Raw genomic sequence first — 140,571 nt, forward strand, 5'->3', positions numbered from 1 at the left:
ACTTTTCCTCCCTGTAGTGTGTGTTCACAGTCGTGCCCTGGCTTGGTCCTTTGCCTGTAAAACTCTTAGGAGAGCTGGTCCCCAGGAGAGAGGAGGGTCGCCTCCCATGGCAACTGGCCAGACCCCTCATGGAGCAGAGACCCCCTCCAACTACCTATGACAAGGTGCATGGCTTCCGAGAAATGCTGTCCTCATTCTGCCAGCTGCTGCCCACACCGGAGGGTTCCTGACCCCTTCTACCTGCTGACCATTGCTCACAGTGGTGCTGTTTTTGCCCCCACTTCTGTGCACAGGTGGAAGATCAGAAGCTGTGACTAGAAGCCAGCGTGAGCTGATGTGTTCACGTGGGGCTTAGAGCAGGAGATGTGGGGCAGCTGGGGGGCTGCAGGGGCAGCTGGGGGAGACACAGGGGCCAGCCCACCTGGGTTGAAGGCAAAATGTGGAGCCAGGCCTGTGGCAGTGAGGACCCTAAGTTCTTAGTGCCCCGGCCTGATTTAAAGTCTCTCCAGAGAGAGACAGACCAAGTAGGGTCCACCCAGGCCAGGGATTTCTAGGACAGGAGGAGGCCGAGCTACACTTTCTTTCTGGATGTTTCTCTCTCCATATGGAGCTGGGTTTTGACCCTAACAATAAGAACTGTGGTTCCCAATAGGCCTGGTAGTTTGCTAAGTTGCCCATGAGTCTGAAACACTTCTCCATACACATGTTGTGCTTGACATATGTACAATGTGAAGGAAAAACACAAACCCGGCTGGTTGGATTCCTGACACCCTGGATGCCTGAGAGGGGAACAGCTGAAGGCAGCTGGAAAGGTTTGTCTTGGAAGCTTCCCTGCTAAGCGCCAGCGCCACGGCGGGCGACCGCGCTTGTCTGCCTTGATGGGAATAAACACACTCAGCTTCACATCCCAGCTTTGCTGCTGAGAGACCATCTGATCTCCAACAAGTTATTTAATCTGTGGAATCCTCGGTTGCTGCCTCTGACAAATAAGTGTTATGAAGAGAAAGCGAGTTTAGAAGGCCAAACTTGGGCGACTTGCTCACAACGTGGTGGAGGGCCAGCAGCGAGGGCATCGCCAGGATATCGCTAAAGGTGCAGAAAATCCCGTGCCTTCCTCTACACCTGCTGAATATGATTTTTCATGTGAACAAGGCTCACGGGGTGTCCAGGCCCGTTGCCTAGAAAGTAACAGGCCCAGCAGGTGCCATCGGTGTGAGTGGCAGGATTTCAGACTCCTCAAGTTCTTGATTTCCTCAGTCTCCATGAGTCATGAAGTTACTGTAGCAAATAAGAAAGGCACAGCGCAGAGAGTGGAAGCGAAAGTCACGGACAGCAGTGCTTGGACTCAAACTTAGTTATTTCACTCCAGACTGCATTGTCTTTTTAATATGTTGATGTCTGAAATGAAGAAAGCATCTGTTATCGTGTTCTAAACAACCATGTGCCCCGCTTGCCCGATGATTGCGGAGAAAATGTTTGTCCTCCCAGGGGCTGACTGCGTTCAGAGAGGGTCAGACAATGAGGGATGCAGGCCTCTTCTAAATAATACACGAATGCACTTTATCTTCAGCAGCCCTGTGGTGGAGGGCGGGCAGTTAGAGCCAATCGAATATTGTGGGTGAGGCCCAAGTCAGGGGTTTTAAGTCAAGTTCATAAAACCCGCAGACCTAATCCGCGCACCATAGAAACACCAGCTCGACTATCCCGGCGAGGTGTGTGTGTGGGGGGGTGGGGGTCTCATGTGACGTTTGTCCTGATAACTGTTCTGACTTCTGCCCCTGACCACAGCGGCTACTGAGGCTGCCTTAGAGTCTTGACTTTTTCCAATCTGTCCACCTGGAGATTCTTTCGTCTGACTCCCACATGACTAGTTCCCTGACTCTCTTAGAGTGTCCATCTACAAGCCACCTGCTGAAGTCCCCTTGGCCTTGAAGACTCCGGACTCCTGCTACTCCGCAGTCTTCCTTCGTGCTGCGCAGAGATGATCTCCGCTCACGTCGCCACTCACCTTGCTGCAACTCATGCACCTGGCACAGGATTCCCACACGGTGTGCGCATGCACAGAACCCTTTGGAATCAGTAACAGGTAACCGCATAGAAGAAGGGACAAAGCACTTAACAGGCACCGTGGGCATACGTTCTATCAGAATGGCCAGTTAGATAAGAAACTGTGGACAACTTCGTCAATGATCGTGGGAAATCGAAGCAAAACCAAAATGACACAGTACTACACAGTTGCCTGAAACTAAAAGAATGGGGTAAAATGTTTGATGATGCAGAGTTGTGACAAAAATGTGGCATACATTTCTGGATCACACACATAGTGATGAGAGCATATTTTTAGAAAGAAAATATTCTTGCAATACATACTACAGTTGAAGATTTCTGCATCCTGTAGCTTAGCAATTTTTAAATAAACGTCTTTGCTTTATTCACTCATTTTCCTTAAAGATTCTTTCATTTATTTTGGAAGGCAGAGTCACTGAGAGAAAGGCAGAGAAAGCTAACTTCCATCTGCTGGTTCACCCCCCAAAAGGCTAAGACAGCAGGGCTCGGCCAGCCAAGAGCCAGGAGCTCCTTCTGGATCTCCTCCACTTGTGCAGGAGCTCAAACACACGAGTCATTTTTTCCTGGTTAACTAGCAGGGAGCTGGGCATCCAACTAGTGCCCATATGGGATGCCAGCAGTGTAGGTGGCAGCCTGATCCACTATGACACAGGGCCAGTCTCATAACTCAGTAATTATACTCACAGATGATACCTGACAAAAATTATGCTTTTATGCACCAAAATTTATGTAGAAGAATATTCCTAGCAGCCTTATAATCTCTGTAAGCTGGAAAAGGCCAAAACCCATCAGCAGAGAGGGGATAAATAAATGTGCTTTTTTTTTTTTTTACCTATTTATTTATTTTTTAAAGTCAGATATACAGAGAGAAGGAAAGACAGAAAGGAAGATCTTATTTCCATTGATTCACTCCCCAAGTGGCCACAATAACTGGAGCTTAGCTGATCTGAAGCCAGGAGCCCGGAGTCTCTCACATGGACACAGGGTCCCAAAGCTTTGGGCCATCCTCGACAACTTTCCCAGGCCACAAACAGGAAGCTGGATGGGAAGTGGAGCAGCCAGAATACAAACTGGCACCCATATGGGATCCCTGCGTGCGCAAGGCAAGGACTTTAGCCTCTAGGCTACTGTACTAGGCCCCATGGGGTCATTTTTAAGGACAGCTGTGCATCCAGGAGCAGTGGGAGTGAGTCCTGAAAATTCTTTCATCAGGCCATGCCATCATCACGTGAGTGTCACACTGTACAGGGACACAAGCCTAGGTGGCGTGGGCTGCCACACACCCAAGCTGTAGGCTGTATAGTCTGTCGCTCCCAGGTGAGTAGCACTACAGCCTGTGAGTGCGCTAAATACTGCTGGCAGCTGTAAGGTGACGGAGAGTGTTTCTGTGTCTACACCACGAAAAGGAACTGAGAATGCTGGAGCTCGGGATATCCCAGCTCCATTGCAATCATCTCCTGGGGCCACTGTCATGTCATTGGCAGCCCATTGTTGAGTGGAACATTGCCATGCAGACCTTGACAGACAATAGCAAATACATGTGTGGGTTTTTAAAGCAATGCGTTAAAACCTGGGCATTAAAACCTGTGTCATCCCTAGCTAAGTGCCCCCCTCAAGCTGGCATGCATTCAGTTCCACACATTAGATAGTCCAACATTTAAAATAAAACCTCAGCAGATCACGTGTACAGCACCACCTCAGTTTTAGGAATTCGAGTGATGCAAAATTGAAACACCACCCAAGAACCACGGTATGATTTAGGAAGCTTCTTACCAGATCCACCAATGTCATCCACATTTTTATGAAGTGGTAGTGCTTGAAGGGTCTTACAAATTCACAAAGACCCATGATTTTAAAGTGGGAATTAGATGCTACTGTATAAAATAAAGAAACATAAGGATATCGTGATAGGAGCCAGCAGGATGGCTCACCGGCTAGTCCTCTGCCTTGCAGCACTGGCATTCCCAACATGGGTACCAGTTTGTATCCTGGCTGCTCTACTTTCTATCCAGCTCCCTGCTTCTGGCCCGGGAAAACAGCAAAGATTGCCCCAAGTCCATAGGCCCTTGCAGCCATGCGGGAGACCAAGAAGAAGCCCCTGGCTCCCAGCTTCAGATCAGATCAGCTCAGCTCTAGCCTTTGAGGCCTTTTGGAGAGCGAAGCAGCAGGTGGAAGATCTTTGTCTATGTCTTTCCTGCTCTCTGTAGATCTTTTTAAAGGACATATCATGATGGGAGGGACAGTTAACTAAGTGGAGAACTCGCAACGCAACGTCAGAGTTCAAGGCGAGAAAGTGTACGATGCAGACAGGAGAGATGTATGGCTTTTACAAAAAGAAAGTCAGTGCTTTAAAATATACTGTAAGTCCGGTCTACGTCAGTATTGCCCTGATAGCCACCTGGTCTCCCAAGTCGTGGGTTCCTATAGGTATTTCATTATGTTCAGATTCTGTGTGATATGTTGGTGTTGACACACCGTGGGAAAGGCACCTTGTGGCTTCTGAGTTTGTTTTTCCTTAAGTCACATTTCTAGAAATATTTCTAGACTTGCTACTTGCAAGTACATGCTTCTTTTAAATCTTGCTATGGAACAGTCTCCAATTTGTTTTTGAAATGATATTCCAAAAAGAAATGGATGTAAATGAACATCTCCCCAAATTTATGCCCATCCTGAATACCATTTTTCTTCATAATCTTTGCCAGTGATTAAGGACAAAAACCGTATTTAAACATTTGCATTTTTATTTGTAGTCTACGGACTAGTTTACATATTCATTCTTCATTTTCACGTTCTTTTGTATTACTTACCTTTCTCACCCATAGATCATTTTTATAGTAGTGTGATCTTATAAGTGTGTAAGAGCTAATTAAATGAAGTCAATAAACTGTTTCATTCATGCACTTAACAAACATATTTCCCAAGTATGTTTCTTTCTTTCTGAAAGTAGGGTTTAAAATTTTTTTCAGAGTAAATTTCAGTAATCATTTCTTCTGTGTCTGCTCTCACCTCCCAGCCCTTCCTAGAGATTAAATATGTTTTAGACATCTCTGTTAGAGGTTCTAGAATTGTAAAATGCCTGAAGAGAGATGGCTACTGTACCTTATATATAAAACTTCCAAATACCACTCTTACATTTAAATAGCTTTTGTTTTCTGTTTGACTTTTTCAGCTGTGCTTGGTTTTTATAGAATCCATCTGCTGTGCTCCTTCTAGATCCCCATCTCTCTGTTTCTGTGTGACCAACAGTGGCTGCTGTTCGTCTTTCTCTGGTATTAAGCACTCTGTGATCTTGCATCTATTCATGCATCCTTTTATTCAGCAAATAGTTATCAAGCACCTGCTTGACAGCAGTCCTATGAGCTCTTTAACTACAGAATAGCTCACACAGCAGTCGGCGTTGTGAGATGGTGAAGTTGCAGGCAAGTCAGGCTGGCAGAGTGTGCTGTTTCTGCAAGGGAGGATGGGGACATGTGTACCTTTCAGAAGGGGAACAGGAAGAATGGGTTATGACTTTCACTGAAGGGAAGGAGTAGGCCTCAGGTTGTTCGAGGCATCTCCAAACTGGAGGAGCAGCAGGTGACAAAATTCAGAGACAAGGGTGTGTTTGGTGTAACGAGAACAGTGGGACGAGAGCAGGGTCAGGAGGCACAGGTCAAGTGCAAGAAAGCTGTACAGGTCTGGGGAAGAATCTCAGCATTACTGTGTGAGAGACGAGGCAGGAGAACAGATCAAGGACTACACTCGTAAGCACTGGGTTTGGGGCTAAGGAAGAGATGGAATTCCAGCAAGGGACACAGACAAGGACAATCCAGAATGGGGGAGGGAGAACCAGGAGAGCGGGCTAGCCCCAAAACCACCTGAACAAAGTGAGTGATTTTCAAAATGCAGCCGGGAGTGTAAAATCAACCTTGCTCCTTCCTTTCCTGAAAATCTCTTGAAAGCCATGAGGAAAAATCAGTGACAACAGCACAAATTCGCTTCCCTCTCCACTGGAAGTTGAAGGTCTTAAAAAAATAATAAAGGTGAAAAAGTTGCCAGAGCAGTTGGGAAACCCAGCTGGTTCATGGAAGAAGTAGAGAAAAACTTTCTGAAAATCAAGGATGTGAACATGGGGCTAGAATATGCCATGCAGAGGCACTGGCATGTGTCACCAGGGAGACGGCTGAGATTGCTTTAAGCTGTGCGACAGTAGCATCATTGAAAAGGAGACTGGGCTCTCACAGAGCTGAGGGAAAGCCAAGTGGTTAGTGGCTAGCAAGGAGAGCCTGCAGCATGGAGCCGTCTAATCTGGAGAGAGCAGACAGAATTACAGACATGTGGGAGGACCGTCGCAACACATATTGTGGACTTAGGTGTAAAAATCTGCTGTGATCTGAGCATTAAGATATAATACCGAGTTTCCTTTGTCATTTTGTTGACTCCTATTTATTTGGTCTGCTGCAGAACATGTGTGCGTTTTTAAGTATATGGTGGATGTTATTGTGTGAACTGCGAGCAATACAGGATAACAATAATTACTTGAAATTTCTTCAGGCAAATAAAGGCAAAGGTTGGTAAAGCTCCACAGACCATGCTGAGTGGCCATGTGCCACTCGCAGAGCAAAAACAAGAGAGGAAGCAAACATGTTATGGTACAGAGTTAACAGTTAAGAAATTATGTCTACACAAAAACTCGCACAGGGACATACATATAAACTTTTTTTCGCGATTGCCAGCACTTCAAAGTAAAGCCATATATCCTTTAGTAGGGTGATTGGATAATTGGATAATAATTGGATAATGTGAGTCATATTTATGAGATATTTTTCTTATGGGCAACATCTTTGTGGCCACATTAAATGTTTCTCTTAGGATCTGACTTCTCTCCTTGGTCAGTGTTTTGTTGTTGTGGAATATAGCTTGTCTCAAATATTTGCCTTCATTTTCTTGACTTTTTGGCAAATAATTAACTTTCTCAAATTCTGGAAGTATGAAAAATTAACCATATATTATAAATCTTGACACCCTTCTTAAGGCAGTGAGTTAAAAACAAATGCCTATGTTAATTCTTGGGTTTCCGGCACAATTTCCTGGTTCACAGAAGTACTACTCAAATACTAATTTTAGTCTTTTGATTGATTAGTACAGAAACAAAGATAAAAATAGACTGTGATAGAAAGGGGAAGACGAGGCTGAGAAATTAACAGAAGTAGCTTTACAATCCAAGATGCAATATGTAAATGAAAACTGATCAGTCACATCACCTGTGGCCTAACAGTTCCTCCTCTGGCTAGATAGCATGAAATAATAGCTTTCAATGTTGTACCGAGTCTTCGGAAATATGGTTCTGATTGTCAGTAGGACTAAGATACTATGGGCACTTAGTAGGTGGGTGGCTGACTAAGGTGCTACGGGCATTTAGTAGGTGGGTGGCTTAGGCTGCCACATGCCCTGCGATGTGTCTGTCCCTGAAGGCACAGAGTCGAGTCTCATCCAGAAAGCCAGCAGCTCTGCCACAGAATAACTTCATGCTAGAAAACTCTAACTGCAGACACAAACATCTCCAAGAATGTTTGCTGCAAAACTGAGGGATTTCATGAGAACTACTTTTTAAAAGATACATCTATTTGAAAATCAGAGTTACAGAGAGAAAGAGGGAGAGAAAGGTCTTCCATTCATTGGTTCAGTGTCCCAAATGTCCACTGCATCCAGGGATGAGCCAGGATAACACCTAGAGCTTCAACCAGGTCTCCCACACCTGGGCCATCATCCATGGCTTTTTCCAGGTGCACATTAGCAGGGAGTTGAGTCAGAAGTGGAGCATCCAGAGCATGAATTGGTGCCCAGGTGGGATGGCAGCATCATGGTGGTGGCTTTACACACAATGCCACAGTGCTGGCCCCAAGAATAATTTCTTTAAAAACAGAAAATATTCAAGTGTATCTATTAATGATAGATTAGATGAGTCAATGTTACTACGGTCATACAAAAATAATAAACACCAGTGAAAATGAATTGTTCTTGGCACATCAACATGTCTTTATTTTTTAAGTACTGTTGAATGAAACATGGGAAATATATGAGTGTAGATACTGTGTTATTTCATTTCTATAGAACAAAACACCAATGATGCATTGTGTAATGCTTATACATTGTGTAAATGCTTATACTGTGTAATGCTTTATACATTGTATAAAGCTTTCTTTCTTTTCTAGAAAGAAAGGGAATGATTAGCGCACTATTTCGGATGGCAGTTACATTTGTGGGAGAAGTAAGAGTTTACATTAAGTAGAGATAGCCAGAACTCATCTCTTAAATGAGTAATGAATACACAAGTAGCTATTTTGTTTGTCTTTATATTATGTATGCATTTTATACTCTCATAGTTCCGTTGCTAGAATTTATTCTTTTAAAGCCAAAGATTAAAATAATTGCAGTGGAACATTAAAGAGGATGTTTTGGTGTAAGAATCAAAGTTACAATTTTTCTTCTTTTGTTTTTCTGCGGTTCAATTTTCCTTAATGACTTTTTTTCAACTATCTATATTACCAGCCCTTAGAAACTCGCCTTTTTGGTTCCTTTTGTTTTCTGGTAAAAAATCTCGCCTAGGGTTTTTAAAGTGAACATTGGCTATGATGAGAAAAGAAGAGAATGCAGTAAAGAAGCAAAACCGAAGTACAAGAAACTATAAGCAAGTGAACATAAGAACCAACTGGCGGCATCATGATTCATAACTAGCGGCCTTTCTACACCAAGGGCACGGGCGGCTTAATGGTGAGTGACAAAGCTAAACCCAACTACATTTCGTTTGTAGGAAATGAGTCCAATGCCAGAGTTAGCGGATGGCGAAACTTCGCTGTTTTTCTAACAATCATTTACTGGTATGTGACTCTATAAGGGTGAACCCTTTTGATTATATCGCATAACCCAGCTTCTACAAAATTGTGATTTCAGGGGAAGACAAAATGAAAGATGCCACATGCACTTGTCACATCGCAGCTGGGCACAGGGATCGTCTGATCTCCTTTGCCCTTTCACAGAACTTGCCACAGAATGTCCCCAAGTCGTATGCCTGTTTTGCCACCAGAAGGAGCAAGAAGGAAAGGGGACCTGCCTGTCAATGGTTATTGGGAGGACACAGATTTCCAATGAATTCATTCTCACAAAAAAAAAAAAAAAACCCTGAAGGTCACCAAATATACAATAGCAGGAGATGGACTAAAAAAAAAAAAAAGTCATGGCACATCCAGAGAGCAGATTGCCTTGCTCTTCATTGATAACAGCCAGCTGGCATAGCTTACTGCATGCCAGGCACTGTGATAAGTAGCACATATGGTCTAAAGAGCATGCGCAAACTGTCTTTTAATCCTCACAACAACTTATGCACGAGGTGAAACTCTCTCATTTTACAGGTGGGAAAACCAAAGCGCACAGGCTCAGTTCCCAAGATCACAAAGCTCACGACAGGTGCAGCCAGAAGCTGAGTCTGGGCCATCTGCATCAAGTGCCGTGTCGGGCCCAGTCGCCTGCCCGGAGTCCTTGTGCCTCTCCCCACAGCTCAGGTTAGATTCTCCACTTTCTGGAACTGCTTCAAAGACATGGGATTCCTGTGGCTGGCATCATCATCTGAGGCCCAAGAACAACTTAACTGTGCATGGAAACTCCGTCCCGGTGCCCAGTATCTGGCTTTAATGGTACCCACTGGCTCCTGGAATCTCAAGCTGGCTTCTGGTTAGCTCAAACGGGGGCTATCGGGAACCAAAACAGGTTCAGAGTGCATGAGTCATCCTCAAACTGCAGAAACGCGGTTTGTCTCCAAGCCCTGAAGAAACACCAAGAACTCCCGGGACAAGTTGGCAGGTGTCCATTTTAATTCAACGTCCGTTTTCTGGGTTTGCTTAGGGGCGTTTCACTGGGCTGACCGCTTTGAAAAATTGCAGAATGGCTAAAGTCCAAGTCTGGGTTTTGTGCAGTGTGGGATATTGGAAAAGCATGAAATCTGAAGTATTCATAAAATAGTTCTGGTCTTTAACTCCAGCATGACCACAAGCTATTTCTCGGTGTTGGATGATTTACTTCTTCGTGCATCCGTGTTCTTATTAAAATAAGGATGGCAGTCCCATAGTAGATAGGAGGCTTTATTGCTCTGCCTAATTAAAAGACCTGAGCAAAGTGTCTTGTAGTTGCAGGAGCAGTAATGGCTTTTATCAGGCGCCTGTCATACCGCAAGCAACGGAGCGAGGGTGTCTGTGCCACATCACATTTTCTCTCCAAACAGTCCCATAGGAGAGAGGCTCTTTTTCTGCTCATCTTAAATATGAGGAAAATAAGGTATTTATAAGTTCTTTAAAGTTCCTAGAGCCATAGGAGGGCTGAACCACAGAAGGACCTGGCGTTGCCCTGAGGCCTCTTTGGATGCACTGACATCTGTTCGCACCAACCTTGTGCTTGCTTGGCCCAGCATACAAGGCCCGTTTTTTTCCTCCCAGCTGCTTGTGAGGAGTTCACTCTTAGAGCACCGGACTTCTACCTGTCCAGGCCACACTTGGCAAAAGCAGAACCTCTAGAGGCTTCTGCACCCTTCGATGGACGCCCTGAGACTCCTATCAGCCTCCTGCTCCAAAGAAATACGCACAAACCAGCCAGTTCAACCTTTACCCACCGTCCAACCTGAGAACCAGCAGATCTGAAAGCAAGACCATCTCTGGCCTGCCTTCGTCCAAAGCCAGATCCAAGATGACGGAGGAAGTGTTGACACAGGCTCTTCACTGTTTCCTGTCTACCTCAAAGGAGTATGTGCCAATTCCATCAACCTCCCGGCCTCCCCAGCTGGCTGGAAGTCCTTTTCAGGCCACTTCCCTTTCAGTGGGGACCCCCAGTGGGTCCCCCGGGGGGACCCAGCAGTACTGCAGACCCCAAAGATACAGAGCCTCCCTTATAAGGCTGGAGACAAGTCAAGGGAAGATTGTTCCCTGCCCCCTCTCCCGAATTCTACTGCGCATGTGCAGAAAAGCTACTGAAGCGCTTCTCCCAGTGACTTCCGCTGGGAAAGGCAAAACTCCATTTCCCTGAAGCCTTTATTAGTGATTATGTAAGTCTCTGCTGTGTTGGATGCGGAATGTTTGCTTCCAAAGGTCGTTGTTCACAGCTGAATCTTCTGCATCTATAGAATTTATAATCCGAAACAGTTTAGACACAATTGCTACAATGTGTGTATGTTTGCAAAGACTGGAAGCCACCGCAAGATATAAATCAATTGCATCTGTTAACATGGATGGAACACTTTAATAAAACTCTAAGAAACAGTCTGACAATATACTGAAAGAATAATAAACATAATTGGAAGAAATAGAAGTATCACTGCTTTTGGGAAGGAGAAAGAAAATCTACAAAAATAACTGAAAAAAATCTACAAAAATAACCGCCCAACAGAAAGTCCTTGGGCACCTGTGCAGGGTATGTTGAAAATAGGAAAAGAGAGAGGATGGCTCCTTACTCCCACTTTTTCCATATGAGCAACTTGTTCCTTGGAGTAGGGAAAAATTTCTAACAGGAATGTCTCTTTTTCTAGAAGACTGACAATCAACAAATGAAGAAATCATGCTAAAATGAGCGTGCTTGAATTTGGGGGCCCCCTGGGCTGTGGTCACCATTGGCTGCCAACATGTCAAGAAGGCAGCAGAGGCCACGACCTCACATGCCTGCTGACAGGTGAGCACGTGTGTCCTGTGAGCGTGAGTCGGGTCAAACCTGTATTTGCCAACCTACAGGAGGAGGCAGGAATGCCTCTGCCCTATGCCACCGGACCTCATCTGGATGGAATAGGGACAGAGGAACCTGCCCTGTGACACTACAGGGATGCAGTTCCCAAACCCTGTGGGAAAGAGGGGCCAGGGGGACGTGGGCTCTTCAACCAAAACATTTAAGAGATGTGGTGGGGAAGGGATGAGGGAATGAAAACATGGAGATTAAAAGAAGCCCAAGAGATCTCAATACAGAACACTATCACCCGAAACAAGTTACTATCATGCACACTCTAATATGAGCTGGTGTAGATGAGAAGCCATCTCTGAGCTGCTTCCCCAAAGCCTCGATCTAAGCAGAGAACATCAGCAAAAATACACATTTCACCCACGAGGACACACAGAGAGCAAATACGCACATGAAAAGAGGCTTAACATGATCAATTAGGGATGTGCCATTCGAGCAATGCAGTGAACCAGCACTGCACATTCATCAGAACAGTTAAAACCGGGGGCAAATGCTGGCGAGGGGGCAGAGAAGCTGGGTCAGTCACACGTTCCTGGTGAAGACGTTCAAGGGCACGCCCTCTCTGGGATGGTGTGGCAGTTTCTTTATCAACTGAGCAGGCTACTGGTATTTGACGCAGGAATTGCACACCTGCCGTTTTTCCAGGTAAATGACGATTTATGTTCACACCACACCATGAGCATGGCTATACATAGCGGCTTTTTGCTTATAATAGTCAAAAACTGGGGAAACCTAAGTGTCCTGCATGGACACACACCTGCCGTGCACTCCCACTCGGAAGTAATCAGCCACTGTTGCATACGACAGCCTGAGTAAGTCTCCGGCTAATGCCGCGGAGGGAAAAACTCCCGTTTCAAAAAGTGTTTTACTGCACCCTCCCACGTGTACAGCCTTCTTGAAATGGCAGTCACATAGCAATGGAAAACAGGTGAATGGTCTCACCAGAAGTTGAAGAGCAACGGGTTGGAAATCTGCAATAACTGTCTGATTTTAAAAGGAGCTTAGCAATGCCCCCCACACCACATGGAATAGCACGTTCTTCTGGAACGGGAAAGGGAAGAAAAGACCAAGAAACGACCCCACTCACAGCACCAGGCCTCTCCCTGATGTCCCAAGTGAATGCAGAGCTCCAAATCCATGTGTGTACGTGCCCCAAATGGCTTTCTCTTCTGCAACAACACATTTCTGCTTGATAAAGAAGACTTAGCCTGATCCCTCTCAAACGAAGTAACCCAGATTCTGTGGCTTCCCTGAGCTTTACACAGAGAACCCGGGCCTGACCAGGATTATTACCCTCTGTTCACGTCTTCCTCCTTCCATTACCGGGAAGTGTGGGTGGAAGGTGATGCACAGGTGCACTGCCGAAGCAGCAGTGGGGAGCGGATGCTGCTTTTCCGGCCCGTGTTGACCTGTCTCAGTCCTCATCAGACCCTCCTCCCCCGGGGCCTGCAGGTGCCCAGGGCAGTGGATGTGTCCTCATGGGTAGGGCCTGGGTGGATACTTTGTTTAGCAGAGCACCCAGGGCTGAGTCACTGGAAACAGTCAGAGATGTATCTCTCATAGCCCTGGATGCTAGAACAGCAAGACACGTGTCTGGGAGGACCTTGGTACAGCAGAAGAGAGACTGAGAGGTCAGAATTCCAAGCTCAGGAACACCTGTCCTTGACATTAGCCCGCCCCCAGGGTGGGAGTTCTTGTGACCCAAACACCTCCTCTCCTTAGCCCATCCTGCAGGACCGTTACACCGGGGATCAAGTTTCCAGCATGTGCTTGTTAGGCAACACATTCAAAACACTACAGCAGCATTTGAAGTTGATAATCCAGGACATGGGGTGCTCACCTGCGAGACTGTCCCTGCCATACCCCTATGGTATGTGACAAACAGGACAGAATGACACATCAGATTTCTCTCTGTGTTCCACTGTCCCTTTACATCAGCACTGCTAGCTCTTCCGCTGCTGTGAACAAAACCCTGTAACTTCTCTGGGGGTAATAAACGCCTCCGAGCTTCCTGCAGGCAGAGAGCTGCAAAGGTGAGGAGACCTCAGTCATTGCTGTGTGGCTGTTCACCCAGAGGGCTGATTTACTGCTTGCCACAATGTTTCCTGCTTGCCACGTAGAAGGTGAGCCCTGAGTATTGATTTACTCTGCTTCCTGGCAGCTGCTGTGCCCAGAGCAGCTGCATGAGCCTGAGCACTGCCCCCAAGGGACCTACGGGCCAGGGAGCTGCCCGGCTGCGCTGAGGATGCACCTGCCGTTGGTTGTCTCGCTCACAGCCACGCTCTACTTTGAACAACTAAAGATTCAGTCCCCCGGGGAGGCTGGACACTTCCCTCACACCTGTCTGGCCCGCTCTAGGAAGAAGGGGCAGCTTTCTGAGGAGTCCAGCCTTGCCCAGCTAGTTCTCCTACAAGTTGTTCCTCGCTGGCGGGGAGGGAGGGAATCACCAGGCTCTCTTCCACCACCCCTTGCCTGTATTCTCTCTGTCTCAGCAACAGAGCAGCCCCAGGCAGGAGCTGACCCATAGCATCCTCACCCTTGTCCTGCTCTACCCTCCCAAAAGGGAAATTAGCAGATGGCCATGCCGCAGATACCCCAAACTTCTCCACAAATCCTCTTCAATGTGCCCCAGAGCCTCTTTTCTGTCTCCTAGATGAGGAAAGGAAGATGGTTCAGGAAGGTTTGCCAGGCAGTGCGAGGTTCTAATTCCTTTAGGAAGCCTCAGACCTCAGCCTCCTGGTCAGGGCATGGTGCAGGATCCATGCTGGCAAGCAATGATGCCACCCTCCAAAATGAGCTGCGCTGGATCAACCGGAGGCGCTTTCCCCCAAATGTCCAGCAGAGGGCTCCAGTCATTCACAAACGACGCAGCCGGAGGCTTCTGTCTCCCAGGCAGGAATCACTTTCCCAAGTTAGCTCTGCCCTTCTGGAAAAGGAGGATATCGGGGAGCTAGCTGCACATTTGCCTTTCAGATTGCTTCATCCCCACCTGCTTTCTTCTGAAGGATTCGTGGCCCCCTAGAAGTTGGTGCTTGCAAGGTGGAGGAATCCACTATGGGGGGAGGGGTGGGGGAGGGGTAGGGGAGGGGTGGGGGAGGGGTGGGGGGAACCCCCAATGCCCTTATAACTGTATCACATAATACAATGTTAATAACAATAAAAAAAAGAAGTTGGTGCTCGCTGCTGGCGTTGTGGGTAGTGTATTAAACCAGCTGTTGTCACTCCAGCATCCATTCATATGGTTGCTACGGTTACGGTCCCAGCTGCTTCACTTCTGATCCAGCTCCCTGCTAATGTACCTGGGAAGGCAACAAACAATGGTTTAAATCCTTAGGCCTCCGTACCCATGGGGAGACCCAGATGAAGCTCCTGGCTTTGTACCAGCCCAGCTTCAGCCTTTGTGGCCATTGGGGAGTGAACCAGTGGATTAAAGATTCTCTGTCTGTGTAATTCTGCCTTTCAAACAAATAAATACAACTTAAATAAAGTTGGAGAAACACGGAGCAAGAAGTGGGGGCTGAATCTAGAGGGTGTTCATTGTCCCACGCTGGCAGAGAAGGATGTGCAGATGGTCCCTTGTGAGCGGACACGACCTGGCTGGCACAAGCTTTCTCACCCCTACTGAGAAAGGGCAACAGCAGCAGGTCACCTGCAGGTGGAATGGAGGGCGCTGTGTTAGCATCCCAGGCCTCTCTCAAGAGACTGGACCAGCCGGACATGCGCAGGACATCACACACTACATGCGTGTGGTCGATGGCTGCTGACGACATTGTTCACTCGGGCTGATGCGGCTAGCCTGTGAAGGTGTCGGAAAGACACGGCACTCACTCCGGAGGGTGAGCTCTTGAACAGTGCAGGGGCCCAGTCAGTAAAATGTCAGGGCCCAACAAGCACAACACCTCCAGGGCAAAGAGAAAGCAACTGTGTGCTGCTTTCCCATCACACCTGGTTGATTTGGGGGATTCCAGTGGCACCATATCCCCAGATAGACCCTGTTTTGATCCAGATGCCTGGAACTGAAAGAGTTCTGCTTCAGGTCCGGACTGCCATGCAGACGGCCCCGTGGCATGGGTCCCCTTGGTTGTTCTGGTATTTTCCTTTGCTGGTGCTCAAGGCTGGCAGTCGGTTGCTGGAGAGACACAGAAGGGCCCAGCTCTGAAGTAAAGGATGCCCAGTGATCTTTGCCGGCAACTGTTGATCCCCAAGTCTCCCTCTGGCCTCTGGTTTTCTCAGCTGTCAAGGCTGGCATTTTCCTAGGGAGGAGAAGATCCACACACAGTTTATAGTTCATGGTTTTCTGAGTGCTGGAGAAACGTGTCCAGGAACGTGAGCAGGCCCAGCCTCTGCCCCCCGAGGTCCTGGGTTCCAGCTGCTTTCCTCCAAACAGGGCTCCGGATGTCTGTGCTGCTGGGTCCAGGCCTTCCACTGGAATTGGAGGCAAAAACTCCCTCCGCCACCTGCCTCCCCCCAATCCCTGAGGCGTGCCATCGCTTGCTGTTACTCTAAGCCCTAGAGCTGCATGGCTTAGTCGCTGATTTTAAATTGAAGGATGAGGGCAGCTAGCAAACAGCTCCCTGGAATTCTCAGAAGAAATTTCACTGTATCCCAAGAGACAGGAAAATCACAGGCCATTTCGCAGACCACAGTGCAATGAAGCAAGAGACCATCCCCAAAGAATCATCAAACGGCAATCCGCCTTTCTGCCAGCAAGCCCTGCAAAGGTGTGACTAGCCAAGAATTAACTCTTTGAAGTAGCGACTGGGTTACTTGGAATTTCGAGTAGACATGATCATTGCTGACAAACAATAAGGTTACAAAATACAAAACGCGGAGATGCAGAGAGAGGAGAACGCAAAGGAAGGTATACACATTTAAATAACCAGATCAGAGAAAACAAAATGGGAGACTAAAAATATCCCAGGCCGTGACAGCAGATCAAACAGAGGAGTCTGACTTTGCTCTAGCTGAGACACCTGCCAAAACAGGGCAGAGGAGTTTTGCGTTCACCTTTTGTATTCTGCAAAATGTCAAGTCCCCGGAGAAGTCACCGCAAACATCTCCAGGTGAGCCGGCCCTGACGGTCTGCACCCCCGCCATCTCTCCGGCTCTGCCTTATACACGCACTTTTTTCTTCCCCCAGAATCACTTGAAAATAAGTGACCTGCGTTGTGACATTTCACTCACAGACATGCATCCCCTAGAAACCAGCTCAGTCTCCTACCCCAGAACCGGCTTCCCTGGAAGCGACGCTGAAACAGATGTGCATGTTGGAAACATGCTAAAAAGGCTCTTGAGATCAAATCGGTGGAAGAGCAAGAGAAGGAGGCGGCAGACGGAGGCGAGAGGGAGGCGAGAGGGAGGCAAGAGGGAGGCGAGAGGGAGGTGAGAGGGAGGCGGTGGGTGGGGATCCCGGAGTCACAGCAACGAGAGCCACCTCCCAGCAGAGTGTGGAAGCTGGGACCGAGCTTTAGGGTGGCTCCATGCTGCAGCTAGCAGGAAGTGGCGTGGGCTGCCCCAGGGAAGGATGGGCCCTTGGGTGCAGATGGGCCCAGGCACTTCCTGGAGAGCTGGCCTCTGGCGACTGTTGCTTGGTAGCCGTCCAGCAGCCGCAGGACTGAGTCCTGCTCTCTCAAGGGGGCTCCACGGGGTGTGACAAGTGTCTGCTACAGTTCGCTCATCTGTCCCTGAGTGCCACTTCTTCATTCAAGCTCTAGGAGCTTCCATGGGTGTCTTTCCTGGAGGAGAGTTAGACAAACTACAACCGAGGCCAGTGCAGCTGGAATCTGGGCGACAATGACACTGTCTCGCCCATCGTGGTTGGTCTGCACCTGAAACACAGCAACATGAATAGTAATATTCACACTGGACATAAAAGATTCTAGGAATAAATGTCCAAACTGGATACAGAGAGACATTGCTACATAATTTAGGAACAGGGTGCAATGGGAAAAAGATGAAACTTGAGCACCGAATAACGTAGCAGCTAACTATGGAAGGAAAATTTTTTTAGAAATATGACAAGATGCTCATGACAATATAATTTCAGTGGGAAATTTCAATATCTTTCAAAACCAGTAGATCAGAGAGAGAAAGAAGATGCATAAACGGATTATAAACAAAAATCCATAAAATCAATTTTTTCTTCAAATGCAGAAGGAGGCCATTGCCTCTGTCATTGAGTACAATAAAGTTGGAGGGATTTCATGGTAGCGTGAAAGAAACAAAGAAGCCACAGCTACAATGACCCTGGAAGCTCTGCCTTCACCTGCTGCAGACTGGGGTGAGCTACGCAATGGAGCCTTCACATGCCAAAGGGCTAATGCCTTGTGGCGTTGACTCTGAGCCATAGGAGATGGCATAGGGGACAGGAAGTAGCCAGGGACTAACCGTACCAGCCTCTCTCCTGAGGATGTTGCAAGACAAGGTGGTACCCCAACTTCCCTGGGGACTGCTGCTCTGGCTGCAGAATACTTGGCACCCCAGTGGCCGCTGCCCGCTCGCGTGACCCTCCTCCCTCCTGCCATGCATTCCTTTCTCTCTCACGCACCTGCTTTTCCCCAGGGAAATGGCAACCCAAACACCTGGACTGCAGCTTGTGCTTTCTGAAGCGCCCAGGCCAAGACAACTCCGACCTGGAGAAACAGGGAAAGAACGAGAAAAAAAAAAAAAAAAAAAGAAGTGGGACGAGGGGATTCATGAAAATAGAAGATGATATTTTAGAACTAGTAGGAGAAGATAGCCAGAAAAGATAAATTCAAAATCCATTTCTTTGAAGTGGGCGGGAGAGAGGGGAAAACCATAATATATCAGTCAGGGTTCTATATTACAAGCAATAGAAGCTGATTCGGATGAGTAAGCAGAAAGCAAGTTTATTTAAAAGATACTGAGAAGCTCAGAGTCTCGTTGGAAAGGCTGGAAAGCCGGCTCAAGGTTAAGCAATGCCCAAAACCCACGTGATGGAGAACCATCTGCTGTCACCCTTCCCCACCAGACAACCTGCACCTTGCAACGTTTGCTGGGACGGTCATCCCACCTGGGCCATGAGCACAACCCGATCCCTCAAACAGCTCCCCAACAATTCATTCCACCAAGGTCAAATACACACAGCTTAGTCACAGGAGGCTGGGAATGGAGGTGAAACGCATGGCTGTGAATTTTTCCCACTACAAAAGGGCTGTTCGGAAGATGAAGGAGAGTGTTGGATAAGACAGATGCCTCCTACGGGCAATAAAACAGACAGACCCTCCGGAGGCAGAGGGAGAGTAAGTGCAAGAAAACAAAAGGTCTAAGAAATAGTTCTGGCATAACTGATTACCCGGCATAAAGCTGTCTGATAGAAATATAATGTAAGCGTTATCATTAATTGATTAATTACTCTAGGAGCCACCTTTGAAAGAGTGAAGAAGTGTGTGCAGCTAATTTTAATATTTTATTTAATCCTAAGTATGCGTAATATTCTCATCTCAAGATAGGATTGATATAAAGAGTATAAATGAGATCTTTTAACGTCTTTTTTTCCACACTAAGCCTTGGATATCCAGTCCATATTTTAGACATCCGGCCCATTTCCATTGAGACAAGTGACGTTTCAAGTGCTCAATAGCCACATATAGCTTGTGGCTACTACGCTGGATGTCACAGAGATAAAAGCAATAAAACCGAGGCCCTCTTTCCTGTCATTTAAATAAAAGCAAGTTCCAGATGCGCTAAAGGTTTAACTTTGAAAAATAAAACCATTATGATTTTAGATAAATGTGTGGCATAATGTCAAGCGAGCACAACATGAGATTTCTCTCTCCGTCTGTGAGTGGAATGGCAGGCAGACGGGTGACACCAGGCCCCACAACGAGCTCTTGCAAATTGGTGTTGGAATACAAATGGTCCAGGGCTATCATCAGACCGTTCACAGCAGAGCCAACCCCAGTGGGGCCCTAGGAGGGACAGAAATGTAAATGAAGCAACACTGGGACACCATTCCCATCAGCCTGGCAAACGGGCTGCTCAAACCGGGAAGGGACAGTGTCCCCGGATGACCACACATCACCTGCAGCCCTGTCCCAGTCACAGAGCAGCGTGGCAGCGTCCAGCAACGGGAAACCACTGCACACATGCCCACATCCTGAGACGCCACGCGTGGGATTCCGTTCTGGAAAAGCAGAACGTCAGACCTGTTCCCTTCCACAGAGATCGTGACTACCCCGGGGGGGGGGGCAGGGGGAATGGGGGGGCCAGGGAGCGAACCCGGAAAGCCAACCGAGCCCTCGCGGGAAGACAAACGGCTTAATACATGCAGGAGCATTTGCTTTGCAGCATATCATGCAGCCGCTGAACAAGAATAGCTTCACCCTCCGTCTGCTGCCTGGAGGACACCTTCTAAAAGAGGCGGGGACGTTTAGAGACGGCGGTTCCGTTTTTTAAGAGCTGGGAAGAGGAATATGCATGTATATATTTAGGAATGGCTTTATGAGTAGGAAGAAAGAGACGCAAGTTCACCTGGGAGGAGCAGACCACAGTGACGGAGAGCAAAGCAGAAAAAGGAGAAACAAAACTCGTATTTCAAACAAGGACCGTCTCTGAAAGCTATCGGAAAAGGGCAGAACCGCATCTCTGTGTGTTTATTTGATAAGGCTTATTGATCGGAGTGTTCGAATCCCCTACGTTCCCTGCTTGATTGGAGGACTTCTCATCCTGGGGTTGCCAAAGCCTGGGCCCTTTCGGGTTGCTTCCTGCCGTGATGTCAGTGTTAGGCTTACACTTACCCGGCCGGTGAATGAGCACGCAAGCTCCCTTGTGTGTAGACTGAATGTGGCATCGCGGAGCGCTGCGGCTGTCTCTCAGACAACGTTGAAATCCATTCGGCTGTTGCTAAGATCGCTCGGCCCTTTGCCCTGTCTGCGAGGGAGCTTCCAGAGGCGCTGACCAGTGAACCTGACTCCTATGGACGTAGTGATTTACAGAAACACACAGTTAGTACAGTTCACCTTGAGCTTTCCAGTTCACACACTGTTTTTGAATTTCTTTTTTTTGCTCCTACTTGTTGATGAGTTGATAGCATTTCATTTACTTACCAATTAATTTTCCTGCTAATGACTCGGAAAATATATGATGTGTTCTATTATCTTTACGTGTTTTACTCACACTTGGTTGAACACATTATTAATCAACATCTAGGCTCAATTCATGTCTACATTTTTACTCTAAGTAAAAAAAAATGAGACTTTTGGTATTTGTATTATTATCATTGGAAAATCCGATATACATAGAGGAAGAGAGACAGAGAGGAAGATCTCCCCTCCGATGATTCACTCCCCAAGCGGCCACAATGAGCTGATCTGAAGCTAGAAGCTAGTAGCCTCTTCCGAGTCTCCACACGTGCAGGGTCCCCAAGCTTTGGACCATCCTCCACTGCCTTCCCAGGCCACAAGCAGGGAGCTAGATGGGAAGCGGGGCAGCCAGGACTAGAACCGGTGCTCATATGGGATCCCGGCATGTGCAAGGGGAGGACTTTACCCACCAGGCTACTGCACCGGGTCCTGGTATGCTTTTATTCCACTTTCCTGGCTCCTTTCCAGAATCTCTATCCCATGTGATCGTCTCAAATTGTTTATTTAAGATTTGTTTATTTATTTGAAAGTCAGAGTAAGAGAGACAGAGGCAGAGAGAAATCTTCTACCCACTGGCTTACTTCCCCGATGACTGCGAGGGCCTGGATTTGAACCAGGCTGAAGCCAGGAAATTCATCTGGGTCTCCCACATGGTTGCAGGTGAACAAGCACCCGGGCCATCTTCTGCTGCTTTCCCCAGTCCATTAGCAGGGAGCTGGGTCAGCAACTGGCACATGAACTGGTGCCCATATGGGATACAGGTGTTGTAAGCAGTAGCCTTACCCACTACACCACGATGCCAGCCTCTCATCTTGAGTTTTGGCTCATTATTGTAAGTAGAGATGTTTAAGCTTTAAATTTTGCTGGTTTCTTGGCTTACATGAGATTCCTACCCTACCTTTTTTCCTAAGATTTATTTTCTCTTTGTTGAAGTATCTTTCTCTCCCTGGGAGTTCCTGACAGTACAATGTCCCCCTTCCAACGTGGGGATGTTTGTACTGTCAGGGCAAGGGGGAATGGTCCTGGCATTTAGTGGTGGTCACGGTCAAGGATACAAGCCACCTTCACTTGTGGTTCAGCTGCTCACAATGTGGAATTGTTCTGCACAAAATGTCAACAGCCCCTCACTGGGGGGAGAAAAGGAAACATAAGAACTGGACATAAGCTGCTGCCTCACCAGCATCCCAAATGGGCACCTGTTGTCCCAGCTGCTCCACTTCTGATCAAGCTCCCTGCTGATGTGCCTGGGAGAGCAGCAGAGGGTGGCAGAGCGCTTGGGACCCTGCGTTCACACGGTGAAACCTGGAAGGAGTGGCAGGTTCCTCTTTTAACTCGGCCCAACCGTTGCAGGCATTTGGGGAGTGAACCAACCAGCAAATGGCATATCTTTCTCTCTCTCTCTTTCTTTGTAACTCTACTTTTCAAATAAATTTTATTTTTAGAAACTTAAGTACAGCCCTTAAAAGGGACATTGTGGTGTAAGTGGGGCATAAGACATGGGGCTGCATCTTCATGGAGGATTAACTTAGCTCCTGGGAGGAGAGGGGGCTCCTTCTAAGGAGACTGCCCCTTTAGAACACAAGGCCACAGGCGTGGCAGTGTCCCCTACCTGTGTTCAGAGGAACCACACTTGGTTTTCATATAGGGAAGCTCTGTGCAGGAGGACTTGCCTGGGCCATGTCCAGTGAGGACACAGAATTTCCAGGCAGACACGCAAGGTCGGGGTTCACTTGTTCGAGCCCCAGATCTGCCCTTCAAGTCGCTGTGCAATGACCACAGTACTCCGTGCTGCTCCCTAAGAAACGGGAGCCGTAATCATCCTTCCTAATTCAGAGCATCAGGGTGAGGGTTAAGTCAGACGCAGCATACAGAGTCCCTAGGAGTAAACTAATTAATGTAAAATTCTAGAAGCGGCGGCTGCCCTCCACCGTGTTCTGCGGCTGAGTGATGCTATGGTTTTAATTTACTGTGTACACTGTTTTGGCGAATCTCATGGGAAACCGCGCCCACACCGAGCTAAGCCGCAGCACCCGTGGGCGTGTGCGAGAAGCGGATGGGATGTAGTGTGGGCCAGGCGAGGCTGTGGCAGAGGTCGGCACAGGCCAAAAAAACAGGGCTGGGGGTCACCCCAGTTAGGCTGCCGCACCCACTGATTTGTTTGGGTCTACGGTAGGCTGGCTGGCCTCAGCATTGGTCTGTTCATGTGAAGTATGGGACTGACCAAGCCGTGATGACCCATTTGTGTGTTGCCTGATGCTGTGTGTTGCTGGTGACAGATCACCCCTGACCCCGCACTGGCTGGTGCCCGGGAGTCAAGTCTGAGGCCACCCCGGGCCAGGTTTCTTGCAGACTGCCCGAGTGGACCTCTGGACTCCGACACTGGAAAATCCCAGGCTGTGTGGTCCGACCTTGAAGCGCCTGTGTCGGGACTGGGCCTCCTCAGTTACTGAGCAGTGGACGGCATGCCCGGATGCGCACGGGGGCATGATGGCCAGCTCCTCTAGGCCAGCAGAGGATGTCAGCTGCCTCGTCAGGGGATGGGAAGCGAGGTAGGTTGGACAGTTTTTCTGGCAAGGAAAGCTGCATCTGTGGAGACATTAAGGTGGAATTTGTCAATTAGTAGACCTTGGAAAGATGTTCTCAACCCTGGAACAATGAAACCGAGCACTTCTTAGAGTGATCAAAACCTCTCAGCGAACACCTCAGAACTCCCTTCTCTGCACGGGGTCTCTTAGCCATCATCAAAGGGCCCTCCCCTCTCCTCCCTGCTGACACAGAAGGAAAGAAAGAGCGTGTCCCGCCCACCTTCCTCCGTGACTGACCCTCCCCGCCCTAACCGGAGGCTCACGTGGACATGCAGCCCTCTCAACTATTTAAATAATATTAAAAATAAATTTAAAAAAAAAGAAAGAAAAGAAGGGCCTGGAGCGGTAAGCTTAGTGGCTAAAATCCTCACGTGCCAAGTGCCCATATGGATGCCGGTTCTAATCCTGGCAGCCCTGCTTCCTATCCAGCTCCCTGCTTGTGGCCTGGGAAAGCAACAGAGGGTGGCCCAAAGCCTTGGAAGCCTGTACACGTGTGGGAGACCCGGAAGAAGCTCCCGGTTCCTGGCTTCAGATTGGCTCAGCTCTAGCCATTGCAGCCACGTGAATCATCGGATGGAAGATCTTCCTCTTTGTCTCTCCTCCCCTCTGTATATCTGACTTTGCAATAAAAATAAATATATAAAAACAAAAGAATTTGGGCTTATTCTTCAAAGAAGAGAAGAGAAAGAGAAAGAGAAGAGAAGAGAAGAGAAGAGAAGAGAAGAGAAGAGAAGAGAAGAGAAGAGAAGAGAAGAGAAGAGAAAAAGAAAAACCACGCCCACAGGGGAGACGCCCGCAGGCTATCTTTTTCTCGCCGGCAGAGGGCGCCAGCCCCCCATGGGCGGCGTGGACTTGCCCTGCTCTGCTCCCCACCAAGTCGGTCCCTTCCCCTGGCTTCCATTCTCACAAATTCACCGTAACCCCGGTTCCTGGAAGAACGATCTGCGCAAATTAAGTTATCGTGAGTTATGTGAACCCCAGCCTGCGAGACTGGCTGTCTGCCTTCTGCCCTTTGCTTCCCGCTTAAAGAAGCACGTCACGATGAATTGTCTTAATGATACTGTATTCGCCCGCTTTGGCCATTTTTCTTCTCTTCCTATCTGAGACAGAGTTGTCTTAAGGGAGACAGTTCAGCGTTGCAGGAAAGACACGGGTCTCGCCATCAGACAGCCCCGGAGCTGAGCGTTGGCCTCACCTCCCAGCCCTGTCACCCTGGGCCAAGCATCCCTCCCATGTGAAGTGGGTGTTGGCTCTGCGCACCTGCTAAGAACTGGAGACAAATGAGACACATCATGTCGAGGCCTAGGCACCTCGTTGCATCCCTGCCCAGGCTTGGCAAGCATGGGAGCAAAGCCAAGAAGGAAAGGCAGGGAGGGGCTGTTTCCACCTTCAAGGACATGTGAAGACACAGGTGGCACGGGAAGGTGTGCTGGCTTAATGCTTGCTGGGCTGCTGACCTCAGCTGCTTTGTTCTGCATCTCTAAACGTCAACCTTTCTTGTCTGTAAAATGGACCACATTCATACTCCTCAGAAAGTTGACCATACGGACGGGTGTTGTGGCACAGTAAGTCAAGCACTTGCAATGCCAGCATCCCATATTGGTGCTGGTTGGAGTCCTGGCTAGTCCACCTCAACCCAACTCGCTGCTAATGCTGCTGGAAAAGCACTGCAGAATGGCCCAGCGTTTGGGCCCCTGCCTGTCCACAAGGGAGACTTGGATGGAGCTTCTGGCTTCAGTGTGCCTCAGCCCCAGCTGCTGTGGCAAATTTGGGAGAGAATCAGCAGAGGAAAGATCTCCCTTTTTTCTCTGTACCTCTGCCTTCCAAATAAGCAAGGCAATCTTTTAAGGAGAAAAATTGGCAGCGTGGGGGTTGGTGTTGTAGAATAGAGCATTAAGCCACCATCTTCTACGCTGGCATCACATATGGGTGTCAGCTGACTGCTCCATTTTTGACCTAGCTCCCTGCTAATGTGCCCGGGAAAGCAATGGCAGATGAGCCAAGTCCTTTGGCCTCTGCACCTATAGGAGAGACTCAGATGAGGCTCCTCACTCCAGCCTGGCCCAGCCTGGTCTTTGTGTCCATTTGGGGGGATGAACTCGTGTAACACAGGTGTCAAGATATAATCCCTGCCACCAGCCCAAAGGATTTCAGATACAGTGGCTCAGCCACATCAGCATCTTCTTGTACCTGCCACTAAAAATAGAACCAGCACTTCCTGTGGACCTACTGTGTGTTGCTATGCACAGGCCTGCAGCTATCTTTTATTTATTTGAGCAGCAGCGTTACAGAATGATCTGCCACGTGCCAATTTACTTCCCAGATACCTGTAACAGCTGGGGCTGGGCTGGAGCCTGGAATTCCATCAAGGACTTTGAAGGGGTAAGCAGGAATCCGCCTGCTGGCTCCCAGGGTGCAGGGAGCGCGCTGGGGCGGGCCTGGATCCTAGGCGCTCCAACACGCCAGGCAGGCATACCTAAGGATGGTTTAACAAGCTGTATCTCGACGTGCACCCCAGAAAGGTTCTTGGGTTTTCTCTGGGCCGTCCAGGTGCTGGGCAGAGGCGTGGACTCGACCATGGCTGGGTTCAAGGACAACTGGGATCCAGCAAGGGGAGCATGAGAGTGAGGAAGAAGAGGAGGCGGGGGTCTAACCAGGTAGGGAAGAAGCGAGGCCACAAAGGGGCAAGGGACTTCACGCAGGTGGGAGAGCAGGCGGAACAGCCACCGCAGTGGGACATTCCCCTTAGTTCTGGTTTCAGATGTGACTCAAGGGGAACTTCAAACGCTGGAGATAATTCACTTACCTAGTAGCTATTCGCTCAAAGTCTGGTCATTTTAGAATTTGAAATCCATCATTTATTGAACACTGATGAATACCATCTCAGGCACCGCGCTCAGTGTGGCGTGGCAGCCCTCTCACACGGAATTCTCCCTACAACCCATTGAGGACAGTCCTGTCTCCTCCCTCGTGAACAGGTGAAATGACGAAGCACAGAAGCGGGCTCAGCAAGCAACCCAGGGATACAGATGCCACAGGCCAGAAACGTCTGCGTGGTTACACAGTTCTGGGTGCCAGCAACCATGCTCCCCTACGTGTGGGTCAGTGCCTGGGAGTTCTGTCATCAGAGGGCGCCTGCCGTGTTGGCACGGTGGTGGCGACCAGCAGGCAGGTGGTGGGGACCTGGACCCCTTTCCTTGTGTGTAGTCTTGGTGGAACTGAAATTCATGGTGTCTGCCCTTTTTAGCTCAGAATGCACCTGTTACCTAAGTTTGGCCAGCTGGACTCTTGCTCCAGGGACTTCAACTTGGATCAAGACAGTGGAGAAAAAGAATTGATTCATTTGGACCCCCTGCAATGACCAGAGCCGAGCCAACCCAAAGTCAGAAGCCAAGAGCCTCTTCCGAGTCTCCCACATGGCTGCAGGGTCCAAAGGCTTTGAGTCATCCTCTGTTGCTTTCCCAGGCCACAAACAGGGAGCTGGATAGGAAGCGGAGCAGCCAGGACATAAACCAGCACCCGTGTGGTATGCCAGCACTTGTAGGCAAAGGATTAGCTAGTCGAGCTGTCATGACAGTCCTATAGCTTTCTTTTCTTTAAAAAAAAATAATTGTTTATTTGAAAAGCAGTGTGTCAGAGAGAGAGAGAGAGAGAGAGAGATCTTCCATCCACTGGTTCACTCCGCACATGGTTGTAGCAGCCAGGCTTGGATCAAACAGATTGGATCAAACAGAAGAAGAAGCCAGGAGCTTCATCCAGGTCTCCCATGTGGGTACAGAGCCCTCGCCCCGGGCCGTCCTCCACTGCTTATCCAGGTGTATGGGCAGAGAGCCGATTCAGAAGCAGAGTAGCCAGGACCGGAACAAGTACTGTCTTAGGGCATGCCATCATCACCAGCGGCAGTTGCACCACAGCCCTGTCCTGGCAGACAGCTGTCAGGTCCCTGGGGTTGCTCGGAATTCCTGGTACTTTCTCTGCTGAGGGTCTGAGCACATTGGTGTCAGCACAGGGCGAAGGCTGAGCCCACCCAGCAAGAAGGGGAACCAAGGGGACGGAAGCAGGAGACCTGACCTCAGAACGGCCTTGACCGAGATTACCCTGATTGTTGTCCATCTGCAAAAACTCACTCCCCAGCAGTTTCCCACTGCGGCTGAGGCTGGGAAGTAACCCGCAGTGGGCAGGCACGTTCCAGTGGAGAATAGATTTTGGCAGATAGCTAGCAAACCATGCCACCCCCACGTGGAGCCAGTTTTTGAGCAGGTTCTCCCCTTTTTCTTTATAAAAACGCATTTTTAAAATTTATTTGAAAGGCATGGGGGAGAGAGAGAGCAATCGTCCATCTGCTGGTTCCCTTTTCAAATGGCTGCAATGGCCATTGATGCATGATTGAGACCATGGATGCTTTGGGCCAATCCAAAGCCAGCAGCCAGGAGCTTCTTCTAGATCTTTCACTGGGCACAGTCTCAGACATTTGGGCCCTCTTCCGCTGACTTTCCTGGCCATTAGCAAGGAACTAGATTGAAAGTGGAAATAGTTGGGACTCAAACTGTCACAGACATGGGATGCCAGTGTAGCAGGCAGTAGATTTCCTTGCTATGCCACAACACTGGTCCCCAGCAGATTCTCTTCTAAGATAACTGATATTCTCTCTCTCTTTTCCTCTCTCTCTCCTCTCTCTCCTTTCTCTGATGCTCTGCATTTCAAATAAATACACCGTTAAGAACAGTAACACTACTCTAACAAGCAGCAACAACGCAGTGGGGAAGAAATTGATGGAGAGAATCCTGGCAAGCAACAGTCTACAGAAGCTTTGGTACCCAGAACGTGACGGAGACACCAACACCAAGATCCTGGCCTGGTGTGGAAATGAGCTTCGGGGGGGGGGTGTCACAGTTGCTGGTTTGTTATTGGCTGCTGCTGTCACTGCTGGCCAGGGGAGTTGAGTGTGGCTGAGATGGCAGGGGGACGGACCTGCAAGAGGTGAGCGCTGGCTGGGATGAGGCCTCAAGCTTCCAAAGGGCAGGGCTCCTCAAAGTCACAGGCAACTCCCCAGGGGCGTGCACCTGCTTTGCACGCCAAGCATACAGCCATGGAGTACTCAGGTGTGTGTGTGTATGTGTGAAGGATTTATTTTATTGGGTAGGTAGATCAGATATATGCATAGGAGAGACAGAAAGATCTTCCATCTGCTGGTTCACTCCCGCAGTAGCTGCAACAAGCTAGCAACAGGGAGCTTCTTCCACATCTCCCAGTTAGGTACAGGATCCCAAGGCTTTGAGCCATCCTCTACTGCTTTCCCAGGCCACAAGCAGGGAGCTGGGTGGGAAGCGGAGCAGCTGGGACACAAATCGGCACCCAGCACCTTCAAGGTGAGGATTTAGCTATTGAGTTATCGCACCAGGTCCTTCAATTTCTTCCTGTATAACACACAACGAAGTGGCCGCACGACTCGGGTACCATGGGGATCCTCACCTGCCCAGCGACCCACCCAGCTCCGGTCGGTCCGGTGGTCTTCACCCCTCTCCCTCGGAAGAATGAGACCCCCAACGCGCTTACCTTGCTGGGTGGCGGTGAGCCTCCTGGGACCCGGTGCGGATTTGCAGGTGCAGTGACGAATGCCACCGCCTAGGTGCCCCTCTGCCTCGTTCAGCGCCCACGGGCAACTCCGAGTGCCGGTATAATTAGCGCGCAGCCCCTGACACAACTGTCACCTCCCACTTGGGTCCCTAAACCGGAGTGGTGTCCCCCGTAGAGGTGCCCGCTGGGCCACCAGAGGTCAGCTTGGTCCCCACAGGCTTTCCTTAGCCACAAAGAACCAACGCGTTTTGCTTCACTCCTGGGCAGTGCACGAAAACAAACGAAAAGTTTGCGGGTGACGTGAGGGGTGGTGGAAGCCGCCTCATGGCTTTGCTTTGGAAACCACGCTCCTCTGGGCCCCACGGCGCGCGAGGAAAGGGCGTCCTGTGTCTTTAAGAGGCCTCCACTAGGGGGCGGGGACTGCCTGCATTCCCCACCCCCTCCCAGGCCGCCACACCCGCCCCTGTGTCAGTGACAGATAAACAGCCCAATGAAAGAAAGAGATTTCTGCGCGACGGCAAAATGGAGCAATGGGAGCTCGCGTCGAGCTCTGCGGGGCGGGGTCTCTCGAAGGCCGGGCGGGCGGAGGCTGCTGAGGCTGCGGGACCCGGGCGCGCGGGAGCCGGGCCTAGGTCGGCGCCCTGGTGAGTGTGGGGCGCGGCGGTGCGGGGCCCCGGGGCGCCCACGGAGGAGCGATCCAGCGGGCTTGGGAGCCAGGGGCTGCGGCTGGCTTAGGCCCCGGGGGTCCAGGAGCTGGGAGGGCGGGCCGGGGCTGCACCGCCCTGGCTTGTCGGGGCCCCCGAGGGTCTCGGCCTAGCAGGGGCCGCCCCGGCTCTAGGGGACACCGCGCCCCCCAGGCCTGGACCGGGCCCCCGATGGAGAAGTGAGGACGGGCGGAACCGTGGTGGGGAGCGGGGGCTGGGCCAAGCAGCGGGTGGAGGAGAGTGGGAGGATGGAGGCGCTGGAGGCGGGGATGGGGACGGGATGGGGCCTGGCCAGAGCTGCGGGCCCCAGTCCCAGCCCCGGGGGTCCTTGCTGGACCTCGTCCCCCGTCCCTGGTCCACCAGCCCCTGCCTGCTGCGTAGCCGCGTTCGCTTCCCACTGCCTTTCCTGGGTTCAGGCCTCGCTCCTCGCTTGGACCGCTGGCATGGCCCAACTGCTCTGCACGCAAGTGCCAAGGCCACTCTCTCTGTGGGACTCTTGGGCACCGTGTCCCAAGAGGTATTTTCATAATGCAGGTGAAAGTGGGGAGCTCGGGCTTCAAACTGGCTGACCCCCCGGCGCTAGATGGGCACCCAGGGCCAGGGACCGGCCCCACTGACCTCCCCTAGCCACAGGCCAGTGCTCCTTAGTCCTGCTTGCTCTGCCTCTCGCTTACTTTTCTCTGTCCCTTCTATGCCCCAAGTCTGGCCCTCCTGGGGGGGGGGGGTCCTGTCACTGGGTGGCACCCCTCCACTTCTGGGGCTCCATCTGGCATCTTTCTCTCCATCTTTCACATCTCCTGCAAGGTGTTCCAAGGAGCATTCGTGACCATCTTAAGCATCCTGCATGCTTCTCCATCACAGCTGGTGCACCTGCCACGTTACCAGGTGCAGGTGCATAGCTGTCCCTCCAGACAGGTGCCACGTGCAAGACATGTCTGGCTGTGTTCTCCATTCTCTGCAGGGCCCAGCACACAACCCAGCACTTCACAGGAGGGGCTGGGCATGGTGATCGCAGATACTGTCCTGGGCAGGCTTGGGGAGTACTCTGTGTAGTCAGACTCCATGTTACAGGGATGCTGTCCAATGGCAAAACAGTAAACTTCACATTTGAATTCTTCTAGTAGCCTCCTGAAATAAAAAGGAACAGGTGCGAAGTTAGGGTGAGCATGTATTTTGTCACCTTCTGGGTTCCAAACATTGTTGTAATATGTATCAATATGAAACCATTGCTAATGGGGTATGTTTACAATGTTTGTACTAAGTTGTTGAAGTGGGGATGTGTGTTACCCTTAGGACCTCCCACCTCTCCTCACAGTCTGAAGATGTTCGGTAGTAGCTACATCTGGCTTGGGGCTGCAGTATCAGGTATCAGGTGGTGGCATCTGTTACTTGGTCACGATGAGGTTGAGTTCCCCCTGGATTCTTTCAAGTGACTGCCTCTGAATTTAATTGTTGAGGTTCCTGCCAGGGGCACCCTCTCTAGTGGGCCAGATGAGGCCTCATGCTGTCCTATTGGGCTTCTCTGGACTCGTGCTGTCCCCAATGAGGTTTAGTAGGGCAGGAAGCGGGGCCACTGCATGCTCTGGCTTGTTTCATACTGAGACAATGGGTCTGGATGTCTCGGGACCACCTGCCCAGGTGGCCCAGGAGCAAGCATATTCGATGCAGTTGAGGAGAAGCCTTCGAGGCAAATCTTCCTTGGACTCAGTCACTGCGGCTTGGCTCAGCTGCTCTGACTCAGCCTGGCCCCAGCCTGTAGCATCGCAGAGGTGCTAGGAGCCCTGTGCTTGGGTTGGCCGCCTAGCCCTGTGGTCCAGCAGCTGCTCATGAAGGCCAGTGGCCACACTGGTGCCAGGCCACGGTGCTGAAAAGACAAGATCGGAGCACACAAGATACCCGAAGAAGATGCACAGCACCCTGGGGTGTGGTGGAGAGCCAGGGACTGCGAGGTGTGCAATGGATTTACTGAAACGCTGAATTCAACTTCCCATAGGCGGGGTGTTGCTTAGCAGGTGGCTCAGTCCTGGCCATCTGGTTGATTTACTTCTCTACACAGCGTCCAAAGGCGTTTGAGCGTGCAGGCTCTTCGACCTGCTGGCTGAATTTGAGTTGGTGGGATCAAAATGGTTCCTCCACCAGGAAGTAGTGATCACACTGCTCGAAGCACACTGACAGACGCTTGCCTGCCGCTGTGTGTGTCCTGTCATGTCATGAACGATGTGCCATGGCCTGGTACAGTTATGTTGGGAAGTGTGGCTACAGTGTGCTTGTCATTTCTTCAAGTTCACACAGATTTCAGCTTCCTCGGTGCCAGGGGCTTGGCTGATGAGTTCCATGTGTTATCCCATCTAATGTTCCCAGTGGCTTCCCAGGAAGGGTAGGTTGCCAGCTCCATTTTGTGACTGGGAACGTTGTTAGACTTGTGGTTTCACCCTGGAATGCAAGCTCCTCGCTGCTAAGCCACACCGCCTCAGCATCATCCGAGAACCCACCCCGCGAACCCCAGCGTTCTCACGTCCACCAGCCCTGAGCTCCAGAGAGGCTTGGTGGTGATGAGGGGAGGGAGCGAGCAGAGCCACGGGGGTTGGCCTAAGCTGAGGGGCTGGGTGCTCTTCTGGTCCTCACCGTGGTGTGGCTTTGCCAGTTCCCTGGATCTCTGCCCCCTTCTTCCTGAGAGCGCTTGGCTGGACCTCATAACCACAACAGTGCTGTGTTGTCCCGGTTCCTATTGAAGCAGTTGGGCCTGTAGCCTGAGCCTTTTCTTTGCATCCCCCATCCCTGCCTGCCCAGGCGCCAGCTCCCCGGGCGTCCCTGGTCACGTGTGGCTGGGAAAGGGTTCTTTGAGTTCATCGACCTGTAGCAGCTAAGTTTCTGTTTCTCTCCATCATTTTGTCCAGGAAGAGGCAAGTGGTTTGTAAACACTGACCACCCCCCCCCCACCCCAGCCACTTCCTGGTTACTTGGTAGGAATTTGGAAAGTTCTGAAAGGAGGCTAATCCTCTGTTGGAAATTTATTTTCTTGTAGAGGTGATCAGCTCTGGGGACTCTCTGGAGGGGATGTTTTCTGTAAAATTCTGTAGCCACAGCCGTCTGCTGGGCCCCTGTGCTGTAGATGGTGGGGTGGGTGATATACAGGCAAGCTGCCAGATGTCCCAGAGCTGTGGGCTTAGATGACCTGGGTGGGCAGTGCTGATGTCAGGGCTGGCTGGCCCGCAGCCCACCCCACCCCCACCTCCAGGCACATTGGGCCTCCCTGGGCTCTTGAATAAAGGCAGGTTCTGGTGGGTCTGGGCTGGGAGGACTGCCCTGCCCCTGCTGCCCACATGCAGGTGCCACTTTTGTAGCCAGGGAGGAGACTGGGTGTGGAGAAGTATCAGCAGATGTCTGAGAATTCCCCTAGAATTCTGGGAGCACAGGAGGGCTCAGCTGTCACCTGAGTTGAAAGGAGTCAGCCAGCCACACAGTCTGGGCCTTGAAGGTTGAGAAGAAGTGAGTGGGCTGGACAAGGTGGTGGCCCAAGGGGCTGGTCGGGTGGCCTTTTCTCAGTACAGGGATACTGGCAGCACAGGGAGTTCTCCAGGGAGGGGTCAAGGGGCCAAAGCCCCAGCAGTTAGCTCCTTCGCCCCCTTCCTCCTCTCCCCCCACCTCTTTGCTCACCACAGAGCTGAGTGGCTTTGAATCATGTGGGGCTGTCTTCAGCTGCCTCCCAGCTGTGCGTGCTAGAACCCTGATTGGTGGATCACCCCGCTAAATCCGCAACTCTGCAGGGAGGGTTGAGTCACTTCTCAGAGGAGATTTCAGAGGGGGAAGCCTTGCTGGAGATGGTGTTCTTGATGAGAAAGGAGGTGTGACCTCCCCCTGCCTGCCTCTGGAGGTTGCCTGCTGCAGGGCGGAAGCAAACTTCCCCAGGCCTCCCCCACAGAGCCCAGAGCACAGAACAGAAAGCTCGGGCTCCGGGGAGGGGGAGGAGCTGGGGCGCTTCTGGCTCCCCATCCTGGATTCCTCAGCAGCAGGAGGAGGTGGGCTTTCACTTCCTGGCTCTGTGGGCTGCCATGGTCGGCCCCCCAGAACCCAGCGTTAGCCCAGGTGGTTGATAAAGCTCCTCGGGGGGGCCTTTTGCGAGGACACTAGTTTTGTGGACGTGTCTTCTTCCAGACCAGCCCACCCGACTTTGCTCCGACTCTGTGGAGCAGCTGGCTTTTCCCTTGTCATGCGTTGTAGCAGGCAGTGTGGGCTCGTCTCCTGTAGCATGACATTTCAGACTCTCCACATCATCTTCCCATCGGTAATGCCTTAGAAGGGGCTGAGGAGGAGAAGGGTGGAGGGCGGCTGGATCACACGAAGGGCCCCCCTGGGCGGGGACGTGGAACTACAGCTCCCCCACCTTCTTGCTATTGAACCTGCTGAGTGGTGGAGTAAGAGGCTATTTATAACTCTGAGAATTTTGCAATGTGATTGAATTGCTTCGACCTTGTTTCCACTTCCTTTCTGAAATGAAAGTGTAGAGAGTAAGCAAAGCCGTGCCAGAAGGGCTCCCCACACGTACACGATCCTTTCTCCGCCCAGGATTGTCCACGGGATGCTGTGCCTCGGCTTCTCCTAGCTGCTGATGCTGGCACAGGAGGGACAGGAGAGGGTCGTCTCCCCTTTCCATGGGTGGAGAATCAAGGTCAGCTAAACCTGACTTTCCAGGAAAACATTCCCTGATATTAGATGGAAAACCCAGCTGTGAGTAGTGGTGGACATGCTGGGAGTTGCAGGTGGTGGGGGCGTGGTGGGAACGCCAGAAAAGCTGCACCATCCGTGCCTGTCCTTTGGAGCCAGCCCGGGCTCCTGGGAGTGGAAGAAGAGACGCAGGTGCTTGCTGAGGCTTGGCCATGGGCCCGGTGCTGGGCCGGCTTGGGGGACCACAGGGGTTGTACCTGCCCAGCAGGAAGCATTAGGGAAGAAGTGAGAGAGGTGTAAATACAGACTGCGGTGTGTGGCCGGAGGAGGAGCAGGGAGAATGCAGGGACTCCTAGTCCGGTTTAGTTCTGCCAGGGAAAAATGTAAAATGGAGAGGAGGGGCCGTCTGAGCTGGACCTGAAGCTCAGCGAGCAGCCCTTCTGACCGCCAGGGACAGAAGAGGATGTGTAGAGGCCTGGAAGAGCACAGGCAGATGGCCGGCCGAGCCGGGAAGGACCTAGTTAGATGGTGAAGCAGTGTGAGCTCCTTCAGTGGCTGTGAAGTGCGTTTCCTGTTACAGCAACCAGCAGATTGTGGCCCGTGTCGTGGCATATCAGGTTAGCCACCACCAGCATGCCATATGAGCACTGGTTTCAATCCAGTTCTCTGTTCATGTGTCTGGGAAAGCAGCGAAGAGGGCCAGCGTGCTAGAACTCTGCACCCACAGAGGGAACCTGGAATTCTGGGCTCCTGGCTTCAGTCTGACCCGGCCCCGCTCATTTTGGCCATTTTACGAGTGAGCCAGTGGATGGAAAACTTCTTTGCTCTCTTTCTCTCTCTCTCTCTCTCTGTTATTCTGCCTTTCCGATAAATCATTATTTTTGAAACACCAGCAATCATGATAGAGACCTAACTCTGTGTATATTAGCTTCAGATGCACCAATCAGCAGCCTTAAGCCCAACAGCCTCCAGCAGTCTGGTTTTGGAATCTGGCTGTGCTGGGTACCAGCTGGGTGATGCTGAGTGTGTGCTGCACTTCCTTGTGCCTCCATCTTCTTATCTGTGAAATGGAGAAATAATATGCAGCACACCTAACAACAGCAGTCCTGTGCGGAACCAGTGACTACAGCCCTGGGGCTGCCACTGTGGTGCACAAGCCCACCTTCCTTCTGATGCACCAGCAAACCATACAGGCCCCAGTCTGAGTGCTGGTTGCTCCACTGCTGATCCAGCTCCCTGGTAATGCACCTGGGAAGGCAGGGAGAGTGACCCAAGAGCTTGGACCCCAGTCCCCATACGGGAGACCCAGAGGAAACTCCTGGCTTCTGGCTTCAGACTGCGGCCCAGCTCTGGCTGTTGCAGCTCTTTGGAGAATGAACCAGTGGATGGAAGATCCCTCTTCTCTGTCTCTCATTCTCTCTCTGTAATTCTGCCTTTCCAAAAAAGAATAAATAAATGTTTTAAAAATGAGTATAGCCCTTCTAATATTACCTTTGCATAATATGATTATTGACCAGTGTCATGATTGGCGTCACGGTGAAGGAAGTAGAAGGGGGAACAAACTTTGGAGTCAGGATGCAGACTTGAGACCCAGTTCTCATGTCCCCCCGCCCCTCTTTTCTTTCTTTCCACATTTTTTCCTTTTTTTGTCTCTTATCTCCCTTCTTCCTTCCTTTTGGCAGAGGGGAATAGCTGGAGGAAAGTGAGAGACGAGAGCTTTCAGTGCCTTGGAACTTTATGTCTCACTTTGTCTCCCTATACAACAGGGATGTTTTTCAGGATCGTTGCACCAACATAACAAGTGGCTGGAAGTGGTTCGTCAGCTTCTGAGGGCCACCTTTGCCTTCTATTCTACATAAAGTGAGCCTTGCAGAGTTGTGGATCTGCTAGAAACAAACCAGCCTGAGGTGGTTTTTTTTGGTTGTTTTTTTAAAGAGTAATTTATTTTTATCAGAAAGGCAGATCAGCTTTACAGGGAGGAGAGACAGAGAGAAAGATCTTCCATCCATTGGTTCATTCCCCACATGGCCTCAATGGCTGAAGCTGAGCCTATCTAAAGCCAGGACTCCCATTCTTCCAGGTCTCCCATGCAGGTGCAGGGTCCTAAGGCTTTGGGCTGTTACCTCCTGCTTTCCCAAGCCACAAGGAAGGAGCTAAATGGGAAGTGGAGTAGCTGGGATATGAACCAGTGTCCATATGGGATCCTGGTGCTTGCAAGGTGCAGATTTACCACTAAGCCATTGCACCAGGCTCCCAGAGTCTTGCAAGTGGACTAACTGAGCCAGTGTCAAGTACCTCCGACTCCAGCATGTTGGGCCTGCGCTGTGAGTCTCGGTGCTGACCCCCTGCTTTAGGGCTCCTTCAGAACTTGGCTGAGGCTTTTCACTTGTGATGATTGAAATGCAGACAATTTAGTATAAAGGAGGTTGGGAGTTTCAAGTATCCCAAATGTCAGAAGAATAACCGGTGGCTTTTTCCATCTCTGAATGGGATTTTGTGGTTTCTTGTGTCTGACCTCAGCCAGTCTGTCCGGGCCAGGAGTCTCCCACAGGGTGGCTCCTTCCGAAAGGCTGTTGGTGCTTCTCCCCATCTGTGGCTTGAGAGTGGCTTTGGCTTCCCTGCAAGCTGACTGTGACCTTTACTGCTCCAGGGCCACCCAAGTCCCTTAGTCTTTGTCTTTAAAAAAAAAAAATCTGACTCTTACAATTTATTTTCATCTGCCTGAAAGAGTAGCTGGGGGTGGAGGACCAGGAGGAGAAATTTTCAACCTTCCAGTTAGCTAGCCCCAATGCATATGATGGTCAGGGCTGAATCGGCCAAGCCAGGAGTCAGGAACTCTAGCCAGGTCTTGTAGGAGGAGAGCAAGGGCCCAGACACTTGAGCCAGTTTCTGCTGCCTTCCAGGATGCATTATCAGGCAGCAGTGTAGGAAGCAGTATAGCCAGGGCTTGATGCCCGTACCTGGATATTACATGCAGGCATCAAGCAACGATCTAAACCACTATACTGCAACACCTACCCCACTGTTGTCTTTTAAGAAAAAGCACTGGATTCATCCAGCCACAGTTGGCAGCCACTTCAGGCTCCTCTGTAGTGATAGGGCTGGGGAAAGGGTCATTAGCACAAAAAGGCCCACTGGGCTTTGTGGGAAGGGAAGGAATCATGGCTTCCTGGCGTCTCGAGTGGACTTGGCAGTTGCAGATTTCCCTGTTTCAACATGAACCTTGAGTTTTTGGTGCTGCCCTGAGTCATTCCGAGCCAGCTTTAAACAAAGAGATGGTCAATCTGTGAAATGTCAGGTGTAGCGTGCTCACCTCCAGTGATGACGGCAGGAAGGAATGTGTAGGAATACTGCGTTTTTCTTAGCAGCAACACTGAAATAAGGTCACGGCTTCTTTTGGCAAGGGCTTTAAACGGGCATCCTCATTTGCATTCTTAAGTTCTGCTTTAGATTGTGGACTTTTGGGCTTAGCAAACACCCTGAGGCACCTGTGGGTTCAACCATCAGATCTTAAAGTTGAAGAAAACTTGGACTTGGGCCATGGGACATGGCTATACCACAGTGAAATTAGGATTTGGACCAGAGTCCCTTGGCTGTAATGACAGCTACATTCTTGAGCAGGACAATCATCCCAGCCCTGGGTTCCTTCTGTTCCTCCTACATGGCCTACTTTAAAAAGGGGAAGAATCTAGACTAAATAACAAGTGGTCTGAAAACCCATACTGCACACGCACAACTCCTCCACTGTGATAGGAGCCAGAAAGAGGTCGCCTTCGCAGGGAAGGCGGGGGTTGACCAGAAGGAAGTTTCCTAGGGTGATGGCAGTGTGCAGTGTCCTGCAGTGAGTACCAGTTACAAGGATGTGTGTATGTATTCATTTATATACATTTTAATATACATTGCACACTTAAACTCCAGACATTTTGTTACAAATAAATTGCATGGCAGTCTTTGAAAACACTCTCACCACTGTGCAGTCACACCTGCTAATGACAGCAGATTCACTGGTTGGGTGAGGATGGATGCCAGCTCTCAGCGTCCAATGGTGTGTTGTGCCAAGCCTGGGATGAGATCCCTTGCTTTGCTCTGTCACTGTGGAAGCAGAGCAAGTGATGGTGGGGGTGGGGGGCTTCTTTTCAGATCCAGCTGTACAAAAATCGCATGTAAAAAATTCTGCCTGCAGCTGTAGAAGTTGTACACACTTTAAAGGTGATTTAGTCTATCTCACTTCAGTTGCCTTAGGACTTACAGCAAAGATCCAGGCCTGGGCGCAGGCATTTAGCCTATGTTATCCCACATGGGAGCACCTGAATTTGGTTCCCCACTCTAGCTTCCTACCAGTTCAGTGCTTGGGAGGCGATAGTGATGGCTCAAGTAACTGGGTTTCTACCACCCCACGTGGGAGACCTGAATTCAGTTTCCATCACACAGTTGCAGCCCAGCCATTGAAGGCATTTGGGGGAATGCACCAGCAGCCAGGAGCTCACTTATGCTTTCTCTCAAAGTTTAATTATAATAATTAGGGCCTGGCACAATGGTTCAATTGGCCAATCTTGCCCCTACAAGCACCAGGATCCTATTTGGATGATGGTTGGTGTTCTGGCTGCTCCACTTCCTATCCAGCTCCCTGCTTGTGGCCCAGGAAAACAGAGGAGACTGGCCTAAAGCCTTGGGACCTTGCACCCACATGGAAGACCTAGAGGAAGCTCCTGGCTCTTGGCTTCAAATCAGCTCAACTCTAGCTGTTGCAGCCATTTGGAAAGTGAACTAGCAAATGGGAGATCTTTCTCTCCTCTCTATAGATCTTCCTTTCCAACAAAAATAAGTAAGTCTTTAATTAAATTCAGGCTAGCTCAGGGAAGGAAAGACAAGCTCTGTACAAAGTTGGCTCGAAGGCCTGTCCTGCTTGAGTGCATATAATCAAACTTGGAGTATTGCTATCTACATCAAAGTTGAGTATAGGCCCTGAAAAGCCCTTTCTTGTACAGTGGTGTCATGTGCCAGAAATGCTGCTTTTCCTTTTTTAAAGATTTTTATTCAATGAAAGAGTGACAAAGGGAGAAAGAGACAAAGGTTTTCCGTCTTCTGGTTCAGTCCCCAGTCCTCAACAGCCAGATGTGGGCCAGGCCAAAGTCAGGAAGGAACCTACAACTTCCTTTGGGTCCCCCACGTGGACACATGAGGTGCGATTGCAGGAAACGGTGTGGTGCAGAATGGCTGGGGCACAAACGGGCACTCTGATGGGGACATGGGCATTCCAAGTGCCCAAGCACCCACCTTGATTAGGAGGCGCTTGCGAATGCTTCCCTCTGCCCGAAGCCTGTGGGTTTGTGGGGGACTAACTTTTATCCCTTGTCACCAAAGAGGTTTGTATCTACTGGGCTGCGAGAGCTGTCATCTGCGCTTGGGTTGGAAAATTGATAGCATCCATGAATAACAGCTTAGCAAAAGCCATGCTGCGTGTGCCGGGAGAGGCGGGTGGTCCCTGTTGGCGAGTGTCGGTGAGGGGTTAAGCCTGGAAGATGCAGACAGGTGTTGTTCATCAAGATAGAGGTCTCTCCCGAACCTGAAGGCAAGGAGTGTGAACAGACACTGGAAGAATGCAGCGGTCAAGTGACTTCCTTTTGTCAGACCTTGGGAGAGAAGCTGCTTCAGCTACTGCTTGAATACCACTAAGCTATCAGAGTTGCCTAGGATACCGGTCACGTGGGCACATCTTCTGTACTTGCTCAAAATGATTTATTTTTCCTTTATTTTGGAGAAAAGTGGGGGGCGGGGCAGAGGGTCAGAGGTACTTTGAAGGCCTTGTTCTCCTAGAGAAGGGCCTTTGTGTGGGGATAGCCTTACCGCCCCTAGCAGCAGCCCTTGCTCTTGGCACTAGGGACTAAAATAGCATTTCCTGTCCCAGTTCTCTTCCCCGTTTTCTGAACTCTGCGTCATCCCACACAGAGAAGGCTCCGTGTTCTGTCCTTTGAGTGGGGAAGGAATGGCGGCAGTGAGAGGAGACGAGGGCCTTGCTGTGGGCCTTGCCGACCAGGAAGTCTCCAAGTTGGCTGCAGAAGCAGCCAGCAGCTGCCCCCACCCACCACTCACTCGAGGAAAGCCTGGGTCTGGCCAGCTCCATGTACCTGTTTGTCCCCTCTCCACCTCCCAAGGCAGGAATTGGCAGTGAACACACTAGTCCACCCAGTGTCCTCTAGACCCTGAAATAAAGCACTGCTCTAACAGGCCTTGTGGCCGGCTGGTTTGTGGATGACAGGCAGGTGTGTCACGGCTGTACTCGCTGATTTACTCTAGAGAGACAAAAGCACAGCAAGACATTGTGGTATGTTCTGGAAAAGTTCAACCCAAGGTGCTACATGTGTTAACTCTCACGTGATGTCTGTCTCTGACCCTAACACATATATAGCAAGAGTGAAAAGTGAACGTGTACTTGGTGACTTTGGCTTTCTCCCCAGGCAGCGGCATCTGTGTGTGTGTTGTGGAGCAGCAGGACCTCCTGGGAACAATGCCCCCGCCATCAGACATCGTCAAAGTGGCCATTGAGTGGCCAGGTGCTAATGCCCAGCTGCTGGAGATTGACCAGGTATGCTACTGAAAGGAGAAGCAGAGGGTGAGGAAAGGATACAAGACGTGTGGCAGAGGATGACCTCAGGGCCTAGGACAATTGGCATCAGGAGTGAGAACTTGCAACACAGAAGACCCAGCCCACCCTGGGCCAGCTTGGCCACCTGGCTTCAAAACAGGCTTCCCGAGAGGGTGGGCCTTCAGCATGGCCCTGTTGACATTACCTGGGCTGCCCACATCCACATCGGAGTGCCGAGGTCTGAGTCCCAGATGCAGTCCCGATTCCAGGCTCCCGCTAAGGCACAGTGTGGCAGCTGATGGGAGATGGCTCAAGTACGGTGGTTTCTGTGCCCCCCCCCCGCGCCCCCGCCGTGTGGAAGACCCTGACTGAGCTCTGGGCTCCTGGCTTTGGCCTGGCCTAGTCCTGGCTTTTGGGAGCATCTGGGGAGTGAACCAGTGGATGGGAGATCTCGTCTTTCAGATAATACTACTACTAACAATAATCATCTACCAGGAAGGAACTTGACTCTTACTCCCCAATTTCGTGTAGAACCTTGCTATGTGTGGGATGCAACTGCTGTTGGAGCATCTCTCGTTTCTCTCTTTCAGAAACGACCCCTGGCTTCCATCATCAAGGAGGTTTGCGATGGGTAGGTTGAACTTGACTTTGTTTTTGACATTGACAGCTAAGACTAAAGTTGTACAGGGAAGCCTGGAAGGGACTTCTGTGAGGAGCGTCTGGGAGGTCTCCAGGGTGTGGTTCTTGTGAGGGACACATGGGCTGGCGCACACATGTCCCTGCAGATCTTTGTTTTTCTTGAAGCCCAGGAATGGCCTGTGTGAAGGCCCATCAGACCTGAGAGCCACCCTCATGTTCAGGTGCCTGCTCCTTCTGGAAGGCTGAGGAGCCTCTGTTTTCAACAACTTAGCCTAAAGACTTGTCCCCTGCCACCACCACCCAGCTCACTTGCACACTGCACACAGGCCAGCCAGTCTCTTGAGCATCTCTCCTGGGAGTGATTGGTCTGCACAGGCTCAGAGGACTGGCCAAGTAGGATGTGATTTTTTTTTCTTACCCAGGTGGTCGTTGCCAAACCCAGAGTATTATACCCTCCGTTACGCAGACGGTCCCCAGCTCTACATCACCGAGCAGGTAAGTACTCGGGAGGCAGGGATGGTCAGAGCAGGATGGGGCAGTGACGAAATCAACACAGCTTTGGGGAGACGTGCTGATTGTCCTACCTAAGGAAGATATGGGGTCCAGGCGGCTTCTGTTTGCGAGGTCAGGAGCTGTAGCCTGGACAGATGGGAGAGCACCACTCCTTGTGTTCTTATGGAGGCTGGAATTGGCACCTGTTACATCCTGTGAGCCTGGGATGCTTGAGGCATCTTGAAAGCTCTTTGCCAAGGAGCGCCTGGGAGAAGAGGGCTCAGCTGAAGGGCCCTCATTACAGCTACAATTGTTCCTTGGTGTCTATGGGGGATTGCTTTTATAACCCTTAAAACCTGCTCATGATCAAGTCACTTTTATAAAATGGGAAGCATTTGCATATATGAACCAACAGAGCCCTGGTGTGATTGAAGTCATCTCTGGATTGCTTTAATCCCTGATGCAGTGTGAATGCCATGTAAGCAGTTGTTAATGTTTAGAGAATCAATGACAGGAAAAAAATAAAACAAAAAGCAACAACATGTTGAGGACAGACACAAGTTTGGTTTGGGGTGTTTTTGGTCTGTGGTTGGGTGGCCTAAGCCTGTGGAGCCTATGCAGTGGGAATGCCAACTGCACTTTCAAATGACAGAAAGTTCTTATTGCTTCAGCCTGCATGTGCCACTTGATGTTTGATCTTTGCTGGCTTTTGGTCTTTTTGTTTTGTTTTTCTCTTTCCAACGCAGACTCGCAATGACATTAAGAATGGGACCATCCTACAGCTGGCTATCTCCCCGGTAAGTACCTCAGCCTTAGCTCATTCCTTCACTCAGCAGACAAATGGGAGATGACCCGTGTCTCCTGCCCTACAGGTGATTGCAAAAGCAACCAAAAGGGTAGGAACACAACCAGGGGTGGGCACTGCCCATGGGGCTGGGGGCAGGGAGAGGGTCAGGATGGAGGCAGGGCTGAGCCACCTTCTTTAATGAGCGGAGAAAGCCAACAGATCAGAACAACTGCTGCTGGCCTGAGGGGTCAGGAGGGCACAGGTGGACTTCCTAGCAACAGCGTGGTGGGGTGGTTGGTTGGCCAGATGGCAATGGGTCGAGGAAAAGAAAGGTGAAAAGGTGAGGCACCTGAGTCTGCCACCCTGTGAAGAAGCTTGGTTTTCAGAGGAAGTCAACAGGAAAGGTAGAAACAGGGGTGAGCTGTGGAGTCTGAGAGATGGGCTTTATAAAAACAGATAAACATGAATGTGTTCCAAAAGCAGAAAGTTGGAGAGATCAGCAAGAGATCTTGCCAGACACTCTCCTGTTACCCACTGACTCGGTCACTGACAGGCAGGGACACAGTATTTTGTGTGTCCTTCAGACTAGATTGAGATGGAAGAGAGGAGGGTGGAAGGTGCCGGAAAGAAAGGATAATGAGCAGAATAGAACCCTGCTGGGAGAGGAAGGTGGAAGGTGCTGAAATTAATTAATTAGCGGAACAGAACCATCCTGGCTAAGGAGGGGAAGGCCGCAGTCTCCTAGCAGAGCCACCTTGGGTGCCAGGCTGCTGAGGAAGGCAGCAATGCAGATGCATCTTGGATTCCATTTGTGGGAGGACTTCTTGAAAATGATGGCCTGCTGGCACCTGCGTTCCTAGTGAGCGGCAGGCTGGTTCACCCCCGAGGAGGGGAGCCACGTGGGAATACCAGCTAACACTGAATGAAGGCCTGCGCCCGGCTGCGCTCGTTGTGGGCACGTATTTCTTCCAGTGAGACAGGGACTTGTGACGGCTCGACCAGAGAGGTTAAATCCCTTGTCTCTTGCGCTCAGCCGTCAGCAGCCGAGCTGGCGCCCAGACCCAGCCCTGTCTGACTGTAGGCCTGCCTCTGTCCTCACCATCATGTTTTGTCCCCGACTTTTCCCTGAACTCTCCTCGCCTTGAGGACTTCATCCCTCCCTGCCAAGCGCGGCTAATTTGACAGCCTGGAAGTGACTCACTTTAATGGAAGTGCCGAAGTATTTTACAGGCCTCCAGCCCGGCGTCATTGGCCTTCCCTGCAGCGCATTGGGAAGCAGGAGGCAGCCGCCGGAAAGCCTGTCCCAGGAGGAGAATTGACATTTGGGGTTGGAAGTTTCTAAGTGTGATGCAGACCAGTGCTCTTCAGATGGTTGTCTCCTGTGACCTTTTCTCGGGGCGCAGGCTTTGGAGGATTTCCTCTGACGCAGGCCGTCTTTTACACAAAGAGGAGCGGGGAAGGAGGGGCAGTGGGTCTGACTGCGTGGCCAGCAACAGGAATGGGCTCCAGTCACTGACTGAACACTGCAAGGAAAAAGACAAAGGCACCTATTTTGCCGTTCAGAATCTTAACTTCCCAGTGGAGAAAATTCAGTGAACGCTCCTAAAAAAGTAGAGAATGGAGGCCAGCACGGTGGTATAGTGGGTTAAACTGTCACCTACAGTGCTGGCATCCCATAGCGGTGCTGGTTCAAGGTCCAGCTGCTACCAGCTCCCTGCTAGCACACCTGGAAAAGCAGTGGAAGATGGCCCCTGCACACACATGGGAGACTCAGAGGAAGCTCTCTGCTCATGGCTTGGGCCTGTCACAGCCCTGGGTACTGGGAGTGAACCGTTGATGAGAGATCTCTTACCTCCTTCCCGCAACTGTTACTCTCTGTAACTGTGATTGTGTAATTGCCTTTAAACATTAAAAAGAGAGAGTCTAGCATGGTAGCCTAGCATCTAAAGTCCTCACCTTACACGCGCCAGGGTCCTATATGGGCGCCGGTTCTGGTCCCGGTGGCCCTGGTTCACTTCCCATCCAGTTTTCTGCTTGTGACCTGGGAATGCGGTAGGGGACAGCCCAAAGCCTTGGGATCCTGCACCCAAACGGGAAACCCAGAGGAGGCTCCTGACTCCTGGCTTCAGTTCAGCTCAGTTCTAGCCGTTGCAACTGCTTGGGGAGTGAATCACTGGATAGAAGATCTTCTTCTCTGTTTCCCCTTCTCTGTATATCTCACTTTCCAATAAAAATAAAGTAAATCTTAGAAAAAATAAAAACATTAAAAAGAGAGAGAATGAAGAAATGGTGAATTGTGAGGCTCTGGCTGTACAGTTAAATTGAGCAGGAGAGGTCAGTGACCTCAGGGAGGGCTGCTTGCCAGCTCCTGCCAGCCCCTGCCAGCCCCTGCCAACCCCTGCCAGGAGGCAAGCACCTGCTCAGACACATGCACGTGCCTGGAGGAAGTCTCACCTTCTCCAGCCATCATTTGCAGAAAGTCATCTTTGCAAATTAACTGCTCTTGCCACCCTCATACTCTTTTAAAAAATGCTTATTTATTTGAAAGGCTGAATACACAGAGAGAGGGAGGGGAGAAAAGAGAGAGATCTTCCATCCTTTGGTTCACTCTCCAGATAGCTAGAACAGCCGGAGCTGGGCTAGTCCAAAGCCAGGAACCAGAAGTTTCCTCCAGGTTTCCCATGTGTGTTCAGGGGCCCAAGCAGGTGGACCATCTTCTGCTTTCCCAGGCCATTAGCAGGAAGCTGGATCAGAAATGGAGCAGCTGGGACTTGAACCAGTGCCCATGTAGAATACCGTTTTACCACCTATGCCACAGCGCTGGCCCTCCCCGATACTCTAACCATCTGTGGGTACTGTTGCCTTGAGGGGGAAGGGTACTGACTTAGAAGAAACAGTAGAGTCAGACTTATCATATTGGAGAACTAAAAGGGACCGTAGAGTCATCAGATCAATTTCTGCACCCAATGTGAGAAACTCTTCTACAGCATCTTTGGCACTTTGTTGCCTAGACTCTTCTGGATTGCTTGCAGTGACGGGCAGCTCAGTATCTCAAGAGAAGCCTTTTCTATTGTCTGACAGCTATAATTAGTAGGAAGCTCTCCTTTGTTAAGCCAATATCTGTTTCCTTATGATGTGCCGTAGGCAGTGGTTCTCTCTTGTTTTTCCTCAGTAGGAATGCTTGTTAATCCATATGTCAAAGTGGGACAGAAAAGATACAGATTACTACAGATTGGCTGTTGCATACTGGTAATTCCATGATTAATCCAGTAAACATTATTTAGTAACTCATAAGCAGTACCAAAAGCCAGTTCTCCTCCTTGGGCCTGGTTGTCCCCAAGAAGGTCCCCACAAGCTGTCCGCAGAGTAGCAACCAGCTGCAAGGAGCAGATGGCACATGTGCTGTCCCTGCTCTCACAGTCCCGGGCCGCCCGCCAGCTGATGGAAAGGACCCAGTCATCCAACATGGAGACCCGGCTGGATGCCATGAAGGAGCTGGCCAAACTCTCCGCCGACGTGACTTTTGCCACTGAGTTCATCAACATGGATGGCATCGTTGTGCTGACAAGGCTCGTGGAAAGTGGAACCAAGCTCTTGTCCCAGTGAGTGGCACTGAGCCCTCGTTCCGAGGGTCCCCTAGATTTAGTATCCTCTCAGGGTCTCCTCATCTCCTTTGTGTCAGATAAGTTTTCTGAACACCTGGCCAGGCACCAGGGCTCACCCTGAGAGGTCTAACTTACTGTTGTGGACCAATGCCTTGTAGTCTGGTTGAGTTTCCGGCAAGTACCAACCCGGTGCTATGCCAAGTGTATCCAGAAGTGAGGCAGCAGCGTCAGTTCCTTGATGGCAAGTGCTGGGAGCCTCAGGAGGGTTGACTGTTCATTATCTCCCAGAACAGGTGTCTGCCTACTCCTAGCCATCACCTCCCACCCCACAGGCACCCACACACAGGCCTGCTTTTGGGTCTACCTATTTGCTGGATTCCCACCTTGTATTTGCAGGGGTATGGGAGTGGGGAGGAGATGAGCAGGTCTGTGATATTCCAGAGTGGAGGTGACTCTGTTGGGAAGCTGTGCCTGTGACAAGCAGTGAGCCAGTGGGCTTCCAGCAAAGCCTGTGGAAGCCACAGCTGACAGGCAGGGAGTGAGCTGGTGGATCAGCCATGGAAGTTTGCAGCCACAACCAGCCACTGATCACAGACATTTGTTTTCAGTCTTGGATCTTGCAGCCACACTAAACTTTTAAAGCCCTCATCTGTCGTGCATGCTGACGTGGGAACCCTGCAGTCTCCCAGGAGGGCAGGCTTGAGCTAGCCTCAGTTTCCCCATTTTTAAAATGGGGACAGTCCCCATCTCACTGTGGCTGTGAGCATGCTGTTAGTGGGAGTGTGTCTGAACCTGTTTTGTAGGTGGGAGGATGATTTGTTGATTATGGAGCACAGCCCAGATGTCTGAGGGATTAGGCATCCAAGGAGAAGAGATGGAGGGAGAAAGCACTTAATCCTCCTGCCGCACCAGCACCGCGTTAGGGCTTTGCTCATCCCATCAGCTCGCTCTCGCCACAGCCCCCCAGGCTACTGCCGCGTGGCTAACCCAACTCTGCAGAGGAAGGAATTGAAGTTGGAAAAGATTAAATGTGCACAGTTAGTACTTGAGTCAGGAATTGAGCCCACATCCACACTTTGTACTGTCTCCTCGGGCACTCCACTGTCTTGGCCAGCAGGTGAACGTGGGACATAAGCTCCTTAAGCTCCCCGACAGGTGTGGCAGATTGACAGGGGTCCACTGTCGTCCTGACCTCAGGAAATAGACGAGCAGTTCCACTTTCCTGAGGGGCAGCATCTGCAGAAGGCAAGGCTAAAGCAGGGCAGCCTGGGGTTTTGTTTCCTCATGGTGCAAATTTCTGGCAAGGAGCACACACAGACTCTTAGCATTGGGCTTACTGATTTCCCAAGGGGTGTTTACATGGAAATCCATCCCTTCTGTGGCTGCCTTACCCCCTGAGTTCTCTGGACTGAATCTTTGTTATCTGTGTGTGTGTGTGCGTGTGTGTGTGTGTGTGTGTGTATGCTGCCCATGTCTCAGCTACAGTGAGATGCTGGCATTCACCCTGACTGCCTTCTTAGAGCTCATGGACCATGGCATTGTCTCCTGGGACATGGTGTCCATCACCTTCATTAAGCAGGTGAGGCCTCTGACATTCTCTCTCCTTTCTCTCCCTTGCCAGATGTTCCACGGGCTGGTGGGGAGGAGATACTGGGTAATAGTACCACTCTGCTAAGGGTCAGCTTTCTGTGCTCTGGGGCCAGCTGTTTTCCTCCTCCAACACCGATCTTTCTATGGCTCCTGCAGGATGCATACTCGGTGTGCTGTCAGGGCTCCTCCTGGGAAGATAGCCCTGGGCTCTCACAGCAAAAATGAACTGTCAGTGAGATTTGGGATAAAACCAGCCTGTCCAGCACAGTCCCCAAGTACGGCCCCCTGAGCTCTTTCGTTGTCTCCCGATTAAAAAGAAGTCTCTCTCATTCTCTGATCTGCCCAGCAGACTGTCAGGGTCATCAGATTGAACTCAGCAGGCTGATGGGGTCCACTCTGTTTTACTCTTTCTTTTGGAAGGGGCAATGTCAAAGTAAACATGTGAACTAAGGCTAATGAATATTATATCCACTGACTTAGAATTTCACCTGTCCTTGGCTTGTGACATTGGCCAGCGTCCCCACACTGAAAATATTTGGACAGAAGTGAAATGGCCACGTGTGAAGGGTAGCATGGGACTAAGGAGGGAACAATCAGATGAAAAGACTTAAAGGCTGATTCGGCCTTTGAGCTTTCTCACACCCACACCCTTGCTTTGGAAAAAAAGATTAAAGTCTCAGATTTTGAGGAAGTAACCATTGTGTGGATGCTGGAATCCGAGACTGATTTATCCTTGGCCAGGGAATTTCTGGCCAATTGACCAGGGTAACCATGAGCCAGATAACCCTGGCCACGAGCATCATGCCTCGGGGGCAGAGAGCTGCAAGGGCTGACATCAGGTGCCAAGGCATGCAGCTCTGATCTGCCTCCTGCTCTGACTCCAGATTGCAGGGTACGTGAGCCAGCCCCTGGTGGACGTGTCCATTCTTCAGAGGTCCCTGGCCATCCTGGAGAGCATGGTCTTGAACAGCCAGAGTCTGTACCAGAAGATAGCAGAGGAGATTACCGTGGGACAGCTCATCTCTCACCTGCAGGTGTGAGTAGGAGACCCTCCCTGCCCTTCCCTTCCTGTTCTCTTACCTTGCTTGTGTCTTCCAGTCCTGCCTCTGCCCGGCTCCTAGTCCCAGCTGCAGCTACCGGTTCACTCACGCATCCGCCCCTTCTGCATTACTGCCCCTACACCGATGGTCTTTGATGTGTTCTCCTTTGAGGGCAAAGTCTCTGTTCCTGTGACGTCTGTATTTATATAAAATACTGTGTTGGTTTTTTGTTTTTGTTTTTTATTATCTGTTGCCCATTTTGAACACTCAGCTCCTGACTTTATGTAAAAACTTAATTAGTATATGTTGAATGAGTATTTACTGAGCTTGCCGTGAGCTGTGCTAAAATGCAAGAAGTGTCAAGGAAGGCAGGAGTTCAGGGTGCCAGTTCAGATCCAGGCTTTACTGCTTCATAGGGCTCAGCGGGACGCCTGGTCGCTTCTGACCCATTTCTCAACTCAAGACCCTAACTTTCATGGAGGAAGAGGACTGAAAAAAGATGAGTGGATGGAAGAGCTTAGCATGGTGGCAAGACAGGTTAGGTATTTCATAAATTGGGAGCTTTTAAACATTTAAATTTGTTTCCAATTTATCCAAAAAGCGGAGAAACAAAATAGCTGAAGGAGAGAGAAAGAGAGAGAGAGAGAGAGAGAGAGAGAGAATGAGTTCATATTCTCTGGTTCATCCCCCACAAAGTCCAGAACAGCTGGAGCTGGGCTGGGCTGAAGCCTGGAGCCAGTAACTCAAGTCTCCCACATGGGTAGCAGGAACCCAGTTCCTTGAGCCATCACTGCTGTCTCCCAGGGTCTGCGTAACAGGAAGCTGATGTCAGGAGTGAAGCCAGGGGTCAAACTTAGATGTATGTACTTAGATGTATGGAGTGGATGTCCTAACCACCAGGCTGAAGACCCACCTCCTTTGGTTTTTCTTTTGTTTTGTTTTAAGAAGCACATCATAGATTATTTTACCGGACAATAGAAGTTGGTGCCAGGTGAATCCTTTGAAGTTCTGTTCACTTCACTTTTTAGTCAGTCTACACAGTGTAAGGCTGCTGGACTTCTCCCAGACAAGGGCTGTGATCCTGCTGATTCCTTCTTGATTGTTGTTCACGTCAAGCCTAGTGGATGTTGCCAGAATGCGGCCAGATTCCACTGCCAGTCCAGAGGAAGTGCTGGCTCCCAGGCTTGGGAGTGTCTAGCAGTCAGCCCTGTCTTGAGTTACACTAATCCAAGTAAAAAGAAAGCCCCATGGTTTGTTTACAGCTCTGATTTCCACTGATCCCTTTAAAAAATTTCTTAGCCTCAGCTTTTAAAACAAAAGGCCGATGAGACTGGGGACATGGAGACACTGGCCAGTGCAAGAACATTAGAAACTCTGGGTAGACAATCCCGGTCTTCCTGTGACCTCACACCTACCCCTGGTTCTTCCCTCTGTAGGGAATGACTCCCAACTGCCTCCCTCAGGACACTAGACACATGCACTCCTCAGGACTTGGTTGTACACGCTTTGAGCCCAGTGCTGTCGTCAGCCCTTGCATGCTATGCCAAGGGACATTGGTTCCCTTCGTTAGATGCCTAGGTGTCCCTGCCTGACCAGGGAGCCCATCACCCACCATGGAGACAGAACCACAGAACCTATCCAAGATACAGCAAGTGGCCGTGCCATAGCAAATGACAGGATTGCAAGATTCCAGAGGATGATTGTAGTTGTTGGGTATGTCTAAAATAATGTAAGTTTGTAGTCAAAAGAGTTTGAAAATACAGAAAAGTACTAAATTATTTGCCTGCTGCCTCACCTCCAAACATAAGTACTGTCAAACCTTAACTTGAATGTCCCTTCAGTCTTTGTGCATATTTTTGTCACCGGATCTCATTATACATAATACGTGTACATTGATTATTATTATCATTTTATGGAATAATTGATCTTAAGCATTTCCCCATTCTAAGATTGCTCCAGAAAAGGAGCTCTAAATCTGGCTTGCATCTCAGACACCATTTCAAAATCCAGTAATTACTACAAACTCTCACCTGTTTTGCATAGTAATCCACAGTGGACTGACAAGAGTACTTCCATACTGTGTCTGGGGCTCACAGACACGCTGAGCCCATCGCTGAGCACAGGTGAAGAAGCTTTACCCTAAAACACGATCTGATCATTACCTGGGATTCCCGGGTATACGCTGAGTTGCTGGCGGAGGCACTGGGTTACTGTTTAAGAATACTTTAGTGCAATGCCTTGTCAATACATCACGCACGAGTCTCTGATTACTGTGTTAGGATGAAGTCCTTCCTGTTAGCAGAATTACTGGGATAAGAGCATGCCCACTTTGAATGTGTCTGTGTGAGACTTAGCCCCAGATCAGCACCCGATTACAGCCTGAGGGTGATTGTTTCAAGTCGTGGCCATCCTACTCAACCTCCTGAGCTGCCTATGCTTTCTCCCCCGTCAACACAGTTCCAACCAGGAGATCCAGACCTACGCCATCGCCCTGATCAATGCGCTCTTTCTGAAGGCTCCTGAGGACAAGCGGCAGGTCTGTGGCTGCCTTTGCAAACTTCCCACCTGGGCCTCGCTACGGCAAGTCTCACCCCACACACTACCATGCAGGGGGTGGAAATCCACTCTCCCCAGAGTCCTGCCTCTCAGCCACCATGGTCAGAGGGCAGCAGGGCAGCGGCCTTGCCAAGGAAGGCCTGGGGAAGAACTGTGAGGATGAGGAGTTGGACCGTTTCTCTACAAAACCAGAGGGAAAAGATTTCCCCGCTTCACCAGCCCGACCATCTGTCTGGCCATGGCTCCACCTTACCATTGTAGCCCAAGCAGCTTGAGACAATAGGTGAATGAATGGGGCACAGCTGTCTTTCTGGAAAACCTTCTTTACCCAAGCCCCGTGTGGCTATAGTTTGTAACCTCTCCCCACTCACCTGGGGCAGAGGATCAAGAGAGAGGAAGGGGAGGCCCCCTGGGCATCCTTATTGAAGCCAGCAGGCCCAAGACCGATGAAAGTCGCTGTGTGATGTGAAACAGATTCTACTTTGCTGAAGCTTGCTTCCCTCACCTGTGATACGGCATGGAGAACTGGGGTGGCGGAAAGGTGGGGGTGAGAAGGGGGGATGAACACCTGCCAAGGGCCCTGGATTGACTGAGCATTTTTCCTACCTCTACCTGGGCAAGGGCCTTACCCAGGCTGGGTCTCAGCTGCGCCTCGTTGAAGAGACTGGCCCTTTCCAACCCTGGCACTCTAGGTGACTGTGATGGAAGTCCAAAGTGGTGCCCCAAAGTAACACTTCTTACCCTGTCAATATTCTGGGCTTAGTAAGGTGGAATGCAGGTGGGGGTCGTGCACCTGCCTCTGCCTGCTTTCCCAGGGGAGGACCGCGACATCCATGGTTCTGTCTGTCCTTGTCTCTTTTGGATGGCTTGGCTCTGTTAACCCCTTCCCTCCCAGTCCTCGTTTGAATGTAAGCCGAAAGCTCATCCCGTCTGCTTCTCTCTGTGCCTTTTGCTTCCTGCCGGCAGGACAAGCCTCTTAATCCTCTAGACCTGCCTGTCACTGTAAGTAGCCCCGCTGTGTGGCAAGGGCCCCGGCTCTTTTAGGTGGGGAGGTCAGAAGCAGCTGGGGCAGGAGTCTCATGTTCCCATCTCTGCGTGTGGGATGCGCTGACACCCAGGGACAGTGGTGTGCCGCAGGCCCCCATTTGTCAGACACCTAGACAAAGCGACAAAGTCAAGTCACCAAGAGGGTTAAGAGGACACCTGCACCAGGAAGGTGGCCTGGTCTTCCCCTTGTCCCTTGCCGTTGTGTGGGTATCTGGCTACAAATCGCCCATAACTTCCACTTAGACGACACTATGGAAGTGTTGCCTTCCAGCTTGGGCTGATGAAAGTCAAGCCTGTTGCCTCTTTAGACTCCAGGAGGACAGTGGGAATGTGAAAAGCCTTAGCGGACAGAAAGGAGCTGAGATGCTCGTTTGGAGGTTAGGAAGCTTTAGAGAGGTTGGCTGTGCGTGACTGTGGATGAGAGAGCATGCTGTCCAGCACCTGAGGGGCTCCACTCTAATGTCTTCCCATTCAGCTCCAGATCCCTGTCAGTTACCTGCCTCCTTAGTTGTCTACAGCAAGATTCATCTCAACTGTGACCCCCTGTGGTCACCAGAGAAGCTTCTAGGCTTCCTTCCTCCCTTGCCAGCCTGTGTGCATGCAGGAGATGCAAAGGAAAACCCAAGGTGCCTGGCAGCATCAGCCATGCGAAATGGGTGTGGGAACCCGAAGGGAGGGAGGCCCCTGAGCTCTCAGGAAAGATGATGGACAGGGCCGTGCAGGAGGGGCGAGGCGGCCCCCTCAGGCCTCCTGGGTCAGAGTTATCTCTGCAAAGAGACGAAGGCCACGGCGTACTGCGTGAACTCCTACTGATTAACATTAGGGAGAAGTGATGGCCGACACTGGAAGGAAAAGGCAGAAGAATTACGAAAAGCTGTCAGAAAAATTAAAAGCATTGTAATCTAGGGCCATTTTGTTTAGGGGAAAATAGCTTCACATTTCCACAGCTCCTTAGGGTATTCCAGTGTCACAACACAGAATAATAACCGATGTTCTTTCTGATGAAGCCAAGTCCTCGGTGGTGATTAAATTATAATCACTGTAGACTCTTTGGAAATAAATCTATAGCATGTATTTTTTTAGAGATTTGCATAAGAATGGTCAAAATAATGGTTCTGAGAGAACCCTTAAAGCTCTGCTCCCCAGGAAGATTGATTTATGTGGGGTACTTTATTTCCTGGGTATGCTAAATAAATAAAGCATAGCTGTCAAAATCCGAGCCAAGCATAATAAAAAAAGATCATCTTTTATGAAAATGTACCCGAAAGTACCCAACACATTGCTCTCCAAACCAGTCAGCATCCCAGGTTTGTTTACTGCTGTTGGAGCATCTGTGTGCAGCCTTTGCAGCTTGGGGCTGGAGAGGCTGCTGGGCCAAAGCAGCACTTGGATCCATTGCTTTGGGAGAGTCCCTTCCACCCTTGGGGCAGGCTGGGGGTGGTCTGCCTGGATCTCTGCATGTGGCTTGGAAACCATCACGCTGCTCTGTGCCCCACACACGTGTGCAGTGTCCATGCCTGGCATCTCTGTCACACGGCGTCTTGGTATCTTTGTCACACAGTGTCTGGTCCTTCCTCACACAGTCCATGTCCTTCTCTAAAGATGAGGCAGCCTCGTGTGCCACTGGGAAGGGGGCCCCCACTCAAGCAAATGTATACTTGATGGAGGGTACAAGGGTCAAATGTGTTTGATTGTGGCTGTTCTTCAAGTTGCTCACTTTTTCCAAGTAAGGGAAAAGTTGGGGGGTAAGAGGAAAGGCCCCAGAACTGCGGCGGCCACCTCTTTGTAGAGATCCTAGATTGTGTCTGCCACTTTGCCTTACATTTGCTTCCTCTTCTTCCTAGGATATGGCCAATGCATTTGCACAGAAACACCTTCGGTCCATAATCCTAAACGTAAGTTCCTGGAACACGGTGCATTTTGTTAAAGCTGTTGATATTCAGAATAATTAGTAAGTTATTGAGGTTACAGCTGAGTCAGGGAGGGTGTGCAAGAGGGAACTTAGCATAGGCACCAAGCCCCTCTTAAGCTGGAAGACTTTTCCTTGTACTCCACCACCAGCACCATCCTGCCAGGGGTTTGCAAAACTTCTGGGAGAGGCAGAGGCCAGCCGTACTGCTTATTAACCTGCAACTCCAACGTGTTTATCCAAAGAGACTGTGTGAAAGTGGATACCAAAAAAGGATAGGAAGTCATCTAACCAACCCCAGTCAGAGACAAAAAAAAAAAAAAAGGAAGAAAAGAAAGTAGATTTTTGCTCCCAACCTGGTCCAGAAAGAAAAACCCAGCATGGAAGGTCAAGGTTTCATGGAGATGTGTGGTTGAGGAAGGGCCCTGATGGAAGCCTTCAGAGGACCATCCACAGCTGAGCCGCAGCCGACCAGGTGGGACAAGAATTCCAGGTGAGGGTACTGGAGCATAGGAATGTGTGGAATTGCAAAAGCCATGAGGCAAGGAGCGGGTCAAATAAGTCTGTTTTCTTCCAAGGCCTGCAGAGGGGCTGTGATGAGAAGAGCTTAGGAAGAACAGCAGAAGGACTTGCTAGTGTCTGACGAAGGCAAACAGGATAGGAAGTGGGAACCAGGGCCTGGGAAGAGGTCTGATGCCTGTCACCCAGTGCTGATAGGCAGGCCAGGAGGGCTGAGATGGGAAGTGCTGGCAGTTTGGTAGCTGGAGAGGAGGGCCAGGGATCTGGATACAGAGGAGACCATTAATTAAATCAGTTGTAAAAAAAAAAAGGGGGGGGGGATAGGAGACTACAGTGAGGAGGATGAAATGAAAACTCAGGAGTCAGTGAAAAAGACTCAGCAGTGCTGGACTTGAACCTTGGATCTACCAGCACCTGCTTTGCCATCACCTCGCCTTTGATCTTGAGCAATCCAGGCCCCAGGCTTCCATTTGCTTATCTGAATGTGAGGACTAGAGAATCTGATACCTTCCCAGCAGGTGCCTGGCACTTGGCAAACACTGCCTCCTCCCAGCTGAACAGAAAGCAAAGGCAGCAGAATTCCACAAGTAAGCTCGGCAGGTCTGCCAGGCTTCACCTTGAAGAGCTGGCACCTGCCTGCCGCCTGCTGCCCTCGTCACAGCCCAGCAGGAGTTCCCCACCCTGACAGGTGCAGGGCACCTGTCTGCATGGGGAAGGAAGGTGATCTGGAGGAACCACAACCTGCTTGGTCCTTCATGAGGTTAGATATTCAGCTCACTTCTGGACACCTCATGATCCGGCCAAGATCTCACTAGAGGTGAGGGTTCCTCGTCAGGACTCAGGACTTACCTGTTCTGTCAGGAAATAGTTAATGCCTGCCCAGTGAAGTGCAGGGATTTGACAGTCTAACCAGAGAGCGTCAGCTGGCTGGGAGGTATTTGACAGTGAAGTGAGACTTCAGATGAAACTTCTGAAAGTGCCCCTCGGAATGGGGCTGCGTAGCTGCCCAGGGCAATTAACTTCCTCCGCACCATGGTGCCTGGCAAGTTCAGAAAAGGGATGAAAGTGAATGCAAACCAAGAGCACGTTAACCTTCCCTTCACTTCACAGTGGCTGATACATTATGGAGGGAAGTGAGGAGGCAGGAAGAAGGGTAGGCGGAGAGGAAGGAATCAGGGCCTAGAGAGGGAAGGAGAAGAGGCTCAGTGAGGCAGAAGAAGCAGATGCGGGGAGCAGGCAGCCACGAGGGCTGAACCGTACCGAGAGCAGGAGTCAAGAGCTTCATCTGGATCTCCCACATGAGTGCAGGGACCCGAGCACTTGGGCCATCTGCCACTGCTTTCCCAGGTGCGTTATCGGGAGCCAAATAGGAAGTGGAGCAGCTGGGAGTCGAACTGGCATCCACATGGGATGCCCTTGTCACAGGCAGCAGCACTGGCCTCTGTAGTTCCAGTTTAAATTTAAATCCCATATGTGAGTGGTGGTCACTGTTGTGGGCCACACAGATGACAGTGAGGAAATGATGGTGACGGGAGGGAACTTCAGAGCACACAGCAAGGCAGCAGGGCTGAACAGCACTGTCCCCTGGCCTTGGTATGAAACCACGTGTAATGTCATGCATTCTAGTAGAAACTTTAAAAAAGAAATAGGGAAAATTAAGTTCAATAATTTACTTAATCCAAAACATCATTTCAACCTGTAATAAATACAAGACACCACAAAAGAGATACTTTTCATTTTCTTCCAAGGCTTTGAAATCTGGTGTATGTGTTGTAATACATCTTGTTTTGAACTAGCCACACTTCAAATGTTCAACAGCAATGCATGCATATAGCTGCCAAACTGGTCTGAACAAATGTAAAGTAATTGATCTGGATCCAGAACACTCTCTGAGAGGATAGATCTGAAGTTAGAAGGGACACAAAAAGCACGGGCCTGGGGTGGGAGAGCTGAGAGCAACGCCATTGATAGAACTCCTGGGCTGAGTCTGCACCGTCCCATACCATGGCACCAGCCACAGGTGACTGCCGGGCACAGAAGAGTGGCTGGTGCAACGGGGAGCTGAGTTTTTAACTTAACTTGGCTTCCACTGATTGAACTGTGAATGATCACATGTGACTCATGGTGGCTGTGTTGGACTGCACAGCTCTAGAGACACAACTTCTGTATAGAGGACATGAAGACATAGCCATGATCCACGTGGGGAAGCCGAGGGGGACGTAAGACAGAGGGGGAGCCAGACGCACCAGAGCAAGAAGAAAAGAGCAGGATGTTGTGGGGGAGAGAGCACAGCCAAGTGTCCATCGGCCAGGACAAGCTGACGGAGAGGGGGCATGCAAGAGAAAGATACACGGGACGGAGCGTGAGACACAGGGGGAAGGAGGCAGGGGACACCATGTGGGGCACACACAGGACCAACAGAGTGATGGAGTGGGGAGGGAGTTGCATTGCAGGGACCCGTGTTCTTCCTTTGTGCGGGCGTCTCAGTTTCCTCAAAGTGAAGTGACCATATCTAAGGACTCCCTGTCAGGTGAAGCTCTCCTGAGGAGAAAGTGACCTACTGAGTGCACTATTTGTTGGCCTGCACTTAGTAGGCCTGGGAGGGGCCTGGCTGACAGTGGGATAATCTCCCTTGCTGAGGGTGTAATGGTGGGCTGTGGTCCCCGCCCTTCAGGCCCACAGTGAATGATGTCGGCCTGAATGAAAGTCATTCATACTCCAGTCCACTCTGGAACACCAGGTCCCCAAGGGTGCATGGGAGGGAGCACTGGGTGGACGCGGCTCCTCAGTGAAAGAGGCCGTCAGTTCAGCGTCCTCACCCCTGGCCTTGGCTTTTCTAGCATGTGATCCGCGGGAACCGCCCAATCAAAACAGAGATGGCCCATCAGCTCTATGTCCTTCAAGTCCTGACCTTTAACCTCTTAGAAGAAAGAATGATGACCAAGATGGACCCCAATGACCAGGTAGGTGCTACCTTGTTGACTTCATGTTGTCTCTCACAGTGCTGTATTCCACCCGTGGTCCAAGGACCATGCACTGGGCTTGGTCTCTGCTGAAGTGATGTGCATCCATCCTGGAAAACAGGTGCAGCTCCTGAGTTTACACCTGCTGTGACTTCCTGTGTGTCACGCCCATTTCTGTTCTGCTTTGGTAGCGGTGCTGCCTCCTAAGAGGTTGGTTGGGACCATAGGTTGGTCCAGAAAGGCCTGACCCTAACCTAGTGTCTCTTTCCTTGCTTCCCTGACCTCGCTAATTCACCTGCTGATGTCTGTTTCACCTCTCAGGCTCAAAGAGACATTATTTTTGAACTGAGGAGAATTGCGTTTGATGCAGAGTCTGACTCTAGCAATGCCCCTGGGAGCGGGACTGAAAAACGCAAAGCCATGTACACCAAGGACTACAAAATGCTGGGCTTTACCGTAAGTACCCCAGAGCATGGGTGATGAGAGGCCTTCTCCCCTGATGGGAAGTTGGAGGTCCAGCCAGATAGGGCCCTGACAGCCCCTTCTACATAGTGGTTTCCCTGGGTGAGATGGAAGTGGGAAGCCAGTGGGGCCGTCTTTGTGGAGGCACATCTGTAAGTGCACTATTTGGGCCCCCATAAAATGAATCTATCTATAGAAGCACCTAGGAGGTCAACCGGAGTTAGGGGGGTAGGAGACGGGGAGAGGAGCCCTGTCCTGGCCCCAAGGTAACTCAGCTCTTTGCAAAGCTAGAGAGAATGCTCTGTGACAGGCGACAGCTTGAAGATGGGGTTAGTTTATGGTATACCTGCTCAGTGCTGGGCAGAGTGCTCAAGTGTGGGGAACACAGGATGAGGCAGCCACAGTCCAGCACCCTGGAGCTGGCAGTGTCACCGTTGACATGAGCAAGTGTGAAAAGCTCTGGGACAGGAGAATGACGTGCTGGTGACCCAGAGAGCAGGCCGATGGGGCCTCCCCTCAGTCCATACCCGACACAGGCAGGTCACCAAGTCACAGACCCAATCTTCCCTTCTACAGAACCACATCAACCCAGCCCTGGACTTCACCCAGACTCCCCCGGGCATGCTGGCCCTGGACAACATGCTTTACTTGGCTAAAGTCCACCAGGACACCTACATCCGGGTAAAGGCGGGGGCTTTCCCTCTTGTTCCTGGAGCCGCGTCTTTTGCCTTCCCTGCTAACCTCCCTAAAGCACTCGCTGATTCCTCTCTGCCTCCCACCCACCCCCAGATCGTCTTGGAGAACAGCAGCAGAGAAGACAAACATGAATGTCCCTTTGGTCGCAGTGCCATCGAGCTCACAAAAATGCTCTGTGAGATCCTGCAGGTCGGGGAGCTGCGTAAGTCTCTGCTACCCCATTCCCCCGTCCTGCCCACCACTCCTGGCAGTCAAGAGCCTGGTGACACTGGAGGTCGAAAACAGACATCAGGAGGACTGACCACCTCAGGGAATGTTTTGTTTCCAGTATTTCTAACTACTGCATGGAACAATCCATTGCGTTCTGACTGATGGAAGGAGTCAGAGGTGTTGCTGCGTTTGAGCTGTTCATCCGAGGCTTGTTCAAAAGCCGTCCCATGGCCCTGTGTAAGGACTGAGTCCACAGCAGGGCACAGGCAGGCTGAGGTGAAAGTCTGCCTAGGAAAGCCGGGACAGTGGGGAGAAAGGCCCATGCCTCGTCAGCCACAGTTCCTGGTCGGCTTCTGTTCCGGGACTCCAGGGCAGAGGAGCCAGGGTCGTAAGTCCCAGGCCCCCGCAGGCAGACCCCTCAGCCTTTCCCCGTTTCTCTGCTCCCACAGCAAATGAAGGGCGCAATGATTACCACCCGATGTTCTTTACCCACGACCGGGCTTTTGAAGAGCTCTTTGGAATCTGCATCCAGCTGCTGAACAAGACCTGGAAGGAGATGAGGGCTACGGCAGAAGACTTCAACAAGGTCAGTGTCACCTGCTCCGGGGTCCCCCAGATGGAAGCTGCCCAGGGAATCCCACAGCTGGAAAACCAGCCTGGTGTACAGTACTGAGTCAGAGAGCTCCGTTCCCACCTTCTTGCACATGCCTCTTCAACCGTGGCACCCCGGGCCTTCATCACTCCATGAAGCCAACACTTCTCTCTCTCGTCCTCCCAGAGTTCACTGCGCATCAACTGGGCAGGCACTGTTGTTGTGTGGTGGGCTGGAGATGTGAGGAGAGGCAGGAACGGACTGACGTGCCATGCGTGTCCTGGGTTCTCGGGCAGTTGTTGTGCCTGTGGAGCACCATGCAGGCCCTTGAAGCTGAGCATCTCAGAGCTGAGTGTGTGGGAAGTGGAAAGCACGACCGAGAGAAAGGCAGCCAACAGCAGCCGGTTCAGTGCAGTCCTCTAGTCTTTGTTTTTTGGTAGGTTGCTTCCCGCCATGCAGTGTAGAAACCCACTTGTGTCTTTAATAGCTGATGATTCCCGGGAGCAAACACCACCTGTCTGCTCATAGGCGCCATGCCCTCCTTCTGCTAGCATCTCATGCTCTGGCAGCACAGGATAGCAGGAGACATGACTTCCTGTCCTTCCCTTTAAGCATGAGTAGATGGTGGTCTGAGCATAGTAAGTGACTTCCTCAAGTAACAGACTAAGGGACAGAATCCAAAGCAGAACCTGTTTCTGATTTCAGACACCTGTGCTCACTTCTTTACTCTGCTGGTGATTGAAATATTTGAGAAGAAAGACTTCTGTGTCACCATCAGTCACCTGACTGAGTGGGCCACCTGTCTGAGCAGGTGTGCATGCTCTCTCACTCAGCTGGCGTGTGCAGTGCCCACGCGGCTCAGACCCTGGGCCAGGAGAGATCCCAGGTGCCTCACTGCTGGCCCATCTCTCTTCCGGAGCACAGACTCAAGTCAGCCTTCCTCTCTCCTCATAGGTCATGCAGGTAGTGAGAGAGCAGATCACCCGAGCCTTGCCCTCCAAACCCAACTCCCTGGATCAGTTTAAGAGCAAGCTGCGCAGCCTGAGCTACTCAGAGATTCTGCGGCTGCGCCAGTCTGAGAGGATGAGTCAGGATGACTTCCAGTCCCCGCCCATTGTGTAAGTGCCCACCCGCAGGGTTCTGCCCGCCTCTGTAAGCCCCGCTGTCCCTGGGACCCTGTGCCCCCCAGCGTGTGTGTGTATCTGTCCCCGTGCCCACCCACAGGACTCTGCCCACCTCTGTAAACCCCACTATATGTGTGTGTGTGTGTGTATGTGTATCTGCCCCAGTGTCCACCCGCAGAGCTCTGCCCACCTCTGTAAGCCCCACTGTGTCTCTGCCCCAGGGAGCTGAGGGAGAAGATCCAGCCCGAGATCCTGGAGCTCATCAAGCAGCAGCGCCTGAACCGCCTCTGCGAAGGCAGCAGCTTCCGGAAGATCGGGAACCGCCGGAGGCAAGGTGAGCGCTGGCCTTGCTGGGACCAGGCAAACCCCACTTGACCCCTCAGCCCTTGGGCGGCCGAGGCTTTTGCCAGCACCGCCCTTAACCTGCCCGGCTCCCCCTGTGTTCCAGAGCGGTTCTGGTACTGCCGCCTGGCGCTGAACCACAAGGTCCTGCACTATGGTGACCTGGACGACAACCCTCAGGGGGAGGTGACGTTCGAATCCCTGCAGGAGAAAAGTAGGTGTTGACGTGTCACGGCAGCTGGACCCTTCAGCGGGCCTGACTTCTGGTCCCGGCTTGGGCCTGTTTGCATGGCCATCAGAGCGCGTCATTCCTGGGCAGTCTCACAGGGCTGTGTGGATGATGAGTGAGCTCACCCAGGGGGCTGTGGGAAAGGCTCCAGACCACATCCTGAATTCAAATACTGGCCTTGCCCCTCATTGGCTGCTCCTTCTAATTAACTGCCAGTGAACCCTCCCCTCTGCCTGGTAGAACAGCCTTAATAGTCTCACTAAGAGGGTAGCACGAGAAATCCACTCACAGTGCTCCCCAGAGCGCTGGCAAGCAGCTGCCACTGTCATCTTCCTTACGTGAGGGAGAGCAGGGGTGAGTGTCCCAGGCCCTGTTCCTCCGGGAGATGAATCAGGAGCCCCAAAGTGACCCCCAGGGGGAGCTTAGACACAGCTTCACCAGGCCGTGGTCATGGGTAGGGCCCACAGAGGTGGGAGCAGCCCCAGGCCACGCTCCACCACCCGCTCCCCGAGCCAGCCAGCATCGAGGCGACCAAGCTTCATGGGCACACTGCCCAGGGCTTCCTCTCCCAGCCCTGAAGCTGGCACCAACCAACTTGCAGCACCAGCTTCCAGAGGCTGATCCCATCCTTTCTCAGTTCCTGTTGCAGACATTAAGGCCATTGTCACTGGGAAGGACTGTCCTCACATGAAGGAGAAAAGCGCCCTCAAGCAGAACAAGGTGAGAGGAGGGGCTGTCCCCGGGGGTCAGCCGCTGGGGAACCAGGGAGAACAAGGTGAGAGGAGGGGCTGTCCGGGGGTCAGCCGCTGGGGAACCAGGGAGAACAAGGTGAGAGGAGGGGCTGTCCAGGGGTCAGCCGCTGGGGAACCAGGGAGAACAAGGTGAGAGGAGGGGCTGTCCCCGGGGGTCAGCCGCTGGGGAACCAGGGAGAACAAGGTGAGAGGAGGGGCTGTCCGGGGGTCAGTAGCTGGGGAACCGGGGAGCACTGCGGGGTGGAGGAGGGGGCTTTCATGCTGTGTGTACACATTGCTGAAACTGTCCCTGAGCGTGTTTTAAGGAGAACTTAAGGTATACATAAAGATAGGTAGAACCCCCTGGCCTCAGCGGCCAGGCAGATTCTGCCCACCCACCGGTTCCTCTTCCTCAGTGCTTTGAAGAATACCTAAGCATTGTGCTATTTCATCCATAAATATATAGTGTGGGTCTTTACCATATAGGGCTTCTCCTAACATAACCCCAATCACTTTATCACACCCACCAGGAAATTAAAGTGAAATTATTTCATATCAGGTATTGCACTGATATTTGAATTTCTATCCTTAAAAAGGTTATAATATATATGGCTATGTGGATAATACACACACACACAAAAAAATACTGGTACCCATATTGTTTGCATTATAATCCAAATAAGGTTCCACGTTTTATAATTCTCTTTTGAACATCTTAATTCACCAGTTCTCTTTCACCTTTTCGTATTTTCTGCTTGTTTGCTGGTTTTCCAGCATCTGACCCTTGCTGGTCATCTCCCTGTGGTGCAGTTGAACCCACTGGTCCGTCCCAGCTCTGTAAATCAGTAGTTCTGCAGGACCACATCCTAGCTGGCATCGTGTCCCGTCAAGGGGCACACAGTGTCCACCATCTCTCCTAACAACAGCAGCAGCCTGGGAACACTCAGTCCTCCCTCCCGTTAGTAGATTAAGGTTTGCAAAGGAACGCTCGTCTCTTTCGGTCCTGCCTTCTGTTGAAGATCCCACTGCTCCTGTACAGGGAAGCTCGCCCTTGCTTCCGGTTGGTTTCTCTGCAGAAGGAGAATCCACTCACGTTTGAGTCTGCTTGTGTGGAACCACTTAAAAACAATGAGCAAATTCCCTGGTATTGATAACAATGACCAAGTGTATATAGTCCTTTTTTTTGAGTATTATGAACTAATTTAAGCAAATTAAATCTGCTTCAGCCCATTCTGGTCCTGTATTGATGCTCCATTGTCTCCTGTTTGTCTGTAATTTGCTTTTGTTGTGATTTTTTTTATACTCTTCAGCATTCCCTATGTTCATTACAGCATGATAAAGGAAGTCAATCACCTCAGTGATAAAACATAAAAACTTGTAGCATCCACAGCCATGGACTCTGACATTTAAGGGAGTGAGTGTGGAAAACTGGTTTTCTTGAACCCTAAAAGGCTCACCATTTCTTCGGTGTGGCTTGGGTCTCCAGCCACACCTGTGTGCCTGCTGGGGGCCTTGGAGACTCACATCGCATCTCCTTCTGGTGATGATGCCACACACTAGGTTCTGGGCAAGATCTTCGTGTACAGAACCCAGGGCATCCCACTGCTCCCAGTAACCCCAAACCCTTCCTCCTGCAGGAGGTGTTGGAACTGGCCTTCTCCATCCTCTATGACCCTGATGAGACTTTGAACTTCATAGCCCCTAACAAGTACGAGGTGAGCTGGATGATGCTGTCTGGGGAGGAAGTCTGGGCAGTACCCAAACGTCCCTCTGAACCAGGTGGCCATAGTGCAGTGAAGGCCACTGGACACCCAGGGCCAGTTTCACCTCTGAGCTGTGGCTCTCCACGCGACTCCAGCAGGTTGTCCTTGGGAAGATGGGGTCAGCCGTGAATGGTTTCCTCTTACCTGAGACAGGTGGCTTTTCCCCCTCCGGGTTCTCCATGACCACACCCTGACAGAGGCCGCCTCCTTGGTGCTCCCATTCACACAAGGTCTCGCATCTGGCTTGGGCCTTGAGGCTGGGTTCTGGGCAGACCTCTTCTGACTGGGGACTTGGAGGCTCCCAGGAGGGTGCTAGGTAGCAAATGAGACGCCAGGTGCCTGAGGAGCCCCTCGGACAGGGCTGAGCCCCAGTGGAGCTTTGTTGGGCTTGGGGAAGAACAGGTGGGAGGGTAGCAGGTGAATAGAGGCAGTTGGAGGAGTGGGGCAGGTGGGCTGAGAAGAGCTCGGGGGACCCTCCCACGGCGTTTTAGCATCTGTGGATAAGCATATTACGGCTAGGTTGCTTTTTATTTGCTGTTTTGCAAACAAGAAGAGCCTGCAGTGACTCCTGTTGATGTCCTACTTTTGTCACTGAACACATGCTCTCCCCCTCCCAGTTCCCACTTTAGGGTCCCATTTTGCTGTATCCATTAGTTGTATTTCTAAGTCAAAAGCAAATGGTCTCTTGAGAAAGTGGGTTTACCTCTGCCATCATCACTTTCCGCCTGTACCCAATACCCAATCCAGAAGGGAGGATTGTGAGTCCCGGCAGCAAGGGAACTGCCTTGGGGTCAGCACATGACATTGGACAACTTGCCGCCCACAGTACTGCATCTGGATCGATGGCCTCAGCGCCCTCCTGGGGAAGGACATGTCCAGCGAGCTGACCAAGAGCGACCTGGATACCCTGCTGAGCATGGAGATGAAGCTGCGCCTCCTAGACCTGGAGAACATCCAGATCCCTGAGGCGCCGCCACCTGTGCCCAAGGAGCCCAGCAGCTACGACTTCGTGTATCACTACGGCTGAGCCCGGAGCCAGAGCGCACAGGAGGGGATTTGGGGCCAGGAGCGACACTCCCAGTCTGGTGCCTTGTCCTTTTGCTTGTACAGAATCTGTTGCGATCGTGGTGGCCAGCCACTCCTCACACCCACTTCGGGCCACCCAGAACTTCCTCTTGGCCCCGTCCACCAGGGTCACGAAGGCGAGCTGTTCCGCCCTCCCTGTCACCACAAAGCCTGGGGTTGGGCCAGGAAGTCAGCAGCCCATGCCTTCCGGCCTGAGAAACTGCACGTTGAACCGGGTGTAACAACACTCAATCTCCTTTTCGGCAGCAGCCTGCTCTCTGAGAACGGGAGGAGCTGGCCCGGGAAGGGCTGTGTGCTGTGGACAGACAGGCCAGGCTTGGAGAGCCCGCAGAGTGACCGGCATGGGGTGACCTGCGTGTGTGACCCTTGGCCTTTGCCTCTGTCTCCTGCACGAGGGCTTGCTCCAGCCTCATTCGGTGCCAAGATGCTGCTGGCTCACCAGGTCTGGCTCCAGCACTGGTCTCTGGAGCCACCAGATCTCTCTCTGGGCTAAATGGGGACATCCGGCCCTGTGAGCTCTTAGTCTCCTCCAGGCCTCATAGCCCACAGGACAGCTACAGGGAAAGCCCAGCAGAGGCCTGTGATAAAGCCAACCCACCCCGCAACCCCACTTCCCCATGTTTCTATCTCATCCTTCCTCAGGGAGAAAAGCTCCCAGCAGTCTGAACAGTGGCCCCCTCCGTTCTAAGAGCCCAGGAGATTTGCCATCCCTTCCTCCTCTTCCTTGCGCTGTGGTTTCTGCCATGGGCCAGGATTTCAGGGAACTGGCTGAAGCCGGCTGAGGCCACAGCCGTGCCACCAGGCATCCCTGGTGCTGCAGCACCCGTGACCCACACACGTAGCCTCTGTCCGTAGTTTAATACGGTGGCGCTCAGTTTCGGTAACCGGCGTGGCAGGTACGACCCAATGAAGAGTGGACTCTATTTTCTCTACTATAGGCCATACTTATATAACCCTGTATATATATATTTATATAATATCAGCCTATCCTAGGAGTGAATGCTTGGGGGAGGGGAACCTGGAGGGCGGGGTGGGAGGGGGAGGCACCACTTCCGGCAGCAAGCCGAGACTATATGGGGACAGTGGTCAGAAGCTTCTTGTCAGTAACCATGTTTTCAATAAATACTCTTTCATGTACAAACCGCGGTTCCTCATCACAGCTCTGTTCCCCTGTCCTCACTTCACCTTGGCAGAGGGTCTGGGAGACTGGAAGGTTCTAGCCAGTAACCCTAGGCCTCATCCGAGAGCTGCTCCATCCTCCTTGTTCATGCTGATCACATACACACGCACCCACCTGCTCACGGAGGTCCCAGATTGTTGCAGCCGGCACAGCAGGGAGCAGCATACAGTACACCCTGTTCATTCGCAGACTCCCTCTCCTCCTGACAAGGAACAGCACTAAGGAGACACACTCTTTCCCCCGCATGCTGCCTGCGCCTTGTGCCCGGCCTGCCAGCTGGTGTTTCCAGCTGCTGCTCCAAACTTTGGCCTTGGGAGCCTTGAATGACTACAACAATGAGAATAGATGCTTTCCCCTTGCCTGAGAGAAAGAGCGCCAGACGAGCTCCTTCCAAAGGCAGAGAGCCTGCCGGCAGGATAGGCCTTGAGGTCTGCAAAGAGCGAGCCCCGGGGCAGTGCTGGCTACCACTGTAGGTGCTAGGTGCTTGGTAAGTGCTGAATGAACCAAGGCCAGCTGGCAGCAATGGCAGCAGTTTGCACAAAGCGTTGCTTACACTGGCCTTGAGCCTAGTATGCAGAGCAGCCTAGCTGTGTCGCTTGCAGGGAGCCTGTCTTCATGCAGAACTCAGGAAGAGAGTGGAGAACAAAACGCACAAAACTGGACTTTGGTGTGCTGCCCAGTCAGCCTGGCCAAAGAGCTTGCCCTGTCCACAGATCTGCCCCGTTTAATGAATCCTTCAGGGGGAAAAGCTTAAGTCTCCAGACTAACATTCTGGGGTCACTCTCCCAGCTGTCTCTGATACCCTTGGAAGTCACCTGGGCTCCAGACGGGGCTGGCTGGAGACTTCTCTATCCCTCTTTAGGAATCCTTCCTTTGCCTCTGGCTGAGCTGCTGGCCCCCTGCTCTACCTGGTTCACAAACAACACTCCCCAAGCAGCTTCAGCTCCCAGGAGGAGAGCTTCTGAGAGACCCCTGTGTCTTCTATAGCGACCGGCTCCGCCCCGGCCCAGCACGGCCCCGCCCCCTAACTCGGCTCCGTCCCTCACCGGCCCCGCCCCTCCAGCGGTTTCCGGCGGAAGTTCCGTTCCCTCCGTCAGCACGGTGGCGGCTCTCCGGGATCGTACTTCCGGCAGGAGCTCCCAGGACGGAGGTAAGGGAGTGCGTGGCAGCAGTTTTGCAAACCCGACTGGCCGGGGCTGGAAACCGAGAGCAGGATTCCTGGCCGGGCCGTGCGCTGCGGCGGAGGGCAGGTCCGGCTTCGGGACCCACTGCCAGGCTCAGTTCCCCTCCGGGGCTGGGAGGTGGCCCAGGCGCCCGCTTGCGAGCCAGCTGCCTTGCAGCAGCTCGCCTGGCAAGTACCGAGCACCCCTGGGTCGCCCCTAGCCCCGCCGCGGAGGTGGGGTGGGCTGGGCAGGGACCACGTGAACAAACAAGCACAGGTCAGAAGCCAAGTGCCACGAGGCTGGGGAGAGGGCTCAGCCGCGGAGGGAGGCAGAGGGGATTGCAGCGGGTGCCAGGGAGGACGGGACTGGACCTTGACCAGCGGGGGAGACCACTGCGCCCGATGCGGGGTTAGCGGGGATGTGAGTGAGGGTGCATAGAGCTCAGGGCCTGGGCTTCGCTGCAGACGGGCCATCATCTTCTTGGCTCTTGGTGGACTCCACGCGGTGGGGCCAGAACAGTTCCCTGGGGGACCAGCTGGGAGGTGAAGAGGCAGTCATGGCTTGGATGGAGCGGAGCGAAGAGAGGCAGGTGTTGGCGGGGGACTTAACAGCGGGAGTGGGAGAAAGGGGTCATTGGTGTTTGCACCTGGCTTCAATATCCTGGCTTACCATGCTGGTGTTTACTGAATGCTTTTTGCAATAGGCTGGGTGGTACTAGGGGTAAGGATGTTTTGTGTGTTCCTTATTTCGCATGGCACTACCCAGCATGCCATTGGAAAGGCCTGGACCTTTCGGAAAAAGTCAGGGTTAATATGAAGAATGTAGCGAACCGGGCGTGGGCCTTGGCTGGGAGGATGAGAGCAGGGTGAGAGTTGAGCAAGACACGTCAGGCTGCAGGGCTTGCCCAGTTGGTGTTGGTTGGAGTAGCAGGGAGTGGCAGCGCAGAAAAGCCAAGAACTCGTCCCAAAAAGCGGAAGAACCAGGCTGCATCTGACCAAGCTCTCAGTGGCTCTGCAGTGCCCAAGAGGGGAAGTGGTCGGGGTGCCAGGGGGTGGGAGCTCGGGAGGCTGGCAGAGCAGGGCGCTTCTGAGGGCGTTGTGCTGTGAGGACCGTGAGCCAGCGTTACCTGCTGTACCCACACTCCCTTCCGTCACGGCCGGAGAAAGCCAAGGCCACATGGCGGGTTGCTCAGGAGTAGGTGCCAGGATCGGACCCCAGGTCTCTGCCAGATTGGGGGGCAGTGGACACGTGCAGCAGTTCCTGGGCCCTGCCCTCACGTGGCTGCCTGGGGACGTTGAGGCAGAGCATGGAAGGGCCTTCCTGGGTGAGGAAGGTTTAGGACACAGCCTTTACCCTTTGAGCTTTGTCTTCCATTACGAAGTCAGGGCTGGGGGAGGGAGGCTGACGCTGGCTGGTTCTGTGTTTGTCTCCAGGGCGAGGCACATGGCATGGGGCTGGTTTCCAGGTGTCCTGCCTGAGGTCCAGCTTCGAATTGGTCGGTAAGCCAGCCCAATGGGAGAGCAGGAGCGTTGTTAGCTTTAGCAGTGCTGTTGTTATGTGTAGAGCTGTGAGGATGCAGGAGTTTACTGGCAGGGATGGATGGAGTGGGGGCTACGGCAAACGCAGATGATGATGTGAGCTGATTCCTGGTGGCCATCCCGGCTCAGGAACCTGGGGCAGAGTGCTCTGTATCCTGTGCTTGGCAGGCAGCGAGTCGCACTTGGCCGTATCTGGAGACTCTGGGGGCAGGGGGCGAAGGATGCTGCTGCCAGCATTGGCTGGAGGCCAGTGACATTGCTAAACACCCTGCAGTGTCCCAGAAAGAACATCTCCCCAGGGCGGGCAGAAAAGTGCTGTCCCAGAGCTGCACGACACAGGTTCGGGGTCTGCGGCCCCGTGCCAGTTGTCTGGGAACTCCAAGGAGACAGCTTCGTTGTTTGGAGAGCCCTCAGGCTGTGGTCCTGGCAGAAGGCGGGAGAGGTGTGGGGAGTAAGGTTGTTTGTGGAAGAATTGACTGTCAGTTTTGCACTTAGAGAGGAAGGAAGCCAGGATGAGAGCCAGGGTGTGGCCTGGAGCAGTGTGTGAGTGGCAGCCCCACTTGTGCGCTGGGCATGAGATGGGAGAGGACGCAGACACTGTGGGCACTGGGTACCTGGTGGTAAACACCTGGGGGAAGGGGCGAGGAGCCTGCATTGGGGTTCATCACAGGAGACGGCCCCTTCTGCCCACACAGGGAAGGCCTTGGAATAAGCGAGCCTGCCATGGGTGGGGCAGGACAGCGGCTCTCCACACACTGAGCTATCTTGTTGTTATGGATGTATTGTAGCAGTGCTCTGTTAGCCTGAAATGAAACTGTGGCTGATTAAAATCTGCCCACGCCTCATCGTTAACACTCGACCATAACCTGAAAGGAGAGTCTTTGGCAGCCAAGGAACGTGTGTCCCAGCGTCTAGTTGCTGTGCGCAGCAATTCCAGGAGTCACGGGCTTCCCTCCTCGGTAGGGCTTCCCTCCTCGGTAGGGCTTCCCTCCTCGGTAGGGCTTCCCTCCTCGGTAGCGCCTCCAGGCCTGGGCAGCTGCAGGTGCAGGCCGCGTGCCCATGCTGTGCTGGCCGCTCAGTACACACGCTGCACCATCACTGTTGGCACTGTTTTAACCAAAGGGGAGTCTCTCCCCAGTGTCCATAGCAAATGTCTGCTTGTATGGGTGTCTGTCCAGAACATGGGTCTGTGAATGAGGCTGTAGTCGCCCAGGATATACAGTTAGTCGTGTGGCATGCCTCATTGCTAACTGTCAAGATAACCCACTAAACCCCACTGCAGGTCCCCACATCTCCCCTAAAAAGAACCGCAGTCCTGGAGAGTCCCTGGGCCAAGCCTCGTGCTAGCTCTTCTCTTGCCTTTGGGGAGGGGCAGTGATAAGCCAGGCTCCAGAGGACAGACCAGAGAGGACAGGGCTGAGACAATCCTGGAAGGCTTCAAGGAGGAGGTGGCCTTTCAGCAAGTCAGGAATGTCTCCACGGAGAAGATAAAAGAGGGGGGATGCCCTGGTGAAGTGGCAGGTGTAGCAGTTCTAGACCCGGCACTCCTCCAGGCACAGACTGGTCCTCCTGGTCTCCCACACCTGACAAGGAGGCAGGGAGTGGCTGAAGTTGGCCCTGTCTGTGTGGGAGCAGTTGGTAAAGGCCCATTTTAACCCCTCAAGACTAGATCTGTCCCCCCAAGTATCACACTTGTTCTGTCACAGAGTGGCAAATTCACAGGATGCAGGCGTCCAGGCACGCCAGTCCTGTATTTGCAGGGGACACACGTGACTCAAGACCCCTGCCTGAGTGCTGTGCAGAACAGAGAAGGGAACCTGGCCCCCTGGGAGTGACGTTTGAGCTGAAGGAAGCAGGTTGAAGTGAGAAGGGACTGCGGGGTTGCCGAGAGTTCCAATCCTTGTGGGAGCAGAAGGCCCAGTGCGCTTGGGGCAATAAGGAGTAGCTTGTGGAGCCCAGATCAGCCCCTGGACCCCTGCTTGCTGCCAGGCCCTGGGCAGCCCGAGACAGGGCTGCAGCTGAGGACACTCCGCCCACACCTGCCCCTCTCACCTGCTTCTCCATGTCTTTCCAGCAGCAGGCCTGGAGACCCGTGTGTCTCACATCCTGTTGGCCATGGAAGGCGTTGGCTTGGGCCACCAGCCTCTCAGGTGAGGCCTGCCCTGGACTCCGTTGACCCCAGGAGTCATGGCGGAAAGGGCAGACTCTCTGGCCAGGAGACGACGGCCTTGTTGAGAGTCAGTCCAGCTCGGTGCACCTCCGTGCGCCACCTTCAAGAGAGGCACCTGTCCCCGCCGGGCCTCCACGGATGGGGAGGTGGGCCGTGGACGTGGCCTTTGTGTGGAAGGCGCTGCTGACACTGGGCCTGGTCCTTCTGTATTACGGCTTCTCCATCGGTATCACCTTCTACAACAAATGGCTGACCAAGGTACCTGGAGGCCAGGGCATGGGCGGGGAGGGCAGTGGGGACCCGAGCCTCGCTTCCCGTGTGTGGGTCAGGTTGAAATGTGGGACAGTGGGAGACGCCCAGTGATGAGCTGAGGAGCCTGGGGCCCGGGGATGCAGCTCCTTACTACGCGGCCACCAGCTATCCTGGGACTTTAACTGAGACAGCACATTGGCCATGGCGACTCTTACCCAGCCGTGGGCTAGGCAGGTGGCCAGCAGGTGTGTCGAAGTACTAGAGGCCGGATGGGGCCCCAGGGCCTCCAGTGTTAAGACAAACAGGCCCCGCGCAGGCAGGAGCCCTGCCACCCTTTTCTGGAGGCGGGAGACGGGCGCTGGGCCGGCTGGCTCACCCCGGCCTGGGCATCATCTGCTTTGCACCCGCACAGAGCTTCCACTTCCCCCTGTTCATGACGATGCTGCACCTGGCCGTGATCTTCCTCTTCTCCGCCCTATCCAGGGCCCTCGTTCAGTGCTCCAGCCACAGGGCCCGAGTGGTGCTAAGCTGGGCTGACTACCTCAGACGAGTGGCTCCCACGGGTACGTGCCTCCAGGGTGCGGCGGGAGAGGGCTGCTGGGGAGGGCGGTCAAGGTCAAGTGTCCTGGATCTGGGTGGGGCCCCTGATCAGGGAACTGAGAGGGAAGTGAAAGGATGGACAGGAGTGGGTGAGGCAGAAGGAGAAAGGAGAAGTCAGACCCTGGGGGCCAGGCACGGGGTGTTGGGGGAGCGTTATGGGCCCCCAGCCTGGCGCTGGGGCACACCCACTCCTACTTGCCTGGGCAGATGTTAACCCTGTAGCTGCCGGGTGACAGCGGAGGTCCAGCAGCCCTAGGGAGGGGTGCTGGAGTCACTCAGAGCCGTGTCCCGGCTCAGTGTGGGGGCCCTGTCTCCGCAGCGCTCGCCACAGCCCTTGACGTGGGCTTGTCCAACTGGAGCTTCCTCTATATCACCGTTTCACTGTGAGTGCCCTCCACGCCCTGCTGGCCGCTCCACCACCCCCTGGCACCCGCCCTCCTTTTCTCAGCGCCTCCACGGGATGCCAAAACAGAGGGCAGTGAGCTGCAGAGCCTGTGGCCGCATCTCAACCCCAGGGGCCGTGCCGTGGCTCTTCAGAGAACACAGTCCACCTCCCTACCCCTCTTCCTTCCTCCCATGCTCCCTTCCACTTCCTGGTATCCAGCCAGGGCCAAGTAAAGGGAGGGGACTCTGAGCCAAGTGTCAGCCCGTGGCCTCTTGTCCTGGTGACAGTTAGAGGCCTCTGGAACTCTGTGCCAAATCCGGGTCCCAAGAAAGCTCAGTCCAGCTCCTGTTGATCCTTGTTCCCCAGGTGCCCAGCTGTCCCCTTCTTCCCCAGCCCCCTGGTGCGTGCTCCCCCGGCAGGGTGGGTCTGAACCACAGGCACCTGGCTGCATTGTGGGTGATGTTCACTTCCAGGTACACGATGACCAAATCCTCCGCCGTCCTCTTCATCTTGATCTTCTCTCTGATCTTCAAGCTGGAGGAGCTGGTGAGGCAGTGCGAGCGGCTATTTTCTCCTTTCTCCCCCTGTGGGTGCGGAGAAAAACCCTGGGGACGGGGGTTATTATATCTTTATATATAAAGAGGGGACAGGGCCAGCCCAGGTGGCAGTAACTCCCTGCCCTGGGAAGGTACTGAACAGGAAAGTCTGTGGAGACGCTGCCTTCCTGTCCCCTGGGGAGGGGCACAGCCACCTGGGGGCCGTGGGACATGGCTACTGAACATCAGCCATGCGTGCATTGGTGGGCAGGCACCAGCCAGGACCCTTGAATCGGGTGAGGGAAGCAGGCCTCCTCGCCCCAAGTGTGCCAAGCACCTGGGTTGGCTGCAGCTGCCCCTGCCCACCCCCTAGACACACGTATACACCCCTGGTTTCTAGCGCGCAGCTCTGGTCCTGGTGGTCCTGCTCATCGCTGGTGGCCTCTTCATGTTCACCTACAAATCCACGCAGTTCAACGTGGAGGGCTTCGCCCTGGTGCTGGGGGCCTCGTTCATCGGCGGCATCCGCTGGACCCTCACACAGATGCTGCTGCAGAAGGCTGAGCTCGGTGAGTGCCTGCTACCACCCCAGGGAGGGGGCTTGGTGCTGGCCAGGCTAAGGCCACACAGGCCCCGCCTCATGGTGCCCGTCTCTGCCCCCAGGCCTCCAAAACCCCATCGACACCATGTTCCACCTGCAGCCACTCATGTTTCTGGGCCTCTTTCCTCTCTTTGCCGTGTTTGAAGGTATGTTGGGTCGTCCACCCCAGCGACACCTCAGTAAGGCAGGCCCCAGGTCCCCACTCTGAGCCCAGCCAACAGAGTGGCCGCGCTGCCAGACAAGAAAGCCGCTGTAGAAAGTCTTCAGTACAGACAGCGGCGACCATGACCTTGGCGGTGCGAACCCTCACGGGCTGCCAGGACTGCTCCAGTTGTTTTGAACATGCTAACAGTTCCTTCTGGCAGAAATCCTACACGGGAGGACTGACACCCCAATTTGCAGATGGGAGGAAGTGAGGTGCACAGGGCGCTTGCCTGAGGCTTCAAGGCCTGGACGGGAGCCTGACTTTGGAGCCAGCGGCCGGGCTCCTGTGGCCACCTGTCGTTTGTTTTGTCTTGCCTCCACAAGGAAGAGAGCAGGAGAGGGCAGCCCAGGCAAAGGACCCGGGAGGTCAGCCCGGCTGCCATGTGGCACAGGCTTGTCCGGGGTCTTGGCAGCACAGCATCTGCTGAGGCTCGGCTCTCAGGGCCAGGCTGGGGACGTGACGGTCGCCCACCTGCCTGCCGCCACTGTCATCTTGAGGAGGAAGCTGGTGTCCCTTTCCTTGCTCCAAGCTTTGAGGATTAGGCTGTGTCCTGTTGATCCGTCTGTCCTCAGGGTCAGTGCAGAAAATTCCATCCCACATCCATTTAGGTTTCAAGCCGCGAAGCATCTCAAACCTCCCTGAGAAAATTATTCCACCACCCCCGTTGTCCAGGAAACTTCTGTTGAGAGACTTTTTTTTTCCTCCTTCTGAAAATCTCCCCGCTGTTCCTTCATTCTGCCCCCTTGGCTGCCAGCGCTGCGCTTCCTGCCTGCCTGGTGTTCGTACGGTCCCCCGTCTTTGCAAACCCACGTCCAAAAGCCCCTGGTCGTCCTCACTTAGCAGAGCGCCATGGATTTAGCTCCTTTAATCTTTTCTGGTAAATTAATCCCCCAAGCGCCTTCATTACTTCCTCGCTCTTCCCCGAGTTTCCGTCGTTGGCAGATAGATGCCTCTGCAGCTCTGCTGAGCGCAGTTCCAGCCGAGACGCCCTGCCCTGGGCCGCACTAGCCTTTCCGCCCTGCTGTGCACACCCCCACCCACAGGGGGACTTGCTGCTGGCAGGAGCCCAGGAGTCCTTCACTCAGGTGGGCCATGCCTCTAGCCCTTTCCTTGTGTATTCACGGGTTTTCTTTGTAAGAAATGGTTGTCGGGCCGTGACGCCTGTCTGAATAGCCCCCTGCACCTCGTCCACTCACTTGACCAGCAGGGAGACCCGTGTGTCGGCCTCAGCCCATAGCTCTGCCCAGCAGGATCTAACATAACATGGAGATGTGGAGGGGCTGCTTGTCCAAGGCCTGGCTGAAATGGGGGCCAAGAGTCTTGCCTAGTGGGCCAGGCACTGCCCAGCTCTCCTGGGTCCCTCCATCACCACAACTGCAATCCCCTCCCATACCAGGCTGGCACTTCACAAGGCTTGTAGGAGAACGGAATTTAAAAAGGAGTTCATTTTGGTACCTGTAACACACATCTTCCTTGAACTGTGTGATCCCATCCCCCTATCCTACCCCCACCGCAAAGACCAACAGGTAACTACTGTTCAAGAGCAGGGCAGGGCTGTGCCAGCGTGTGCCTGTCTCGTGCGGGCGCTCCATGTCCCCATGTCACATTTTGGACCATCTGCCTGTTTAATCTTCCCACCGTCTCGCCTGGGGCTGCAGTCAGCAGGTGCTCAGAAGGCAGGCTCTGTCTGCTGTGATGCCGGCCAGGGCAACCCCAGCCCCAGCCCTCCCCTTCTCTCCCGTTGCTTCCAGGTCTCCATTTGTCCACGTCTGAGAAACTCTTCCGTTTCCAGGACACGGGGCTGCTGCTGAGGGTGCTCGGCAGCCTCTTGCTGGGCGGGATTCTCGCCTTTGGTCTGGGCTTCTCCGAGTTCCTGCTGGTCTCCAGGACCTCCAGCCTCACCCTCTCCATTGCTGGCATCTTCAAGGTATAGACTTGGAGGTGACCCCACTACTGCACTAGAGAGGAGCCCCCAAGGGCGCCTCTCAGAGGCTTCCCAGGACTCTGCGGGGAGGAGGAGGAGACCAGGTGAGGGCACAGCAGGAACAGCAGCTCTGCTCCCACCCAGGGAACACAGCAAGGGATTCCCAGACACATCTGACCCTGAATGCTCCCTCTGATTGTCTAGCCATCAGTGGAGGAACGCACATACAATCATCAGTAGAGTTCCGTGATTGATTGGTGATGTCTGCCATCGGCACAGCCTAGGGCAGCTGCCGTATGAGTGAGCACCGTGTGTGTTCTTTGTCTTGACCGCCACCTAACACCCCTCGCCTTTGCCACTGCTCGCATGTCTCCGTCTTTCTTCCCAGCCCCCTACTCACTCACACCCCGTCATTTCTGCAGTCCTCCCTGCCTGTAGAGCCCAGGCGATGGCAGCCTAGAGCAGACAGGCAGGAGCCTGAGGTTCTTCCAGGAGACATGCTGGTGCCCTCTGCAGCTGCTTGTGAAGGACTGGGGTGATGCCACACTTGGGCATGGGAGCATGGGCAGCGCCCTTATTCCTGGGGCCCTGGCCTAGGCTAGGTACCCTTTGTTGCCAGCCTTGGGTCTGGCTTGCCTGTTTGATTCATGGCAGAATTGTGCAGAAAACACCTCTTTGAGGGGAGGCTGGCAGGAAGAGGGATGTCGGCAGCGGTGGTCCCAGGCCACTCTGCTGATCGCCTCCCTCCCTGTCGCACGTCCCCCCAGGAAGTCTGCACTCTGCTGCTGGCCGCTCATCTGCTGGGCGATCAGATTAGCCTGGTGAACTGGCTGGGCTTTGCCCTCTGCCTCCTGGGGATATCCCTGCACGTGGCCCTCAAAGCCCTCCACTCCCGAGGTACCCAGGGCCCCTGCCCGGGCAGGCTTTCCTTCCCCTACACCCAGCCTCAGCCCTGGCTGTTACTCTTGGGGGGCGGGTGGAGGGAGAGGGGATAGGTGTGGCCGCCCTACCTGGAGGGGGTGGGTGGAGCCAGGGTGACTGCACTCCCAGTCTAGGCCAACCCTGGAGCTCTAACCCAGCTGTGGTCTCTAACCCAAGGTGACAGTGGCCCCAAGCCCCCGAAAAGCCTGGGCTCCAGCCCCGACCTGGAGCTGCTGCTTCGGAGCAGCCCACAGGAGGAAGAGGATGGCCGGGAGGAGGAGTACTTTGTGGCGCAGGGACAGCAGTGACCACCGGGTTGGCCAACACAGGAACTGACACGGTCAGAGGCTCGTGGCCCCTCCCCGCACTCCCCCCCCCAGCTGGAGCAGAGTGGACTGAGCCTCAGTCCCACCCGGACACACCCTACGGGGCCGAGCTGGAGCAGAATGGACTGCTTGCTGGGTTCTGCGGACCAGGACTCGTTTGTGAGGCCTCTCCACTCTCTAAGGGGACTGACTCGCAGGCTGAGGCCTGCTTACCTGAACAGCGTCTTTCTAGGAGAGCAGATTTATTTATAGTTTGGAAATAAATGCTTTCCGGTCCACTGACCGCCTGGAGTTGCCCGGAGGTGTGGGAGCAGGGAAGATTCTGTGGGTGTGGCCTCTCTTCCCCTGCCAGAGGCCTGGTGAGTGCGTGGTGCCACCACACCTGGCTGCCCGCAAATAAACTGAACGAGTGATGTAAGCACTCAACACTGGGTGGTGTTCTTTTTTTTTTTTTCCCATTTGTAACATGGGATGATGATGTATCAGGAGTCCTGAAGATGAAGGGTCAATATTGTAAGAGCTTAAATGTTACATGTTTATTTATGAAAACTTTAGCCAGGCCAGTGTGCCTGGTGAGCATGGCCACCACCTTGTAACCCCTGGGAGGGGTCTGAGGGCCACAGGGACCTCCACCCACACTCACCCACATGGATGAGACTTGTGGTCCTGTGCCTGGCCTGCTCCCAGTGTCCCTGGCCCTGCAGGCTTGGGGGAGTCGCCCCTGGCCCTGGAGGCTTAGGAGAGTCAGGGAATTGGGGGTGTCCAAGGCTCAGGGGCGGAAGTGCTTCTATGCACTCACAGCAGGTGGCGCCATTGCGCTGCACAGCAGCTCCCGGAGCCCAGCCTGCCAGGAAAGCTCTGTGTGTCCCCTTTTGATGGGACAGGGAATATTGACCAGTGGGGACCAGCCTGCGACTTGGAGGGTTGTTCCAATCAGATGGGGCTGCTGAAGTTCCTTCAGTTACCCTGAGGAGGACTTCAGTCCCTGAAAAACAGGTCTGCCAAGTCACTGGAAAGGGCCAGAGAGTGAATATTCTCAGCCCGGTGACTGTCAGCCCTTGTCCCAACCACCTGCTCTGCCCTGGGAGCCTGACCGAAGCCATGGACCACACAGAAACTGAAGCACAGGTCCTGCCCTGCTGAAACCTCCCTCACAGCGGGCACTCAGCTTGTGTTCCCTGTTGGGCAGAGTCCTTCCCGGTCACTGGATCCAGGAAGGGAGGCTGAGGCCCATGAGGGAGTAGACTCAAGAGCCGCCTCCAGTTCAGTGACCAGCACCCTTGGCCAGACACAGGTGTGGCAGCCGGCGTACCCCACGGGCTGCCTTCTCTGGGCCTGTGCCTACTTTGGGTTCTGTGAGCTCAGAAGCCAGGATCTGAGGTCACCACTGCTCCAGGGAGGGGAAGCGGGCCCCCACTGGCTCAGGTGGCTAAGAGCTCCCTACCCTCCTCCCCGGCACAGGGAGCAGGCGCTCCTGTCTGCAGTAATTACAGGGTGCAGAGCGGGGCCCTCGCCACATGCCTTGCACATGTTGGCTTCAATGACAACCCCTCACTTAGCAGCAATTACCAGCCAGGCCTCAAGGAGGCCTCTCCTCCCCCACCTGCCCGGCCTACCAGACCAGATCGCATTTACCCTGGGCTGTGAGCCCTAGAACTACCCATGCTGCCTGTAGCCCTTGCATCTTGGGGGGGGGGGGGTGCAGCGTTGCCATGGTGATTTGGTGCTTGCACAGGTGAGGGAAGCGAGGATGTGACTTGCCTCTCAGAGGCTGCAGTGTCTGTCTCCCCCCCCGCACAGCCTCCAGCTCCAGGGTCCCTGCAGGAGGGGGTGGGGTGGGGAGGCTGACCTTGCAGGTCCAGGTTTGGCGTGTTTACATGCCCACCACCTCTCCCAGGATCCTCCAGGGGAAGCAAGGTTAATGCCTGGAATGCAGGGACATGTGCAGGCAGGCAGAGGAGCGGGCTGGAGTTTGCCTGTGGGAGCGACCTGTGCCATCAAGCAGGACCCGGCATACCTTCCTCCCATCTGCTTCCCTTCACCACCTTGCTGGCTCAGGGGGACAGGCTCCATCGGCTTCGCCTCTGCTGTGAAAAACCCAAAAATCCCAGTGGGGGACTCCTCAGGTGGTCCTCATGGCAACTTGAGGCATCACAGGCCCCCAGCAGGCTGAGGCAGGTCCTTGGGCTGCAGTCTAGAGACCCTGGGCTGGACAGCGATCAGTGACTTGGAAACAGGCTCGTTTGTCCTTGGAGCCACTCTTGATGTTGAGACAGGGGACGAGGGAGCGGTACCCAGTGTTTCCTGGGCACCTGTGTGCGTTCACATGAGCTGTCTAACCCCAGCAACATGGCACAGGAGGGCTCAGTAGCCCGTGTCACAGATGTGGAGACCAGGTTCATAGAGCTCACAGCACCAATGGCAGGAGAGACGGCTGGGAATGCACCAGGCCTGGTTCCGCATCCCTCTGTGCCCCCGGGGATAGCTGTGTGGCCTTGAGCACCTCACTGGTCCCCATCAGCCTGTTTTCCTGCCTCTGAGAGGGGACCCCAGGCATCTCCTAATGAAGCTATTGGGAAGATGATACAAGATGGAGCCTGTAAAAGGGTTTGCACTTGGTCATGAGGTGTCAGTGGTGAGGGCATCCTACGGCAGGTGCAGTGACGACACAGGAGAGGCCAGCACCAGAGCCCCAGGCTTCCACAGTGCCCTCTCCTTGCCACGATTCCTGCATGTACAGGAGCTGCTTGGCGGAGCTGTCCCTCCACACGAGACTTCCCAGGAGCGGGGATCTTACAGGTCCCAGCTGCCAAGCACTTGGCCCTGAAAGAGGAGCTGTGCCCTGCTCCCGTGCCCTGCCTGCCTCCAACCTCCACCTGACGCCGCCTTCACCCCTGCTTTGTAATAATCGATGAGCTTGACCGTGTGCTCCTGGTTACTTAAAATCTCCCGGGCCACTCAGCCATTCCCCTGAAACAGACCCGCAGCTCCGGGGCCCACAGTATCCTGCTCGGGAAGAGCGGGCTGTCCTTTTTCCCAATGTCTCATGGCCAGCTCTACTGCAGGGGGTGACTGAGGGACCTGAGAGACCATGCATTGCGGTGCCTCCCATGTGCCCCTACCATGGGCCTTGCCCTGGGGACAGCTGTGGAAGGTACAGGGCTTTCTAAAAGGCTTTAATCGTTTATTCCTTCATTTGAAAGGCAGAACTAACAGAGAGAAGGGGAGATCTTCCAACTGCTACTTCTGTCCCAGCAGCCAGGGCACTTGCTGCACTCAATGCCTGTCCAGTCTGCCGGGTTCCACAGACTCAGCATTGGCAGTGAGCATGCAGGTTGCTTATCAGAAAGTGGTCCAGAGGAGGCGGGAGAAGGACACGGGCTGGGCGGGGCTTCCAGGCATTTGGCAGCCCAGGCCTCAGCTGACCCTGGGAGCAGCTCAGGGCCTGCAGTCTAGCTCTGAGTTGGGTGGGAGGTCCGGGCTTGCTTGTCCCCATGTGCCCCTGGAAGGAAATGTGACCAGACAAAGCAGTTTTCTTCAAAACCATGTCTCCCAAGAGGGCTTACCCTAGGTCAATCTTCCAGCTATGATTCTGGCTTCCGGGGATACCAAGTCCTTCCTTTCAGAGAGGACTTGTGGGCCACACAGCAGCATCCACCACTCTCAGTGCCCACAACCTGGGGCTGACCAGAGGGCCCTGAGGGGGAAGCAGCATCTAGCATGTATGTGTGTGCCTACAATGGCAAAAATGAAGGAAAGCCATTTCAACCAGACAAGCACCCAGGAGGCATTTGGTAAGTATGGAAGGACAGGTTCCGGTGCTAGGGTGCAGTGGCACAGCAAGCCAAGACCCTGCCTTCAATGCCTGCATTCCATATCAGGGTGCTGGTTGGAGTCCTGGCTGCTCCACTTCCAGTCCAGCTTCCTGCTAACGCACCTAGGAAAGGAGCAGAGGATGGCCCAAGTGCTTGGATCCTGCACCCATGTGGGAGATCGGGGTGAACTTCCAGACTTCTGGCTTCAGCCTGGCCCAGCCCTACTTATTGTTGCAGTCATTTAGAAAATGAACTGGTAAATTGAAGATTGTGTGTGTGTGGTGTCGTGTCTCTCTCTCTCAGTGTCACTCTGGCTTTCATAAATAAATAAATAAATCTTGAGGAAGCTACGCAAGGATGAGTAGATGGATATGGGTGATGGATGGATAGGCAGGAGAGTGGATAGATGAATGATGGATTAATGAATGGGTTGGAGAGGTTGGCTGGCTGGACGGTATGTGAATGGCTAATGGATGAATGAATGAGTGAATGATGGGTAATAGATGAATAAAGGATGGGTGACGGATGAGAGGTAAGTGAATGGCTGAATGAGCGACGGATAGATGGGTGGACAGATAGATGATGAGTGACGACCTGATGATGTCTGGAAATCAAGACGACATGGGTGGCACGGAAAAGGGAACCAGAAGTTCTCTCTCAGTCTGGATTGGATGGAGAACAAGGACGTCCTGGGAGAGCTTACCCCTTGGAATCAAGTCAGGTCTGCCAAGCAGACAAGAAGAGATGCAGGAAGGGCGCACCCAAGGCTCAGTGCGCTGAGGAATGTCCGCTGAGGAATGTCCGTGGGATTTGGGCTCTCACTGCTTGAGCGAGGTCACGGTGGCTGACTGGGGTGTGCACAGGGAAGAAGGGGCGGACCCCGTAGGGGTGTTCCAGTTGGGGAGGGGAGACGAGAGGGCCCTGGGAGAGGTCTGTGCACCTGAGGGGGCCATGTTTGTTTGCCAGTCTGGTCTCCTCAGTCCTGACCACAGTCCCTGGGTGGGGAGGAGGGCAAAGCATTGTTCCCAACAGCCCTCCCTTCCGTGGCTCACCGCCCTGCCCCTGTGCTGGCTGGAAAGTCTTGCTGTGCTCCTGGAATTAGGCCCCTCTGCTTGGCATGAGGCATAATGGCCCCCCACCCCCGTGCGGGGCACAGGGCTGGAGGGCTGGCCAGGTGGCATCCTGCTGACAATGTTTTGCTGGGGGAGGAATCCCCCACTGAGCCCTGGCCTCCCCACCCTGTTCCTGGGCTGCCCCATGAATTAAACATGCCCCCGTGGTTAACTCAGTAATGCTTTTATTAATAGTTAATTACTCAACACACACTGGGGATATGAGACTCACTCAGGCCTCGTAAATTAAGGCAGTGAACTCGTGAAGGAAGCCAATGGGAGTTCATTACCCCGGCCCCTTCTGCAACTGTACCTCTGGGCTTGCCATTTAGCAGTGCTAAATGAGAGGCACAGAAGGAAGGGGGAAAAAGGGGTGGGGACAGCATCACTGGCAGGCAGAGCCGGGAACTGGACTAGGAGCCAGGTCAGTGAGAGAACACTGCCTCTACGGGTTCCCCACAGGGCAAGGCCACCTGCCTGGCTAACCTGGGCTGGCCTCTCCCCATTGCGCTTCCTCCCCTGTTTTGTTTCTGAGACACAGAAGCCCCTCTGTGTGTCCCTGAGGGGGAAGTGCCAGCATCTGCTTTAACCTGCTGTGTGCAGGGCCCGTCCTCTCCTGGCCCCCAGACTCTACCTGCCAGATTCTACAAGTCCCGGGGCTAGCATGCAGGTTAAGCCACAGTTCGCAGCACTGGCATCCCATCATGGAATACCAACATTGAGTCTTGGTTTCTCCATTTCTGATCCAGCCTCCTATTCCGATCCAGCTCTCTGTTATTGCGTCTGGGGGGAGGGGCAGCAGAAGAAGTTTCAAGTACTAGGGTTCCTACCTCCCATGGGGGAGACCACTATGGAATTCCTAACTCCTGGCTTTGGTCTGGCCCAGCCCTGGCTGTCCCAGTCATTTGATAAGTGAACCCATGGCAGGTCTTTCTCTTGCTCTGCCTTTCAAATTAAAAAAAAAAAAAAAAAAAGAAAGAAAGAAAGAAAGAAAGAAAGAAAAAGGAAGCCCTCTAAGTGGCAGTTACTATAATTCACAGTCATGGGTCCCATTTTAGAGAGAAGCAACCACAGTATTCAACATTCTCTGACTCACTTAAGGACATACAGCCTAGAATTTCTCACGGCCAAACTCTACTGCTTCCCTCCCATAGAGGCAAAGTGGGGAGTCCAGTCCTTCCTCTAGACCAGCACTCGGGCCAAGTCCCAAGGCTCTGGAAAGGTCTGCCCTAATCTCCCCCAGCCCCAACCCCTGTCAAGAGCCTAGCGGGAAGGCATGGGATCAGATGAAGAAGCACAGGTTCCCTCTGGTCCCATTGCCAGCACTCTGACCCCACCCCCACCACACTGAGCCTCATCACAGCTGATCAATGGGCTCACGCAGACACCTGCCTGTGTGGCGGTCCCAAGGGTTTGTGTCTGAGGGCACCTGACAGCCAGGGTCCTCCTTTCCAAGCTCCCTGGGCCCGAGTCTTTGCCTGTGCATTGGGGATGACAGCCCTTCCTGGTTGGGTGACTGGAGTCCCCACCAGGACCATGGGCACCCACCTGCCTTGCAGGTGCAGAAAGGTGGCACAGGTGAACTGCTGGAGCACTTGGTCAAAGACCCCCCAAGGCAGAGATGGGCCAGAGCTTTTAGCGACTGAACGCTGCCCAGCCGGATAAGAGGATTGTGTGGCCTAGCAAGTGGTCTCAGGAACTTGGTGATTCCCATCCCACACCTACACCAGTCACCACCCATGGCGGCCTCGGCCTAGGCCCCTCAAAGTGCAGAGCCACGTGCAAGCAAGGAGTCCAGGGCAGGCGCTTGCAGGCTCGCTGGTCAGGGCGCACGAGGCGCGGAGGCGTGCAGCTAGGGGTTCATATATAATATGGAGCGTTGGATTTAAATGTCACTGCTGCAGGCGACTGACCCGGGCTCCCGCACAATGGGCCGCGAGGGGCGCCTCCGCCGCCTCTTCATCTTCCTGGCGGGAGCTGACCAAAGGGAGGGAGATTTGGTTTCTTAAAAAACTAAACAGTTGTTGAGCACTCTGGCGTTGCCTGGGCAACAGCCGTGGGGGCGAGAGAAGCATCTTATTGTTTAAAGTTATTCTTGCTCGATTTCAAAGGTCTGCTCTGAAAAGACCGCATCCTCCGAGCAGCCCGGCGGCTCCTCTCTGCCAGCCCAGCCGGGCGGTGATGGCTCCTGCCTGCCCTCAGCCGCCAGCCCAGCCTCCCAGCCTGAGGCTGTGCCAGGCACCAGGGCACAGGAAACAACTTCTGCCCAAGGTGTGTGCTTCTACCTGCAAGTCTGTCCAGCAGGGTGGCGACTGACCACACCCACACCAACCTTCCTAGCTATTCATTGGCTGCTTTCCCAACCACTCTGGCCTGGGCATTTGGAGACAGAAGGTTCAGTTCAGCACAGGATCCTAACCTGCGACCAGGAGTGAGCAGGTGTCTTGACCTTTGGTGTTCCGCGGTGGAGCCAGAGCCAGCCTGGGACACAACCCAAGTGTCTGGATGAGGTGGTCCCTGGGGGGCAGGATCTCTGAGGTCTTGTCAGGCAATGCCTCTGACCCTCTGGTCCTCTGGCCACACCACCTGGGAACTGTTCACTCCTGTCTTTCCCATGAGACTGTCAACTTCTTAACAGTAGGGCTATGTCTATTCATGTTTGTGTCCTTGTGCGCAAATTCTGAAAGTCCAAACGAGATGTACATGTATTTTTAATTAGAAAGTGTTTATATAGTGACTACACACACAATGCAACGATTCAAATGCTTCAAAAAGAATAGCTCCCTATACCTTCTGGGCCTGTTTTCCCTTCCATAGGGCCAGTCCCGAGTCCCTGCTTTCTGCTGTATCCTTCTAGAGACTCTTCTTACAAGAGGAGACTTTAGGAAGTTAGTGAGAAAATGGATTCAAAGATGTTTATTTAGGTGCACAATTTTTCAAAACCCATGCATAGTTTTGCCCATAATATGCATTTTCCATGAACTTTTGCCAAGACCAGTGTGCATGGATTTCACCAATTATTTGCACCAAAATGGGCTTCTTTTAATGCTGTTCTCCACAAGCTTTTTGAATTCCCCTCATATAGGTACAGAGGGGCATCAGATACAACTTGTTTTCATCACTGTAGCCCCTGTGTCTACCACAGGGCCAAGTGCAAAGTAGGTGCTCATTACAAGTTTGCTGGCTGGGTGGATATGCAGATGAGTGAATGGGTGAATGGAAGGATAGATAGTGGGGTGGCTAAAAGATGGATGGCTAGAGAGGGACAGATCACTTGGTGAGAGGGTGATGGATGGATAGATGGATGGATGAAGGATTAGTGGAAGAATGGATCAATGGATAGGTGGATGGACAAATGGAAAAATCACAGATGAATGATGGATGCATATATGGGTGGGCCAGTGACAACTTGGCTGGTGAGCCAGTGATGAATGGGTGAGTGGAACAGTGATAGATGGATTCATGGATGGATGGATGAAGGACAGATGAACAGGTGGATGGTGAAGGATGGTGGCTAAGTGCAGTTCTTGCTCTCAGCTGCCTTTTCTCACACATGTCTGCATTCTCCAACAAGGAGCTTCAGGGGACACATTGAGCCTGAGGGGGTCTATGCTACTCAGATGGAGCTGCCCATCAGCAGCTGAGCTGTGGCTATGTCAGCTTGAAGTTTTATTCTGCTGCGACAAATAAGACCGAGCTATGGTGGCTGACACTCATAAAGGATTGTTTACTCAAACTGAGAAACGCAGGTAGAAGCTTAGCTCTCAAGGGGATCAGGGTCAAAGATGCCCTTACTGTTTCCCTCAAGGGCAAGCGGCCCTTGACCAGCATGTCTGCCCTCCAGGGAGGGGAAAGAGGAGGAAGAAGAAATCAGCCTCCTGCGACCAGCCTGCCTCTGGATGCCCGCCTGGTGACTCTGGCCACCTCATTCCTAGACTTTGTGCTTCTCCATTACCCAGTGCTTGGTGCCCACTCTCTGCCCAGCAGACAAAGGGATGCTGCTGCTCAGCAAATCTGAGAGCATCGCACCTGCAGGTCGTCCTGGGTCCTGTCCACCTTGCCCTGTCCATCACCCTGCACCAGCCAACCCGGCCTCTTCTCTCTTTCCCACCCAGGAGCCCTGAGACTCGCTCTTCCCTCCTCCATGCTGATGGTCAATATCACTTCAACAGAGAGCCCTCTGAGACCATCACCAGGCCTCCCTGGGGCGCCCCTGTCCCAAATTCCAGAAGGAAACCCATGTGGGACCCAGACCCTTTGGCATCTGGTGCAGCCTCCAGCAATTTCCTAGGATTTGTTTTCCAATACACAGGAGAAAACACGTAGGTTCACAAAGGCAGCCAATTACATTGAGATACAGTTTTCAAAATATTTGCAAAACAAATGTGTGATATAGCACTATATGTGCTGCTTTATTAATACATTGAATAACAGGCTCAAGCGGCAACTCCATTAACCACCACAGTTTTGAAGCAACGATGGGTGTCAATGGTACTTTGAAATATCTCTAACCACCATAATGTGAGAGGAAATATCTGATTTCTGTTGGTGACAAAGTCGCAGGCATTGCTAATACTACTGTGACGCCATGCCAACATTCATAATGGAGGAGCAATGCTATATTTCAGTTAGAGGCTGGCAAAATGAAAACCTGATTTCTTCCCCCTCCATCTCACATCACTTACCCCCAAATCCTATCAACAGAAGCCTTGGTTAAGGGTGGGGATCTTCTAAGCTGGCTTCACCTGTTCATGTGTTAACTCGCCTCTTGTCAGACCCTCCCAGGAGCAGAACTTTTATTTATTCTGTTCTCTGCTGTATCTTCAGTTCTGAGAACACTACCAGGCACATAGGTGATCAACAACAAATTCTCAAAATACATGAACAAATAAGGGATGAGGCTGCCAAGAATGGGGAGGGGTTTGGAGCCAGGTGTGAGAGGCCTTGAATTCCATGCTCAGGAGCATGGCCGGGAGCCCTGGGGGATGGACTCATCCCAGCGGGGAAGCCGAGCTGACAGGTGCGATGGCTGGGGAGGACAGCTCTCTGCGGAGGTTCCGGCATAAACAGGTCCCCGCATCAATCCTGGATGACAGCAGCCGCTTCACTGCCTGCTCTCCTGCCCTCCTCCATGTTAAGCAGGGACCTTGGAGAAGCTGGGCCCACAGCCCCACCTCCACTCTGCAGGGCTTCCCAGGACAAGGACAGGGTCCACAGGGATGTGGGCCAGGACGAGGGCACAAGGCTCAGGGTGCCCGCTGGGGACAGCATCTCTGTGAGAAAGGACCCCGGGTGCCCAACCCTGTAGTCAAGGAGGAGGCCCTCTCTTCTTCCCTCCCTTCCTGATGAGCCAGGCATTCAGGGCCATGGATTTCACAGTGACCCAAGTTCCCCGGAGCCAGGTAGCTTCTGCAGGCAGCCCGGTATGTGCATAATTCCTGCTCTCGGTCTGGTGCTACGGGTCAGGTCCCCACTCCGACTTCCATCCCAATCTCTAACATGAGGGTGGTTCATTAGGGGTATATAATGGCGCTAAAGCAGCCAGCCTAGTACCAAGTACATGGCGGAGAAGCAGTGGCCCTGGTCATCATAAACATAAAGCAAGGGGCTAGCCCTGTGGCCTAGTGGGTTACCATCAGCACCCATAGGGGAGCACTGGTTAGAGTCCCCACTGCTGCACCTCCCATCCAGGTTCCTGAAAGATGACCCAAGCACTTGGTTCCCACACATGCTTTACTCAAGCCACACCTGCTAACCTTGGAATACACTAGGATAGAGAACATAGCATTTGGAGCCAGGTGAACTTGGGGTCAAGGCCGGCCTTCATGCCATTTGCACCTGCAGGGCTGCAGAGACATAACCCAGAGAGGGAAAATGACTTGCCCAGGTCACTCTGCATCCAGCCAAGGGCCCAGCTCTGCACACTGCTGGTTGATCCGTGGAGTGCTGTTCACACACCCATGGCTGGCTGGCCAGCCTGGGCTGCCAGACCCTATGGTGCCTTTGTGGAGGTTACAAAAAGATGCTGCCTTCTTTGGGGCCGTCAGTGGACTTCGTGCACGACACAACCTGTTCAATTGTACATACTGACCCCGCTGAGCCGCCCCTCCTCACGCCTTCTACCCTCAACCCCTGCCTATGAAGCTGCTCCCCTGCAGGTGCCAGGCTGAGGCTGGCATGGGCACAGCCCTGGTGTTGGGTTACACTTTTTGAGCCTCGAGGCAGCCACGGCCAAAGGTGCTGACTCAGCAGACTTTAATTTATCTCACAGGCCAGGGGTGTGTGTGAAGCAATTAGTGAAATAATGGTTATGCCGCACTAAAAATTATTTATAGAGTCACCGTGCACACAGCTGTGATTAAATTAGACAACTGGGTGGTGGGGGGTGGACCTTAACTGCCAGCAGAATCGGCCTCTTGGAGCCAGAGGAGGGGTGGGGGTCACGTGTCTCTGGTCCTCACACCCCCTGCAAGGCAGTTGAGCCACCCCCTGACTGGACGAGGAGAAGAAGGGGGCGTGGGGAGGGGCGAGATGGGACGTCCCAGTCCACTGAGCTGAAAGCAAACAGGCCACGGAGTCTTAGTCACCGCAGCCGTGATGCAGAGTGAGAGAGGCAGTTGGGCGAGTGAGAAAAGCTGTCCCTGAAGCCCCCATGGCTGCACAGTGACCCCAGCCGTGGCCCTCGGAGCCCAGGCCCCAGCTGGAAGCTGCGCCTAAGCCCACTCCGCTCATCTCACAGGTGACAAAATTAGGGTCAGACACTTCCTCTCTGCCATTACCCTGGCGGTTCTCAAGGGATCTTTAATCTAGCCCCAGGAATGGGGGTGGGATGAGGGGAGCCCTTTGCCCCCCTCCAGTCCTCAGTGTATCCCCCGAGAGTCAGGCTGTTAGACATTAGCTGCTACAGCAGAGAATAGGCATTTATTGAGTTCCTATTGCATACTCTGTTCTATAGTTATGGTTATTGTTGGTTATTCTGAAAGATTTATTTATGTGTTTGAAAGAGTTAGACAGGTGAAGAGACAGGGAGAGAGATCTTCCATCTGCTGGTTTACAATTCAGTGGATGAGAAGAGCCAGGCTGAAGCCAGGAGCAGGAGAGTCCTCCAGGTCTCCCATCTGGGTGCAGGGACCCCAAGCACTTGTGTGCTTTCCCAGGTACATCAGTAGAGAACTGGATGGGAAGTTGAATGAGTTACGGGCATTGTGCCACAGCTGGTCCTGGGGTGTTTGTTTGTTAAGGGTTGCAAACCCAGCTGCCTGCAGGTCCCCCGAAAGTAGCACCCCAAGAGGGATCCACTTGTGGTCTCTGGCCTGGACTCTGTCTCCTACCACAACACAGGCCGGAATTCAGGTCAACCTCATCCAGCAGATACAGTCCTGTGCCCAAAGGCCCCAGGCTACTGCGGAGTCCCCAGGTTCTCCAAGGAGCCCGAGGGGAGATGGCGGTTCCTGAACGTGCATTGCAGTGGGGTGTGGGGTCCTTGGCTGCTGGCTCCCAGTCTGCCCCGGCTCTACACTCACAGCCCTTTCAGGCCTTCATCTCTCCCCCTGCCTTTTCACAGAACACCACCCTGGGGGTTCAGAGAAGTGGGGCGACTGGACAGGACTGGACCTGGAGGCCAACCCCAGGGAGTTCAAGGCTCAAGGCCTCTCCCCAGCCTCCTCCTCTCCTCTCTCCCAGCATCTGCCTCTGGGACTCTGCCCCTCAGCTCTTCATTCCCTCCAGTCCCATGCTATTGTGCTATGCTACCAATAGAGGTTGCCCAGGGTTCTCCTGTCCGGGGATGGGGTGGATCCACCAGCCCCACCCATGTGGCTCCAGGGAGAAGGCAGAGGATTGCTGCATTACTCTAATGCCCCAACTGGCAGCTACTCCCCCCACCTCGGGAGCAACCTCCGACCACACCCCCATCTTGCCTCCACCCACTGCTCAGGGTGGCCCTCAGCCAGATCAGCACCTGCCTCCCAGCTCTCCTGGATGCACGGGTACCTGGGGCCCTCACCAGGCACCAATCTAGCCCGCAGCTGCCTTCAGCCACTTAGCATGCAGTCCCGGTCACGCGCGGGCTGCAGCAGCCAAATGAGATTAGCTAGCCTGCTAAAGCAAGTCCCCACTCACTGCTTCCACCCACAGCCTGCGCAGCCGCCAGCTGGGCTGTGGTGCCGCCCACAGCCAGGAGACTCCGCCTTGACCTCAGCGCTCCCGCCCTCTGCAGGGGCCGAGTGGGGCAGGTGCAAAGAAGATAGAAAGAGGGTCCTGCCCAGGGGTGGAACCCTGCCGCCTCCCCCCAACCCCGCGCTCCATTAGGCCTGTGAATGGGGAACTGGCAAGAAGACGGGTCCAGTTCAACCTCCCCAACCCTTGGCTCCAGGCCTATTGTAGCCCACTCTTAGGGGCCAAGAGCCCCAAGCAGGTTCTCCCTCCCAAGAGGCTAGAGATCCCTCTGATTCCTGGACTTCGTGCGCATTCTCTTAGAGGTGGGGGCACCTGTGTTCCTGTTGATGCTGTAGATGTGTTTCTGACAGCAGTCCAGGCTGGCCTGTCTTCTACTCAGCGTCTCTGTAACTGCTATGTTGCCTGTCTCCTCTCTCCCAGTACTCCAAAGCACCTGCTCTGCTAGCAGTAAACTGCTCAGGTACCCACCCCCTCTCTCCCACTGACTCCCCACCCTGCCCTGAACCACCCTGAGGCTTCATCCCTGACACCTTCTGTCTGCTGAGTGCAACCCCCTACTCACCATCCCAGGTGGATTCAGCTGGACGAGAATGGGACTGTCTGTCTGCAGCCCATGCTGAAAGGTAAGGCACCCAAGAAGCCTTGCCTAGCCCTTGTCTCCCACCCTGATGTTCCCTTTCTGCCCACACACAGCTTCCCTTGGCACTTGAGCTCTACACTTCTCCCTATGTGGACTAGCTGTGTAGTATCAACCTCTTTAAGCCTCACTTTCTCCACCTGCAAACTGGGGTCATCCCTCATCTCACCCCAACGGAGTGAACTACAGAGTGGCGGGAGGTGTTGCTCACAATCGGTGGCAGACCACAGTCTCCACTGGGTTTGCCATCTCCTTGCTCTCGGCCCCGGCTGACTCGCCTTGGAGGGGTCGCCTGGGGCAGGGGCAGCCCCTTCTGTGATGAATGGTCTCCGAGGAAGGGAGGCTCAGAATGCCAGACACAAGGGTGTGAGTGAGAAGCCAGTGAGTGAAGTGCCCTTGGCCTGAATCACCAGGGCCTGCTCTGTGGCTGGAATTACTGCCCTTCATGGCCTTCCCTTCTCTCTGGACAAGCCTAATGTCTGAGAGTCCTGTGGGGAGTGACAGGAAGTCAGAGGCAGGAAAGAAGCACGCAGAGAGGAAGCAGAGAGACTGGGACCAGGACTAGGAGTAGCAAGAAGGCCAGGGATAAGGCAGGCACAGGAAGACCTGAGGGATAAGCATTCAGCAAAGGGGCAAATGCCCCGTCCGCTGACCGCTCCCCATCATCGGCCGCTGCATGCAGTTGGTTGGATCCTCTCCTGTCTACCAGCCGTTCTGGCCCCTCTCCAGCCCCTACCTTGACACCTCTGCAGGGCTCAGGAAAGCAGCGACCCAGTGTCCAGGACACCATCATGGGCTAGAGCCCATGGGAAGCTTAGAAACAGCCCTAGGAGTTCCTGGTCAGAGATGGGCTGCAGGTGGCAGGAAATGGGCCTGGGCCCAGGGTTGGGGCAGCCAGCTGTGTGGTCAGGCGTACTCTTGCCACCTCAGCCAGGGCTGTGCAGGAGCTGGAAGGAAGCAGAGCAAGGTCTGGCCCACCTGCCCCCAGATGCCAGCTGGAAGCTCAGAGGGAGCTACAGACATACCTGGGGGAGGGATCCCCGCCATCCTCAGGCCTGGCAGAAAATCAGAAGCTAAAGGCTGCTGGTCCCTGCTTCTTGGCCCATCTCCATCAATGCCAGGGCAGCCTGACAATACTGCCTCCCTTCGGCCCTCAGCCCTCCCACCTCCCCTTCCAGGCATTCACCATCAAGGTCTAGCGCAGAGGCACAGGGAGCCTAGACCCAGAGGCTCCTGCAATGAGATCAGGCAGCCCATTCTCCATCCAGCCTGCCCTGGATACGTGTACACACACACACACACACACACACACACACACACACACACACAGGCACACAGAAGCACATGCATACACACATTGACTCACATGTACAGAGAGGAACATGCGCACACAGGCACACATACACACGTGGGGACACATAGAGGCACGCATGTACATGTACAGATGCACACATGTATATGAACACATAGATGCACACACAGATATACACACGTGTGCGCACGCACACACTTCTGGCTCATTCAGAATATGTGGCTGAACCTCAAGTTCACCTATTACCCTGAAACCTCTTATTTTAAAGGCAGGGAAACTGATGCCCAGGGAGGGAAAGGACCTACCCACAGTCCCGTGCCAGAGGAATCCCTTTCAGCCCTGGCAGGTCCTTCTGCCCAGGGAGACCTCGCCAAGGAACCCCACCAGCCACCAGTCTTTTCCCTGGAGGGTGGCATTCTGTGTTCTCCCAGCCTCCCCCTCACCTGTGGGATCACGACCTGGTCACTTGCAGGGCTCCAAAGTTAATAAATCAAGGTGACTTTGGGGACGAGAGTCAGTCTCTTTCTCGCAGTCCCTCCCATTTGCATAATCCTGGCTGGCAATATGATAATGATGTTTGTTAAAGACAGAGCACAATAAATTAATACCGTTAAGTTGTTGCTGCAAAATGCAAAGCAGGTAATTTACTGCCAGCGAGGACCGGAGCTTTAAACTGTAATGGATTAACTTTCCCCGCAGCAAATGTGTCCCCCGAGGGAGGAGGGGAGGCAGGGGCGAGGCGGGACTGGAGGGATGGGGGACTTGCCTGCTTTCCAGGGTCAGGCTTTGGGACAGGGGACCCAAGTGGCAACCTTAAGCCGGTGCCAGATATCAACACCTTCCCCGCTGTGCAGGAGGGGAAACTGAGGCTTGAGCATCCCAGGGAGCCATGAAAGGCAACGTGCAGCTAACCCACAGCTTCCTCAGTCTGGGGGTGACCAAGGAGAGCTCTGCTCCCCAGCCCAGACTCTAGAGGCCTTGGCCCTGGAGTCAGTCCCAGCCCCGGCCCTGGCTTCTCTGGACTCCACATCACAGCAAGCAGAAAGCTAGTTGGGATCATGGCTGTGGGATCAGAGTGGGTGCGGTGGGCTGGGAATGCGGGTCTGGCCCTGCTGGGAAGCCTTTCCAGCTCACCAGACATCCACTCTCAGCTGGGAGGGGCAGAGGTGGAGAAGAGAGGGAACACAAGCGTCAGCATGGGGAAGGTGGGTGGTCGACCAGATGAGGGTGGCAGTAGAAGGAACCCCAGAGGAAAGCAGGCAGCAACCGTGATGGGGCCCCTCCAGCGCAGCCCCCCATTAGGGCTCGGGCAGCTCTGCCGGTCCCCAGGAGGTTTGTTGTAGCTCAGGGCAGCCGGCAGGCGGGTCTTGGGGACCCCAGCAGAATTCTAATTTCCCATTTATCTCTCCAGCTTCTGCAGTGATATTAAAGGGGCGACACTCTGCAGTCAGCTCCCAGGCTAATTGGATTTGGGCTTCATCCCGCTCCTAGGGGAGGGGCGGGGGTGGAGGAGGTGGGGTTAGTCTGGAGTGGGGAGGAGCTGCTTGGGGACCTCAGCCAGGGCTGGCCACCAGTGGTCCCTGAGGCAGACACAGGGTCACAGCCCCAAGTGCCCTGTAACCCATCTCTGGACCTCCATGTCCTCCTGGGAGATAATGACAAGGATAACACGGATAACATGAGCAGCAACAATAGCAGTCACTGCCTTGAGCTGCTAGGCTCTGCTCCAAGAGCTGGGGAGGATGTGTCCCTCACCCTCCAGAGTAGTATTACTTGGTCCCTCTGCACTGATAAGTAAACTGAGGCACGGACATTAACTTGGTCAGGTCTACAGTGCCCCCCCCCCCAGTCCCAACTTTTAAAGCCCAGTTATATCCAAACAGCTCTCAGGGTGGGGAGATGGTGGCATATCCCAGGCCCATTTCACAGATGGGGTCCCTGAGCCTGAGCCACAGTTTCTTTTAGTTTTAGGATTCTTTCTCCCTCCCTGACCACGTTCCTACTCCAGGCTCCCGGACACATCTATGGCACTCACCTTATCCCTGCCTGTAAGAGGAGTTCCATTCACGTCGGCCGTGTTCCTGTGGGCAGTGCACGGTAGGAGGAAGAGCTTGCTCTGCTCTGTGAGTTTGAGATGCTCAGTGATGGAGAGTGGGAGCACAAAGCCTTTCGCCTTCCAGATGGGGAACTGAAACCTATGGCCAGAGCCAGCTAGTCGCGGAGCCCCCAGCTCCCCCGCCCCCGCCACATCCTCCCTAATCCATTCAGGGTGACCAGTTCTCCTTCTAGTCTCCTTTGCGCCCTGGGCATCCGCCTCTGTCTGCTCAGGCGTCCCTCCCTGCTGAGGCCAGCTGGATGGCTGACCTGGGGCAGCCCACTCAATGCAGCAGTTAGCAGGAAGCAGCTGGAGAAAATGCAGAGAAACCCCCTCTGGAGGCCACTCACTCTGTCCAAATGTTAATTTTGCTGGGGCCTTGATAAATCTTCCTGTCGTCTCCATCAGCTCGAGACATAGATTTCACCTTATTGAGATGTGACACTTCTGCCCTTTGGTACTGGCCATCCATTTCCGGCGGTGACCAGAGTGGAGCACCGTGAAGAACCAGGCCCTTTAATACCCCCTCGGCCACCCTGTGCCCCGCGGAAGCCCATCCAGAGCCTTCAGTCTGCTTCACATGTCATTGCAAGGACATGCCCCCTTAGCAAGGACATGCCCACCCACTCCCCTGACTGACTCTCACCTGCCCACACCTGCAACTTTGTCCGGAGACCTTTGTCGTGGGCCTTGGAGCCACTTACCTGCCCAGATGGGAGATTGGAGAGTCAGGAAATTAGCATCCAGCTCTTAACTAAGGGCTCTTTGGAGCTGGATGGACATAAACACGCCAGCTCCCTCCCCATTGCCAGAGGGCAGGGAGTGGAGAGGTGCCCATTCTTGGCCCCTCAGAACTGCTCCCCACCAGTGGGGCTGGGCTCCAGCTGCCCACAGGGGCAAGAGGCTTGAGAAGGCAGTGTGGCTCAGTGGTCTCCATCTCTTTCCCTCTGCCCAGGATGGTGTCACCTCCTTAGGAGGGCCACCCAGGTAAATGCCCTTGAATTCTCTTCCGGGAGCTCCCTCCATGGGAATACCACCCAGCAGTCATTTCAGAGGCCTGCAAAACGAAGTGTACTGTACCAGACAATGGGAATAAGACAAGAGGCACAATTTCAGGGACCGAGAGCTTCTTCCACATTCCCCAGACAGGTGCAGGGTCCCAAGGCTTTGTGTCACCCTCTACTGCTTTTCCAGACCACAAGCAGGGAGCTGGGTGGGAAGTGGAGCAACTGGGACACGAACTAGCACCCATAGGGGGTCCCGGTGGTTGCGAGGCGAGGATTTAGCCATTGAGCCATTGCACTGGCCCTAAGAGAGAGTTTTTAAATGAACAACAGACAGGAGTAGAAGCCGGTACTAAAGGCTCCGGATTCCTGAGCCTAAGGTGGTTAGGTGTTATTACTTGTTAAATACATGCTTATTCATTATTAAAACCTCCATTTGTAGTGTGGGTCTCACGCCACTGCTCATTAAGCCCTCGGCAGTGCTGGGATTCCTCCCAGATGCCTTATTTACAGCCATACTTGTGGAGGAAGGTGGCCAAATGCCAGACCCAGGGCCACCACATTCCTCTACCACATGGCCTCCCAGGACCACATTTCACCCCTTCCTCCTTGCCCCCAAGCCTGGACCTATAATTTTTCTTTCCTTTTTTTTTAAAAAATTAATTCATTTTTATTGAGAAGTCAGATATACAGAGAAGAGCAGAGATAGAGAGGAAGATCTTCCATCTGATGATTCACTCCCCAAGTGACAGCAAAGGCTGGTGCTGTGCCGATCCAAAGCCAGGAGCCAGGAACTTCCCCCAGATCTCCCACGCAGGTGCAGGGTCCCAAGGCTTAGGGCCGTCCTCAACTGCTTTCCCAGGCCACAAGCAGGGAGCTGGATGGGAGGTGGAGCTGCCAGGATTAGAACCGGCGTCCATATGGGATCCAGGCATGTTCAAGGCAAGGACTTTAGTCGCTAGGCCATGGCACCTGGCCCAGACCTATAATTTTTCAACCCCAACCCAAGAGTGGCCTCATAGCCAAACCACCCCTGCAGCCCAGACCTCAGTTTGCCCATCTCTGAAATGGGTGGTTTAGCACCAGTGATGTCAGTCCCACCAGGGTCGGGGCAGGAGGAGGTTTGGCACCTGCCATCTGCCCCGCTCCTGATGCTGATTTCACCAACCAAACTCCATGAAGGAGCATTTCTAAGGGACCCAAGACAAAAGTGATGCAAACTCAGAGTCCAGAACTCCATTTTTCGTTTGTTTCTATTACTTCTCAATAAGCAGGGGCCAGAGCACAGGGAGTGCATATTGCATGCTCGCTAGAAGCTCCATGGGCCTGCTCTCCTGGGGGCACTCTCCAGCCACATTCCAAGCAGACTCCTCTCCTGAGGCCCAGAAGCCCACGATGGTGGCAGAAGAATCTGCTCTTCGGGTGAAGTCCTCAGCCAGTCCACTGGCTGCTGCATACCACTCGACACTCTGCTGTGCTGACCCTCACCAACAGCCCCCTAGAGGGACCCCTACTTAGCCCCCACCCCCTGGACACTCAGCAGGTGCATCATGCATGCCTTCCTCATCTATCAATCCTGCTGGGGCACAGGGTGTGCCCAAGGGCACGGGTTAAGGGTCAGTCTCGGAGCTCCTGGCTGACTCCTGGCCGGCCAGGTCCCTCTCAGAGTCTCTCAGTAGCGTGGAACTTTTGGGATAAAACAAATAGGTTATAAATGAAAGATTGTGGTGCAGGGCCTAGACCCTGGGAAGCGATCCGGAAAGAGTCGCCACTTTTGTGATCTGAAAAACAGGGTTAATTGCATCCCCCTTAGGCTTCTCAGAAGGAATTAAACACAATACATCTGAGGGAGGCAAATGGCAAACCAGCAGGAGCTTATGAGTGACCGCACTGGGGTGAGAGTGGTTGGGGAAGAGACCTTCAGTGGGTCAGGAGCCCATTGGGGGCATCCTCGCCCCTGCTGCTGTGTCAGCTCCCACCTGGGGCCAGCCCTAGCTCAGCCCAGTCTTGGGGATGCCCATCAAGGGTGTGCGGGGGCGGGAACAGAGGGAGGCGCACAGGATCAATACTAAGCCAATCTCCTCCAAAATTACCCCGGCTCTGGCATCCAATCGTAAAGCAGATCACTCAGCACGCTGGGGAGACGTGAGAAATGCCGCAGATCTCAGTTTGGGATGTTCCGAGTGAGAGCAAGTGAGTCCCGGATTGTTTGCTGCAGCAAATAATTCATCCACTTTAAATTTCATTTTTTTCCCTTGCCAACTCCTTCCCTCCCCTTGCCGAGCGGCCTTTGCCATCAGCTTTCTCTCAAGTTGCTTTCCCATGGCATGCTTTCCAACATCTCTGAGCAGGGCACCCCCAAAGACAGTAAGAAGCTCATCACACACATGTGTTGAGCCTGTTAATGGCACAAATTGTCTTTCTCTGCTAATTAGTAAACCTGCCAAGGCAAACTTCTTTGTTAATGGAGCCAAGAACCACCATCCAGGCAGCCAAGGCCATTGGGGCAGACACAGGGAAAGGCAGCAGCCAGGCATGGCTCTGGCACCTGCTGAAGGACTCCATCTTCCATGCTGATGCTCGGAGGCACTGGGGTGTGGCCAGGGACTGGAGAGAAGAGACCAGGGAAAGAGATCTGGCCACAGCCACTTCCAGACCCCTAGTCCAAAGCCTGGATCCAATGCAAGGTTCAGTTCTGGGACCCAGGCTTACAAATGGTTAATGGTGGGTGCCTCTGTGGCCATTCTGATTACCGTTATCTGGATGTCGGACAGGTGGCCACATCCGACTCACCATGGGAGGTGCTGGGCATGCTAAGACAGACCAGACTCTGAACCGATCTCCAGGAACTCACAGGGAGGAAGGAGTAAGAAGAGCCGACACTTACTAAGCACTTGTCGGATGCCAGGCCCTGGGCTGACAACATAACTACGCAACCTGGCTGATTCTTCCCCACATCCCCTCCCCTCAGGCTGCTTTCTTGGCTTAGGTTACTTTTACTACTTTTTAGATTGTTTTGAAATTCATTTTTGGTAGCTATTCGTTTTATCTCCCCTTTTACAGATGAGTGAGCTGAGGCAGACAGAGATCAATGAACTTGTGTATGATCATAAACAGATGGAACCACCATGTGAACTTGAGCAGCCTAAAGTGTACCTGTTCACCACAGCCCTCCAGCAGAGAAGCAAAAGAGATGGTTTCCATTCAGCATGAACCACACTAGAAAAGGGGGTGTTCCAGGGGCTCTGCAGGTCTAGGAAATCAGAAGGCTTCTAGAAGGTGATGCTAAAAGTCTCAAGGGTTGTACAGAAGTTAGGAAAGTAGCAGGAAAGGTGGCATGGCAAAACGCGGAGGTGAGCCTGCAGAGCTCCAGCCCTCTTCCGCTCTGTATATCTGACTTTCCAATTAAAAAAAATAAAGCTGATTTTTTAAAAAAAGAGAAGAGACAGAGAAAGATCTTCCATCTGCTGGTTTACTCTCCAAATGGCCACAACGGCCAGAGCTGAGCCAATCCAAAACCAGAAGCCAGGACTTCTTCCAGGTCTCCCACATGGGTGCAGCGTCCTGAGGCTTTGGACCATCCTCAACTGCTTTCTCAGGACACAAGCAGGGAGTTGGATGGGAAGTGGAGCTGCTGGTACATGAACTGGTACCCATATGGGATCTTGGCACTTGTAGGCAGAGGATTAGCCAACTGAACCATCATGCTGACCTCTTCACTCAGACATACAATCCCTGTCTAAATCCTGTGTCATTGACAAGACATCCCGACCGCCATGGAGTATGACCACGACTGCCAGTGTGTGCCAGTAAGGCTGTGCCAGGGGTTCCATGTGGACAGTGCTCCTTTCTGGTGGGAAACAAGCGACTTCCTGTTGCCTGAGTTTCCTCAGGCTGGCTCAGCCTAGCTCTGCCTGACTGCCAGCCCTACCCCCTGGAATCCCCGGGTCTTGAGGGAACCAGCAGCTACAAGCAGGGCTTGGGGACAGGCAGCCAGTGTGTACCAGGTGGCCCAGTATGCAATTTCAGGATTCTGCTCCACTTCCGCGACCCCCTATCACATACAATCCTCACATCCTCATCCCTCACTCTGCACAGAAGGACCTGGATTGAGCTCCAAGTCCTTCTCTGCTGGTCTCTAGCAAGCTCCTCCCCTTGCCCTGCAGGGTTTGCCACAGATGGAGAAACTGAGGTCCAGAAAGTGGGAGGGATGTGCTCAAGGTTATGCTGGGAGGGAGCGATAGAGCAGGGACCCAGGAGAGGTCGCAGAGTCACCACACGGGCCCCAGCCCACCCGCATGCTGCCGGGGTCTAGGCTTCTGCCCATCACCCCCGTACAGCTGAATGCTCACCGCCACCTCTGCAGAAGTGTGGGAGAAGCGAGCTGAGTGGTGGTTGACTAGTTGGCACAATGCTAGGTTTTTGTAGACATTTAATTAAACACTCATTAATTTCGATTTTGCAGTTTTCATTTTGTATTTTGAAACTTTTTTTTTTTTCCCTTTCATGTCTTGCATTTTTTTGTGAGTCCTTGACAACTGCCTAAACAATGGCGCATGTGGTTCCGGGTCTCTCCAAAGTCACTGGGCCCGAGGCGGTCTCCAAAGGGCCCTGTGTCAACTCCCAGTCTGCGTTGCATCTTGGGAGGAATTGGGAAGAGGGCAGAGGTTGCGATCCTGTCCCTAAGGGCTCTAGGTCTGCCTTCTGGTTGTTGAAAGCAGCAGCTCCCTGTCCAGTGCACCACAGGGCCTTAGCACAGGCAGCACCTGGGGCTGATAGTTGGCACGGGGACAGGGCTTTCTGGAGAAGACTGGCAGTTCCTAGGAATTTTCCTTTAATGTTTACTTTTCATTTTATTTGCAAAGGAGAGAGAGAGAGATCTTCCATCTGCTGGTTTACTCCCCAGATGTCTACAACATGGCTGCGCCAGGCTGAAGTCGTGAGCCCAGAGCTCCATCAGGACCTTCCGTGCGGTGGCAGGGACCCACATGCTTGAGTCACCCCCTTCTGCATGCTAGGCTGCATGACAGCAGGAAGGTAGGATTTTAAGCAGACCGAGAACCAGGGCCCGGGCACAGGGTGCAGGCATGCCAAGCAGCAGCACTCCCCTGTACCAACACCTGCCCTGGGGACTTTCTGTGCATGGTTGGGAAGTAGCAAAGAGCAAGGACCTGAAATGGCAGGTCCAGTGACTAACAGCACCGACTCGTACCTTTGTCCGCTGAGCCCCGTTGGGTGCCAGGCACAGTACTGCTGCCATCTTCTTTAATCTTCTGCAGGCAGGGGAGATATACAAAATATTTAACACTCAATCCAACATGTGTGAATCAATCAGAACATTCCGTGTTGATATGAGAGCAGGCCCCTGAGGCTTCCCTTGGCGTTGACCTTTAGTTTTTAGATCATGGGGAGGGGAAGAGTCCCTATGATGGAAAGAGCACTGGCTACTCAGTGACAGGGATGGAAATATCGTGATATTCAGGGAAACCTAACCGAGGGGTGGCATTGCTAGCATCTCCAAGTAGCCAGCAGGTGAACTGAGGCTGGTCCTGCCTGAGCCTTGGGCCCCTCACCTTGGTCATTTGGCTCTGAAGGTGTAAGCACCTTGTCCCAGCCCAGTGGACTCCCAGTCCAGCTGTTTCTTTATCCCTGACTACAGTCTCTGGCCCCAAGGGGCTGGCAGCAGCCCAGGCAGGAGGGGTTTGCTGGGCTGCAGCCTGGGGCAGGCATGGCACCAGGCTTGGGTCTGGCAGCAGCTGGTACTTACCCTCTCCTTTCATCTCTGTCATCTCTGTTGGTGGCAGGGGAGCGGCGCCAGCGCCAGGACAGCCGGGGACCCAGCAGCGGGACTTCTCTTTGATTCCCGTGGAGGTTGGCTGCTCAGAGCCCAAAATCAAAAGCAGGCAACAGTGGCCAGTGCTGGGGGGGCACTCCAAGATGGCAGCTTCTCACTGAACCTCTATATTTACAGGGAGCTTAAGCCTCGGCTAGAGACCCTCCTCCCGTCAGACCAGTGGCAAGAGCCAGAGCCAGAGAGAGAGACTGTGGGCTTTTGGTGGAGAAAGACGGCCAGGGGAAGCCCAGGCTTGGACTCAGGACCAGGTGAGTTCCAGGAGGTAGGGCTGGGCCAGGCTGCGCCCCCACCATGCAGGACAGCTCAGATCTTGAACATGGGCAACTCCATGGGCTTCAGGTCTCAAGGTGGGAGCCTTGGGGGCCTGGTGAGGACAAAGCAGCGAAATTTCAAAGGACTTAGTCCAGGAGGAGGTGACAGGCCCGTTCTGAAACAAGATGAATGGACTTGGGTTGGCGAAAATGATTCTAATTTATAATCTGCTTCTTGCTGCCGCTCGCCAATTAATTCTCTATAGATACATAAATAGGCCGCGTGTTTGCTTTGCTTCAAACGTAATAAACATTACACTCTGTCCCCTTCTTTTGTGCCGGTTCCTGTCACGGCTTTAGTCCCCGCAGCTAATTCCTCACACCTGTCTTCGCTGCTCAGGGGAGCGGGGCTGAGCAGGGAGGAAGTGCCCAGCTCCAGGAAACTCGTGGCACCAGGAGATAAATTACCGTTCCAAAAGCTACCGGCGCCCACAGTGACTGGGCCAGGGAGGGAGGGAGGTGGGCACAGGGGAGTCCCCCACCCTCCTTGGGAGCCTCCCATGTCAGACGCCTGGGGACCATTTCCTAACGAGGGAGGGAGGCAGAGAATCAATCATTTGATTACTCTAAAATCCTTCCTCCCCTCATCTGCACCCAGCTCTCTGGGCTCCAGTCACCCCGGCCCACCTCTGCTTCGGGCTTTGGCACCTGCTGCTGCTCCTGCCTCAAGGTCTCTTTCCCGGGCAGTCAGTTCCTTTCTCCCTGTATTCGCTTCACTGTGAGTTTCTCACACCCCCAGCCTCTCTTCTCAAAACTGACAACCACTCTTTAATCCTGTATCAAATGTCTCCTGCACATGCCGCCCCTCAACATGCAACGACGTTCCTCGTGAATCTTGTGTGCTGTCTTCCCAGCTGCAGCATGAGTCCACTGCCTGGCCCAGAGCGCTCAGTAAACAGTCCTTGGAGGAATGAATGAGGTGTGACGGGGGGGGGGGGGGGGTGGAGTAGGAGGGAGCAGAAGAGGAGCCCGAGGATTGAAAGGACCTGTCACTCCAGCTCATCCCCACACCTGAGTCCAGACAGCCAGAAGCAAGCTGCGAATGGCCGTGGAGGTGCTGACGTACCCACAGAGATAGGTGAGTTAGTGGTGAAGCTGAGACCAGCATCGGAGACCTGAGCTCTTCTCTTAGGTGGCTACAGCCCGTGGCAAGCTCACACTGGTGTTTCCAGGTGAAGTGGTAAGGCAACTGAAGTTCAGGGAGGTGGCCCAACTTGCCCGAGCTCACACGGTCCTCTATCGGATACAGAGGCTGAATCCCTACTGAGTGCAGGCAATGCAGGGACATGGATGAAGCAGCTGACAAGACAGAAACATCATCAAACTGCCTTCCAGTTTGGGTATCAGATGAACAAACAAGCCAAGGCAGGCAGCAGGAGGTGAGTAAAGCAGGGTGAACACAGCGACACTAAAGGCCAGGTAAAATGGGGGTGGGGACAATTTTATTGGAGTGCTCAGGGAAGGATCTTTACAAGAAGGTGGCAGCCCAGCAGGCACCACCCTAATCAGATGTAGAATCTATGGATACAGAGCAATGAATTTCCTTTCAGATACAAAGCCTTGATTCTGTCCTCATTCCTGTCGAGATTTTGGGACAAGGAGGACCCCTATGTGGACGACATGCAGGCGTGCCCCCAACACTGGGTGGGGGTTAAGAGACAGCAAGGGAGAGCCCGCTGGGGCAGAGGCCTGGGGGTAGGAATGGAATATTCCAGCACAGGTAAGCTGGCTCTGGGGGAAGACAGGAAGTAGACCATGATCTGTATCGTTTGTCAATTTCCACGGAGCAAATACTCCCAATATGCTCACTTTCAAGGGCTTGCAAAACCAACCACCAAATTCCTGAGAAAATCTAACAATTGACTTTGATAAGCCAGTACAAGCCAGTTCCAGCCCAGGTTTCGATAATGTATCAATACACCATCTCCAAAGCAGCATGCATTTAGGGAAAGGGCAAGAACAGCTCAGAAAGGGATGTGGGGAGCGGGAAATGAAGGCATAGCCCTGGGTCCTCATGAAACCATCACAATGGAAAGCCCAGATCATGAAGAAGCAAATGTGTCCCTCAGCACTCGGAGGGAGTGGGGTGGGTGGGGTGGAGTCTGGACTGGAAGACCTCTGCTGCTTCCCATTACCTATTGTAAGGGGTCACCATCTGAGATGGTCTCATGTGGCCTGACCACCCAGGCCCTTGCTACCAGGTAGAGCTGAAGAGGGAAGCTACCAGTGCCACATAATCCAGGTCCAGCCACGAGCCAGCCAAGGTGGCAGGACTCTATGCCAGGGGCGAGAGGTGCACTTACACTGCCATTTTGGGAAGACAAACAGGAGTTTCCAGCGAGACCAAGGGAAAAGGGTCGTTCAAGCAGCAGAATCAACATGGTCAAATCTCAGAGTGTGATTTCAAAACAAAACAAAAATTCACAGGGAAAGAGTTCAGCCTCAGATCAGGGGCTGCTCAGAGTGCAAGATGGAGAGGTGGCACCTGACTCTCATGCTCAGGTCCTAGAGGTGGGCTTTCAGCATGCTGCCAGAAGCTATTTTTAGATGGGTCTTTCCAGAACCAGGGGTAGGCTGAGCTGCAGCCAGGTCTGCTTCCTCATGGATGAGGCCCACAGGTGAGGGAAGCCCAGATCCTCTGGTTCTACCAGGTCTTGGCAGGCCATGCACCCCATGGGTGGGTCTCCCCTCACCTCTCCTGCTGGCTGCTCCTCTCCAGGCCAGGAATAGAACTGCACATCTGACAACCCTCAGCGGTGTTTAAATTTAATGGGCCTTTCTGCTTCTTTCCTCTTCAGCACCTGGGCTGGGCGCACGGCAGCAGCCCTGGGGAGAGGCAGGTGAATAATTCACAGTGAGCCGAGTGTTTGAAGTGTGTGCATGGGGGCTGGGGTGAGGGAAGTGGCAGGGCTGGCTTCCCCCTGCCACTTCAGCGAAGGGGGTTCCAGAAGGATGGGTCAGATGCTCAGCTCTGTTCAACTCGGCAGTGCCTTTAGGGCCTTTCTGGAAAGCTCTGGGGACCCATGGTGCCATCTCCACGCAGCCACCTGCAGTGCCAGGCCTTACAGCTGCAGAAGCTGTCCATGGCTGAAGGCAGAGACGCAGCTGGGGGCCTGCCTTGCCCCTCAGGAGGTTGGCTGCCTTTGGAGAGGGGTCCAGTGAGGGAGAAGAGGGGAAGCCAGCATGGAAGGTTGCAGAACCTGGACAAGCAGTTGCAATGCCGACTGGATCTGACCAGCAGCCTTGCACAGGGGACTGGAGGTCTGCTGTCCATGGTGCTGCCGAATGGGAATCCTGCAGCTGGGACAAGTTCTCCCCACTAGGAACTTCCCTTTTCGCACCTCACTGACCTCACCCCCACAAACAAAAGCGCATTCTCCATCTTCCAGCTTTGACATATTTCTGACACTTGCATTCACTCAGTCGTTCAACAAATTGACTATTTGCTGCAGGCACAGACTGCAGCCCAGATCTGCGGGCCCATCCCCTTAGGAGAAAGACACAGAGCAGGGAGGGAGTCCGGCCTACACCCCCATCTTCCATTGACTCTTCAAGTTGCCCTCCAAATTGTGGTTTCCTGGTCTTCAGCATCAGAGCGGGGAGTGGGGTGGGAACTGGTCCTTTCACTGGGCAGCCCCCGGTCACTATCAGCAGTAACTGCACACATGCATTCTGAGACTTGGGCGGACTTAGGGAGTTCACCCCGGCTCTGACACAGACACCCTTATTTGGCCCTGAAAGGTGAGCGGATGGGATCGGAACCCAGACAGAGAGGCTCCCAGGTCGACCAGGGTTAATGCGGTGCTGCTTTTCAGTGCAGGCGTTCCACTGGCCTCGCCCACCACGCCCAGGCCCGCAGATGCCTGGCTCTCTCCCAACCCCGATTCTTGGGTCAGGATTTGCCACCCTCCTCCTGCCTCTACAGAAGCGCAGAGAGCGCGTCGCCCCTCCTGGGGCCTCTGTGGGGTCCGGACATCTGCTCCCTCCTATGAGGGGCCGGGGTGCGCCCTCCGATGGCCCCCCTAACGCCCTCCGGTGGACTGGCGGCCCGGGTCCCGGAGCTGACATTTCTTTGGTTGTTCATGTCACGGCCCCTCAGTCTGCGCAGTTTTACAAATGTGCTGGCGAGATGAAAGGCGCCAGGAACAGCGACTGGAGAGCAAGTTCGGAAAAGCTTTTAACTTCCAGCTCCTACAGACAAAGCGAGAGGAGGGGGAGGCAGGCGGGGAGGAGGCGGGAAGAAAAGGGGAGGAGAGCAGGGGGAATCTAGGGAAGGAGGGGAGGGAGGGGAAGGATGGAGGGAGAGAAGAGGAGAGGGAAGAGGCAGGAAGAGAGGTGGGGCGCGGCAGAGGGCATGGGGGGATGTAGATGGGAATGGAAGGAGAGGGAGGCTGAGCAAGAGAGGCAAGGGGTGGGACAGAGAAGTGGAGATAAGAAAGAGACATCTAGGGAGCTAGGCAGAGAGAGAAAGAGAAAGAGAGAATCGGTAAGGCAGTGGTCCAGGAACACTGAGTGAGGGAAGGGGCAGAAGGGATGATGGGCCTGGGCTGCAGGAAGGAGGGGCCTACAGGACCCTGTGGGTTTAATCCCCAGGAGCAGGGGGCTAGAGAAGACTCTAAAAGCTCTTCCGAGCCTGGAGGTTAACAACAATGCCCCCTTCCCTCCCCCTGGCCCCACCCTGCTACACACACATGCACACACACACACACACACACACACACACACACACACACATCACCGACACCTGTTCAAGCTCCTGGGCACCTAGGGCAGCCCCTGCTGTGAAAACACTGGGGCCGATGGTGCCCTTCAGGGTCCCTTTGGCAGTGTCTGGGGCTGATGGTGCCCTTCAGGGCCCCTTTGGCAGTGTCTGGACACATTTTTGGTTGTCACAACCTGGGCAGGGGGAGAGTGGCTTTTGGCAGGAGGAGAGGCCAAGGATGCTGCTGAGCATCCTACCCAGCGCAGGACAGAGTCACCTGGTCCACATGTCCACCAGGTGGAGGCACAGCAGCCCCCGGCGTCTTGGGAGAGAAGCCCCCACATCCTGATGTCTAACGGGAGCCCATGAGCCCCGTCCTGATGCAACTGACACCCTCTGCCCCATGTGGAGGGAGGACTGTCCCCAGCTTCTCCTGCAGAACCCTGCCCCCCCACACACCCCATCACCTGCAGGTGCATCCTGGTATAAAATCAGACTGCACAGGTGCCACCCTCTGACTAAGCACCAGACACTTCCTTGGCCCAGAGGCAGTACTATGCACCAGCTCCGTGCAGACTGTGGCACTGCCAGTCTGGGTCTGGCAAAAAGAGGGTGACCTTGAGATAGACTCATAGATTCCCTGAGACTCAGTTTCCCCCTTTCAATTACAAACTGGCTGCCACAAGAAGGAACTGAAGTAAACTCCATAAAACTTGGAGCACAAGTTTTATGTGATAAGCAGCACAGACCTGCTATATGCTATGCACCGCTACCATCACCTCAGTTGATCTGCTCAGCAACAGTGGGGCCCGTGGCTCGCCCCACTCAGCTGCTCTCAGAGCCCAGGACTGCCCAGTTCTTCCTCCTATCACACTTCATGATTTCTTGCTGCTCCTGCCAAAGTCAGACCCAGGCATGATGTGGCATCCGGGTGTCACCACCTGCTGACATCTCAGCACTCAGGCCTCTGTTTCCCCATTTGGAGAGCAACATTCATGCTAATATTTGTGTGCTGTGAGCCATGAGAAGTAAAACTGTGGCACCCAGCAAGAACTCAGTCATCACTGATGGGGACACAGTGTGTTCTCGGGCCCCAACGGTGGATATGTTGGGAGGGAGCCTGAAAAGAGATGTTGGGAAAGGACAACTTGGTGTTGTAATGAGGAGCCGTGTGGAGAAGGACAAGAGAGCCGTGCATTCTGCAGCACTTATCCAGTACTGACCGTATGCTAGGCGTGTGGCGTGAGAGCAACAGTGGCCCAGGCCCAAACACCTGAGACAGAAGTGCACCTAGGGCCTGCAGGAAGGAGAGGGATGGGGGTGGGAGTAAACTGGGGCAGATGGCAAAAGTCGGAGGGCAGGGAGCAGAGAGAAGGGCTGCATTTGGAAGGATAAGCCTCTGGCCTCTGAGCGTGTGTGAATGAGGAGACAGGGTGGAGAGAGAGAGGACCCCAGGGAGGAGAGGTGTGAGGTGCAAAGATCGATGATGGGGAATGGGACTTGGAGGAGGCAACAGGCTGGTGAGGGAGGAGAAAAAACCTCAAGAGAAGCCCAAGAGTGATGGAGCAGTGCAGGAGGGGCAGGAGACAGGGTTGGGGGGATGAAAGGAGAGGGGGTGGGGGAGCAGATACGCAAGGAGCAGGGTTCACACAGGCCCTAGCCCCTTCTCACCCCGCACTTGTTGAACTTCAGCAGCTATCCAGATTAGCAGGAGTCTGGCCAGGAACCCCATGGCAAGGATGGAGGGGTGGAACAGCCGGTGGGGGTGTCCCGAGGGGACTCCCTAACCCAAGACAATGGGGTGTGACTATGGGAATCTCGGTGTTATTCCACTAGAAAAAAAAAATCGTGCGTTAAGACCCAAGAGGCTTGGGGGTGGCAGGTTTCCGTAGTTAGGCCCCAGGAAGAAAGGGGGCTGTTAGGGACAGCTAAACCACCAGGAGAAAGAAGCTGACCCAGGCAACAAAAGGGAGAAGGCAACCTGCAGGGTCTTTCTGGGCTGTAGCAGAACCCCCCCAGTCTCCGCCTTCCCACCAAGGTGGCCCTAAGTTCCCACGGCACCACTTTATTTTGTCCACTCACTTTGTGACTTGGGGGGGATGTCCAGGCTGATCCTACCACAGAGGAAAAGTACCCATGGTTTTTTCCCCAGACATCAGACTTCCCACCTGCCCCAGCCACTGGGCCCCATCTGCCTCTGAGTTCAAACTGGACAGCCTCTGGCCAAAGGGCCTTGCTAGGCCGTCCACCAGGCCGGCCACGGGAGAAGCCTGCCCCGCACTCCTGTGCACCCTCTGCTCTGAAGCCGGGCTCTCACAGTGGTGGAGGGACGCAGGAAACCCTGGGCGCAGCCGAGTCAGGTGGGCGAATACGCCTCGGTGTCCAACTGGGGCCTCCCTCGGAGCTGCGTGCCAGGAGGGACACGGTCCCCCTCCTGGGGGCGCTCCCTTCGCGCGGATCTGGGGTTGGAAGAAGGAGGGGCGCCCTATCCCCCTGGAGGTTCTTGGGCCTGAGCTGTGCGCGAAATGCAGAGGCCGGACTCCCCCAGCGAGGGAGGGGTGCCATCCCGGGTGGGTGTGTTGGGGGGACCGGGGCTCCCCGGCTGGACTGTGGGGTCCGGCCCGGCGGCCGCCTGCGGCTCGGCGCTGCGTGGCGCTCCCGGCCCGCGGGCGCTGCATTCTCTCAGTCTCCACCAGAGGCTGCGGGAGGAAGGAAGGGATCCGTCCCTTGCACACTTCCCCCCTAGTCAGACACGCACACTCCCTCGCTCCCGCTCGCTCACTCCCTCGCTCCCTCGCTCTCTCGCCCATACACACACACACACACACACACGCGCGCGCACCCGCCGCCGCGGCTCCCCCTCTCGCTCCCGCTCCCCCTTCAGGCTCCTCCGGGCGGCCGCCGGGCTCCGGACTCGCCCGCCCGCGCCTGGGCTTCCCGCCCCAACGCAGCGTCCTGAGGCGGCCAGACTGGGGGGAGCCCCGGGCAGCTCCCTGAGGTAAGAGCGCGGGGTGCCGCGGGAGGGGCGGCCGGATCGCAGCCCAGGGGAGAAATGCCCTGCCGGTAGGGAGCCCCCCTGGTCAGCGGAGCGCCCGGGCAGGTGGCACGATGGGAGAGGGGGAGCGAGCCTCCCGCCGCAGGGGGAGCCCAGGTACCCTGCGCGCCCCCTCCTCTCGGCGGATTGGGCGGGAGGGAGTTTCCCACGTCCAAACTTTCCCTGCACGGAGCCCGGCCGCCTCTCGGTCCCGCGGCTCGCCGCCCCCCACCCGACCCCCCAATCCCGTCCGCCGCGCGCTCCGCAGCCTCTGGGACCCCCGCGGGTCAAGGGCCGAAGCTGCGGGCCCAGAGGGGTTGGGGGGGGATGGCACCCAGCCTTCTCGCGGGGGTGTGGGGGCCCGGACCCCGGCGTTCACGTTCTCCCATCCCCACCCCCACTGCCCAGCTTCCCGGGGCTCGCCTCCCGGGCCCCTCCCAGAGGCGGGGTCCAGGGCCGGGAAATACCGCACGGCGAAACGTGTACGCGGGAGTGTGTGTATGTGTGTGTGTATGTGTGTGCGCGCGCGAGGTCTTGCGGAGTCCGTGGGTACCCAGAAGCGGACTCCAGCCGCGGCGACACGCGCGGCTGCGGCCACCTCGGGGGAGGAGAGCCAGCCCGCAGGGACCCTCTCTACCCACGAGACCCTGCTGCTCTCGGGCCGTCGGGCCGACTAGAGGCGACCGAGGGGCAGCGCTGCTCTCTTCCTTGGGATCCGACTTCGGGGAGGTGGGCCCGGCCACGCGAGAAAGACCGGGTTCCCCGAGAGGCTCACGTCTAAAGGGAGTGCCATCCTTGGGACTGAACCCGGGGGAGGCGTGGACTGGGTGGACGCAGTCCAGGCTGCACTCACGGGCCTCGGGACCTTAGCTCTCCCACCCTAGCTCTCCTGGCACTGTCTGCCCGCTACCTCCTCTTGGACACAGTCGCAGTCAACCAGGCGGGGATGCCGCGGGAGTAGCCCACCCGAGTCCCTCGGGGGGCTCCCCGAGCTGCAGGGGCACCCCCTGGTGGCGGGCAGAGACGCCGCCGGAGAGCCGGCCGAGGGCTTCTAACACTTGAATTCTGGGAGCCCTCTTTTCTTCGTTTCCACCGGCTCCCTAGGCTTTCCTGGTCGCTGGGGCCGGCCTGGGGGCTCACAGCTCATCATTGGCAGTTGTTGATGGTACCCAGCCCTGTGTGAGTGCCTGCAGCCAAAGGTTCCAGATAGTTCTCAGGCCTCCAGCACCCCAATGTGGTGCCTGGTCAGGTGCCTTCCCAACCATCATGCTGCTGTCCCTCCTTAATGCCCAATGCTTGTCCATCACCACCCACTCTGTCCCCTCGATTGCCCCTGCTCTGCAGTCCTCTTTGGAATTTGGCCTCTGCACAAACAATAACATCCTCGGGCCTTTGCCCATCCGTGGCCTCTTCCTCCCCACCCCATCTCCTCCCTGCTTGCCTCAGTTTCCCTCTGCGGCAGGCACTTGTCCCCTCTGCCCCCAAGCTCACACCTGCTTCTCCACTTCACCCCCAGGCCACTCCTGTCTGCACTGTCTGGAATATTCTCCCATCCTTAGAAGCAAAGACTTTTGCTGACGTTTCTGCACTGCTTGCCGGGAAGGGGTGTGTAAGTGTGTGTGTGCATGGGGGGCTCTGAAAGGCCCCTGCTGGTGGAGCCCCTGGAATACGCACTGCAAAGCTAGCCAGGTCCCTCCTGGCCCAGGAGTGACTGCCCCTGCTGGGTGGCCATTGCTGGCTTCTGGAGATAAGAATCTCTTTCCCGTCACCCCTGTTTTGGCAACAAGCACGTTGGAGACACGTAGGGCTCTTTCCCATGTGTAAGTGCTGGACTCATGCTGGGGGGGGAGGGTTGTCCCATGATGGGTCCAGGTGTCCTCAGTTTCAGGACATCTGAGGGGGCATGGCTGGGTGGGGGGGGGGTCACAGGTCCTTTCTGCCTTCGCAGACACCCAGGACAAAGCTTGCCATGTCTCCAGACAAGTCACAGGTGTTCTGTGAAGAGTGGGCACCAGACTGGCTGTGGGGTTGGGGTGTTACTGGCAGGTGCGTTAGGCATAGCTGTACCTGGAGGCTGCACTTCTGATCCCCCCACCCCTCAACCTCTGGGCGCTGGCCCAGGGACTGATTTTCGCAGAGCCTTTTGCAGGTGGGGGCCTTCCCAACTCCTGCCCAACTGGGCCAAAGCCGAGCAGGGACCCCCAAGAGGGCATGTGTCTTCTCGAGTTAGCAAAGTTTGGAGTAGCTAGGTTTATTTACCACATGGGTGAGAGAAGAGGCAGCCAATTATATTTCCTCTCCTCCCTCTCTATCCCCCGCCCCTCTTTTTGCTTCCATCAGGAAGCTCCACTCAGGAATGCAGCATCAGGTATTCTGAGAGAGAGAAAGAGAGAGAGAGAGAGAGAGAGAGAGAGAGAGAGAGACAAAGAGAGACAGAGACAGAGAGAATGATTCCTGTTTATATAACTCGGTAGCGGGCAGTGGCTGTGCTGCGTGGCCTATTGAAGTGTACAGGGGAGAAAACCAAGTATGGAGTGAGGTGGTTCTTTCTGGGGGAGAAAAGGCTTCGGCAAGGGCTGGAGCTTCAGAGATTCACCTCTAAAGGCTGAAAGGAAACCCAGGCCCCAGGCCAAGGTCAGGGAAAGGAAGCCATGTGCCCACTGAGTGGGTATGGCCCCCACCCCAGGCTCCTCCCGGTACCCTTGACTGAAGGCTCTCTGCTCTTAGACCCTGGCTCTAATCTCTCCAGAGAGCCTGGATTTTTTTCCAACAACAGCAGAGGTTTTTGACCTCAATTTTTCCATCAGGGCAATGGGTATGCTAGGTCTTTGTCTTTTCTCTCCTGCAGAAGACAAGGACCAGTAAGAAAGTTGAGGTTGTGAAATGGTTTTGTACCCGGGAGGGCAGTGGGTGTCCTCCCCATGGGAGACAGTGCAGAGTGGCGGCTGAGAAATAGGAATGCAGTCCAGAGGCTGGCGGCATGGCCTGCATGTCCAGTTGGGCGGGTTGCTTACTGTTCAAGAGCACTTGAGGGAAGCAGGGGAGGCGGGGCTGAAATCTGCTTCAAGCTTTACCCAAGTCGGGAACACCTGTCCGCAGTCAGGGGCACCTGATTCTAATTTGCGCAAAGCCTTCTTATGTGTACCAGCCACGGACGCACACTGGGGGGAAGGCTGCTTGTCCCCCAAGGAGGGTACTTTCTTTAACTGCCACCAAGATGACCCAATCCGTAGCCCAGCACTCTAAGGAGGTGGGGGGCGTAGCGCTCAGAAACCTGGAGGACCTCCCTCCTCTCCTCCAGGCTTACCCTCCAGGCTCCTCCACTCATCAGAGGTCTTCTTGTTGGTTTTGTTTTCTCAGCAGTCCTGAAAGCTTTAGCCATTGCTTTCTCCCAGTTCTCCCCCATCCCACCCCATGTGAAGTGAACAGCAGATTAAGAGCCCTTGTAATGGGGCCAGCCTGGATGTGTGACTTGCTGGCCATGGGCCTTTGGGACACGTTCTGCACCTCTCTATTAGTTTCTTCCTCTGTGAAACAGAGAAGAAAGCAGTCACTTCCTGACCCAGTTGCTGTGGAGGTTAATTCCGCAGACGCGTGTGTGATGCTTAGCACAGTGTCTGGCACGCACTCCAAGGACGAGGCAGCGCCTATAGGGGTAGTTTGCCCTCTTTCCATTCCTTGCCTCCCACAAGCCAGCAGTCTCTCTCTAGTTTTGCACATGACCTTGGCCACCTGGGGAATTGAGCCAGGGCCACCAGGATCTGTCTCTAGCCTTGAGACGCTTTGTGGGATTGCCTTGGCCTTGAGGGATATAGAAACTGCCCAGTTCCTGCATGCGGGAACAGGTTCCAGGTCCTGGCGGGTCCATTTCATCCTAGTCGCTTGCTCTTGCCCCTGCCCACCCATCCCGCGATCCCCACTCTGGCTCAGCCCTCCCTGGCTGAGCTCCCCTCTGGCCTCCCAGCCATGTGGTCCCCGCCCACCACAATCCCCGCTGTGGCCAGAGTGATCTTCAATGCAGGTGGGATCGTGTCACTTGCTTGATTAAAACCCTTCCACGGCTCCCCATCGCCCACTGAATTAAGTCCAGATTCCGTACTGTGACATTCAAGGTCCTTGCAATCCGTCTGCATTCTCCTTCATCTCCCACTGTGTCTCCAATCCAACACTCCCATGTGCAGCCACACCTGTCCTTCCACCTGAGCCCCTCTCCCATGGAGACCTTCCAAAGTGCTCAAGATCCAGCCCAGACACTGTCTCTTCGTGGCACCATCCACCTGCCTGTCTGCCCAGCTTATACTGCCCCTTGGGATGCCTGCATCACCCCTTGGGAGTCCTCACATCACGCAGTAGCAAACATACTTGCATGTATGTAGCGTCCACAGCATGCTGAGCCTTGCGTTCCATGATGGAAGTGCAGCCGGCAGAAATGGACTGAATCCCAGCCTACGGGAGCATGGTGGTCCAGAGAGAGACAGACAATTAAACAATTCTCATGGCCGTGAGTGCAGCAGAGGCTTGCAGGTGTAAGTGATGTTGAAGCTGAGATGTGTGTGTGGAATAGCAGTTATCTGCGGGAGGAAGGGGGAGAGAGAGAGCAGTGGAAACAGGGAGAACAGGCTCCAAACCCAAAGCAAGGAGGACCCAGGCCCTGAGTGAGGGAGGAGTCTGTTGGAAAAATTCCCAAGCCAGCTGGCTGGGGCACGGTGCATGGAGGGTGGGATTTGGGATTGGGAGTCTCGGGGATCTAGGCCTGCAAGGCGGGCTGAATGAAACCCTGTGGGCCTGGAGAGCCACAGGAAGGAACTTGGCATTCATTCTGAGAGCAGTGGGGAGCTGCTGAAGGGCTTCCTGTGCGGCACTGATGCCTTGGGCTTTGCCTCACCCAGAGCATGGTGGAGAACAGAGTGGGAGAGAAGACCAAGGGCAGCTGGGGACCAGGACTGGCTAGTGAGGGAGGATGGCGAGGGCTATAGGGGTCCAACGCACAGAGCTGTGTGACTTTGTGGGGGACAGGAGCCCTGTTTTCTGCTGCAGGAGGATGGGTGGGCTGTGCAGCTGGTTAGTGTGGGAGGAGAGGGGCTTTCCAGGGAAAGCGAGATATCACAATGCTGCTTGGCTTCTGATCCAGCTACCTGCCAATGCACATGGGAGGCAGCGGGCGATGATGCAAGTACTTGAGTCCCCTTTATCAACGCGGGAGTCTTTGATGGAGTTAGTTCCTGGCTCCTGGTTTCTATCTGGCTAAGTCCCAGTTATTGCAGCCATTTAGGAAGTGAACCAGTAGAGAGAAGATCTCTGATTTTTCTTTCTCTTTCCCATCTCTCTTCCTTTCAAATAAATACATTTTTAAGAAAGAGAGGAGGTGAAGAGCTAGAGGGGCAGGTGTTGTGCTTATGCTGACCCTTGGGATCCAGGGTTCACGTGCACCCTGGGAGGCAGTAGATGATGGCTCAAGTACGTGGGAACCTGCCACCTAAGTGGGAGACTTGAAGTTCCTAGCTCCTGGCTTTTGCCTGGTCCAATCTGAGCCATTGCAAACATTTGGAGAGTGACTCAAACCATAGAAGATTGTCTCTCTGTCACACTGCCTGTCAAATAAAAATAAACATTTAAAAAGAGTTGTTATGAGGGACCTGCGAGCGGGAATTCCTAATCACTCCTGCCAAAGTCTGGGCCACCCTGAGAGGTCTGGGAGGAAGCACTGCATGGACGGTATCCAGGAGGAGACAGAAGGTAGAATGAGACAGCTTTGAAGGACCCTTAAGTTCACGGACAGGTGCAACCCGGGAAGCCTCCTCAGGCCCTCCCGGGGCACATGGGACCCATCTATATTGGCCATCCATTTTACTTTTGCTTCCTAACTCGTGTGTGTCATCTACAGCACATTAGATCTGTGTGGGTCCCCAGGGGACATCTGCCACAAAGAGACACTTGTGACTATCACAGCTGGGAGGTATCTGATACACAGAGGTGGGGGATGTTGCTAAACTGAGGATGCACAGGACGCACCCCCCGTCCCTAGCGAGCCCTGTCCCCAACAGGGGCATGGTACTCCAAGCAGCCTACCACCCAGGCACCCATGGTGAAGGGGAGGATGGGGCCCAGAGGCCGACAGCTCACTGCTCTGTGTGATTCGGCAGCCCCGTACTTTTGCTGTGTGTTATCGTGCACGGTTTCTTATCACCCAAGTAAACATAAAAAAGGCTTTTAAGTAGGTGAGTTACATGATAAATGAGAAATACTGCAAGCCACTGGTTAAGAGCTTGGGTTCTGAAGTTAGACACGGCTGAGTTGAGATCCTGGATCCTCCACTCCCAGGCTGAGCGAGCCTCCACTGACTCATCCAGAGGATGGATCTGATGAAGGCCTCCTTGTAGAGTTAGAACCAACAAGACAAGGTGGAACATGCCACCCGGCTCGTGGGAGGAACCCTGTGTAGGAACTCTGCGCGTGTGCGAGTGTAGACTTAAATATGCGTATGTATGCATATGTCTTTTTATATATGAAAGTATTTTTAATTAGCCATAATCCTCCCACCACGTGGCTACCATTTTGGTACATATCCTTCTCGACATATATAGATTTTTAAGAAGTAAAAATGGCATCTTGCTTTAAACATATGCCTCTGTAACCTGCTTTTTTTCCCACTCATAATATATTGTGAATGCCTTGCCATTTCGATAAATATACATCCACATCATCATTTTTAAAGAGCTGCATGATTCTCCATTGTGTGGCTGGTCTATAATTCATTTAGCCTGCCCCCACTGTTGGACATTTGGGCTGTTTCCAATCCTTTGCTACTACAAACAATTCTGCAATGGACATCCTTGTACACACATCTCCACGCTCTTGTCCAGTGATTTCCTTGGGGACCATTTGGACGATTTTGGCAGCAGGCATGTGGCTCTGAGCAGATTGCTCAAGTAGAAGGCCTTGGGGTCCAGTGAGGAGGGGGCTGCTGGGGTGGGGTGATCGCTAAGGCAGAGGCGGTGGATGGCAGAGAACTGAGAAAACCTTGGCTGCCTCTGCAAGCCAAAAAGGACCAGGCCCACCTCATCATTTTGGTTGTCACTGTGGCTCTTGCAGAGTAAAGCACCAGGGGTATGTGTGTGTGTGTGTGTGATGGGCAGAGTGACAGACACCAGGCAGCTGGGAACACAAGGGTGGATGGGCCCAGGCAGGCTGATGGATGGGTAGCAGAAGCAGGTGGATCCAGGTCAGCAGGCAGACAAGATGATGGGTGCATGATGAGCCAGATAGATTCAGGTGAGCAGACATAGGACTTTCACTGTGGAGCCCGTGGGAACGAGGGGCTGGAGACTTCAGGGAGTGCCTAGGAGAGGCAGCCAGGCCCCAGAGGAGGGCACACCTTCCACCATCTGCCTGGCTGTGCTCACGACCATGTGTTCCAAGAAGGGAGGGACATTAGGATTTCCACCCCTCAGTGCAGATGAAGAGTTGAGGCCCAGGGGGAAGCAGGAATTCATTCCAGGTCCTACAGTTCCCAGCTGAGCCTGTTTTCCATTCATACAAATGAGCCTCGGAACTAAGCTAATAGGATAGGGAAGAGGTGTGTCAAAGGGGAGACCCTGGCCTACAGCGAGTGCTCTGAAGCCATGAGCTGCTAATGCTGCCAATACTGTACCTTTTACCCTACCACCCTTGATCTTCCTCTCCCTCTTTCTCTCTCACGCACACACACACACATCTACATAAGCAGGCTGTGTCCCCTTGGAGACAAAGACTGTGTCTTTCTCATCCTGTACTCTACCCCTCCCATTACCTAGGCTCCATTAGCCAGGAGGACACATAGTAGGTGCTCCCTTAATGGGTCTGGAGAAGGCGATACAATTTATCTGTGTCTGGTTGGGGTGACAGAAGAAGGGTTCATGGGCGCGGCTGCATTCTTGCTGTGAGCAGAAGCTGAGAGGGCTTTGCCTCCACTGGGGAGATCCAGGAGGGCTCTCTGGGTTGATGGGGGAAGGGGTGAGGGAGAGCATGAGCAAGGGAGAGGAGGTGTTAATGTTGGACCAGGGCACATGGGCATATAAGGGAGGAATGAAAGACATGGGACTCTAAGCAGAGTAATGCAGGCCCTAGGGGGCTACTGAGGGCTGCTGCCTGGATCGGGACTATGGAAAGGTGAGGCTGCAGATGGTGCTTTAGGGTGGATTGGGAGCAAAGATGGATGAAGGAGAAGGCTGGGGCAACTGAGATCCTCCAAGAAGTAAGTCAGGTTTGGGGCTGGGGATGTTGAAAGAGGGAAGAGGCACTAAGAAAAGGGAAGGTAGGGCTTGGAGCTACTGGGTTGTTGGTGGTTTGAGAGAACACACGAGTGAATTGTAACTAGGTCTCCAGCCTGCTTGTCCAGGAGAACGGGGACCTCCTAACCCAACTGCGGGAACTCGATGCTTGGGAGATAGGGAGGAAACGTTGAAGTTCTGGCTAAGACTGTTCACCCACCCAGTACTCCATGTAAGTGACCACTCACCCAACCACTTGCCCCCAACTCACCTACCCACCCACACACCCACTCACCCACCCCACCCATCCACTTACCCTCCACTTACCTACCCATCTACTTACCCATCAGTTCATCCACCCACCCACCCATCTAGTCACCCACCTACTCACCTACCCACACACCCACTCACCCATCCACCCATTCACTTCACCATCCAGTCACCCACTTTTTTAACCCTCATTTTCCTGCCTACCCACCTGCCCCAATCTCTCTCCTCCATCCATCTGCCCATATATGTGCCAACAGTCTGTTTTTCATCCTGTTGCTGCACCACCTGCCCATTCTCATTCATCCACGAACCCACCAATTTGTCTGTCCACCCAAGATTTATTTCTTGTGAGCCTGTTTTGTGCCAGACTCTGGTAAAAATCTTGGCACAAGCGTTGGGGAGATGCCTGGTAATGAAGAGTGATGAGAAAGGCCAAAGAAGAGAGGCGACTTTCTGTCTGCAAAGCTACGGGCCTGCACTGATAGGCAGTGGCCTGCAGTTCACCATGTTCTCAGATCGGGGCAGGGAGAGGGGTGGGGAAGAAATGGGCTGCATTTTGCAGCCTGATGGCCTAAGGTCAGCTCTGAAGGAGGACTTAGCTTGCTGATGGTTACAGGTGTTCTTAGATACCTACCTGAGCATGTGTTGGGAATACCAAACTTTAGGGATGCATTTGAGGAAATGGATGCAGCCTGGGGTATTTATGGAGGGATTAGTGGAGGATACAGAACCTGACCTTGAGGAAAGGAAGGATAAGGGAGGAACAGGTCAAGATGAGGGGGATTTTGATGGGGAGGATCCCCTCACAGCCACCATGTCCTCATGTGTCCCCTCTATTAACCCTGTCCCGTCACGGGCTGCTTTGCTCATTCCTGCCTTCCTGAAGCCAAGCTTCCACCTGCATCCCAGTGTCCCAGCAGCAACCAGCAGGTTGCAGTTCTACTCTGAAGCCACCCCTGGGGCTTCTACATCAGCTTGGCCAGTTCAGGTAGGGAAAGCCATAGGGTTTTGGCCCACAGAGTCCTCCTGCAGCCTCCCCAATGCTCTGTGGTGGTGATGGTGGCGGGGCGCTTCTGGGGACAGAGGGACCTGCACATCTCCCAGGCTGGCTGGTCTGGAGTGTGGACCAGTGACTTGGGCATAATGGCTCGGTTTGGCTCGTTGAGCTGGAGGAAGCTGGAGATTCGTGCTGCTTCTGGGTTAGAGAAAACAATCACAAATTAGAGAAAATGCTTGGGGAAATTGCTCTGCTGTGCGAGAGGGAGGCTGCCTCAAGGGGGAGGGAAAGGGACTCCTACGCCAGCAATGGCTCCCTGTAGCCTCACTCGTCAGCTCCAAACCTCCTGCCTGGCATTCAAGGATGTCTCTCTCTCTGACATGGTCACCTGCTGAGCCCTGACACACACCTGCTCAGGTTCAACTGCTGCTCCAAGGTATGTCCCCGCCTGCAGACCTGTGATCACCTGGGATGAGCGCTTGCAATCCCTCCATCTGAGCAGCCATCTCCTGGCTGTCTTATCTGAGTTGCTCCTTTAAAGATAGGGACTGACCTGGCTTAGGACAATGGAAGCCAGAGGCAGACAGCTTTATGCACCATTTCCCTTCTGGTGCGTGTTGTCTGGGCGTCCTCAGGCAAGTCTCTGCATCTGTAAAATGGGGGAGAAGAAGACTTCCCTTGTTGGTTGGTGCTATTGGAGTGAATGAGGCAATGGGCACATAGCGCTTTGCTCAGAGAAGGTTCCAAATAAATGATGTCCCCCATCCCTACCCTGGCTCAAGGCTGACTCAGGGGCTTTGAGCTATGGGGATCGGCTTGTGTCTATGGCTGCGGCACCTGCTTCTGCTGTACACCTGTATGTCCATACTTCCCCTGCTGAGTAGATGCTAAGAGAGGACACCTGGGCTTCAGGGCAGGTGCTTGAGGGGTTGCTGGTGCAGGGCGTTGAAGCCCTAAGTGTTGGGTCTTAGGAGACATTTGGCCATCAGGCAAAACTCAAACCAGCTGCCTTCTTTCCAGAGGAGTCAGGAGAGCAGCTGAGAACTTGACTTTTGGAGCCCCATGTCATGGAGCATTTCAGTCTCTTTGCTGCCCCTCCCTAACTGCCTAGTCCTGTGGTCCTTAGTGGCCTCAGTCCCCCCATCTGTAAAATGGGGGTGGGTGCTAATTCTGTCTCCCAGGGCTGTGGGGAGGACAGAATGAGCTAATAGTTTCTAAGTGCTTAGAGCATGGGCCTGGCACCGATGTGTGGGTGTGTTAAATAAAATTGATGACCAATTCAGAGACAATGGTGGCCAACACAGGAGCTTGAGCTGGACAACAAGTGGGCTTGCAGAGTTCAGCTAACACCCATGCAACTGGCCTCCGCCTGAATGAGAGAAACCCAGGGCTTTGTGAAAGAGGAAAGTCTTCTCTAAAAGTGCAGGGGAGCCTGAGGCAGAGGCGTTTGTGCCCCGGGACTTTGGACGTGGTTAGCAGTCTCCACAGAGCACAGTGGAAGAGACCTAGCTCTGTGGCAGCTCCTTGTGGCCTGTCTCTGGCCCAGCAGGAGTTTCCTGGGAACCAGAGGTGGAGGGCATGGTTTGGGAGGCGTCTCTGCTCTGAAATGAGGCCCCGACTGCCACGGGCCAGGTCTGTGCTGGCCACCAGGAGAGCCACATCCATCCAAGTCCTTTTCCTTTTTTTTTTTTTTTAAATATTTCTTTATTTGAAAATCCAGTAACAGAATCTCTCTCACACACCCCCCCCCCCAGAAGTTTTCATTCTGGTTCACTCCCCATATGGCCATAATGGCCAGAACTGGACCAGGCTGAAACCAGGAGCCAGGAACTTCTTCCAGGTCTCTCATATGGGTGTAGGGGGGCCTGAGTATTTTGAAAATCTGCCGTTGCTTTCCCAGGCCATCAGCAGGGAGCTGGATGGGAAGTGGAGCAGGTGGGATTTGAGATGGTGCCCACGTGGGATGAGCCTCAGGCAGTTGTGGTTTCAGCTTCGTGGGCTACACCACAGCACTGGCCCCTGCATTCTTGAATAACAGAGGATGTGTAGTCAGTTCCAGGAGAGAACAAACCCCTCTTTTCCTTGGGCCTCAGTTGTCTGCTTTTGTTCTCTTCCTGGAGACAGGACTGTTCTTTCGCTTGTCCCAATTTTTCTCTTTTCCTGCTAAGTCCCCCTCCCCAAGAACAGGACAGGAGGTCCCCCTGGAGGGGAGAGAGTTTGCACAAACTGTGACTGTGGTTGGAACTTGTGATTGGCTGAGCCCAGTCATTCTGTTCCCCGGTTGCCATAGCAGCCGCTTCCTGGGGTTGTCAGTGATGAAACTCAGAACATTGTTTTCAAATAATCCGTGTAATTGAAATAACAATTGAGCTGTTAACTCGTCTCTCACACCCAGGCTGGGGCAGATCCTCCTCCCTCCATACCCTCTGACCCTCCCAAGAAGCTCCAGTCCCTCCTCCTCTCCTTTCCAAGGCTCCAGCACTTTCCCTGGGTTTTGAGTAAGAAAGAGCGGTACCCTGACTTCACAGCATCATCATAGAATCCCAGAAACCCAGGACCTCAAAGTTGAACTGGAGCAGAGAGGCCAGCACCCACCCTGCCTTTGGCAGTCCGAGGCCCAGGGAAGAACTGTGTAATCCGTTAAACAGGCAGGCTGCCAGGAGTTAAGACTCCTAGACCTGCTTTCTAGTGGTGTTGGAGGTGAGGTAATGCATGTAGCCTGTTCCCTCCCAAGGACTTAATCTTGTTTGTGTCTTCACCTCCATTTTACAGGGGAGCAGACTGAGTCCTAGAGGAGTCAAGCATCATAACACCAGTGAAATAAGTGTGGCTGGAAAGGCTAGATCTCAGATAGCACAGGCGGTCTCTCCCCAAACCAGGAACAAAGTGGGAGGACTTTCAGAGAAAGGAGCTGGAAGGTGGTCACAAGGATGTGTGGCTCCGGGGACGAGGAGAGAGCCCTCCAGAGGGGGTGAAGAAGCAGGGAATTCCAAAGTATTTTCCCCTCCCACTCAATCCCCCAGCTCCAAACCCACCCTATGCACCTGAGCTCAGAAGCAAAAAAGTGACAGGAATTGGGTCCCTGCCTGATCCTGAGACGGGCTTAGTCATGGAAGAAGCAAGGCATCTGCTCCGAGCCCAGGTCTCCTCGCTCACGCACACACTGAGCTGTGCACGCACAGCTCCCTGTAGTGGCAGCTTCAAGGAGAGAAGCATTTTTGACAAAGTGTCTGGTTGCTGTCCAAGGTACTCGCCGAGTCCGTAGCTGTGTGGGTGTGTGGGGCGGCAGACACCTGCTGGGACTGGGGGTGGGCACAGTCCTTGGAGCGGGAGGCTGGATGACAGCAAGAGGTGGGCTTCCTTCTCTGGATCCCGGAGGCTGTAACCACTGAGAGTCTCAACAGTCTTCTATTCCCCTGTTCTATCATTTTTACTAAACATGTATGAAGCACCTGCTTTGTGCTGGGCACATTGGGTCATGGGAATAGTAGGAATGGAGAGACCTGATCTCTGTCTTCAGTCTCTTTCACTCTGTGTGGATGACTCACACATTCATGTTCACACACGTACACACACACGTATGGATACGCATTTACACATGCAGGCATGCGTAAGGCAATATGTGCACCTGTGCATATGTATTCACAATGTACTTACTCATGCACGCACACATGCACAGGCCTGTGCATGTACGCACACACACACACACACACACACACACACACACACACACACACACCAGCAGTCAGTGCTATTCCAGCAGCTGTTGTGTACCAAGGGGGCACAAGAAGAAGGAGCCCAAACCCTGCCAGCAGGAATCAGGAATACTGCCTTGGAAGGATGCATAGAAATTCTGCAGGAAGATCCTGGGGAGAGCATCTCCCAGGGGAGGCCATGAAGCAAGGCTGGGAGTATTCAGGATTTAGGGAGCAAGTGAGAAGTTCCATACACCTGAAGGGTTGGTTGACTAATGGTGATTCGTAGACAAATAGAGGAGGCGGGCTCTGCACAAACCGCCATCTTGTGTTGGGGGTACGGCCAGGATTCAAACAGCCCATACCTTCTTTTGTCAGAGATGTGAAGTGTCGGGGTCCCCTGAGTCCTTGAGGAGCTCTTGTCCAACTTGCCTGTGTTTCAGATAGGGAAATGGAGGGCGAGGGTTTCTTAACAGTGGGAAGGAAAGGAACTGACAGAGCTGGCCCATGACAACAGCTCCTCTACCCAATATCTGCTCTGCCTGAGCTATTTTCATGGCAGCAGGCAAGCCCCAGCTCTGCTCAGCTGAAGGGCAGAGGGCTTGGGCAAGGGCAGACTGCCCTGTGGGACCTGTTGTATGTGGCTGGCATGGGTGGCTGGGGCCAGCTCCTGTCACAATGCTGGCACTCAGCAGTTGCCCTGGAGACAGAGACTCCAGCAGGCAAGCTGAGCCTTCCTCTTGGCTGGCATGGGCCTGAGAGCTGCCCTTGACCTTGGGCAAAACGCCACCCTCTCTGGGCCTTAGTTTCCTCCAAGATGATCTGTACCGGAGGAGGATGCTCCTTGCCTGCACTTGAGGCAGGAGTTGTCACTGGTGTGGGGGTGATGGTGGCCCCCGGGGGGCGTAGGGCAAGATCTAGACATGATTTCGGTCATCTGCACTGGAGGTGGGGGTTGCACCTGGCAGGAGTGGGAGGAGACCAGGGAGACTCTTAGCTCCCTGTAAGGCACAGAGCAACCCCTCACAGCAAGGACCCATTCAGCCTCAGGTGCCAAGGGGGAGCAACCTTCAGGTCTGAGACTGTTTATGAAAATCAGATGTGGCCACAGGAATGGGTACCAGGGGCTGTGCTGGGCAGAGCAGCACAAGTGTCCTTGACATTGGGCAGACCTGGTCACGGTGAGAAACACTTAACCTTTCCAAGTCTTGGCTGTTCGGTCAGGGTCTGGTGATGATGGCACCTGTCTCAGGGCCTATGGCGAGGGTCATGAGATCGTGTATACAGAGGGCAGGGGAAGACACACAACGCAGGAAGTCAGGAGCCCCTTCCCCTCACCTCTGTGAGCCCCTCTACCAAAGGTGGATGCCCCAGTTCAAGCTCCAGGGCCAGCTGTAGCTCACAGAGCTGTGGGGTCTGTGTAGGCAATATTCCTAACTCTCTGGGCCTGAGTTCCCTGTGTGTAGAATAGAAGTGTCGGTAGTACCTGCTACGTGGGCTGGCTGGGAGGAGTTGATGTGATTTAACAGGGATGGGCATCTGGTGCTGCCACTTGGGACATTTGCAACCCATGTCAAAAGCTTGCGTTTGAGCCATGGTTCTGCTCTGCACTCCAGCTTCCTGCTGAGGCCCACCCTGAGAGGCAGCTGGCAATGATTCAAGGGGTTGGGTCCGTGCCATTCACAGGAGACCCGGGTAGAATTCCTGGCTCTTGGCTTCCACCTGGCCCACTGTCAGCTGTGGCGAATATTTGGGGACTAAACCAGAGGATGGGAGATATTTGTCTGTCACACTGCGTTTCATATAAAGCAAAATTTAAAGTATATATATATATATATATTAAGATTTATTTATCTTTATTGGAAAGGCAGATAATCAGGAGGGGAGACAGAAAGGAAGATCTTCCGTCTGATGATTCACTCCCCAAGCGGCCGCAAAAGCCAGAGCCGAGCCAATCCAAGGAGCCTCTTCTGGGTCTCCCATGTGGGTGCAGGGTCCCAAGGCTTTGGGCCATCCTCAACTGCTTTCCCAGGCCACAAGCAGGGAGTTGGATGGGAAGTGGGGCTGCCGGAATTAGAACCAGCGTCTATATGGGATCCTGGTGCATGCATGCAAGGCGAAGACTTTAACCACTATTGTGCCTGGCCTTAAAGCATGTATTTTAAGTAAGTTAGCAGGTGGAAAGTACTTCGAGTGGCGCAGAGTCAGAGATCACAGGTGTTCAGCACCATTGTGGTTCTGCCCTGATCCAGGGGCTCCCATAGGTTACAGGGGGCTCAGATACGGGCCTCTCCAGACACAATTGTCTCTACAGGTCTCTGTCTCCACCCACACCTCCCACAGGCCTTGCAAAAGACCCACTTGACTTGCCATGGCTGTCTCCCCATCTCTTTTTCTCTCTCTTTTCCCCTCTGTAGCATCATGAATCACTTAACATATCAGACTGGCCCCTAGCTCCCTCCCCGGCTCTCCCTTCACCTCCTCCTTCCTCCTCTCCCCTTGGATTGTCCAGAGCCAGAGACACAGAAGCACACATGAGGAGGGGGGCATGTGGGCACCTGTCCCTCCCTGTGTACCCCAGGTACCCATCAGCACCAGACAGAGACCTCATATCCTGACCCCAGGCCCACTCAGATTCTGCCCTCACCTGACCTTTCAGCGAGCAAATTCTCCAGCTTAAGGTTTTTCACCTTCAACACTATTGACATTTGGGGCTGCATAATCCTTGAGCATGGAGCCATTGTGTGTGTGGTAGGTTGTTCAACAACAGCCCTGGCCTCCGCATAGACATGCCAGGAGGAGCATCGCTCCCCTGGTCGCAGGCACCGGAAATGTTTGCAGACACTGTCTGATGTCCCTGGGTGGCAAAAACACCCCCACTGGAGAAACGTTCTAGAACTCTGCTGTAAAATCCATCTACCTTACAGTGTCCTGGCAGAAAAGCTTCCCTTTTGCTTTGAGAGGGAGAGAGAGGAAAAGGGAGAGAGGAGGGAAGACGAGAGGGAGAAAGAGAGAGAGAGAGAGATATCTCATCCTTCGGTTAATTCCCCCCAAATGCCTGAAGGCCAAGAATTCTATCCAAGTCTCCCACAAAGGTGGCAGGGACACAAGCACTTAAGCTGTCACCTGTCGCCTTCCAGGGTGCACATTAGCAGGAATCTGCAATCAGGAGCTAAGCCAGGAGCAGAAACAGGCACTCCAGTGTGTGGTGCAGGTGTCCCACAGGGCATCCTACCTGCCGTGCCAGACACCTGCTCCCCAAAGCAGCTTATTTAACCCTAATAGATGTCCTCCAATTGAGTTCCTGATGCCATTTTCTCGTCAAAGTTGCAATCCCTGTTCTCAGTCCCCAAATCCTCAGCCACAACCAGAAACCCTGAATCCAAAACTCTCACCTGTTCCCTAAACTCCAAGCCCTGATTCAGATACTAACCCTAAACTTAAAACTTGCCGCCACCACTCCAGAGTCCTTAGCCTCAAGCAGAATTCTAAATCCAAAGATTTTCCTCAAGTAGGGGGCCCACTAAGAATTCTTTCTAGATAGCCCGGCGCCATGGCCTAGCGACTAAAGTCCTTGCCTTGAACGTGCCTGGATCCCATATGGACGCCGGTTCTAATCCCAGCAGCTCCTCTTCCCATCCAGCTTCACGCCTGTGGCCTGGGAAAGCAGTCAAGGATGGCCCTAAGCCTTGGGACCCTGTACCTACATGGGAGACCTGGAGGAGGTTCCTAGCTCCTGGCTTCAGATCGGCGCAGCACCAGCCTTTGCTGTCACTTGGGGAGTGAATCATTGGACATAAGATCTTCCTCTCTGTCTCTTCTCCTCTCTCTGTAATAAAAATAAATAAATCTTTTTTAAAAAATTCTTTCTAGAAGCTTCCAGTACCAGCTCCTGAGTGCCTTCTGATGGCTGTGACTCTGCCTTCCAAACAAATAAAAATAATACTTTAAAAAGAAGAGCCCAGAGAGGGAGGGGGAGATCGGGCAGTGCTAGGTGGGAGAAGACCAGAGCGAGTAACAAGAGACCCAATCGTGTTAGGTCTTTGGAGCCGTTTATTTCTGAGGACGAGGACAAACCGAAGGAATGCTGAGTGGAGCATTAGATCTGATTTATGTTCTAGCAACACCACTGAAGCAGCAAGGGTAGAGGCAGAAAGCCTCTAGGAGGCTCCTGTAGCAACCCTGGGGAGAGATGACCATGGCTCTTGTCGGGTTTTTAACCCAGAAGGTGGTACCTGTAGCTGGGTGCTGATCTGGCTTAAGGCGGAGCTGCCTGGATTTGCGATGGGATTGGATGTACAGGGTGTGTGGCATGAAGTCAAAGGTGGTTTCGGGCCACAGCAGTGGGACTGCCTCTGGGTTTGGGACTCTGCATTGGACTCTGCAAGAATGCAGAGCGGTGTGCAAATGTGTTATATTTCCTTGTCAGCTGTGTGGGCTGTGGGGTGTTTACAGCAAGTTCAAAGTGCATTGTAGAGACCAGGCACATGGCTCTGGGCATTTGGGTGTCAGCAAATCCATGGGGCTGCCTGCATGAGAAGCCGAGGTGCAGATGGGTGACAGGAATGCTGGGGGTGCGCTCTAGACCCTCCAACATCTGGAAGGAGATGCAGTGAACACAGGAATGGAGGCTGCGACAGCCCGTGGAGTACGAGGTGCTGGGCAGCAGGTGTGAGGATGTGTACAGAGAGACCATAACCCTTGAGCAGCCAGGGAGGTGCTTATATAATGCAGGAGACATTGGAACTGGTAATGAGTGACTAATAAAATCTCTTATCAGACCAGATTGGTGAAGGGCATTCCAGCAGAGGAGTAGCTGTAAAGGCTCAGTGGCCATGCCCATCCAGCAACCTGAGCCCATGAACACTGACCTTCCTAACCTGTTCTTCCCATGCCATTCTCCAAAGCAGTGAGTGGGGTCATATACCACAGTCCTGCTCCATCCTGGTCTCTCACATAGCAACTTTGCCACGTCCTGGGGTGTTCTGCCTTCTGTGGCTCTCTCTAAGCAGCGCGCTGGTCTCCTGCACCTGCGTGCCCCACATGCCTGGACCCTGTATCACCCCCCTCCCCTGGGCAGTAACTTCCTCTCCCACTCTCCTGGGTTCTCCTCAGCCACTCTAAGAGAACCGCAGCAGGTGAAGCGAGTGGGGTGGGGGCACCATCTGCTTCCCACACCTAGAGGCGTGCATTAGTTTTAAAACACACTGAGACTCAGCTTCCGACAGTGTCCTGTGGCTCCTAGGGTGAATTTGCAATTTAACAAGGCTGGTGAGAGATCCGCATGGTGCAGCCCCTGCTAGCCTGCTTGCCTGCAGCTCCCATCCTGCCCACGGCCCCTGAAGTGGAGGCTGCAGGATTCTCAGCTTGACCAAAGCAAGGCCGCCTCAGGGCCTTTGAGCCTGCTGCTCCCTCCCGCCCGCCTCCTCACTTCCTCAGGGAGTCCGGCCCAGAGCCCAGGGCCCAGGCCTGCTTTGATGCTCTCCTCGCTCCATTGTAAATTACTTTAAAAAAAAAAAAGTTTACTTATATTTATTGGAAAGGCAGATTTACAGAGAGAAGGAGATACAGAGAGAAAGATCTTCCATCCACAGTTCATTTCCCAAGTGGCTGTAATGGCCAGTACTAAGCTGATCTGCAGCCAGGAGCCAGGAGCCTCTTTCAAGGCTCCCACATAGATGAAGGGTACCAACGGCTTGGGCTGTCCTCTATCGCTTTCCCAGGTCACAAGCAGAGAGATGGATGGAAAATGGAGCAGCCAGGACATGAACCAGTGCCCAAAGGGGATGCAAGGGAGAATTAGTCAGTGAGCCATCGCACCAAACCCCCTGCTTCTGTACCTTTCAATGAAGTCGTGTGTTAACCTTGACAACAGTAGTCAACCACTACAAGGACTTCATGCTCAATAGCAGCTGATGGCAAGGATGGGGATGGGGTGGGCGACTATTTACCTCCTCACACAACCCTGGGAGCCAGCAGCGGTTAGCATCTCCATTCAGCAGACAGGGACACTGAGAATCCCTGAGGTCATTCATGCAAAGTCACAGAGTCAAGGGCTCAAGGGGGACACTGAGCCAGGCAGCCGGCTGCAGAGCCCATATCCAGCATCCCTTCTGCTGCCTGGCGCTTAAACTCCGTGAGTGGAGGGACCGCGCCTTGTTCCCAGCTTCGTCCCCTGCCTTCCTCAGGGGGCTTAGCAAATGTTGGTTGAATGAATGAATGATTGATCAAAGAGTGAATAAATGAACAGCTGTTGGAGCAGTAGAGGGCTCGGGAATGTGGGAAGGCAACCCAGGAGGCTGCGGCGGGCGGGACAGGATGAAGACAGGATGGGCCCCAGGAGGCAGACAGATGAGACTAGATGTGGCTCCAGGCCACAGGAGCCTTGGGACTTTCTGGAGCTGAGGCCATCAGAACTCCAAGAAGCATCTTAGAAAGACTTCGCTGTGTTGGAGGACTAGAGGTGGGGTCTGTCCCTGCCCAAATACCGGGCTCGAGTGACACCCACCCCTCCCACTTGGCCCCATTAGCATTCTGCGTGTGGATCGGGCTCCACAATTAACACAAAGGTACAGTCATTCATTGTGACTGGCGGGCTCCGGGGACCAGGCGATCGGGGGCTGGCGGCGCGGGGCTTCTGCTGGGAAGGCATGTCACAGCACAGCGGCTACCGAGATGAAAAGCTATTAATAATGATCCTGGAACTTCACTCCCATCAGCTGTTTGTTTAAAGGTGTTCCGTACTCAGAGCCGTCTGATTTATGTGGGCAATAACGCGCCCCGGTCGCCCGCACTTTTTAAAGCAGCGCTAATGGGGTGAGACCAGGACTCTGGGGGGCGGAGGGGGAGATGCTGGGGAGTGAGGCTGCAGGGCCAGGCCTGGGCAGCAGCTTTCGCATCCCTTTCCCAGTGTCATCTGAAAAGGCTCCTCCAGGCTTTTTCAGCTTTGGGGGCTTCAAAAGGGAGGTCCAAAGAGCTAGGAGAGAGGGATTCGAGTCCCGCCCCGACCCATCTCTTGCCCTCTCTGAGCTTTAGTTTCATCATCCACACTTTGAGTAAGGAAGCACCTGCCGTCACATAGATGTGAGGAGACTATGAAAAGTCCATAGTCACTGCTCTTCCCCGCTCCCCTCATCCCCACCTTCTCTTTTTCTGGTAAACACCTGTCCCCATCGCCTGCCCAGCTGTCAAACCCATTCGAGCCATTTATGAAGCATCTACCGTTGTGATTGACATCTAAGTTATAGACCGTGAAGCAAGGCTGGGAGAGGGATGCTGCTGTATCCATTTTAGAGATGGGGAAAACTGAGGCACAAGGGAAGAAGACACAGGCCCAGGATCAGCTGGCTCAGGATTCATTGCATTCTGAGCCCCATGTGGGTGGAGGTGATGATGTGCATTTCCCCCCCACTGAGTTCCCAGCACTTGTAAGGTGCCTGGCACAGCAGGAGCACAGCACGTGCTTGTTGACTCACAGACCAAAGTGGCAGAACCCGAAATCCCTGGCTCCTTTGCCTTGTTTAACCTTGGGAGTAAATAATTGGGAGACCTGGATCCTTCCTCTAGGTGCACAGTCACTTCCTTGAAGGGGACATTGGATGCCAGGGCTCCAGGCTGCAGCTTCTCCACCTCGGCTCTCCCAACATCCTTTAGGACAATTCTAGGTGTGGGGCGTGGAGTGTGGTTACCAACAACATCCTTGGCTTCACCCATGAAAGGGTACCAGATCACTCCTCCAGTACACACACACTCTGTTGTGATGAGCAGCGATGAGTCCAGACTGCAGGTGGCCCAGGGGTGGGCACCAGGTGAGACCCAGAGAGCACGCTCTAAGGCTTGTCCTTAGGTGGGGGCGGGGGTCTGGATCTGTTCCGCAGAGGCCTCTGCTGCCATCCAGGCATGAGGAGACAGGACCTGAATGACAACCTGGCCACTGACCGGAGGAGAAATGTCATCATGACATTTCCTGCCTCCCCCAGGCTGGTCAGGGAGCGGTTCTCCTTCTTGGCGAAAGCCAATTGCCAGGGCCATTCTGCTAATGACCCTGGCCTGACTCACAGAGGGACACATCTCATAGATAAGACTGTGGACAGCTGGGTCTCTCCTAGGCTCTAGCTGAAGGCAACAAGGACCAGGAGTGATCAGGGCTGCGACCAGGGGTCAGGGAGGGAAAAGGACTTGTGCCCAGCCAACAGGAAGGCTCCTTTCCTACAAGGCCCTCCTTCTCCTGCCCACTTTGCCACAGCAGGAAGGCACCCTATGTCTGAGGGACACACATCTTCTGCTGGCCCCACATCACCCCCCAGGCCTCTACCCTACTGAAGCTCATTAGATGAAGGTGACTTGGAGCAGGAGGAGGCATGGTCTTGGATTTGCTCCTGGACACCAGGAGTTCCAGGCCCTGACTGGACTCTGTGGCCGTGCGGCCTCAGCCAAAGCCCTAGGGGGCTGCATCGGCTTGGGTGCTGGGGATTCCTGAAGGCAGCCAGCATGGTGGGCTGGGTTATAGGTTCCACCTCTGAATTCTCTCTCTGACTGCTGGACCATGGCCTATCTACTACCCCAGGGCATGGGACAAGATAGAGCAGAGTACCTCGCCCAATGATTTGCACATAACAGCATGCCCTCCATAGCAGTGACTTGACCTGTCCCCTCTCCCCAAGACCAAACCCAGTTCCCAGAGGCCAGCCAGCCCAATCCCGACAAGGGCATCACCCAATGCAGAACAGATGCTGGGGACAGCTGGGCTCCTCTTGCTGGCTGTTCTTGGGCGTAGGGTGGCTGAAATGCTGTGGATACGAATCGTGTCAACTGTAGCAGGAACTGGGGCATGGTGGGCGGAGAGGGGGGACAGGGCGGACAGAGGGTGGCCTTGAAGCTGTGGGTCCTGGACCCTTGCTGGCTGGGACCTTTGTCCTGCCCCAGGGCCCTGGCCATCATCCACTCCAGGGCCACCTGGATCTGTCACTCTATCCCAGCCCAGCCCGCCACTTTTCAGTGTGTTTAGGCAGCTTGTCATTACAAAATCCATTTTCTTATCTCTCCTACCATATCTATTTTTCTAATTCTTACTTAACGAGCTCCCCTGAAAATAAGAAAATCATTGGAACAATTTCCTTAAGTGTGAAAGATTAGTCTGAAATCGGCATTGAGGGGACTAATTGCTTTCATTCTCCCACCTTTCCGACAGCCGTTTGTTAGCGCCAAGGACTCGTTCATCTACTCTCGGGGAGTCAGCCGGCGCCTGGCTGTGCCAGGATCTTCCACTCCTCAGGGTGTGTGTGCACGTGTGTGCGTGTGTGTCAGCGACACTTGGAGCAGGGATGGGACTTGGGGGGCGGGGCAGGGAGAATACAAGGACAGCCCAGGGCCATGACCCGGTACGACTCTGTTCCCCGAGATTGTTCCGGGAGATCCACTTCAGCAACAAGGGCAACTAAGGCCCTGAGCTGGCCATCCACCTGCTGCCGACTCTGCAGGTCGGAAGTGAAGGGCCACAGTGTCCTCCTCTATAGAGCAGGTGCATCTCTGGTTGCTGATAACAGCAAGGCCCGCAGCCCAGGGAGGGCAGGTGCTGTCCTGAGTGAGGGATGGGAGGGCAGCAGCAGTCACTGATGTGGGATACAGGGAAAGAGGAAGCCAGGAGAGACCAGGTCACATCAATTGCAAGTCCTGAGTCAGAAAATTGCAGAGCCCATGCCTGCCTGCCCCAAGGCCTCTGTCGGCTCCCAGCATCGCACTTCCAGTGCGGGGGGAATTTGCAGACCCCCGATTGCAGCCTTAGCCAGAGCTCTTCGCAGCGGCACAAGCAGAAAGACACATGGCTTCTCCATGAACCTCAGTTTTCCCCTCTGTAAAATGGAGACAGGGAGGCTTCCGGGCACAGCCGGATGTGGTCAGGGCCGCGTGGCAGATGGCGCTCTTAGGACAGAAACGTGACTTGGGAGAATAAGAGGCGATGGTGCAGCAGACGCCCGCTGGAGGGAGGAGGACCAAGCCAAAGGCAAGCACTTGCAGGAGGGCGTCTCTGGACGCTCAGCTCTGCCAGGTGTCCCGGCTTCTGTCCTTGGCATCGAGCGGACCGCCTACCTCCACAAGGCTCTGAGAAGCCAGGAGGCTCATGAGGAGGGAGCAGGTGGACAAATGGTGACACCCAAGAATAGGTGGGGAGGACAGGCTCCACCTGATGTGGGGGAGGGACGATGGCCTGCTCCCTATTCCTCCTCTCCCCCTCCCCCAGAGAACTCACTGGGGGAGGCGGATAAGCTCTGAGAAAGATGACGGGAACATCTTCCATTTTCCATTTAACCACCCGATATTGAATTATAAATAATTCATACACCTGCCAAACATTTGATTAAAAGAACCCAATTCGCACTGCATTTGTCAGGGGGTAAGAATTGCATTTGGTGTTTTTTATTTTAATCTGTCCTTTAACTCTTTTACGAATATTTATTTATACTTGGCTGTCAGGTTTTATTCTATTTGCCCTGATTTTATTCTGGCTGTAGCTGGCATTTTTTCCTTTCCCTTTTTATTTTGTCACTTCTGCCTGGTAGTCATGCGTCGGAGAGCCCAGAGGTAATAAATAAGGGAGCGAGTCTCCTTCCCCGCTCTCCAGGCACTCCAGCCCCACCCCATTCCCGCCCCCTCTTTAGGGAGCGCCCCTTTCTCCCTAGTGCTGCACCCCACGCAGCCACGCTCATCCCCCTGCCTCGCAGAGCCCGGGTGGTCACACCATATCCTGCCATGTCTCTCTCCTGACCTTTGCCCACCCTCCCCTCTAGCTGCCAAGCACGGGGTAGGCACTCAATTGCTCTCTCCTGAATGAGTCAATGAAGCAACCTCATCAAAACAGCAGCGTCTGTCCGAACAGAAGAAGTATTGGTATTCATGGAGACTCGTGGGAGGAGGCAGCTGTCTGGGCGAGCCTAAAAGACCGACAAGGTCCCAGCTCCTGGGCCTGCAGCTTTCCAGCTGTGTGGATTTCCGGGAGACGCTAGAGGCCTGTGGTCCCTCATCTGTAAAAAGCTGGGGTCCTAGCAGAGAATGAATGGGTGTGCCCCGGCCTAGGGCAGGAAGCTTTCACTTTCAAAAAATGGAAGCTGCTGTTTTCTTGGTGAGCAGCCACCCACCTTCCTCTCTCAGCAGTGGCCACGTCCTGCCTGCCCTTGCCAGCACCGGCCTTGCTCCCCTCCCCGAGGTCCCTTGCCTGGGTGATTGTAGTCCTAACCACTGGGGGGTGTTGGCTGGGGGGGCCCGTGCTGGAGGTTTGCTGATGTGTCTGCAACAAGCAAGGAACCGAGCGAGTGACCATTTCCCTTTGCCGGCGCCTGCCTGGGCGCTAATGTGCGCTGTGTTTGTCGGAGGGCTTACACGGGGCGGCTTGTGAGTTGACATAAAAACTTGTTCTGCCAAGTGATTCCGGTGAGCTGGGAATTTACTCGGGAGCTGTGTCAATGCGTCCTGAATACAAAGACCGTGCAGGGCTGTTGCTGGTCCAGGGAAGGGCTGTGACAGTGCCGAGAGAACGCCGGGCTCGGAGGAGGGGATGTTTTTTAGTTTACAGAACGCACCATCATAGACATCGCATATTTGGGTCCTTCAATCTCCTGTGTTTGGAAATCCAGCCCAGTTCCTTTACTCTTCCCTGGCCTCCCCCACCGCCCCTGGTGCCTGTGATGCCTGCACAGGCCCCATCTGTCACCTGGACTTTTTGCTGCAGCGTCCTCACAGATCTCTGCCCCTTGGCATGTCCCTGCCCAAAGCCCATTGCATTCAGTGTATTCTATCTGATATACACCTAGCTACCTCACTCCCTTGATTAAACCTCCAGTGGCTCCCTGCTGCTTGAGGTGGGATTCAAAGGGCTGCTGCTGGTGCTCTGACCATGGTCAGAAGGCAACGGAGATGGGGGCACCCAGGCTCATGGAGGAGTTAGATGGTAATGAGATTTCCTGCTTGCTCCCTACCTGATCACAAGCCTTCCTGGGCACCTGCTTTGTGCTGCGCACTGTGGTTGGCACAGGATATAGGAGTGAGTCAGACACTACCCAGAGCCAACCAGGCTCTGCTTAGAGTTGGCTGAAACCATTGGAAGAAGCCAAGGATCAAGGACCAGCAGCTGGGGCAGAGCTCGCAACATCCACTTTGCGCAAAGCCTTTTGCAAACACAGCCTTGTTTTACAGAGTAAGAGCGTGGTTGGCTCAAGGTCCCAGTAAGTGACAGAGTTGAGACTCAAGTCAAGGTCCCTCTGATTTCCAAGGCCTGTCCTATAGCACCAGGCCGACTTCCAGGAGAGAGTGGGGGAAGGTCACCAGAGAGTAAAGCCATTGGACTTCTATGGCTGAGGTCTTCGGGACAGCTCCAGTGGGGCTGTAGACTCCTGCCTGGATGCCACAGGTTCCCCAGGGAGAGCTCCCGGAGGGCAGGGCCCCAACTGTCATTGCTCTAATGACAGGGGAACCCCCAAACCCACAAGAAGGCATAGTAGAATGAGGCTTCCAGACCACAGAGCCGATTGTTCCCTCCACAGTGAGACCTGGGACAGCTGGCTCTGCTTCCCGTTTCCACCCCTCACAGTCCCATTGAGTAAGGTCACGCGGACAGAAGCTGCTGTGCCAATGAGAAGACGAACTGCACAGTCTCCATGTGCATGTTCTTGATTCCTCCAAGCCACTTGGTGAAACGAGAGGGGCGGGGGCTTGTTGAAGTTGTCCCTTTCAAAGCCACAGGTCTGTTGTGTGAGAGATTCAGTCTGCACTCCCCTTTGCCCAGCTAACTTCTGGGACACGTGTGATGTGTCTCCAGTGCATGCTGCTTCCATCCTTCAGCACGCATTACGTACACCCACAGAAACAGGGAGCATTGTTTTGGATTTATAATGTAAATGGATTCATGCCGGATGTATCACTCTGCAATTTGCTTTTTTTTTCTTGTGCAATGTTTTTGAATGCTATCAACGTTGATATATATAGCTTTGGTTCTTTCCATTTAAGTGGCTGTATCCCATTGTGGAGATATTCTCATTTTATTTGTCCACTCCCTTGCAATGCATCCTTAGGCTGTTTCCCCTCTCCCACATCCTCAGCAGCTCTGTGGTTGTTACCCACCTACACTTCTCCTGGTATCCATCCCTGTTATTTCCTCAGCACTGGTGCTGGGCCTGGGATTGTACATTTTCTTTCTGCATTTGTTTACTTATCTGAAAGGTAGAGACAGATAAAAATGGATCTTTTGTCTTCTGGTTTACTCCCAGATGGCTGCCATGGTAAGCACTGGGCCAACGTTGGGAGCCTGGAGCTCCATCTGGGTTTCCCGCATGGTTGGCAGGGCTCCAAGCACTGGACCTTATTCTATTGCTTTCTCAGGTGCATTGGCAGGGAGCTGGATTGGAAGCAGAGCAGCACAACTTGAGCAGGTGCTTATATGGGATGGTAACATTGCAACTGTTGGTTTAACCTGCCCTGACCCAAGGCCGGTTCTTACATGTTCAGTTTTAATGCACCAGAGTGGGGCTCAGGAATAACGTTAGCAGTCATGGCGCACACTGATGTGTTTTGGGGTGAGCTTTTGAATGATCTCACTTAACCCTCACAGTGAAAATCCAAAGCTCAGAGAACCCAGAAAAATGCAGGATTTATTCACCACCATGTAGTTGGGCCAGGAATGGGATCTCTGGAGCTCATCCTACCTTCCTACCCCAGCAGCAGCCTGTCTCTCCATTCATGAGAATTTAGGACAAGATAAACCAAGGAATCCTGTTCTGGACCCAAAGCCCTGGAATCTCCACACTCCACAGTGGCAGTCCCCTATGACTTGATGAGGGTATCTGTTCAAGTCACCTCTGGGCTGGGAGGTACATCCTGGCAGAGCTGGGAGAACTGTCGCCTCTCGTGAGATTTCCGTCCTCTAGGCACCAGGGGACTTGGCAAAAGCTGCATGACTCAGGGGCTCTGAGTCCAGCCACAACCCTTGCCTTCTCGATGGAGCTGGATGGGATTTAAGGAGAAACGGAGCAGAGGGATGGGGTGTAGAGAGCTCGCTGGAGACCTCTGCAGGGGAGAAGCGGGGCCTGAAGGTGACAAGGGTTTTCCTCTTCAGGGGATGAAGGGCTGGCATGTGGACCTAGGCTCCGTGTCAGCCCAGAAAGCAAAGTTAGGCACTGTCCCCTGAAGGCTACGACCAAAGCCAGAGGAGTGGCCCCGCAAGGTGTCTGCAGGTACATGGGGAGGGAGGCCTGCCTTCTACTCCTGGATCCCCAGATCCCCAGACTGTGGTCCTGGAGGCCTGGCCAACCTCCTGCCCTTCTGCACACTGTCTCCTCCTGCCAGTCTCTTAGTCCACTCTGGTCTGGTATCCTCCCCTGCCCCATCCATGACCACCGTACAGAGTCACAGAGGTTCTCTGGCACTCTCTCCTCTGCCTTCACTTTGGACGTAATTGGCCAGTCACTGTCCACAGGATCCACACCTTCCCCCACGCCCACCCCTGCCTCCTGTTCTTCCTTGGTTTACCTCCTCCCTCTCTACCTTCTCGGCCACCGTCATTGGTCTTCTTTCCCTGACCCTTAATTTACTAACAAATTTTTTAAACATTATTAGTAAAGAAGTAACCCTCAAAAAACACATAGAATCAAACCAGATACTAGTGACTGAATTTCACCAGCGATTTGCCCAGGGAAATTGTTAAAAAGAAGAGGCGCAGTTTGTGGTGTGGGCAGTGCCTTCGGGGGGGCAGGGAGCACCACCTGCTCTGCAGAGGTGACTGCTGCCAGCTTAATCTCCTGAGTCTTCTAGAAAGAAGCCATCTGCCCCCAGCGGCAGCATGCTTTTACCAAGCTATATTAGCACCATGGAAGTCCTTCTAACCTCTCGCTTTATCTTCTGCCACTCTCAACTTGGGGCGGACCTGGACCTTTTCCTGTGTCTTGTCTGTCTTTTCAGATTTATTTATTTATTTGCTTGAAAAAACAGAGTTACAAAGAGAAAGAGAGATCTTTCATCCACTAGTTCACTCCCCAAGTGGCCTCAAAGGCTAGGGCTGGGACAGGCCAAAACCAGGAGCCAGGAGTCTCAGTTATATCTCCAACATGGGTGCAGAGACCCAAGGACTTGAGCCATCTTCTGCAGCTTTCCCATACACATTACAGGGAGTCAGATTGGAAGTAGAGCAGCCAGGACAGCAGCTGGTGTTCATATGCTGTGCCTTGTGGCAGGCGGCGGCTTCGTTTCACTACAGCGTTGGCCCCTGGGCCTTTACAATCATTGTCTTGAGTCATTTCAGCCATCATGGAGTTACAGGACAGCCCGTGATGATTGCTCTTACTGCAGCTTTATTTCGCCTCTGCCCAGCCGTTCAAGGCCATCTCTGTAGACTAGGGGACTTAGTACTTTCTGTGGGTCTCATGTCTTCCCTACAAAACCCAAACATGGTTCCTTCTTACACACACACACACTCACACACACCCCACAAGCTACACTCTTCAGCCATGCTGGCTCCCTGGGAGTCACCCCGAAAGTCTACCATGGCCATCTGAATCCTGCCTGTCCAGGGAGTGTAGATCCCCTCGCCCCCATCCCCGGCGTCTGCTGTCTTGGCTGTGAAACGAGGACAAGGGCTCCTCTTCTTCCTCCTAGGCCTGTTGTTGCCGTGTTGGGAAGTGAGGCATTCTCGGAGCAGCCCTCTCTGGCACACAGGATCTGCTCACTGCGCAGATGCCACTGGCGGCTGCTATTAATATCCGAGATCCATGCCTTTTCTGACCACCTACATCCAATCCATCACCCACGACTGCCAGTTCTCCCAGCACGACTGGCTTAACAGCCTCCTCCCCGGCTTCCCCGGCTTCCCCAGCTTCCTCCTCGGCTCAGCTCAGGCCCCTCCCAACTGTCCGGCCCTTGACAGTAAATCAAATCATGTCGCTTGCTGGGTAAACCCTTCAGGGGTCTCCACCATGACCTTGGGGCTCTCCCAGCTTATGGGGGCTGCAGTGGGATGTCCTGGCAACATCATTTCCGGTTGGCCACTGCCTACTCTATACTTTGATGGCGCCAGGATCTTGTGCAGCCTTTTTCTCCAACTCTGTCTCTCTCCTGTTCCCCAACCATCTTACATTTCCCCTTACAGGACATTGTACCTTCTCTCTGGGCCTTTGCACAGGCTGCCCCACTGGGCCTGACTCCCTCTCTCCTTGCTCACAAACTGCCTCATTCCTAGATAGCTAGCACGTCTCTCTCCCTCATCCTGCTCCCAGGGCAGGCTCCTGCTCAGGATTTCTTGGTGATGGGTGATGGGAGGGTTCCCTGGCTTAGCTTGTTTTCTTGCCTGCAGCCTCTCCTGCCCTAAAATGCAAACCCTCCGGGGGCAAAAGACTCAGCCATCCAAGCCCTGCTGAATGGGCATCGTTGGGTCACTTGTGAATTTGCCCACTCAACACAAATTTGTAGAGCATCTTTTGGTACCAAGTACTGTCCTGTATCCTAAGGGAACATCAGTGAATCAGGCCAGGCCCTGCACAATGGTTCAATTTGTTAATCCTCCATCTCCAAGAGCCAGCATCCCAAATGATTACCAGTTCGTGTCCCGTCTATCCCACTTTCCATCCAGCTCCCTGCTTATGGCCTGGGAAAACAAACAGAGGATGGTCCAAGTTCTTGGGTCCCTGGAGACCAAGAAGAGGCTTCTGGCTCCTGACTTCAGATTGGCTCAGCTCTGGCTACCATGGCCGTCTGGGGAGTGATCAGTGAACAGAAGATCTTTCTGTCTCTCCTTCTCTCTATAAATCTGCTTTTTCAATAAAAATAAGTAAATCTTAAAAAAAAAAAAAAGGAAGGAAGGAAGGAAAGGAGAGGGCCAGCGTGGTAGCCTAGAGGCTAAAGTCCTCTCCTTGAACGTGCTGGGATCCCATATGGTTGCTGATTCTAATCTCGGTGGCTCCGCTTCCCATCCAGCTCCCTGTTTGTGGCCTGGGAAAGCAGTTGAAGACGGGCCAAAGCCTTGGGATCCTGCACCTGTGTGGGAGACCTGGAAGCTCCTGGCTCCTGGCTTCGGATTGGCACAGCATTGGCCATTGCGGTCACTTGGGGAGTGAATCATCGGACGGAAGATCTTCCTCTCTGTCTCTTCTCCTCTCTTTGTGTATCTGACTTTGCCATAAAAAAAGAAAAAAAAAATCTTGAAAGAGAGAGAAAGATCATTGAACCAGGTTGACAGGAATTCCCACCTCCAGGGAAGGATGTGTGCTAGGGAGGAGGGAACCAGACGAACTGGAGGGAAAGAACAAGTCCCAGATCTGGAGAGACAGAGGCTGGGGAAGGTGGGGCCACTGGCGGGAAGGGAGCATGGCCAAGCCTTGGTGAGAGACTGTAATTTTAGGTGGAGTAGTTGAGTTACTTCCCATAGATGGGTGATCCTTGGACCAAGCCATTCACGTGGCAAAGGAGAGGGACTGGGGCAGAACATCAAGGCAGAGGAGCCAGCCAGCACAGTTGCTGAGCCGGGAGCCTTGCCTGCTGCCTCCAGCAAAATCCAATGGGCTGGTGGGGCTGAGGCTGAATAAGGGAGAGGGGGAGGAGAAAGGGGTGAGGTCAGAGGGGGTTTATTATCAGAACCTCGGGGAGACCCCAAGTTTTTATTCTCCAGCCAGGGAACCTTTCAGACATTGGCAGCACACCCTTCTGTCACTGCTTCGAGTAGAGTTGGGTAGCTACCACACCATCTGGCATTATTTATTTTTGTTTAATACATTTCCATTTCTTTATTTTCATCTTCTTTGACAGAAAGACATAGAGAGACAGGTGGAGCGAGGTCTTCCACCTGCTGGTTCACTCTCCAGCAGCCCACCATGAACACAGGAAGGGTTGGGAGCCAGACGCTGCAGCTGGACTTGAGCCGTCCCTGCTGCCTCTCAGGTCACACACTAGCAGGAAACTGGATTGGAATGGGAGTGCCCTGATGTAGGGGGCACGCAGCCTGAGCAGTGCCTTGGCGGTGACACCCAAGTCCCACCTCTACCATCCATTCCTGAGTACCTCCTTGACCACAAAAAGTCCTCCGTGCCCATCTGCTGTCAGTGCCCACCCC

At 53.5% G+C, this 140,571-nt stretch overlaps 2 protein-coding genes across 6 annotated transcripts; both read left to right on the forward strand.

Moving 5' to 3' along the window:
* Window positions 1-29,693: 29,693 nt before the first annotated feature.
* ELMO2 (engulfment and cell motility 2) lies at window positions 29,694-66,546 on the forward strand. Of its 2 annotated transcripts, XM_040981376.1 has the most exons (22): window positions 29,694-29,727; window positions 40,911-41,038; window positions 41,629-41,669; window positions 42,100-42,172; window positions 42,916-42,966; window positions 46,377-46,558; window positions 48,041-48,140; window positions 49,036-49,187; window positions 51,649-51,727; window positions 52,714-52,749; window positions 54,639-54,689; window positions 58,063-58,185; window positions 58,507-58,641; window positions 59,224-59,328; window positions 59,437-59,545; window positions 60,003-60,139; window positions 61,100-61,263; window positions 61,491-61,603; window positions 61,718-61,825; window positions 62,478-62,560; window positions 64,209-64,286; window positions 65,161-66,546. In XM_040981376.1, exons 2-22 carry the CDS (start codon window positions 40,961-40,963, stop codon window positions 65,359-65,361), a joined length of 2,199 nt encoding a protein of 732 aa, XP_040837310.1. In that variant the 5' UTR covers window positions 29,694-29,727; window positions 40,911-40,960; the 3' UTR covers window positions 65,362-66,546. The 2 variants fall into 2 exon arrangements, with proteins under 2 accessions (XP_040837310.1, XP_040837311.1); XM_040981377.1 differs by lacking the exons at window positions 29,694-29,727; window positions 52,714-52,749 and having other exon boundaries at window positions 39,951-41,038; window positions 65,161-66,544.
* Window positions 66,547-67,671: 1,125 nt separating this feature from the next.
* SLC35C2 (solute carrier family 35 member C2) lies at window positions 67,672-77,647 on the forward strand. Of its 4 annotated transcripts, none has more exons than XM_040981378.1 (10): window positions 67,672-67,750; window positions 71,376-71,729; window positions 72,136-72,286; window positions 72,643-72,706; window positions 73,182-73,254; window positions 73,645-73,813; window positions 73,908-73,991; window positions 75,802-75,977; window positions 76,742-76,871; window positions 77,073-77,647. In XM_040981378.1, the coding sequence occupies exons 2-10, from the start codon at window positions 71,610-71,612 to the stop codon at window positions 77,201-77,203; spliced, it is 1,098 nt and encodes a 365-aa protein (XP_040837312.1). In that variant the 5' UTR covers window positions 67,672-67,750; window positions 71,376-71,609; the 3' UTR covers window positions 77,204-77,647. The 4 variants fall into 4 exon arrangements, with proteins under 4 accessions (XP_040837312.1, XP_040837314.1, XP_040837313.1 ...); XM_040981380.1 differs by having other exon boundaries at window positions 67,689-67,750; window positions 71,379-71,729; XM_040981379.1 differs by lacking the exon at window positions 67,672-67,750 and adding an exon at window positions 67,771-68,039.
* Window positions 77,648-140,571: the final 62,924 nt, after the last annotated feature.

Source organism: Ochotona curzoniae, unplaced genomic scaffold (assembly GCF_017591425.1).
Source record: "Ochotona curzoniae isolate NIBS_2020 unplaced genomic scaffold, NIBS_Ocur_1.0 contig_3520, whole genome shotgun sequence".
In the NCBI taxonomy this organism is placed as follows: Eukaryota; Metazoa; Chordata; class Mammalia; order Lagomorpha; family Ochotonidae; genus Ochotona; species Ochotona curzoniae.

Excerpts from the sequence above, each read along its gene's own strand:
- SLC35C2 (XM_040981378.1), top strand. The coding sequence starts at position 71,610 with ATGGGGAGGTGGGCCGTGGACGTGGCCTTTGTGTGGAAGGCGCTGCTG. Across the intron at positions 73,992-75,801 it reads TCTCTTTGCCGTGTTTGAAG|GTCTCCATTTGTCCACGTCT; the intron begins GTATGTTGGGTC and ends CGTTGCTTCCAG. Across the intron at positions 75,978-76,741 it reads CCATTGCTGGCATCTTCAAG|GAAGTCTGCACTCTGCTGCT; the intron begins GTATAGACTTGG and ends ACGTCCCCCCAG.
- ELMO2 (XM_040981376.1), top strand. The coding sequence starts at position 40,961 with ATGCCCCCGCCATCAGACATCGTCAAAGTGGCCATTGAGTGGCCAGGT. Across the intron at positions 61,264-61,490 it reads TTCCAGTCCCCGCCCATTGT|GGAGCTGAGGGAGAAGATCC; the intron begins GTAAGTGCCCAC and ends TCTCTGCCCCAG. Across the intron at positions 61,826-62,477 it reads CGAATCCCTGCAGGAGAAAA|TTCCTGTTGCAGACATTAAG; the intron begins GTAGGTGTTGAC and ends ATCCTTTCTCAG.